Here is a 138,101-nt window from a genome sequence, read left to right on the forward strand (position 1 = left end):
CTGGATTTACCGAACAAAGAAAGCTTGCATGACGTTATAATATGAACTACATTGTACTCATCTAACATAGACAGTGACAGGACGGAACGACAGGAATGTCTCATGACCTTATGTGGCTAATGCTTCAGTAGCAGAAAGTAGAACCATGTGTGGCTGATGTTTTTTGTAGTATTAAGCATAAATAGCAGAAGTATCATTTTAGAACTAAGACAGCCCTGTGTCAGCTTTGTGATAAAGCTTTGTTGTGCAGACTTGTCTCCTTGCTGCAAGATTAAACCTTTGTGTTAACCGACTCCAGCGACTCTGAGCCTCATTGGAAGAATAGGCCTCATGCAAGAACATTTTTTTATTTTTATTCAAAATTTCACTCACTTTTTTCTAAGGTCTCGTACGAACACGCCACGTCAGATTCAACAAACACTCTTAACTTCAGAAAAACTGTGTAAACAATCTGCGTACATGATGAATGCCACCCGTGCGTATTTAACTGCACGTGCACGAGGATAGTGAATTTGCATACTCCACGCCCAAAATAATACCATATAGGACTACGCTTCTCTCTCCTGTGCCAGGAAGTGTTGGGTGTTGAGTCATGAGAATGGCATCAAGGTGCAAAAAGAACAACTTCACGGCTCTGAGATTGAAGTTCTGCTTTCAGAGATCCAAAACGGAAAATCTGTCATTTTTAGCAGTGTCAGCAGTGGCGTGTTCGTACGAGACCTTCTTACGAAAAAAAGTGAGAGAAATTGAGAATAAAAATTTGAAAATGTTCTTGCATGAGGCCCAATGTTCTTAATTCTCTTAACTGTAGATGTTGACAATCATGTCTATCTTCTCAAGGGTGTTCTACTTCCTTTGTCATTTTTTAGGCCTTTATGGTGGTTCTGTGCACTCCAGTGTGTTTCTGATTTTTAAGAATGAATCACACAGTTGACTCAAGTCACTCATGATGTTTCTCACACGGGTCTGAAGTGTTTTAATTGGCCAAATGATGGTCTCCATTAGCTGTATGAGACTTTCAATGAAAAGCTGCCACATGCAGATTCCACATTTGGAATCAGTTCCATGTGTTTTAACCTGAAGCAGTATTATTGTTCTGACGGTTCTCTAATGTTTTCAGTGTGATTCAGTTCAGATTCATTTATGTAGTACCCAAGTCACAACAAGTGTCATCTGAAGCCATTTCAAAGACACCGTCCAACTGAAGTCAATTATATTACTATTCATTGTAATACAACTATAATCCAATTAAATCGATACAATTGAAAAGGAAGTACAAGACAGAAAAGAGGTGATAGCAAGCACCATAACACCAGGCCAGGGGTACCTGCTAAGAAAGAGAAAGACAAGTTAATGACAACAATAATGTCATATGTACATGAGCAGAGTGAGGAAAAGTGCATCATGGGACAGAAATAAAGTGGAATATACCCAGATAGCACACACATTTGTACGTTAGCCTGTCTACTTTCTGGCCCTCGTGGTTCATTCAAGGCACTAACGAGTGTTTCTGTTGACCAGACATGGCGATCATAAGTTGAGCCTAACTGGGGTTATTATGTGAGTTGTACATGGCTCAAATGCCATAATTACTGACCCCTTCAGTGGGTATAAGTCCTCTGAAGTATTACTGTCCTCTTATCATCACATACAGTATGTGTGAACAATCATATCAGATGTTCTTGTCAGGTGATGTTATAGTTGCTATTAATTCAGCTCTTGGTACTGCTACTTTGGATAGGTGTTTACTTCTCTTCCACAGTAAGAGTCAAACTTTAATATATCTTTATGTATGTAACATATATATATATTCACATAGATTATAGGCCTTTATAACAGATGTAAATTAACTATCATATCAACTCTTGGTCTATGTGCTGTGTTGAAGAATTCCCTTTCACTTTTTAGCCATCAGCATCTCGTTTTTTTTAGACCACATACATTTTTTGAGTTACTAAGAGCCCACAGACACTAGAGACACACTAGGTGGCTGTGCCTTAGGTGGTAGAACAGTTTGCACTTTTAATCAAAAGGACTGCAGTTCAGCCCTGGGCCTCTCCATATTCTGAAACGTCTTTGAACAAGACACTGAATCTCAAGTGGCTGTGAGTGGCAGATGTCAAATCATCAAGCATAGCTTGGTTTGTCTGTTTTAGTATAAATGGGACCATGGTTTTACCAAAACAATATTATGCTAGATTAAAACCCATTGATAAACACTGATAAAAGTTATGAAAATGAGTATAAAATTGAAGTAAGCAGTGCTTTCTCAGCCCTCTCTATGCAACTAGTTGTCTCCCCCTGCTGGTCATGAAACAGATTGCAGGATAAATGTACTTTCACGTTTTCAGGTTTTACTCTTATTCTATTCATACTGTTTCAGCATTGTAACTTTGATAAAATTATGTGCACTAGTTTAGGGGTAATTCATTTGTATGCGCTATAGTTCCTGGAATTACAATCTTCAAGCAAATACTTGGCAGCAAAATAGTAGTATAGCACAACAGAACTCAAAATTATATTCTGACTCAAAGGCAGTTTTCTCTATGGTGGCTGAGAAGTGCAAAACACATTTACAATTAAAAAAACACATTAACAAATTAAAAAACAAAATAACATTTTAAAATCTTACATTTTTTTGTAGAAATTAACATTTTAAGAAACAAATTAATTTTAGGAAACAAGTGTATTTTGGAAGAACAAGTTTTAATTTTTAAAAAGAAATTTACATTTTCCGGCTGAGAACCATAGTCTCGGATTTGGAGGTGCTGATTCTCATCCCAGCCGCTTCACACTCGGCTGCGAATCGCTCCAGTGAGAGCTGAAGGTCACGGCCTGACGACGCTAACAGAACCACATCATCTGCAAAAAGCAGCCGGAAAAGGGTGGAATGCTCTCTCCGGGTCGGGAATGAGATCCTTCCCCAAGTGGAGGAGTTCAAGTATCTCGGGGTCTTGTTCACGAGTGAGGGACGAATGGAGCGGGAGATTGACGGGCGGATCGGTGCGGCGTCTGCAGTGTTGCGGGCTCTGCACCGACCCGTCGTTGTGAAGAAGGAGCTGAGCAAGAAGGCGAAGCTCTCTACTTACTGGTCAATCTACGTTCCCATCCTCACCTATGGTCACGAGTTGTGGGTAGTGACCGAAAGAACAAGATCGCGAATACAAGCGGCCGAAATGGGCTTCCTCTGCAGGGTGTCTAGGCTCTCCCTTAGAGATAGGGTGAGAAGCTCAGTCATCCGGGAGGGGCTCGGAGTAGAACCGCTGCTCCTCCGCATTGAGAGGAGTCAGATGAGGTGGCTCGGGCATCTGGTTAGGATGCCCCCTCGACGCCTCCCTGGGGAGGTGTTCCGGGCACGTCCCACTGGGAGGAGACCCCGGGGGAGACCCAGGATGATGGATGGATGGAATTTACATTTTAGGAAACAAATTTACATTTTAAAAAACAAATTCACATAAAAAAAAATAGCAAATTTAGAAAAAAAAAAAAAATTAGGGAAACAAATCTGCATTTTAAAAAAAAGCTCGTGCCGACACAAAACTACAAGTGGCAAAACACAGGTATAAAGCGAAAAACAAATTAACAGAAGACGGCAACGGAATGTCCTAAAGGTCGGACGTGACGTCACGGTGACCCAAACTTGTAGTACAAACAACTGAATTTGTAGTCCTGCTTCACGTGGTCAGTTTATGCTAACTGAACAATGTTTTGCCCTTTTTGTGGAGTAAATTTCAGCCAGTTTACACCATTTTGTTCATTATGTTTGCCCTTCATATTTCAAAGCTTATTTAACAAACATTTTCACGTTTGTTCTCATGTAACAAATGTCCAGGAAAAATTACATTTCAGTCTGGAAGAGTGGAATTTTGAAATGGGAATTGAGTAGGAACCCTGGAACATATTGTGTGTTTTCAGCACTGTTTTTTACACGATGTCAATCAGTATATGTAAACTATGGCAATATTGAACTGAAGTCAAACTATATGCATTTTTTATACATTCTTACGTGCTTGCTTTCGGATAATTTCCGTACTTTAAACCATTATTTTTCATCAAGTTTAATTTTCTTATTACTTTGTGGATCTGGGTGGGATTTCTTGCTGGATTTACTTGTAAAGAAAGTGATAACTGCCAATACCTTGTAATTCTGTGTCTTCTCATCTATTATGGGGGTGAAATTAAAGAACACAGTCTTTGTGGTTTCCAAATTTGACATTTTTGGGGTTTGAATTTTGCTCACATGATCTTGGTTTACTTGAATGATTCTGGCATTTGATGACTGTCAAATTTGATTTGCATCCCTGGATTGAATTGTGTCATTTCACTATTGTGAATCAAAACAAACTTTATCTGCTGGTTATGCTGTGAGAAATTCAAGTTCATCCATCCATCCATCCATCATCTGCCGCTTATCCGGGGGTCGGGTCGCGGGGGCAGCAGCTTGAGCAGAGAAACCCAGACGTCTCTGTCCCCGGCCACTTCTTCCAGCTCTTCCGGGGGGACCCCGAGGCGTTCCCAGGCCAGCCGAGAGACATAGTCTCTCCAGCGTGTCCTGGGTCTTCCCCGGGGTCTCCTCCCAGTGGGACGTGCCCGGAACACCTCCCCAGGGAGGCGCCCAGGGGGCATCCTAACCAGATGCCCGAGCCACCTCATCTGACTCCTCTCAATGCGGAGGAGCAGCGGTTCTACTCCGAGCCCCTCCCGGATGACTGAGCTTCTCACCCTATCTCTAAGGGAGAGCCCAGACACCCTGCGGAGGAAACCCATTTCGGCCGCTTGTATTCGCGATCTTGTTCTTTCGGTCACTACCCACAACTCGTGACCATAGGTGAGGATGGGAACGTAGATTGACCAGTAAGTAGAGAGCTTCGCCTTCTTGCTCAGCTCCTTCTTCACAACGACGGGTCGGTGCAGAGCCCGCAACACTGCAGACGCCGCACCGATCCGCCCGTCAATCTCCCGCTCCATTCGTCCCTCACTCGTGAACAAGACCCCGAGATACTTGAACTCCTCCACTTGGGGAAGGATCTCATTCCCGACCCGGAGAGAGCATTCCACCCTTTTCCGGCTGAGAACCATAGTCTCGGATTTGGAGGTGCTGATTCTCATCCCAGCCGCTTCACACTCGGCTGCGAATCGCTCCAGTGAGAGCTGAAAGTCACGGCCTGATGACGCTAACAGAACCACATCATCTGCAAAAAGCAGAGACCCGATTCTGAGGTCGCCAAATCGGACACCCTCAACGCCCTGGCTGCGCCTAGAAATTCTGTCCATAAAAGTTAGGAACAGAATCGGTGACAAAGGGCAGCCCTGACGGAGTCCAACTCTCACCGGAAACGTATCCGACTTACTGCCGGCAATGCGGACCAAACTCTGGCACCGGTCATACAGAGACCGAACGGACCCTATCAAGGGGTCCGGCTCTCCATATTCCCGGAGCACCCCCCACAGGACTCCACGAGGGACACGGTCGAACGCTTTCTCCAAGTCTACAAAACACATGTAGACTGGTTGGGCGAACTCCCATGCACCCTCCAGGATCCTGCCGAGGGTATAGAGCTGGTCCACTGTTCCACGGCCAGGACGAAAGCCACACTGCATCTCCTGAATCCGAGGCTCGATTATCCGACGGATCCTCCTCTCCAATACCCCCGAATAGACCTTACCAGGGAGGCTGAGGAGTGTGATACCCCTATAGTTGGAACACACCCTCCGGTCCCCCTTTTTAAAGAGGGGGACCACCACCCCAATCTGCCAGTCCAGAGGCACTGTCCCCGATGTCCACGCGATGCTGCAGAGGCGTGTCAGCCAAGACAGCCCTACAACATCCAGAGCCTTGAGAAACTCAGGACGGACCTCATCCACCCCCGGGGCCTTGCCACCTAGGAGCTTTTTGACCACCTCGGCAACCTCAGCCCCAGAAATGGGAGGCCCCGTCTCCGAGCTCTCCGACTCTGCCTCTTCTGAGCACGTGTTGGTAGGATTGAGGAGTTCCTCGAAGTACTCCCCCCACCGACTCACAACATCCCTAGTTGAGGTCAGCAAAGCCCCGTCCCCACTGTAAACAGTGTTGACTGTGAGCCGCTTCCCCCCCCTGAGACGCCGGATGGTGGACCAGAATCTCTTCGAGGCCGTCCGGAAATCGTTCTCCATGGTCTCACCGAACTCCTCCCAGGCCCGAGTTTTTGCCTCAGCAATTCAAGTTTCTTGAGAATTTTGTTTTCTTCAGTACCTTATTGATTGAAAGTCTATCTGGAAAAACACATTTAAAATCGTGTTAAAATCTGAAATAAATAAAAATATATTGCATTTCTTCAGATTGCACTTTCAGTACGTTGAACACTGACTGTTTGTACACAATTACATCTCACTGTCTTTTAACTCGATAGAAGCACCTGTCACCACTGTAGTTGCATACACAAAACTCATCCCATCTCTTATCGCACACCTCTTATCCCTTTGCTTTCTTTTTCCCACTCTCATTTCTTTATATGACATTATGTACATATGACAATATTGTTGTCATTAACTTGTGTTTCCCTGTCCCAACAGGTATCCTTTGAATGGCGTTATGGTGTTTTTCCCCCTTCTTTTCTGTCCTCTCAAACCCCAGCTGGTCGAGGCGGATGGTCACCCTTCCTGCGTCTGGTTCTGCCAGAGGTTTCTTCCTGTTAAAAGGGAGTCGTTTCTTTCCACAGTCGCCTCGTTGCACGCTCAGGACGGAAGATTGGACCGGAGAGACGTTTCGGTGCAATCTATTGGTTTCCTTATCTAGGAAATTGTTTTTGAGTTGGCTCTGTATGTATGAATTGGACTAATTTTGAATCTAATTAATTGGATTATGATTACAATGAATTTGACTCTTATTGGCTTGAATCGGACTGTATCATTGAAGCGCCTTGAGATGACATTTGTTGTGATTTGGCGCTATGTAAATAAACTGAATTGAATTTAATTCTTCGTGTCATATCCAGGAAGAGGTCGGTCAGTCATGTGAGTTCATCATGTGCAGCTCAGACCTAAAAAAACAGGTGCAAATCAGATCATTTCAGTCTTTACCAGGTCAGACATGGTTCACCAATTTGTTTCCATGATTCCACCCCCCCCATACATGAGAATTCTTGAAAACAGCTGACAACCATCTCAAACAGATGTTGGAATTTTTTGTGCCTAGGTTTTCTCATTTTTACCGTTTCTTATTCACATCTCCTCAATACAAATCTGAAGAAAAAAAAGGGAAAAAAAAGGCCCAAATTTATTGTTTCTCATTATTTGTTTATGTAAAAAGCTACTAGTGTCAAATATCCATTAAAATCAGTACTTTGTCGTGGTTTAAAAGTGTGACCCTTACATTTTTGACTTGAACACCAGACCAGTACCATTTTGTCAGAACATTTGTCATTTTTTTGTTAATACGGATTCTAAAATTATAATCAATGTTTGGTTCTTTGCTCTGATATTATTTAACTGCTTTTTTTCTTTGATTATTTAATAGCCATGTAATGTAGATATTTTTGTTACAAAAATCGCTCATGCACTGTATACTACAACAGTCGTTCCTTTCCAAGGAGGCGAATTAAGCTCAAATCCATTTTTTGCATTGTCTTCATTTGAATTTATCTTTTTATCTCTTTTTTTTTTTACTTTGACCTAAAATATATCAACAGCTATAACCTCTGAACAGGTCAGGTTTAAAGAAAAAAGGTTCAGTTTGAATGGATTATGAATGTTTACCATAAAGTCCTGTCCGCTGGGCTGCATCACTGGTGGATGATCACAGTCACGGTTAACTGCACTGGCATTAAAAAAGTCTGAGAACACCTGATAATCTCAATGGCATTTATTGGTCCAACATTTCACATTTTCACTGTGTAAACATCAGCTGAAATCATACAGATTAATCACAATCATTGAAAAACGCACGGTAATGCATGGCTCCAGTCAAAATCTGCTGCAATGTCCTGAGTAGTTGATGGACTTCTGATAACATTGGGTTGGTTTTTTTTTTCATGTCAAGCTCCGTTTAAAATAAAGGGAAGTTGGTGTTAAAATTCACAATTTCAAAGCTTTTAAAAAATAAAAATGTTAAAAATAAAATACAATGAAACCAACTGTATGTGCCCTGTCAGAACGCTGACTAAACAAAAAGCTCTTTGGGCTTCAGCCTGTAAACACAAACAGCCTGGACACTGGATTGTTAAACGTCTCGAAGGCACTATGAGGCCAAGTTGATTGTACTCCAGCAGCATGCTGGGATATGTGAGTGGACGGAGGTAGTGACATCAGCTTCTCTCTCAAAAACTTAACCTTCATGTTGAGAGTCATACCTCAGTCATACCACCGACTCAGCACCATTTCAAGTGTTGCAGCATTAATGTGTAGTAGGGTCCAAAAGGTAACTGTTGCTTTGTTGCTTCTGGATCAGCTTCCTGTCTGCAGGTTTTTAACTGTGCACTCTGTCCTCCAGCGCCTTCAGCTCAGCCTCCACCTGAGCTGGCAGATCAGCTCCAACTTGCTGAGTGAAGTAGGTTCTCAGCTCCTTGGTCTCGTTCTGCCAGAACGGCTTTGGCACATCGAACAGGGCGCCCATGTCCACCTTGCTGCTCAGACCTTTAGTGTTGATGGCGTCGTTTTCCGGCAGCCAGCCGACGATGCTCTTCTTGGCTGCCTCGTCTTCCCTCTCTCTGCCGCAGCGCTTGAAGATCCACTCCAGCACACGGGCGTTTTCGCCAAACCCAGGCCAGAGGAAGGCGCCGGTTGCAGGGTCCTTTCTGAACCAGTTGACGTGGAAAATCTTGGGCAGTTGAGTGGGGGTCTTTCGGCTCTGCATGCTCAGCCAGTGAGCGAGGTAGTCACCGAAGTTGTAGCCAAAGAATGGCCGCATGGCGAAGGGGTCATGCATGATCACCTTACCTGAGGAAAAATTAAATACTTTATAAATCTGACAAAGCTTTAGGAAGAGGAACTACCTGTACCTCGCCTGTAACATCATTATATTAATAAAAAATGATATATTTTTTCAGAACTGAAAGACACTTATTTACCAAAGAGATCATATATGAGTTTGTACCTTGATGCTCAGCAGCAGCTGTGGCCTCCGACCTCATTGCAGCTCCAACAAACACTCCGTGTTGCCAGTTGAAGGACTCATAGACCAGGGGGACTCCTGACAACATCAACAGACCCAAAATTATTATCATCGATGCCAAATTTTGCTTTCATCCCAGCTAGAGATGTGAAAATTGGCTTTGGGCAGAAATGGTCCTTCCGACATGACCATGATCCAAAACATTCTGACAACATGGTCAAAGTGGTCTGTGGAGGGAACTGAAGACCAAAGTGATGGTAAGTGAAGCCTTCCAACCTCAAGAACCGTGAGACTGTCACAAAACAATAACTAGTGTTCAGTATTCAAAACAAACAGACAATGTAGAGTTCCCTCTGCATTGTCTTTTTTAATTTTTTTTAACTTATCGTGCCGATACTAATCGAGGGCAAATAAAGTTAAGCTATTTTACAAAACTTCTCTCTGTGCCAGTCGCATAACAGAGGCACAAAACAATGTCTCTTCCAATAGAAAAATAAAACCCTGTGTATAGAATCGAAGCGGTACAAACCTTGCGGCCTCCTGCCTCCAAAGATGATGGCGTCGATGGGAACACCCTCCTCGCTCTCCCACTGGGGGTCAATGATGGGACACTGAGCCGCGGGGGCACAGAAGCGAGAGTTGGGGTGGGCGCAAGCTGTAGAACTTCCTGTGTAAAACCAGAAAACCAGGGTTTGTTCTTAACTCTGTGTCTCTGATGTTCAGACGTCAGAATAATCTGGTTGAAGGGTGTGTCTGTTCTCCGGCCCAACCGGTGTGTAAAAGTGACCTTGCCTTATTACACCACTAGATGGTGCTGTTTACACGGTGAAACAACACTGAGTAAGTCAAGTCCAGGCTGATGTTACCTGGCTTCCAGGTATTGCCGTGCCAGTCTGTTAGTGTGACGCCTGCAGCAGGGGGGTCAAGCCCCTCCCACCACACTCCTCCGTCACTGGTCTCACCAACATTGGTGAACACGGTGTTTCTGGCAATGGTAGCCATGGCATAGGGGTTGGTCTTGTCGGAGGTGCCTGGAGCCACACCGAAGAATCCGTTCTCTGGGTTGATGGCCCTGAGTTTACCTACAGTGAGACGAGGGACGAGGTTTAGAACAATGCCTGCTCAGCAACAAAGCAGCTGTGGGGGCTCTGCACTCGCCTTTACTGTCAAACTTCATCCACGCAATGTCGTCACCCACACACTCCACCTTCCAGCCCGGTAGAGAGGGTTTCATCATGGCCAGGTTGGTTTTACCGCAAGCGCTGGGGAAGGCCGCAGCTACGTAACGCTTCACCCCCTGAGGGCTGGTGATTCCCAGGATCTGAGGACAGGGGAGAGACGTGGCTAAAAACAACTGACAAAGCTGAAAAGAAGCCCAAGATAACATTCTCCATTCTCACCAACATGTGCTCAGCCAGCCAGCCCTCATCCTTGGCGATGCGGGAGGCGATGCGCAGGGCGAAGCACTTCTTCCCGAGGAGGGAGTTTCCTCCGTAACCACTGCCAAAGGACAAGATCTGCCTGGTGTCTGGAATGTGGGATATCAGTACCTTGCCTGGGTTACAGGGCCACGAGTTAACCAGAGGAGCTGGAGAGGGAACCGAGGAGGAAGGGAGGTTAATTTAGATAAAAAGTCAAAGAAATAACATCCGTTTCCATTTCAACTCCATTTAGGCTCTTGGAATCTGTACCTGTTAGAGGTAAAGGTCGTCCCAAAGTGTGCTGACAGCGGACAAACTCCACTCCTTCAGACAGTTTCTTCAGAACAGGAGTTCCCATACGCGTCATGATCCCCATACTGGCCACAACGTACGGCGAGTCGGTCACCTGGACGAGACACAAGATGTTTATGGCCCTGATCTACACCGTTGGACTTTCAGTGGGCAATAACCGTAAAATACAACAACAACTAATTAGGAAGTATGATAAACCATGACAATAAATCACAGCAATTCCCAACACCAAGCAGCACAGCAGGATGATTGTTTTATTGCACGCCTTTAAGTATGAAGCATTTCAGTAACAACAGTCAGTACCTGGACACCATATTTACTCAGAGAGGAGCCTACAGGACCCATACTGAATGGAATCACATACATGGTCCGACCTGCAGAGAGGATGCAGAGAGAATAGACATAATCAATTTCTTTATCGCCTTAACAAATCTTGACCACAAGGTATTATAGCCTTTTGTAGGTGACCTTTTCTTTCTCACCCCCAGAGACACGGAGGAAGGAACATTTTTACAAGCCGATTCATGCGGTGTTTGCTACATGCAAAAGGACACAAGGGACAAGACATGCTGTCCTTTTGAATATCTTGGAAAAAGCCAGGAGGGGATCTTTAACTTTTTAATCTTGCTGCAGAGCCACTGTGCAAGAGCAGAGTGCAGTTAACATTCTGTGGCAAATTGAAAAAAAAAAGGGTAAAGTGTGTGCTTTTCTGGCAACAAAAGTGGAAGATTTTATTATCCATATCGCAACATACCTGCCATGCAGCTGGGAAAACGCTCCTGTCTAGCTTTCTGCCAGTCGGACTCGCTCATCCAGTTACCGAGCTGGCTCTTCGCCCCTCCAGCAGGGATGGGGATGGTGTCTCTCTGGCTCTTGGTTACAATGACAGTCTTACTCTCCACCCGGGCCACGTCCTTCGGGTCTGTCCGTGCCAGCCAGCTGCCAAACACAGAATGAATCAGAGCATTACTCAGGAAAACGATTTCAAAATGCAATGACATGCGGCTTGCTGTTAAACGCCACACCCCTCACCAGTTCTCATATTTGGGAAGCCTCTTCACCATGCCATCCCTCTCCAGACCTGCCAGGATGTTGGCCGTTTCCTCCGGAGTCCCGGTCACCACATGGACATTGGCGGGTTTGCACTCATCCACCGCTCCCTTCACAAAATCAGCCACCGCCGGTGGTAGTGAGGGGATGGAGGCCAGGGACCGGACCCCCACGCTCGCCCCAACACCACCCTGCCTGAGAGAGAAGAACGTGACAAATCCGTGACTCTGCTGATGAGTAAAGGATACATGACTGAACTCAGCACATAAACCACTTTATGAGATAACTATCTCTGCGTCAATATTTCTTAGACTTGTCAAACTGGTACATTACACTAAATAAATCAACTTTGTTCAATGGCAGGTGATCTCGCAACCTTAATGCAGTTGAACTACAAAACCATGAAAGTCTTCCTCTCAACGTTCAGTTCATGCCTATGCACAGATATTTTCCTGCTAGACCTGCCACAAATGGCTCTTCTGGTACTAAGATATACAAGACAAAGCCATTGTTCCAGTAGAACTGTAATTCTTTTATAGAATGCCACAGCGCATTGTGGAATTTGTTGACGCCCACCCTGTGTGATAGTGAACTCTCGTGGTTATCATGTGGCGGGAGTGGGGTTGTGTTTTTTCCTCACCCTTTTTGTGCCTTTCTGGACAAACAAAGTGGGAAAAAACCACAAATAGAAGAGGAGAGAGTAGCATGCAGGCAGAAGCCTGGCTGGGATTTGTAGTTGGCGATCGTACGGTATGCGCCTCAAACACTCCGAGCAGCGGTGAGAATGACATGTCTTGGTCGGTCTTTAGGGAAGGCAGAGGCACACATAATGACTTATCTGGAAAAAGAGCAGCAAAATAATCTACACATGTATGTGAGAGGGCTATTGGTACAACACAAACCTGTGTGTGTCTATCCATCTGTGAGCAGTGTGGCTAACGTTTTACTGTGTGCTCCCGTGAGAAGACATTAACACACATCTGAGTAACGACTAAGGAGCATCACAGGAAATAAAAGTCACACTTTTTCACTGTGGCTGACCAACACTGTCGTCGGATCAAGGGCGGGCAACCTGGCTTCCAAGTAGCAGCACTGAGTGTCTCCTTACACACACACACACACACATGCACACACACACAAATGTCCTAATGCATGCAGATAAACACGCACATCTGCTCTCAATGTACAAAGGGCATGAGCAGTGGGCAGGTTGAGGAGTTAACGATGACAAAGGAGATAGCGTGTAACTCGAACAATGTGAGAGCAAAGAACAGCGCCACGGCTCAAACTCCCTCTGAAACACTTACTTGGAACCTTGTGAGAAAAATTAATCATCAACACAGTTGTTTGTGCTGAAGAAGCAAATCGATGTACAATAAAAGACAGAGCGACAGCTTCGGGACTGATTGCGTTTTAATGTCCGTCCTTTATCTTGTAATCTGGAATTTGGCTAATAGCCAACAATAATGATAATTAACAATAATAGCCAATATTGCTTGTTTTTGTCATTTATTTCCCCTTTAGTGTCTGGGAAACAAACATATATCATGAATACTTGAAGAGTTTGAAAGCATGTCAGTCCTTCATCACACCATCTTTAAATGGGCACAAATTCTTTGATGAAGTCTCAAAAGAAACTTAATGATAAGCTCTCACATCAGCACGTCCTTTGAGTAAGACTAAAATCTGCCTCAAAAGACTCTTTAGCCCGATAAACATTTGCCAATAGTTCTCTTCTTTGTTTTTTTTTTTTTTGCTCAACAGAATTAAAGTAAATAAATCTTGTCCGTTTCAGGGAAAAGTCAATGAGCAGGTACGCCGGCCGCTGCCAAAAGGCCGACTGAAGTCAACGAGCCGAGCATCGCCCGGGTCCATGTATCCGAGCATCCCTGATGTGAACGTCATAAACCATCTACGAACGAAAAACTGTACCTGTCCATGAAAGCATGCTAATAACACAGCAACATTTGTGGCTTTTACAGGACACACAGAGTTTTTGAGCATGCCAACAGCAGTGTGAGGCTGCGAGTTTAAAACACTGACGTCAGCAGTGTTTAAACTCCACTCCTCACAATGAAAATGCTGACCTGAGCTCTGATGGGGGGGGCTGTTTTTGTGTGTGTGCATCCACCAGCTAACTTTAGCATGTGGGCTTGCTCTTCACATGACTTAACTGTGGCTTCTGCACTCAAAGGTGAGGCAGGAGGAAATGTTGCTTTTGATAGTACTTTGGTCATGCTGGTACCCAAAATTCCCAAAATTATGAGGGGGGTGGGGGGTGGGGCAGCAAAATTAGCAGGATCGGGCTTCTGGAATCAACGAATGTCTGGAAAGGTTGTGATGGCAACCCTTAAAACATCTGGATCAAAGCGGTGGGCTTTGACAAAAACAAAGTGGCAGTTTTGACCTACTAACCTAAGATTTAATCACTCATTTAACTAAGCAGATCAATGACATGATCAACAGAGTGGAAACTGAGCAAATATTTACACCAGCTCTTCACACTGACCTTTGCCCCAGAAACCTGAAGAATAGTTTGTCTCCTCTGTGATATTAGAGCAGTTTCTTCAGTCTACTCTACAGCCCTTTAGCCACAAGTAGTAAATCAATTATGCACCCTGAAAGCCACCCCGTCGTGCAGCTAATTACAGTAACAAGTGGTGTGGTGCTGAGTATTATCTTCAATGTGACTAGGATTAAGTAAAGAGATGAGCTGGATTGAGTTTCAGCGTAAGTAACAGAAGCAAAGAGCTCCCTGATAGTTCATTTTCCTGCTGAGGCGCATGCAGCAGTTGATTTAAGACAGAGGATCATCTCCTGCCTTTGTCTCTGCTCATGGTTCCCATGCCTGATAAGTTCAAGAATGTTGCAACTTGACCAATTTTGCAAGATTTATGCTGATGACAGCCAGAGACATCCAAAGGATGGTTCAGTCCCCTTTGGCAGCTTCCAGCAGAGGAACTTTCCCTCAAAGCCGACACCCCAAAGTCGGCAGGCCAATCCTCGCCCACCGCTGACCGACACACCCCCCCCACCCCCTTCAACGCCCAGAGAGACCCGAGTCAACAGCCTTGACTGGGGCCAGAGTCTGCTCGAGCTTGGGTTGTCGCAGCAGAGAACGTGCGCACGTGCTGCACGGGCGAGTGCACAGGCAAAAAACACACGGAACAAGCTCCAGGACATTCAGTGCCGGTTCCTACCATTAACAGGCAGAAAGACAAACAAAGCAGCACGGGAGCACAGGCCCCACTGGCGCCAGCTCGCATGCTCTAAGCACTCACTGTTTTCACATGCATCCTGAAAGTTTCTGTTTTTTAAAAAATAAGAAAGAAAAGCACACGCATAATGCAGGTGAGAGCTCACTTTGACTCCAAGTTTCCTGTGAGCTGTCAAAAAGCCTGGAGGGGGGTTTAAAAGAGGTAAAGAGAAGGAATGCAGAAAAGCATTTTTAACACACAAACTGTTCAGAAGAACAAGACGAAGAAGAACAATCCTACAAATGTATGTCAGCAGTAGTTGGTGATGTGGACGTTTAAAACAAATCCAGTCCGACAAGTTTCTAACTGCTGTCAACAAGCATCTGGCAGACCAAGAACATTTCACAACTTTAAAATGTTTCAAGTAATTGTTTGAAACAATAATGAGTAACAAAATGGCTCACGTTAGATACACCAAACGGGAGGGATTTCTTGACGCAAGCGGGCAGTTTTTAAACATTTCAGGCGATAAATACGCAGCAAAAAGTAACGTAACGTTTTTTTTCTGCATTGTTAAAACTGAAAAACAGAAAAGATAAATGCACTGACACAGCATAGACAAACCTGTCCTCACGAGCATTTCGGTTTACAACAAAACGAACGACACGTGATGAACACTCACCTTCGTATGACTCCTAATAAAAGGCACGACATTTTGAGGTAAAAAAAAACTAAAATTATCAACGAAAAATAAGTGCGGTAGAAAGGCACATGTGAGTTCTCTGCAGTGATTAAACGGGGGTTGAAGCTCTTCAAAGCTTCATATCTTTCCTCTGAGAGGACCTTGCACTTTGTACGCTTGTCCAGAAACACCCTGTAACCGGTTAACTGGATGCTGCCCTGCCTCTGCTCCACTGCACGACCCCGGCGCACAGATAAACTCCACAAAGTCCTCCGGCCGCTTTTTAAAGTGAACTTCAGACGCTGGTCATCGGAGCTCGGCTCTGAGCTGAAGCGGGAGGAGGCGCTTCGGCTTTAACATTTACATATCCTGTGGTTTACTTATTCGCAGGTCGCGTCCACCCTGATGTGTGTGTCAGTCCTGGATGATGCAAGTTTTCAAAGTTCCTGCATCGATGATGAACGCGAACTGAGGCGGTGAACCAGCTGGTTCGAAGAAACCGGAAGTAGGGGCGAAGGCACGGAAACAGTTTCACCGCGAGGACACACACGGGCGCAAAAAATGGGTCCACACAGAAGGGTCATTCCGTTTTTAACGTCCATTGCATTTGAGTCTCCAATTTCTTTCTAGCAATCCAACAAGTGGGTAGAACCATTTAAAAGCTACTAATGTGTTTCTGCCTGGCATCCAGATCCATGGCTCTCATGCCAAATTCAGTCCTAAACAGCAGATATGTTCACAGTACAAACATTCCTTTAATTTAATACGTTAGGTCTTGGTGATGCTCATTACCTTGTTCAGTGCTAAGTCAAGAAAAGAAAAGATGCCAACCAAAAATGAATGTGTCATTATCTGCAGGAGAGGATTTAATTTAAATTACGCAACAACACGAAGGTCTCTGAGTTCTCCTGAGAGTGAAATACGGATTGAACTACTTTCACCTTAAATTGAGCTGCAGTGGTCAATAGGCTATCATTTAGCCATTGACAATAAAGTAGTAATGCCCCACAACTATTCTGAACCTTCTTTAAAAAAAACGGGCTCCTTAAGGACATTTTGTTCCTTTCTGTGTCAGGATGACCACGTACTGCTCTAATAATGTGGAGGTAATAGTTATGTGACTGTTATAATTGGGATATATCATACATGCAACCAGATAAATTCTAACAAATGTCTTTGCAACAGGCTGCTAGTAAAGAACTTTAAAGATGCTATTCAAAATTGGTTCTTTTCCAAGTTGCCTGACACAGCACTGGTTCCTTTAGTTTGGTGCAGGTTTTATGTCGACATGATTCATAGGACAGCGTCAAGTAGCTTAGCAGAAAAACAAATACACAAAAAATAAATTCAAGGACTGGACTGAAATCAAGTGAAAAAGCAGCCGGTATACAAAGGGAAAAAACATTTTTGAAAGACCTTCACAAAGCTTGGAGAATTTTTGCTCAAGACCTTTTGAAATGATTACAAGAAATTCTTTAAAAAATAAATGGGGAGTGTCCGAGACTCTCTCAAAGTCTCTAAACATTTAATTTAGAGACACAACCTAATGTGTATTTGTTTTTTACTAAGCTAAAATCATTTCTATTCACATATGTTGTTCAAACTGGTATTCCACCCATCCTCTCATAAATCAGACTCTTCATGACTAATTTCAGGTTAATCATCAGGATAAGCAGAGGATCTGTTTATTTGCTGCTCAAAGGCAGCAAAAACAGTTGGTAAATGATTTATTTTGCTGCACACTTGTCTCTTGCTTTAAATTTTCAATTTTCAGTAGAGTAACCACTTCTGCGTTTATTTGTCATTATGAGATTTCCAGCCCTTCGTTTCGCATGAATCAAGCACCATACGGTGTTTTACACCAGCCAATAAAAGGTAGGACTCTAAGTGGATGATACTTGTTACTTTCTAAGGATTCTAAGTGTATCTTTCAAGCCTTGTAGGAACACCTTGTTTCTATCTGACGTTATGGGGATTTTTTCCAAAATTTCTGTCTGCAACAGCCAGAGGTGTTCTGGAGCCAGCATCAGCAGCATTGCTCTTTAAGACACTTCTGCGCTGGATTTTCTTTCAAAGCAACAGTTTCAGCCTGAAGTTGAGCAAGCTGTCAGTGCTGTGGTGATGCTGAAGAGAGGTACTGAGCTGATGCACTTTGGGGTAAACACTCACATCTTATAATTTTCCGAAGTTAAAATTGTTCCCAGCTGTTTGCAAAGCAACACATTTTTTCAGTTACACCAGTAATGCCTGAATTCATTTACACTGACAAAAAAAAAGAAACAAGATTGATAGCTTGTACGTGTATAGCTTCACCTTCTTACCAAAAGTACCTTAAAAAATTATTCTCAGAAACTTTGAGAGCTGCACATCGATCAGCCACACTATTGAAACCACTGACAGGTAGAGTTACTGCTTATCTTGTTGTAGTGCAGGGTTCTGATGGGTAAAAACCTTGCATCCTGACATTTACACTGATGTTGCTTTGACACTTGCCCCTTATCTGTGAATTTTTTGCAGACCATTAGCACCCCTGAGCATGTTTAAAACAAGTATTAAGAACTGGGCTGATCAACAGAGCTCCCTGGGTTAATCCATGTGTGGAAGGGAGGAGCAGGAAGTCTAGCACTAAGCGCAGGCAAATGGGGTGGAGTTTAATAAAAGGGGCAGGAAGGCTCATTTGGGCCTTTCTTCCTGCACTGACACACCTGGGAGCAGCTGAGTCGAGGCTTTGTTTGAAGCAGAGTTGGTAGGCTTTACTTTTTAGATGTTTGAAAGCATGATTTTAATATTACTTGATCATTATCATTTAGCTGTTTATTTGTTGTATGAATTGCTTGTAGGCATTCTGTGCTGGGAGGGGACTGATTTGCTGGATGATTGTTTAAAGACATCAGCAAAGAAGGAGGTATGCTTAAGCAGTGCTGAGATACTTTACAATAGATTTTATTCCTTCTACAACAAAACTAACACGATTATCTTTTAATGTAGCCTCCAGTCACCTGCATGCCCAACTGGAATGAAGGATTATGTTCCAGTGTGAAAAGTTTTCAATAGAAAAGTTTTCAAGTTGAGTTTGTTCTAATTTATCATTTGGGTAGGCTATTTTTGCAGAGATTTCTGCCATTTCTAAGGGGGGAGACTGAGTAGCAGTGCAGCCATTTTGCATGTTTGCTCTATTGTGTGGTTGAAGTCACTTTAAGATTGCTGTGAATAGGTAAAATGAGTGTTTGATCTAATTTAAATTGGGTTGTGTGCAGTGGTATTTGATGTTTTCTCTTGCTGTGCATAACTTCAGAAGGCTCCCCACTGGTCATGCAGTCTAGTCTCCCAGGGTTGTTTTTAATGTTTGGTTTGATTTTATATTTTCTTTTTATAATTTACTCACTCTAGAGATCAGTATTTTATAAAAAAAAATATATTGTTAATAAAACAGTGTCTGGTCCAGTTTATTCTGGGTCTTGTGCAGTTAATATCACTTAGTCACACGTATATTTTTTATAATGCATTTTATAATTCTAGGATCACCTAAATAGATCAGTCTCATGCTTATTCATTATTTCTTTTTGACTGAGAATGTTCCATCCTGCTCATTCTTGCAATATTATGATTTCATTACCTTACAGTTGAGTTCCTCCTTTACCTGTTCTCACATTTAATTTTTCTCCTGATGTCATTACAGGCTACAATGTACTGTCTTGCATTTTATCGTCAGTGTTCCAGAAGAATATAGTTGTAATTATCATTGATAATCCTGTTGCACGAGGGAAAGGCTTTCAACTTGTATTCATGACCCAGCAGGCGACTTCTACAGTATTACAGTCCATCAAATTCCCTGTTAATGTTTCTGCTTCTGGGGATTGGGTGATGGGTCTTACAGAAAGACACGCACACTCTCATAAAGCTGGGAGACTGAGGGGAAGCAAAGGGCTGGGGGTTGTTCTGGAGAGTCTGCTGTTGATTGAAGATAAAGAGAGATTCAAGAGTCTAACTCCTCCAGTCAAACCCTCAAAGTTCACCCTCATTTCTCATGTTCACCGACTGAACCTGCAGAGTCAGCAGCCAGACTGAGAGACTCCTGAAACACATGCACACATTCACTATGGACTAATGCATGCATTTATACTCACAGCTGCAGTCCCTGGTCATGGAAGGGGAGATTCTGATATACAGCAACGAGCAAATACAAATACAAAAAAAAAAAAAGCTGTGACATCTTGAGAACTTTGGCCTTCAGTGGGTGTTTTTTCCATTTTAATTTTTATTTGTAATGCTCACCCATGTGATGTAGCTTTGTGAAGATTTTTTTTTTCCTGCTTGTCTAGGGTCTAGATTTAAAAAAAAAAAAAAAAAAAATATGAATTCATAAATCTTATGGCGGAAGTGTTACAATTAACATACAAATGAATAAAATATAGTATCTTTAATCACTGAAGTATCCAACATAATGTAACAACAAAAACAACTTTCTGTCTCTTAACTGAATTCAGGACTGTGTTAGCCTGATTCTTTCATTGGAAGTCCAATAACGAGCTGGAGAAATCTTGAGTTAAAGTATTTATTAGTGGTCACAGGTCAAGTATGGCAGCGCTGGACTCAGTGACGGAACTCCTACAGGAACTCTGTCAGCCCGAACCCTGATATCTGGAAATAGTTCACATTTTCTTCACTTTTATCATACAAAGGTTGGACTTGCACACGACCGGGTATAATTGGCCAGTTATTAGTGACATGAGCAGGCCAACTACCGTCCACGTCATGTTCTTTGGATGATGTAAACAACGTGTGTGTGAGAGAGTTGTTTTAGGTGTGTATTTAATGTACCAGACCTATTGGACAAGATAGAAAAGCTTCATCTGCTCCAGTTATTTAGTCCAGTTATGCCATCTTAAAGTCTTGGACCATTCAAGGACATACATTGCGTAGTATGAGCTGAGTGGAAAAGTACAAAATAGGAACATGGTTTATTTAGAAAAACACAATATGAATACATAATGTCGAAGAACAAAGCCAATTATAACCACTGTTTCCTTTGACAGTAATTTCCCTGCGCGGTGATGATCCACAAATCGGCCAACAAGCTGCAGGTCAGGTGGGTATTAGTTGCGTGCAGTGCTACTCTGCTTGGTGGTTTTGGCAATTCTGTTACCGCCCAAGAGCAACGTTCAGGTAGAGAAAGCTAAAAAATACAGCAAGTCATTAGAAAAATTTGTTGTTCAATTCACCATCCAACATAGTGCAACTTTGCCACCTGCTAATCATTGAATGTACAATATTTGAGTGCAGCAGCAAATAATCGGGGGGGCATACGAGGTGATCAAGTTACTGCTTCATGCTCTTCCTGCAGACGTGTTGGAAGGTAGCTTTCAACTTGCATGCAAATATCTCACGTCATATCAACACTTCAAACAGTCATCAGGGAGCCTCATCTGCCATTCTCAATGTTCTGTGAATGAAACAGAGCAATTTTCACAGTATACTTTTTGCCCTCTACCCAGACACAAACCCAGGAGTGAGAACATACCACCAGCAGAGAATCCACCCAAACTGAAGTCCTGCACGGAACTGCACCAAGAGTCTGGATCTAAGCATTCAAACATCCCCCTGGTGTTCAGATCTTCCTCTCACCTTTTCATACATCTTATAATTTTCTAGATTCTCACAGGCCTTTAGACACTGGCTGAGGGAACTTTAGTTGCCCTTCTCTAACCTGCACACTATCAAACCCCAATCTATCAAATCTATATGTACACAGAAATCATGGGCTATATAGATTTTCTAAAAGCAATAAAAGGAGAGAAAAATGTAGCCTTTACTATTCAAATTGCAGAGGGAGTGGATTATTTAGAACATTGAACAGTTTCAGACGCAGGTATACCTTAAAGACATGCTGATGGCCACAGAGAGAGATTAAACAGCGATAGAGACCCTCCAAAATTCTAAGATTAGATTCATTGGTTGAGATTTCCACCTAATATAAGTCTGACTATTAAAAAAATAATAAATTGTACAAATTCTGTACCAAAAAGAAAGAAAAATGTTTTCCTTTCATATTACTTATTCATTTCTCAACCCCAGTTGATAAAAGCATCTTAGTCAGACCAGCATGATACTGTACATCTTACACACTAGGCAGATTTTATTAACAACTAAGGCATTATTTTGACATTGTCTGAAACCACTTTTGATAAAGAATTTGAGCTTTTACATTCAATCTAAATGTGTACACTCCAACTCATTTGATGGGGAAGACTAATATACTTTATATTAGTCCTAATGAAGAGTCTATAGGCACACACACACACACACACAGTTAAACACATCCAGTACAAGAGCAAAAAAAAAAAACACAAATTGTTTTACATTGCATGGACACTCTGTACTTTCCCCTAATATGGTAAGCGTGTAGCTGTGGAGAGCTTCTACGGATTAAACTCTGTTCAGTGAGATCAATTACAGACTACGTCCCTCCTCTTCATCTGCCTGCTCCACTTTAGTTAAGATACATGACCTTTGTCCCAACTGTTTCTCAACCGCCTCCCTGAGCTGAACAACACTCTGCAGGCTTTTGATCACTGACACAATGCTATTAAAGAGTCAATAATAAATAGTGCGTCCAGAGTAAACAAGTGCAGCCTTTGCCCTTCGTATTCAATGCTGAATATCACACCATGCCTGAATGTAAAAGGTGGACAACAGAAAATGTAATTACAGGCTATCACTGACTTGCAAGCCAAGTGATCTGCGAGGAGCTTTTTCACCCACTGTTGTGAAAACACCTGATAGATTTACCTGTCAATCAGTGGCACATGACCGTTCGATTCACTGCAGACCACCAGAATCCTGTTAACGCTGAGAGGCTCTGACGTGGTTTCTGTGTTTGTTTTACACTTTGACTGGAACAAGGTCAACCCCCACCTCTGTCCACACAACTTCTGATGAAAGAACCCCCGAGACAACAGATGGACGACAGCAGATCCAATGAATGTTGGGTACAACTGCAGATGCTGGATCAGAAGTGGTGCTCTCCTGTTTTTGTTGTGTCTTCTCTTATCCATGTCATATGTTTTTACAAATAGGTTAACATGGAAAAGCTCAGTTTCCTTTCATTGCATTTAAGGCAACAATCACAAAACAAACTAAATGAATCTTCATACGTTTACGATTGAGCAGTAGAGCATGATGTTAGCTGTAGTTTGTCACAGACCTTTCCTCACTTTGCTTAGAACAACAGCTCCATCAGGTGGATACAGTTCATTTTAAATGATGGAAAAAGTGAGTAAGGGGGAAGTAGCGCTTGAATGCAATGTCACAATCAAACTTAGAACATTAAATCATCCGAATAATGACATCAAGTATGTATCATATGTGATTTAATAATGTACGGTACTGTTCAAAAGACTTGAGCCACCCATAATATTTTTAAAGATTTATAGGGAAATAGGAAATAGGTGCAGCAACTTATTGAAGCAAGTGTAAACACAAATGGAAATACAGTATATAAGACAAGCATAGGGTTTGTGCCATTTCTACAAGCCTGAAAGGCAATATTTGGTATGAACACTTGGGCAGACTTACTTTTTGATCCTTTTCAGGAATGGTTTCAAGAATTGTTACCCGGGCTCTTCAAAGGACAAAATTGGTTCTTTGCTAAATTATGTTACGTGTAAACGAAAGACTGGCTCATCCCTTGAGTTAGGTTCCCTTTCTACGCTTCAGCAATTCATGCTTTTGGGTGGTGGGAGGAAGCTGGAGTACCTGGAGAGAACCACACATAGAGTATAGGAGAACATGCAAACTCAACACAGAAAGGACCCAGCCAGGAGTCAAACTAGGATGCTGTGAGGCGATGGTGCTAACCACACCACTGTGCAGCCAATAATATACCATAATAATATAGGATAAGATAAAATAATACCAATTTCAAATGAATATTTTTGTAGTATAATGCACCTAATTTTTTCTATCTATTTGAATGATATCTAGAAGAGGTCACTGAATTGGGCCCAATAAGTTCCTCTTATGTTGCAGCTCAGTGGGTCAAAAATAATAAGATTTACCTAACAACAATTGCTGGAAAAATAAAAGAGACAAAGTCAAAAAGATAGAGATTTATAGTGTCAATAGAAACGTGTATCATGGCTTATTAGCAATATGAACAACAACAACAACTGAAGAATTCTCACAGTATTTTCTATTTCTCCCTCAGTTGGGCTTTTTCCAGGAAATGAAGAGCCTAAAATCCGAAGGAAAACTGCAAGTCCCACAATGCAGCACAACAGATGCGGTTAAGTGGGGAAAGTCAGGAGCTATCAGAAACACTTTCATTTTCGCTTTTTATGCTGAGTAACTCTGAGTATCTTTCCGCGTCCCACTCGGCGTCGAGTTGCTCAGTCAAAAGCGCTTATATTTCCCTTTCTGTTATCGCTTTGTGGCCGCTGGAACACTTTAATAAGTTTAATAAATCAACTTTTCATCTGCTGAGTCGACATGGCTTCTCTGGGTCTTCGCCTCGAATCGAAGAAACAGGTGAGAGCGACTGTCTGCTAGCTTGAATCATTGAATAGCAACATGATAAACAACACTTGCTCTTCAAACATCAGTTTGTGTCCGTGTTGCTAACAGGTGAGCTAGTGTTAGGGGTTTGGTTTGATAAGCAGGCAGGTAGGGTTGGGTTGAAATGAGGTGAGGTCAGGTCAGGTCAGGTCTCAGGTTAGCTTCACGGCCTGTGGCGCTGAGTGAAAATGATCCAGTCATACTGCATATGCTTCACAAAGCGACACTTTCGAAACAAACAGGGAATGCGTCGTCGATCAAACGTGAAATCTTTTTCTTTCAGGTGGATGATTTCTGCCAAAGGCTCGCCAAGGAGGTAATGTTTTCAGGTTTTTACAAAAAATTCAAAAATTCCCAGCTGTCCCGTGCATGTCACATTTTCACTTTTAACACGAACTGCGTTGCTTTATTTTGCAACAGGCAGAGGAGCTGCTTTCCACATTTTTCCCACAAAAGATCGAACAGCTGCAGATGCTGCTGAAGGTATGAAGCTCTACCGACACGAATACATTTTTAGACAAATAAACGTTTACTTCCTTAACAAAATGTCTCTGAGTCTGAAATGCAGCTGTCACCCTGTGCCTTTGTGGTTGTTGTCAGACGTCTTTCAACTGCGAGGACCTGGCATCCTTAAGGGCTCCACTGGACATCCCGATTCCAGATCCTGCTAAAGAGGAGGCCAAACGCAAGAAGAAGGAGGAGGTGGGTCACTCTCACACACACACACACACATTCCATAAGGCTTCATGCTCAGTTGAAAGCCTAAGTCAAATTAGAGAAATGCTGCTTATTTGGTGAAACTTGTAAAAGTGAGTTTTAAGTGGTTGGATAGTTTCAGATTGCATAAAGTGAATGTTATCGGTTTCATAATAACAAACCTTCATTCTTTGCTTTATTTCCCGAATTCCCTCAGGTTTGCAGAACGGAGCCTCTCAACTGGGCTCCTTAGCGCCGGGTTTATATTTAGTGTTTTTTTTATAAAAACGCAGTGAAACAAGAGTCCTTGGTTACTGTGGCAACCATTCACTGCAAATTCTAAAGACTTTTATTTTTTTCAAATTGGTAGCGAGTGGGCTTTTAATATGTTGGGTTAAAAATCTGAAATGGATGCCTCTCCATCTGCTGAGAATTTTGTAAATGTTTGACTTGTTTAAGAACCAGAGCACCGATGTGCACAGAATTCCAGTAAATGCCTGAAGTGTAGATAATTTAGATTGGTGTCTTTTTTCAAAAAAAAATATTTTGATCGTTTTTATGAGAGGGCATGCGAGGGTTTAGATGGAGGCTGCGAGGAATGCTGGCTGTTGTCTTTGGGGGATAAAATGCGTTGGAAAAAAGCTGCTGAAGAGTCAATAGGCTGTTTGACCTGATGTTTTCTGTTGCAGAAGGAGGCTGCGGAGGGGAAGAAGGACAAGGATAAGGACAAGGACAGCGATAAAGAGGAGGATTCAGGTAAGTGGGAAGACGAGTAATTCAAACAATGAAAGAAAGATCAGATGGGAGGAGAAGCGGTTCGCCTGCATAGATAATAAAACCGATGATCTCTTTTAAACCAGTCAGGGCACTGTTTCCACATCGATTAGATAATTCAGCAAACAGGAAGCTGCGCACGCATTTTATAATGCAGTTTATACATGGAAAAGGAAATCCGCGCCCCTCGCAGGAATAATTTGACCAAATGTTGGGGATCTTCTTTCCCTCAGGGCCTCCTTGTGGTCCCATCTGTAGCAACGAGCGGGTGGAGAGTCTCCTTCGGGAGGTCAACCCTGAGATTCAGACGCTGAAGGAGAAGCTCAACACGGTCAGTTGGGCTCTGTAGTGTCACGGCTTGTCTTCATGGCAGACAAATAATTCAATAAATGTTTTTTTTCTATTGTTGAGCAAAACATGTAGCACCAGTTAGAATCCAGATTTCCTAGTTGGGATCTAAAGCAAAGACTCATTTGGGCAATATTACCACACTCCTTTTTTCAGTTAAGTGAATTATATAACTGCTGATGAGAATTTTTTTCTAAATATCAAAATTAAAAGAAAGAGGGAAAAGAGTTTCATCTTCGATGTCCACAGCACAACAAATGGACCCTAATTTGAACTCAAAGTCAGGCTGGAGATGAAAGTTGGATGGAGAAAAAGATGAGGAGTCTGTGCCAAGCAGGAAGTGTAACGTACAAGTCTCAACTGCTCACTGAATGAGATCATTTTAAACCCAGGAGGCTCCAAAGTGCCACCGTTGTGGGTCCTGTTTTTAATATTTTGAATTGGCAGTAAAGTCAAATATCCAAATAACTGCTTTGAATCGGAGAAAAAGAGATTTTTTTTATATGTCCTGTCCTGTGTTTACTGCCAGGTGTCAATGTGGGTCCAACTTCAGATTCCTAGAATTGAAGATGGTAACAACTTTGGAGTAGATGTGCAGGTTGGTATCTTTTGAGAAGTGTGGACTTGCTTTGTATTATCATTATGGATATTATCATTATTTCCCATGTTTGCTCTCGTCCGACAGGAGAAAGTGTTTAAACTGCTGACTAACACACGCACCAAGATCGAGGCATACCAGACTCAGATTTCAAAGTAAGAACCCGCAGCTAATGTGTAATGAATGAGGAAGATGCTCATCGAATCTAATTCGCACTCAGTCTGACAAGCAAGTTCTCTTCTCGGGTTATGTTTAGAGTTGTGAGTATGTGAGCCGTCCCCACCCCAACAGGTGCAACAAAACGAGTATGAGCTGTGATTTTAGAGGCAGTTGGAACCCGCTGCGTCATCTTTGTTACACTTGGGACATAACAGAATAAGTTCTTAGTACTGAAAATACCCTTCGGTTGAGTCCAAATATGAAATTCCTTCTGTGTGACACACACACACTTTTCAGACTGTGAAAATGTGATCTTTGTATAATCAGTGGAGCATGCGGCAACCCATACATATGTTTTATTTCTTAAAAGCAACCAAAAGCAACACAGTTATATAAGTAAAAGAGCTGAATACTCGCTTTAATCCCATATTCTGACACCGAGTTCTGTCTTAAAAGACCGGTGACAATATTAGCTGTCGATGCCGAAATCATTCTAGTGACTCCTTTCTTCTTTGTTTTTAACAGATATTACAATGAGAGGGGGGATGCTGTGGCCAAGGCCTCCAAACTTACCCATGTGGTCAGTATCTCATAGTGTGGATCTTTTGTCTCAACTGGAACAGATGTCATTTTGGGAAAGAAAGTTTTATTTTTTTGCCACTTGCACCGACTAACAGTAATAAACAGTAAAGACATTGTTCTGTTTTGCACGAATCGGATGGATGCTGATTGTCCCTTTCTCGCTCATGAACTCACTGCTCGTGGGGTGTGTTCTCTGCTGCAGGGAGACTACAGACAGCTGGTTCATGAGCTGGATCAGTATCAGTACTGCGAGCTCCGCCTCGTGGTCTTGGACATCCGCAACACATACGTAAGACACCTACTTCATGCTGTTCGAATGCATTAAGGACTGTGTGAACGTCATGTGGACGCTGTAAATCTCTCGTAGCAAACTCGATGCACCATCTGTTGCAGTCTCACGCTGCACTTTGAATCAATCGGCTTGCATGTAAAATATTCCAGCTGTGTCCAGGCAGCAGGATGATGACTAAATGGAATCCATTCCTACTTATAGGAGGGTAATTAAACTAATTGCTGCGCTTGTGTTAAATTGATTAGCGCTCCATCTCCTGTCCATTAATCAGTTTGTCTCTTCCCTGTTGTCATTGTCCTCCCGTGTTTGATGCTGTTAATGAACAAAGCGTTTGATGAAAGGGGCTGTTGGAGACGATTAAAGCTCTGTACCTGGGTGTCGCTCTCACTCACCGGCTCATGCCGTTTATCACGGCACATTCCTGCTGGTATCTCTCTTTCTGTGTTGCACTCACTGTGTGCCTTTCTTTCTCCAGTCCGAGCTGTTCGACATCATTAACAAGAACTACGACAAGATTAAGAAGCCCAGAGGAGACGGGAAAGCTCTCATCTACTGAAGCTGGAGACTGGCTTTGTACCGAGCTACAACTAGTGTCGTCTGACACTCTCATCAAGTAACAATACACCTGCTCTGATAGAAATGTCTTCATTTTTTCTTATTGTATGCATTTTGGTTCAAATGACAAAATAAAGCATCATGATTCATTAAAGTTTTCTTTCGCTTTTAAAATTTTTATCGAGTGTTTCAATCTACTGAGGCCGTTTGTTACAGTCCGTGGCGGTAAAAAGTCCCTCTCCTGGCAAACCAGGAGACCCCCAGTTCACTCTAAGCCGGTACCAGCCCTGATAGAGTCCCATCCACCCCAGATAACCAAGCGCTCCTCCCAGCTGCTGGGAGGGCCACTTGGGGAAGTACACGAGCAAACACAGAAGCAAGAACATCCATATAATAAGCAGAAGTACACACAGGAGGAAGAGGAGTCGACACGGTGCCCCGGGTGACCTCAGCAGACGCCTCTCCTGAGCGAGGTGACGACCAATCACAGACATTTCCTCCGCGAGCAGCAGGCAGCAAAAGCTGAGAATGAGGATGTCCTGGGAAACTTCATAACCCCTCCACAACATGTTGGCTTTCAGACAGGAGGCCTTGGTCAGATCTTCATGCAGGAGCAGCAGAGGCGGCGCAGCGGTGCTCTGGACATCCTGAGCGGGGGCCATGGGTTCATAACAGGTCCCTGTTGCATCCTCCAGCAGGGTCAGGAGGCGGCGACAGCCCCACCAGAGCACGCCCGCGAGCCCTAAGCGAGAGACGTGGCGGAGGGAAAGGGAGAGGCAGCGACAGGCTGAGAAGGAGAGGACCAGGACGAAGGAGCCTGTCAGGAGGCAGGTCCAGCCCCAAGTGGACCTGAGGAACTTCCTGTGAGAGAGAGTTGCACCAGACAGTTTGAAGCACACACTAATGCATTCACTTTGCAGTGTAGGCAGCTCAAATAACAAAATGAGCTCAGCAGCTGCGTTCATGGAGCCAGACACAAAATAGAACATTTAAAAAAAAACATGGTTCTAAATAGTCGTGATTTTGGGGCTATGAGACCTGGCTCAGTCTAACTTCAGAACTCCTCTTCTCTCTTCTGTGTTGCTAAATTATGAATGATGATTGCTTGGCCAGCGGCGGCACCTCATAAGTTACATTTACTGTAAGTGAATTCAGTGGGATGGATCTGTACCATTACACTTCTGGTTATCATGCAACATTAATATACTACTTTTATTTTTCAAAAGCCATTTATTGCTGATGTATGAATGACTTGATTTGAAAAACTAAACAAACAAAAAAAAAAAAACCCTGGATGATAGAAGTCTTTGAGTGGAACAAATGAGCTCATGGCAGGAGTGAATGCCAAACTGCATTCTGAAAAAAACAGCAGCACACGCAGAGAGGAGGAAGGCAGAGCCGAGTGTGCTGCATGCATTGTGGGCATTTCTCACCGATGGAAACATTCCGCTCGTTTTCATGCATCAGTCAGAGAAGCAAATGCTTTGATAATGGAGTTTCTGTGACTGATGCATCTGTTCTTATTTTTGCTTTCTGTAAACTCTCAGTAAGTGACTCTTTCAGTGGGCGTCCAATCAGTACAGGTTTCAGAACAGCTTGCCCCCCCCCCCCTTATCTCCAGCAGATGCAACACTTTTCATGCAGATGCTAAGCGCTGAAAGCAGAAACCCGGCCAGTCCGTTCGCTTTTGACGGCTCTCACCTGTACAGGTAGTGGTTGCTGTTTGCAAAGATGCTGTACTTGGATGCCCAGAGGCTCAGCACAGGCCCGAAGAGAACCAGGCCGGACAGCATCAGATGGAAGTGTCTTCGGACCAGGCGGCTTCCTAAAATCCAGGCCAGCGTGTTTGTGAGGATCTCCAGAGCAGCGCTCAGAGGTCTGAGGACGAATCTTCCAGGCAGCATCAGCTGTGCAGCTAACTTGTGCAACTTCTCAAGGTTAATTTCCGGTTTGAGGCCATTTGGGAAGCTTCCAGTCTTTGGATCCATGCAGATCGACTTTGCTTGGCAACCTTTCTGTTGTTGCTCAACAATCTGGGAGCCCTGTTGATGTCTCCCTGACTTTCCTTTGTGTGTGAAAGGCACACCAGTTCCACTTTCTCACTGTCAGGCATGCAGCAGAGCACATGCTTTATAAAAATACAACCCCCTCTGTCCCCTTTACCCTGCAACCCCCCCTTATGGAACACAGACTGAAAGAGGAGACGTGGTATTGCCTGCCGCAGTGTAAATGATCCCATTATTTTTAAAGCAATAATCCAACAGCGCCTGTAAATGTCTTCCTTAAGGAGGGCAGTTTATGAACCTATAACTACATCAAACTGCCATTTATCTTCACATAGTTTACAATCAGACGTAGGGTTGTGACGTTAAAGGAATTATTCTGGCACACAATGGGTCTTTTGGCTCCTTCTCCTCTCATCTCTCCACTCTTTGAATTGGCTGTCTACAGCAAAACTAATTTAAGTTGTAAACTGTTGCCAGAGTGCGTTTGGCGCCACAAACAGCTGCGTTTCTCACAGCTCTTTCGGTCTTTTTTTATTTCCTGGCCCAGTCCTCAGGCCAGGGCCTCTTTAACCTCTTCAACCCTCTGAACCGAACCGACTTAAATTTAGTCTCTCCGTGGGATTCTTGTGTAATAAAGTGCAAGAAGGCCATCTGGTCCTCCTACTGACACACTAGCGGCTTATTCATCTCGGTCTCTCAAAGTGCAACGTAATGTCGTGGAGCTTTTGTAAGAATCAACTTTGCATGGAGGAGGAACAGTAGGTGTAAGTGAAACCAGACGTGTCGAACAATCTCGGCCTAATTTTAGAGCGTCCGCTGCACTGCTGTCACTACAATGCCCTTCAGGCCACTTTGCTGTGGCTACTGTTGCAGCTTAAAGCAAGTCGTCTGGATGGTTTATTTAGCCGCACGAGCTGGACTCATTACATTTGAAGTATCAATGTTTTAAAAATCCCATCCTGTTGCTCTCAAAAGAAAAAACAATAAAAAATAGACAAGCGCGAGCCTGAAAGAATTGAACCGAAGAACGATAACGGAGGCGTTTCTTCTTGATACATTTAAAGAAAGGTTTTTTATTGTTACTGTAAAACCACAGTTTTGAAAGTGAAACGTGGGAAACGGCGTGAACACCTGAAAATTGCATATACAGCTCAGCGTGCGGCGTCCCCAGTCCTCATTTTTACCTTATTATCACACATATTCAAACCTTTCAGACAAATCACAGGGTTATATTGTCCAACAAAAAACACTCTTTTCTTAGAAAAAAAAAATTATAACAATAATCCCCTCAGGACTTGTGTTTGTAGAACTGAGCACTGACCCAGAATCAATAATACAACCTGCTGAAAATTTCCCGAAATGAGCTGGAAACCGAGACGTTGACCATGGAAAGCTCACCAAACAGATGGTGAACTCAGAAGAAATACTCACTCGGGTGAAGAAGTCGTGACTTCAGGCAACTAGAAAACAATAATATCATATATTCAGACTGCGAGTCGGGGCTTTAAATGGGATGACCCCTAAAATAGGACATAGCCCGTGTTATTAATAATGGTAGAGTCAAAACTGATGCTGAATCAGCACGTTGACAACTATCTAAATACACTCCCTGAATGCACATACCCTTAAAATACTATACATGTATACAGAATCACCACCTTCACATCCTCCCTACAATATCAAACATTACCTTCTTTGTGGAACTAACTTATCATTAAATTTCAATAGCTCAAGAAGTGCAGAGCTTGGCGCTTCCAGCCTCAGCAGATTTTTAATGGTGATGCGTTTGACGCCAGATCCCATCGCGCCGGCCCGTTTCCTCTGCGCGAGACGGCGATGTCAAAATAAAAGAAAATCAGAAGTCGGCGGGGGGGGGGCCGTCCCACTGCGCTCCGGTCTGCTCTCAGTGATGGAAGGCCGTAACGCCTTCCGAATGAATATTTTCACAGCCATGCTAAACTTGTAATCATTAATATCCAGCATTTAGTTTTAAAATGATTTCAGTCTCTCACGGTCCCCCGTGAGCTTACAAACTTCCCCCATGGGGGCCAGCTTTGCCCCCACGATCCGCGGTGGTGTCACTTCCTCCGACGACTCTTTTTTCCCCGTCTCTCATTGTGGTTTTCCTTTCGTTGGTCTCGCTCCCTCCCTCGCTCGCTCCTCCTCTAAAGGGTGGGTTTGTCTGTGTTCCCACATCCGCACCGCTCCGTCCCACTGAAGACAAACCGGAAAGAGCACAGCGTGAAAACCATGGCGCCTGCAACTGGTCTTACTAAACTATGCCCCCAGTGTTGTGGAATCCACCACATCCAAAGAATCCCAGCTTTCTGCTTATATGCTAACATGCTAAAATGTAGGGGTTTAAACAGGCTACATGGAGATGCTGAACGCCCGCCATTTTGCTCATGGGGACAGATATTTCATTGTTCTACACAATCTTTAGCGATCTGGTTCATTATATCAGGAATTTTGTCTGACACAAGGGCACAAAAAAGTCATCAAAACACTATCTGAAAAATTGGAAAAAGAGTTTTTTTTTTCAAACTTTTCAGCATATAGAAAACCATATTTCTTCTTTTACTTCAGAACAAACATGCAGGGGTTGTGTGTAAAGTCGCTGAACCACATTCCTGTTTGCATCACAATCCTGTGTATGAGTAAACATTTCCAGCTTTACGAAATAAAAATGCTGCTTTCACGGCTAAAGTAAGGCGCCTATTCAAACTGAGGCGATTACTTACATTTAATAGTAGTTTGAAAGTTATTCGCTAATTAAAAAAACTTTAATTGGGAAGTGTTGCACCTTTGATGTTGTTTTCCTTATTATAAAAAGAAATTGAATTCATGTAATACTCCAAATCCCAGACATCGGAGACAGTTCACTGCACTCACAGAGCTGCTGATGATGTTGTCCTCGTATGGGTGCCAACTGACGTCTCTCACGCAGGCGTCATGGCCTGACAGTTTGGATACCACCGCGCCGGTCAAAACATCGTAGGCTGGACACACAAACAGTTCAACCACTTTAGTCTCATGGGTAAGTGTAGTCTGTCAAGCCACACATAGTTTCCCTGAGCTCTGACTAATGTTCAATCCCAGTTCCACTTGCAGATAAGGGGAGGCGCCGCTTTCGTTTTGGAGATCAAGGAGTTGGTGGATCATGTATCCATCAAAATGTCCCACAACTAAAAGAAAAGGGGCACCTTCCCTCTGGAGCAAAGAGTGGGAACACAGATTGGGCCCAGAAGTCCCGCAGAGATCCCAGCAGGGACTTACTAATGATTTTCCCAGTGGAGCAGCCGGAGTAGATGAACCTCTGCCCGGTGCTGAACTCCGGAGAGAAGCGGCAGCGGATGAGGGTGTGCAAAACGCCGTGACCGCGGTACGTCATCACTGAGGTGTCGCCGGTTAGCTTGTGCCTCTTTAAGGCTGCAACAGATAAAAACACCACTGTTTCACGTCTCTTCTCCTTATCTTCTTCAACTTCCATTCCTCTTTCTCTCCTTCAGACTCATTCACCCCTTCCTCCCCCTCCCCTCCCCTCCCCCTCCCCTCCTCACCTCTCTGGGGAACCTGCTGCCAGCGATAATCCCAGTTTTGTTGTGTGACAGCCAGGCGGGAGGCAGCCAGCCCCTCTTTGGGCGAGAACTTCCTGACGTCCCAGAGCTTGATGGACTGGTCCTTGGAGTTGCTGATTAGATAGCGTGCGTCACCCTATCAGAGAAGACAAAGAAAGCGACCTGTGATTAATGATTAATGTACACAACCGATTATCTGTGCGCGATTCAGGAACTTTTTACTGAAACGCTTATATAACAGCAGAAGCATTCCTCTCTGTAACCCCCACCCACCTTGCTGTGGATGAAGGTGATGCCGTCTCGGTGGCCGGCCAGCTGTCCGACGGGCTGCGGTCTGTCCTCCCGCAGCGTCCGTCTGTCCCACACCTTGCACAGAGCGTCGTCGCTGCCAGAGAACAGCAGCTGGGACGAGCTGTCGGCGAACGCCACCGCATTCACATCGTCTTCGTGGGCATCAATCTGAAAAGAAAGAGTTAGTGTCACTGTGAGGTTTGTGTGGTAACGTGTGAAAAATATCTTTGTGTTTGTGCACATTTGGTCGATATGAAGCACACGCAAACACCGGATTAATGAGAGGGACCGACTCAGAAAGAGAGTCAGAGCGTGATGAAGCAGATGGTCGAGGTCAGCTACTGGCTGCTACACAGAGGGTGGTTGTGGGAGGAGGAGGGAGGTGGGTTTAACCCTGACTGCACCACTGCAGGGTGGAGCGGCTAAATTAGACACCAGGCTGGTGTAAAACTCTATGTAGGCCCGTTCACTTTTAGCTCGGCCGTGCCTCACTCAACCTTGACCGCACGGTGAGGCACAGACACACAGAGGTGGATGTGGAGTGGAAACAGGTACGCGACACCGTACAAGCAGGCCGGCAAGGACACTCACCTTCAGCGTTCGTTTGTTCTGCTCAAGATCGAAAACGTAAAGGCAGCCGTCGTTTGCTCTGAAAACAAAGGGCGAGAAAGTCGGGATAAATCCCCACTCAAGGTCACTAAATGCGACTCAAGCTGAACCTCGTGTGTTTGGTGCTTTTCAACAATGGATGTCTTCCACAGCAGAGGCTGTAATAAACGCACTGAGCTCAAGACATTTCAAAAAGAGCCCTCAGTCACTGCTAAAGGTAAATTGTACTCACCCGCCCAGAATCTCTTTGCCATCTGTTGATGCAGCCAGTGAGAACACACAGAACCTCCTCTCGTCTGGACTACAAAGCACACACACACACACACAGGTTTAACACGACAGCACCAGCACGACTACTGAATCACAACGACACTGTCAGCTACACATCACCCGACACGGAAAAAGCTTTATGAGTGCATGCATCACCTCTTAGACAATGTTACTGTTAGGAATGCTGAGAGTTTAATGGCGATGCTTTGTTGAAATAATGAGCTCTGCTTTTCACAAAAGAGACACACACAGAACGGGAGGATGGATGTTGGGGTGACAAGTTCTGACAGCATCATTCATCCAGGCGGTAATGGAGGGAGAGGAGGGCCGGCTGGTAAGGAATGATACATTACCTGCTCCGTAATGTTATAAGTTACTATGAGGGGAAACACTAACTTGAGGTCCAGGGCGGTGTGGTTTTCACTGTCTCCATCTATACTGCACAAATGAACTGTGGGGGGGGACACAAACAGAAGAGAAGATGTGAGGAACTAATTATCGGACTATTTAATAGGCAACGATGAGTCAGCAGTTCCTTGTACGATGAGCAATTACTTTGTTAACAATAGCTCGGATTTTTTTTCTGCCTTTTCTCCAGCGACACATTAACTGTGACGTGGCACAGTCAGGCATCTATGACCTTGTCAACTAGCTGTGTGCACCTTTAAAAATGCACAGCGCTGCGTTGTTAGACTGTTGGCAGCAAGTGCCGTTTTTGTCATGGACTTTAACTTTATCCTTCTACCCTTTCATTTTTAAGGTTTTATGTGTCAGGACATAATATAAAACCCATATACATAAAACCCTTCCAAACAAGCCACACTTGTCCAGACTTTTTCTAATTGTACAGTCATGAACTTCAACATTTAACATGCTAACAAGGCCTGTTCTGCTTCTCTAACATCATTGCTGATGTCATTCCTCCTTTAGATTGTGTTAACCCACACCTGAATGCTCCAGTCAAGCAAACCCGCCAGGATTCTGCTTTTATAGAGGTGCTCACACTCGCTGACGATCAATTAATCAAGTGCATTTGAAAAGCAGCAGAAAGACTAGACTTTTGGCTTAGTTTGCTCCATAAATAATTACACAGTGTTGCTGTTGTTCATTTCAGGTTATAGTTAACTCATTCTAGGACCTGTTTAGACCAGGTGATTCTTCATTATGTCCTGATACAAGAACCTAGAAATGAAAGAAGCTGTACTTTCTTTTTCACGACTGTAGCATTATCAATGTCCAATCAAATAGTGACATTCGGGGCTAAAAATGCAGACTCTCGGCTCCAAGTCAAAAGAATTCAAATCAAAGTTGGAGGAAAGGTTACGCAATTACAGCTTTTCCTTATATGGAAGCATCTTTTCAGGGGCTGTGAAACAGGTTGCATAAACAAAATAAAGACAGCAGGAAGATTAGGAGTGAACAAATAAACTGCCCACGAGTGAAAGATTCTTTGTAATGTTAGCCTCGAGAACAGAAATGATAGATCCGTCTTTACCAAAAACATCTTCAGAAATCTTAAGTTACTCTGCTCAGAATCAGCCAAATGTGGCAAAGTTGATTAAAAAAGGCTCCACAGTAGAGAAGGACAATGACTTAAACACACTGAAAAAGCCACCCAGACGCTTTTGATGATAAAGAAGTGGAATATTCTGCATTTAGAGATTGGGTCAGCTGACTGCTGCAGTTGAGGCTTGACAAAGCATCATCTCTGATGATGTGCATGAGCAGACATCTGGCAGTCCGTGCATGTAAAGAGAGAATCCTACGTAATTAAGAGCTGTAATTCCTAAATCCTCATTCCGATGTGGAAGTGGAGAAATTCTAATCAAAAGTGAGGATTATAATTAAAAAACTAATCCAACGTAAATGTTTCGGTAAATAGCTAAAACAACACATTTTGTTTCAGTGTAAATCTATTCCTTGGCCAAACTGTTAGTTTCGATAAAAAAATAAAAGAAACGAGTGAAAACTTTTGAAAATATTGACATACAGTGATTGGGTCAGACGCTACTGTATCTGAAGAAGATAGAACTGAAAGCAACATAATCGAATAACTAAGAGTTCAAAAATCTGTAAAACATGGCTTCAAACGGCCAAAGAAAAAAGCACAAAAACAGTTCTGTCGCGTTCAAACAGAAGTGTGGCGACCAGTTAGTACCACGAATACAATCCAGATTTACTATGTGAAACCATGACAAAAAGGTGAAAAATGATGGCGGGCTGAGTGTGTGTGTGGCGTCTTACTGTAGTCAGACCAGCTGGAGTAGAGCAAGTGTTGAGAGTCGGGCGTGAAGCAGACGTCGAGCACGCTCCAGCCCACGTCACGAGCCTTCACCGTCCGCCGAAGGTGAAAGCGGCCCCTGGTGGTGTCGTACAGGCGGATGTTCTGGTCTGCAAAGAGGGTTTCAAAACGAGAAACGGCGTCGCACCCATTTAAAAAAGCTCCACAAAGTTGATCTGATACTTCAAATTTCTCTGTTGCCAGAGTAGACTAGAGTGAACTCAGACTGTCTACAGTTCTTCATCAATTTGCTTCTCAGGGTCTTTAGGGCAGGTCTAAAAATCACATTTCTGTGCTGCACTGGGATTCGGAACTTAAAGTGAGAAAAAGCCCCCCCCCCAAAAAAAACACTGGAAAGACGCTTATTCCAATGCATCAGCTTCAGACTAGCAACTAGCCACCAAACAGCACTGCCTTTTTCAAGAAAACGCATCTTTCCTGGATGCCAGAATTTGCAGAACATTGACTCTCCACTTAATACTGCAGTTAAATGAAGAAAAAAAAGAAAATCCGAACACATTTTTTGTGAAGAGTGCAGCTGAAATGCAGGCTCACTACAGACTTTGGAAAGAGGAACTCAAAGATCGCTCAGTTGAGTGAAGGGCCAAGTTAACAACATCATGCCGCGAGTGTTACCGGGCTGTATGGGTCATTTTGTGCAGAGCCACGGTGGCAGAGTGTCCAGGATCAACACCAGCACCTGTCTCATTTTTCAGTTTTACACTCTTTTTCAGTGACAGCTGGGATCAACGGATACCCTGCTGCAGCTGTCGGACTGAGTCTCCCTCCCCTGCTGACATGCTCAGGACCATCTCAGCCGAACCCTGAGCTGGACATACCCGCTGTGAGCTGAACAGTTTAAAAAAAATGTGCGATCTAATTAAAACCCGGAAGGTAACCGAGATATTCAATATCTGCAGTTTGTGAAGTCACATGTAAGCAGTTTGCTTTGGTTAAAAGAGATCTGTTTGACCCGTTAAGTGTTTCATTCGAGCTGATCCGAGATCAGAGTGCTCAGCGGACACGCCCCCATGTGGCAAATTAAAAATATTTATTGATGCTTTACTCTGACTGAAAGATCTGAGGAGGTTTGGGCTTATTTATTCAGTAGAGGTGTGAAATGTCTGTCCTCGACTCCGGAGCTTTCGCACCGATCAGCTGCCTCGACACAGCAGTCAAACTGGGAAGTGTGCTTTAGCCATATCTGTTAATGTTATACATATCCTACCCTAACCGTTCAGAATGTAACAACTGAGAAACTACTTGAGATTTGTGTTCGAAACTCAATGTGAGATGAGATACAGAAAGTTTAAATGATTAAAATGATTGAAAAGATTGAAAAGATTAAATGACAGGGAGTCAGATGGTGACCTGTTGTGCCAAATTACAAAACAGGAACTTTTATAACACATTAAGCAATGTTTAAGTACACATTAAATGAGTAACAGTTGCAAATTTACATTTGATAGTCTGATTACCTTAACATTCAGCTATATTCAGGGCAATTTTGCAATACTTTTTTTTTTTTCCCTTTTAAAAACTCCTCCGGACAACATTCCGTACACACGTGGTGATTTGGTGTAATCACTTTTAAGCAAACACGAAGAATTATTCTAAGATCAGATTCATGTCCCCATGGCCCTCATGTTGGAGGTCCTGTTATTTACCTTGGCAGGCAGAGAGGAACATGTTGCCATCCTCGCTGTACACTCCGCAGAAGGCTTTCTGCTGGTACGTATCCTTGTGGGACACATAGTTTGGCAGGAAGCTGCAAAGAACCAAATGGGTCAGTATCGTAATCAAGAATTATACAGCTTTTGCTCTCATAAAACAGCAGAGAGATTAATGCTCCGTCTGGAATTTTGTGCAGCTACATTAATTGATTCTGACTCGTTTTCCCCAAAGGTAAGATTGGTTTTAAAAAAAAAAAAAAAGAGGAAAATAAGCGGGGGTGTTAAAAAATATGTGAGAGGTACTTACTGGGTGCGAATACGACTGCATTCTCCATGGGAAAAACTAGAGCCTCTACATCTGCCCTGTTCCCTCTGCACATAAAAAGATCGGTCATTGTTTGCAAGCAAATACCAGTTCATTTTGTCAAAAAAAAAAAAAAATCCAGAAAAGCCATTTGTGAAACTACATCAGTTGAAACTAATCGTTTTCAAATGTCACCAATGCTTCCTGCTTTTTTTTTAGCAGCAGAAATGTGCCTGTGCCTCTGTGCTCTGACCTCTGTTAGCATGTGGGTGAAACTCTGACGGCCCTTCAAGGAAGACGAGGCGGTGGCCAGCAGGATCTGAGTTCGGATCTCGCTGCAGTCCACTTCGTGCGTGTCGGGCTGGGTGTCCACTACAGGCAAAGAACAAAAGTCTCGGTAGGAGCTTCATATCTGTCAACAATATCTCAAAGCGTGCAACATACTTTACATTCCATTTCAAAGGCTCTCTATCAGTAAATCTGCCGGACACATTGTAAAATGACCATAAATGTTTTGCAAACTATACATGAGCACGTTTATGTAATACTATCTGATGAAAATGCGCTTGAGGTTAGAGTGGATATAAACACGATTCACATCCATTTGTTGACACGCTATATATTGCAGTTGCAACAAGTGCACCTTGTTTGAATACTTAGTCACACTTTCTCAAAAAATGGTTGCCACCTGGAACATTGATTCACATCTTTAAGTGAAGCTACACTGGCACGAATTCATACTGTTTGGATTGATTCCAGTTACCCAGAAAGCATCACTGTCGTGAAACACAGAAAAACAATTATGTAGGATAAAAGCTCTGCAAACAAAACAATAATTACCCTCCAAAACTGTATAGATCGGCCAAGTATGTTACAACTTTGTTTCCCAACTTTAGGCCTGGATGTGTGAGTGTGAGGACGAGGTTACCTGGTGGATTGTAGCGGTCGCCCAGCCGTCCGTCCCAGGCTCCATCGCTGTCCTCGTCAGAGTCAGAGTATGACTGGACCAGCTGCAGCCCCGTGGCTCCGCTGCCATGGACCAGTCTGACCTGGCCCCTGCACACGCAAACACATCATTATTCAACAACAAAACATGTCAAAGCAACGATAGATTGTCAAATTAATCTAATCTGCTACTGTGAAGATGCAACAAAGAGATAGGAAAGAGAGTGAGTGTCCAGCTGCAGTCCCAGACCCAAATGGAAAGATACCCAGCCTCAATGGGACTGACTTTGGAGTCTTTTTCAAAGGAGTAGACCCAATGTGACAGATGGAGGCTCTGTGGCTAGCTTAAGGGAAGGTGAATGCTAACTGAAACACAGCGGCTTCAATATCATTTCAAATAGCCCAGATCTCGCCGCTTCCTACTTTTGACTGCTCTGCAGTGTCGCTGCTTGAGGCCCTGCCACGATCAAGGACGAGTTCCAAGTCTTGACGACCACTAGACACCCCAGCCACACAAGCAGCATTAAAATCAAATAATGCTGTAAATAAAAACATAAACAAAATAAAATCCAATGTCAAAGCTTTACAGCTTTTTTTTGTGCCAATTAAAGCATGTCCGCATAACATTTATTAGTGAAAATATGTACTTCCTTTCACGGTGAACAGCATTACGCATAAAATATATTTCCAACCAGTCTCCAACAGATTTAAATCATTTATTTTGAAGCGATGTAATTTAGTAAACTGGTGTATAATGCATATTTTGTTGTCATCCTGACTCGAGCTACTCACATATGGTAAGTGAGCAGGAAATAAGAAATTCCAGTGCTTCAATGTAAAGTAATATTGGAGCACATTGCAGGACTATTGAAGTGCACTGCACCACATCACACATGGCGTTTGCTGCATTCCTGCATCTCAAAGTGATTTTTCCTACTTACACTAATATATCTTTTTGATACCTAAGCTATCTGTGCCAGGACCGGGAGAGAGAACAAAGGGACCGATTACCTTTAATGTTTAACATATGAAAACATTCACCATCAGCTGCAGTCATGTTGGGATTTCAACCCGGGACATGCTATCCAGGTGAATTACAAAAGAAAAATTGTTTTTTGTAGAGTTTTGGTTTTTTTATTAATTAGTGTGACAATCCATCTATAAAATCTTTCCACTCTTCACCTTCTCAATAGGTAAGCCAGCACTTCAGCTAAGTCTACGTCCTCCTCTGAAGCTGACTGTCTGTCTCCCTGCTGCCTGTCAGCCGTCCTGCGGCCTCGGCTGCTGCTGCTGCTCTGGTTCGGTTCTGCTGCTTCAGACTGCTCTGCTGGGTTGCCACTGGAAGAGCCCCTTCCACCAGACATCCCAGAACTGGACTGAGAGCCCATAGACTGAGAGGGCCTGGCAGAGAGAGTTAAAGACAATTAAAGACAGTTGGAAGCTTACCTAGAGAAGTCAGGTTTGGTAAACACGGTAATAACAGATAAACAGGAAACGTGTCAGAAAACGTTAGGTAATAATGCCTGCAGGACATACTGAAACGTTACATATATTGCAGCCAAACAGATATCGGTAGAAGTTATTTGCTTAAGCTTCTGCACTTTGACTTCTTCGGTACAAACAAACTATGTGTTCTGCCAAAGAAATCGACCGGCACATTTGTGCTGTACGTCAGTTTGTCAACATTAAGATGCAGGGAATGATTTTGTCGGGCTAGCTAAAATTGCTAACGACATGACGATAACATTAGCTACCGTTTGACTGTCTTCTTGACAGCTCGTCGGTCCAGCTCCTGGTGGTTTCAGTGCGAGCTTGACAGCTTGCTGGATCTAAAAGTTCAGCGCAGTCTGTCAGACAACGCTGCTAACACAATAAACTGGAGGTTTGACAGCACAGTGTTTGATCAGTCGGCTAGCAGGGCCAGTTCGTGAATCGCCATGTTGTTTACAAAAGTGTGAAAAACCCTGCGCGTGCCCCCCTCCTGCACTTTCACCGTCACGTGACCAGCACCGCCGTCGTCAGCGGTACAGGGTTTCTGCAGTACCGGAGATCACAGTCAGGGGCAGCGACATATACCGACCAAAGGTGGCTTTAAAGTGCTTAAACTGTTACTTTTTCACCTCATAGATGTTTCACATGACAATAAAATGCTCACCATCTCCTCTTAAAATTCTAAAAATAAAGCTTATGAAACACACTACAATGTCAAGCAAAATCGATAGACCATGTGATTAAAATATCCCATCTAGCAAGGATTTTTGCTCAACAAATGGCTTCCTGAATGCTCATTAATTTGACTTATCCTTGACAGACTTGCATTGTGGTGCATTCAAAGTCACTGAAATTCCTCTTGATAAACATCATCAGCATGACACCTTTATTAATGGAGTCTGGGGTTGTGTTTGGTACAACAGAAGGTGTTTGTTGCTCCGACAAACTAATCAACCACAAGATCTCTGACATGCCAAGATGGATTCCAACAGCTGAAGATTTATCAGTTCAACTAATTGTCTTTTGGCTTGTTTAATTTCACATTCAATATAATTAAAAGACTGTTGGTTTGGTTTTTTTTAGACATGCTTTCTGTTAAGAATGTAGTAGCCTTAAAACATAGTGACAGTTGCCCATGAAGTTGTTTTGGTATCCGTGGTTGATCAAATGTTTAGAATTTAGATGAAGGCATCTGCTTTGAAGTAAAGGTTAAATGAAGATGTAAAATTAGGAATAATGCCCTTTATAAGGCAATTACGGGAGATATTCTTTGACCCAGAGCGCTTGTTATGATGTGGTAGAGTCTTCCATAACAAGGTGTGCTGTATCTTTAATCTCAAAGGCAACATTTCCCCCTCTTTATTCCAGTCAGTCTAATTATTTGTATGGATGTGTGTATTCTGTACATTTACCTCATCACAATAATTCCTGTATGCCTGTTTTACACTGCAGTGTAAATTCCACATGTGATCTGCACTGAATTGCTTTGTTAAAATCAGTCTTTGAGATCTGTTGTACCAGAAACAAATGTGAGGAACATGTGGGTGATAGGTAAACATTCAATGGAAGGAATATCTAAAAGCTTTGCTAAGTTAATGCCAATACAGCTTTGTATGCATATATAAACTAACACAAATATAAGTCCTGCAATAAAAATATCACTTAAGCAAACATTTGCAAGTATGGGAGTAAATTAAATAAGATTGTTCAATGAAGAAAAATGGCCTGAAGGACCGTTACATAATTTCATATTATCTCATTACATCATTTGCATTAACATTAAACTAGTACTTTGCATTTGAGATTGATAGCACTGGAGCTTAAATATGACTTATCGGGCAACAATTCATGATTATTTTCCATTATGGAAATTAATAATTAATCAATCATTTTTGGCTCACAGTCACAGAAGTCAGTAATGTCGGCTTTGTCCAAGTAACAATCCGGACCCATGAATAATTTAGCAAAAGAAGGGTAAAACAGCTCATTTACATGTTAAAAGAAAACTGGAAGGGTAAAGTTTGCTTCTTTTTTCTTTTGTACATAAAAACTTACTTAAATCATTATCAAAGTAGTCTCGGTTCAAATGTCCGTCAGTCTGCCGAGTGTTTCAGCTTTCCTCAGCAGTTTAATCTACGATCTAACATTACATAATATTTCACAAGATTTTGCATGTCAAAACCCTCTGTTTTAAGAAAACTTGACAGTAAAGCTGTCAGGGGAGTGCAGTGAAGAAAAAAAGTACTATATTTTCCACTGAAATGGAGGAGAAATCCATATATATAGAATCAAAGATGGAAACACTCATGTAAAGTGCACATTCTTCTGTGTTGTACTGAAGTGCAGTTCTTCACTAAAATAACTTATAAAGAAGTAATGTTCCGTCACTGCTAACTTTGTTTTAATTAGAAAAAGGAGCCACCGCGTAATGTTTCAGGAGAATAGACAGTGCAGTCATCCTGCAATCAGGACCAGAGCTTTGGGCACTCAGCTGACACAATTAACACTGGCTTACAAAAGAGTGCTGAGTGCATGCCTGATGGTGGTGGCTCAGCCTGTAAAAACCCAGCAACAGTGCGGTCGTAAGTGAGAAGTATTTGGTGTGCTCTGTCAGAGGCGCGTCATTACTAGGCCTACTCTGTTGCTGTGTGTGGTTCGTAGGTATCCTGACAAAACTCCTCACAACAAGAACTTTTCTTGATTGATGCGGTTAAAAAACAAAGCCAGCAAAGCAATTTCAACCCCGTAAGACACCTTCTGACCGCCTGAAACTACCCCCCCCCCCCCCTTCACAGTTGATTATACATGAAGGGTTGTTGCTTTCGTTAATCAGTATACATGGGATTGTCATTAAACAGACACCACAATGGACTTTGTCTTGTCTGATTGCATTATTATGAGATACTTCTTTCTTTAGAGGAGCCTCTTTGTTTACCCAAAATAGCCACAGTTGCATCTTAAATTAAGCTGCAACTCATCCGTTTTATTGTGGCACAGTTTGTTCTGTAATCATTTGTTTCCCTCCACAGTCTGTGACTCGCTGTAGTTTCTGTTCTCCTTTAAACTGTAATATGTCATGTGGAAGAATGTCATTTTGAAAAAAAAAAAAGTAACTAGTTATCATAGATCTAATTTGATACAATGAAAATGTCCCGTCGAGGTGGAACCTTTGATAAACGAGGTGGTTGTGGTGCTCAAGGAGAAACTCTTACTGTTTCAGGTCCGCATAGTTTAATTAATCCAGCAGTGTCAGTATGCTTAATGAATAATATGACTGTTTATTGCTTAACAAGGGGAAAAAAAGCAAAAGTTAAGACTTAATCTAAATACCTCTGCTCCCATGTTTCTGCAGATAATTGGTGGTAACATGTTTTCTTGGTTTGATATGAATACATTATCCAAATCAGGTATCCAAAACATGTTCTTATCATAACCATGCTTCGCATGATCAAAAATACCATTTGCAGTCCTGCGCTGCGGCATGCAGTAACTGTAGTAGTCAGCTTTGTGGTTTGATATGAGGTAAAACTGCTCTGTGATGACGTCTGGCTAACAAAAGTGGCATAAGCTGTTGCAATATTTTTCTGTGGGCCAACTGTTTGGTCTCAGAAGTGTCGACATTCAATAATAAACTCAGTGACTTGGTAATTAACTGAATGGAATTGCTCATTAATTGTTGTTTCATAACCTGCTAGCCATAAGCTAACGCTGACCCGTCTATAACCAAGACACTTACAAAAATGAGTGTGAGACAGGGGGCTGCGTAACTGTGGTTACAGCTACAAGCCAGTATGCAAGGAGGTGAAAGTAGGTCCTGCTCATCACAACTCGAATAAATATTCAAATAAAATATTGGCTCATCATCATCAGTTTACACAGAGAGTTTTCCAAACCGTTCTGGAGTCGGGGTTAGAGTTTTATTGAATTTATTCAGTGAATAAACTGCATCAAGTGAGGCAGCACCGCAAATACTTACAAGCATGCTGTGTTTGTTTTGAGTACACTATGAATAAAACACAGCGAGAAAATAAATACATTTCAGGGACTTAGTGGCAAGATGAACTGAGGTTCCTGCATAGGGCCCCACTGTGTTGTGGTCCACAGAGCAGCTGCATGACTTGCTGTTGTGGTAATCACATCACACAGCAGATATTTCAATAAAAACAGGTCAAATATTGCACATACAATTTCCAATGACAAGGAAATCATTGGTTGTGTATAAAATAGAATGACTTTATTATTACTCCATTCATCAGATGTGTTTAACAGAACCTTTATCACATGATTTCAACCCCAGTAACTAGCTATTTTCCAACATACAATCATAAGTAGTGGCAAACTGACTGCAGGACTCATGTGTGGCCATGCTCTGTGCATATTACAGCCAAGCAACCCGTAATACTTGTTTGAGGTACGCAGCTCACCAAAAGTTCAAGTAGTAGCATGACAGCAACAGTGGAATACAAAGTATGTAAGACTTATCAGGGCCTATTGTTGTGTTCTACAGATTGAAGGCCTTCAGAGTACACATGTGCACTTGGGAGAACTTTTACAACTGCAGACAGCTGCATTTCAATCAAATTCATTTAACTCGTCTAACATATAATACTTCAGTTTTACAGATAGGATTTTGAAACGTTTAAACCGTTAGCATCACTGATAAAAGCATTGCATCTCTTACAAAACATGAGCACTAAGTAGTTTGGTATAGTGCTCTGGGTGATATCTTTTAAGGTAAACATTCATTTTTCCTTCGACTCGCTCATTTCCAGTGAGTCCTGAGAAAGAAAAAGGAGGAGAAAAAAAGAGAAGCTTATTAGTACTTCATTCCACAGATAAGAAAAATGATATTGGTGAGCATAACGTGCTGTTTGAAAGCTTTGAGCTCACCCAGCTTTTGAGCTGCATTTCTAATCTTCTCCTGTGCAGACCGCACATCTCCCCCCTCTGGAATGAGGACCTCTATCTCCCCCACATGATAGCCAAAGTCAGCCTGGTCCAGATCTATCTGCACCCCCTCTTCCCCCAAAGTGAATGACCGCCGCACTGTCGTATACTCTGCAAAGCAAACCAGATTCATTTTGCTAAGCCATGACTCATCTCCCTCCGAGGGGGCCGTCTCTGTCTCTATGTCCTCACAAGCGTCCTTTACGGCCTCCTTCACTCTCTGGTGAATTTCAGGCAGACTGGTTATCTCCTTGTAATGAGTGCACAGTGCCGCCGCCAGACATTGCTCTGCTTTCGGGTTTTCTGTCCCATTGAGTGTTGCCGTCGGGCACTTGAGCTCCCAGCAACCTTTCCGTTTACGCAGCCACAGGTCTCTCAAAGTCAGCTCAAACTCGGGGGTGTCAAAATACTGGTCATGAAACTGGCGCTGTCCCAAACAAACTGCAGAGGGAATCACATAATGTAGGAATAAATATAGCAAACACTAACAAGGCTGCAACAGGTCATAAATCTTCATTATTAACAAGGAACAGATGGCTGGTATCACAGTAGTTGCACAGCAATTAGTGTCATTAAACGTTAGAAAAGCCTTTCAGTGACTGTGTGTAAGTTGTTGCTGATCATGGATAAACAATTAAGTTCTAAATGTGCTCATATGTTAATGTGAATTACACAAATTGAATACTTACCCCCGACCTCCTCCAGTGTTTTCAGGGTGTCATCACTGCATAAAAACTTTCTTTCCACTTCCACACTCATCTGAGATAACAGAGCAAGATGAGCACAAATGTTCTGATTTCAAACATGCCAAAGTTCACACTCACCCACTGTGAGACATTTGTAAATGGCAGGTGTAAATTGTGTATAAATTGTGTATTATGTAATAATAATTTCCCTTCGAGAAAAGGTAGTAGATAGGCTGCACTCTCTCAGAAAGAGTTATGTTTAAAATGCATTTCGGTATGCAACCATTTCTTAATCAAAAGTTACAGAACAAGTAATTAGACTGAAGTGCGCTCCACAATCAGCAAAAGCACGCTGGTCCCAGTCAGAGTGCTGAAACTAGATCTGTATCCTGCCCAAATTCAGACCACCACATATTGTTCAATGTTGGTCCAAATGCTGCTAAATGTGCCAATTCTCAGCTCAAACTGGATCTAACACATAGGCCTAAAGAAACCTTAATCTAGCAGCCATGACTGGACCAGAGAAATTCCAAGTGTTTTATTTCCTTTATATAGGATATAAAATGAAAGTCCCAAGCTTCTCAATTAACTTCATGTAAGCATTATAATTACAATAGTAATAGCAAGTTAAGTGTACTGAAGTACTGTACTACAATGGTGTTTTTAACTAAATCAAAAACTACCGTGACACGGTATAAATAACACGGCAATGATATGAATTGAAAAAAATAAATAAAAAGCTGAATTACAGAGAGTAAAACAATATTTGACACGGTTTTGTTGTGACTATTTGTACTAGAGTAAACATTTCTGCACTCTTTTCCTTCGACAGCACTGGAATTAGTGAGAGTTTCAGTCAGTGTTTGGTTAAGCTTTTCGTAAAATTGATTTAGAAAGCCTATATTCGGAAGCCGTAACTGTGCAAAGACGAAGAGCAGTTGTTGCTGCAAGTACGCTGGTATAAAATTATCCGGCAGTAACAGATAAACATGCGCACCTGTCTCGTAGAAAGCCTGAGCTGCTGCTGTTGAGAGCTACGTGTGAACCGCCACTCAAAATCACTAAACTCAGCCAGGGAGGCTCACAAAAATCCCCCCGAAGGCAATTCTTTGCATCTCCACATACCTTCACTGGTCACGTTCTCTTGTCCAATTTATTTTGGCATCGGAAACTGAGCGACAGGTCAACACGGGTATCCCCCATACGCGAGCAAAGTAATTTTGCACAGGCGCGATGCCGGCCACCTATCAGGGTATTCGGGATCATCACTTCCTGTCCCAGCAACGCAGGAGCATACAGATGGTGCAGTTTTAATCCTGCTGCTTCATAAATATTTATTCCACATACTCGTTGACTGTTGATGTGCGCCACACCTATCATTTGATTGAAAACATGTCATAATTCGTGCGGAGGGCGCGGAGCAAAACCTTTGCGGTCACATCTCTATTATTCAGCTTTAATTAACTCGTCTGAGTCTTTCTCGCAATCCAACTTGGCAGAATGAGGACTCATTTATTATTCACCTTTAATTTGCAAACGAGCAAGGGTTTCATATTAAAAAGAGATTCCGTGTAATCTAATCATCCGCACACTTTTTTATTTTTTGGAATTTATTCCATCGAGCATGTTTTCTGAACACAATTTAACATAATTATATTGCTCAATAAGTAGTGGGTGTTTCCACATACATTAATAATCAGTAATGTCTGCGGGGTTACATAAGGGATTTGATAGCCGTGTATGTCCCCTCTGAATGTCAGCAATCAGCCTTGGGGGGAGCTGTGGTCTGTTTACTAGAGGGAAGAGGGGAAGGAGAGAGGGCGAATGAAGGGAGGGGGAGAACAGGAGAGAAGAGAAGAGAGGAGAGAGAGGGAGGGCAGGCAGGCAAGAAAACTTTTCACTTGTGAGGAGCCACAGAGGAAGCGTGTGTGTGTGTGTGCGTGCTGGAGCGGCGACCATGCAGGTAAAAACGCATTAGCTAATTGCTTTGAACTTAATTAAACGTCATTCGTGATCGGTTAATTGCGCGGATTTGAGCGCGGAGAGTGGTCTGCGACTCATAGAGAATCGAGCAAACGACGGATCGTGCTCCTTACTAATCCGATCCATAATAGAAATCCAACATTAAATCCCAAACTTTTTCTGCCTCTCGTCTCTCTTTCGCCTGCTCTCCCTACACCACCCCCATCGTCGAGGCGAACGCGGCGCACGTACTCCGCTTCAAGTAGCTTTGTTACGTTTAATTCCTTCGCCAATTACGGCTCGAAGCTGTTAAAATGATAGTTTAAATGGCCATGTGTTGCACCGTGAGTGTTTAAGGTATGGATTTGAGCGCTCGGACGCGTCAAAAGGGGGTCTGCTGGGCGGCGAGGGAGGAGGGGGTGCGAGTGTTCCTAACACATCTGTAAGCGGAGCCCACGTTCATTAATTAAATGGCTTTAGTCCGGCTAGGCCTCAATTTGCGCTGTTGAGCAGCAGGCGGCGGGCGGTGCAACACTAGATGCCCGATTGGCAGCCCACAATAAGAGGGGTAAGCAAATAACTCGAGGCCGAGGTTTTTGATCCAGAGCTTAGTGTGTGTATTTTCTATCCTGGGTGAACTCAGCCGATGTATTGAAGCTGCAGCTCCCACCTGGCCCAGGCAGAGTTTGTACGGAGTGGAGAGCAGCCAGTTAGAGACAGTTTGAGGAGCGGTTAATTATCTCTCCCTGCTAACAGGCTAGCTAGCAAAGTGACACGACTGTAACAGCTCCAGCGCTTTTGTTTATTAATTTAATGATGGCCCAGCCTTAACTGAGAGCCAACGGGAGATTATGCTAACGCTTGCCCTGTCTTTTTGCAGTTTGAGAGAAGTATGCCCATCACTGCGGGGTTATTTTCTGTAAACTAACGGCTAACCAGTATTTCCAAACACCTCTGTAATGCGACGTTACGGAGGGGGGGGCTTCACAACCTAGCTTGCTAGCTAATTGATTTGTCTCTGGTCGGCATAGCTAATTAGGCTGCTCATTAATTAGCCAACCAAGGACAAGAAGACGCCAATCCGGTTATATCGCGGCTTTTAATTAGGACACTTGTGACAAGTAGCTTTTAGATATGATATACTATGCAGATGGAGACTCGTTGAAATAATATGTGGTCATATAACCCTGCTAGCTTGCTAATTGGCATGACGAGGAAGTGAGGATTGTAGCTGTGTTGGCATTTCTCCTCGTGGGAATGGATTGTTTTCTTAGCTGCATCTTGGATAATAAATGCTTGAGTACAAATACATCAAAGCGTTGTGGGTAAAAGTCTGACAGATTGTGGCCCGTTTTCATTTCCTGAAAACTATATGCATTTCTTATTAATGCATGTTGTCAAGCTAATGCAGCGTTCGCAAAATGCGTCGGTCAAGTGTTTATTAAATGAAAGTGGCGGAAATGTAGTTCTAGTGGACTGTCAAGCAGTGGCTTTTATGGTTTGCAGGGGGGGCTCTGCATGTTCTGCTTTTAATACAATGTTGTGCACATGTGGTATCGGGTCTGTTTGTTGACCATTAGATTAAATTCAAAGTGGCAAAAACAGCGTAGTTTCTATGTGGGGACCGCATGAGATTTCCAACATGTAAAGCCTGCTGCTAGCATCACACAGATCCTCTTTTACATTACAAAGGTGCGATCTGAACCGTTGCATTACTTTGTAATTTGATATGGCCATGGCAGGCAAAATAAAGGGAACCTCTTTAACAAGCTTGGTTCGAGAAATCTGAAGTGAAACTGCTAATATTTGGAAGAAAACGGTGATGAACGCTGATTGAAGGATAGTTTCTGTTTAACACAGCTGTAAAGCAGGAAACCTGTCTCCTTCTGATTCAGGGTTAAATGTGGCCATCAGGTTGAGGTGTTTAAGTGCAGTGTGGTTGAACCAATTTTGTTTCTAGTTGTGGTTTTTGGTTTCAATTTGTTAAAAACAACAACAAGATAATGAGGATATTATTGTGCCTCATCCTGTTTTGTCATGTGTGATTATATCCAATGTTGTTTTACTAAGTTTTTTTTTTTTTTTTGCCTCACACTTCTTGCCAGGCTGTGCATGTTGGAATCTGTCCACTTTTATTGTCTCTGGAAACCAACTGTTTCACAAGTGAATGCTAAACAAGTTTTGTTGAATAGTGATTTTTGTTGAATAGATTGCGATCTCTTTATCGACCAATGTATCTGTTGCTCTGCCATAATCGGGCGGCGTTAATACATGATCATCGATGTGCTTTCAGTTTGGTGTGTGTGCGTTGCTGCTATTGCTCTTGTCACATTTGAGCTTTTCTGTGAATTTACTTCTGTACATCTCACTTTTAATTTCTTCCCCTCTTTTTGATACCTGTTCACTGTGTGTGTGTGCGTGTGAGAGAGAGAAAGTTTGAAAAAATACATTTCTAACATTCATTTCAATGTGTTAGGAGGAGTCTGGAGAGCCGGTGTGCAGTGAAAGGAATGGGGTGGCGAAGTGGCTGTGCCCCCTGTGCCAAAAAGGGCAATCAGACAGATCTTCCTTGTCTTTACATCTCACTGAGCAACACAGCGTACTTCCATCCTGTGTCGACAGACTGCTAGACATTGTAAGTGTGGTGTGGCAGTATGGCCAAAATCATAAGTCATATGACTGTCATAAATTATGGCTGAATTCACTGGGGTTTCCACCCCCACTTGTTATCTAACCTGACTGCGGTGCATAAGTTGCAGGTTGATGTGTAGAAGTAGGACAAAGTGCATTAATTTCTTCAAATGCATAATTTTGTCATTTGTTTTTACGGATATGTTGACTCAAACTTTGAGGTTCTTTTTGTAGTGACGGAAGTACAAAAGCTTAGACTGCTGGAGAGCACACATTTCATAGTTAAGTGACGAGGGACATTGAGAAGCTTCAGGATGCATTGCGGTGCATGTCAGAAGTCACCAAGTAGAGGTCTCTGCAGATCGGATTTGGGAAGTTCTGACTCATAAGACATGATTGGTTAATTGGCTAATTAGAAATGATAAGAAATGATTGTTTCTTTTCTGTCTTTTATTTTTCCTTCCTAAAACAAAAAAAAGCAACTAAGAACAATTCTTGCGAAATATTAATTACTTCGTAGGCAAGAGTGCTGCTGATTTAGCCCCGTGAGGGCAGGATTCAGTTGTCTGCTGTGTGTGAGCTTTGCATCAAGTGAGTGAGAAGTAGCAAGCAGGCTCACTCGCGCAGCCGCAGTTCCACTGGCATGACAGAGAAGAGGAAGTGGAGCAGCAGAAATATTCTGCCACTTGAAATCTCTGAGGAATGGTTGTACATATAAGTATGGCCAAAATCTTGGCTTAGATGTTTTCTTAAGCTCAAGTAAATGGTGTTTTTTTTGTCAGATGATGCTGCGCTCTTATTAGAGCTGAAACCTTGCAGTGCATCCAAAGGGACCGTGGGCAAACGCGTAGTCTTTATGGGGCCGGTTTTCAGTCTCAATTTCATCGTCTGACATTGGAAACAAGAAATAATATGAATGAGAGCAGCTTTTATGGGAATTTGGCTCTATTAGGGTACATTCTATGTGCAAAGAGCATAAGCGAGAAGCAAACCATTAGAAAGAGCTCGCACAAAATAATGCAATGTGATAACAACATGAATATGTCAGTAGGTGAATCACATCCTCTGGCTGCTTTTTTATTTTTTTTTATTTAGCAAACTTAGGCTACATTCCATTGGAAATAGTTGTAAATACTGTCCTGCTGCTGTGTTGTGCTTCAGCTGGTTTAATAAGAATTCTAATAGTCTTTCTCCCCAGTCAGCAAAATGGATTTACGACAAAAAACAAACAAAAAAATTTGCTCTCCTGCAAATCTGTGACAATATAACTCCATAATTGTTAAAGACCGCCTTAACCGACACAACGACAAAAAAAAAAATGATGTAACTACTGTGTTCTGATTATGTACTGCTTCTGCTTCTTTTATTATAAAAAGCAGTTACCATGCAGATAAGTTACCGCAAACAAAGAGGGATTCTAATCAGTCATGTGTTGCTGTTGAACAACGCCCACTTATTGGAAGAATTTCCATTTCCATTCAGCAGAGACTTCTTACTCAAAGTCAAAATAACTACTTTAACAATCAGTAGCAGCAGGGGACAAGCAAGTTCACACAAAGCTTCGATGTCTATTGCTGAGCTATTACAACTTTATTTTTGATCGTACATCCACCCCATTTTTACTCTTGCCTTACTAGATAATAACTCATCAAAAGTTTTTGTAGCTGTTTTGAATCTAAACTAAATTAGTTCAGTGTCTTAAACTGTCATCCTCTTGGTTTTGGGTGTGGAACATGGAAAAGTTTTTTATTTTAAAAAGAAAAATGAACAATTAAGCTCATCTGTTAATACATTGATGATTAGAATTGAAGTGCTTTTAATTTTTTAACAGCTTTGCGTAAATTCAGTGATCTTTGTTTCTAAAAGTTTTAATGTCAGTATTATTACGTGAGCACCAGTATGTAAGTAAAAGTAATTGCTGAGTAGACATCATATTGGGGGTGGGGGGGTAAGCACCACAGTGAGCAGCTTGTAGAGAAAATAGTTCCTGTACTGTGTGAAGAGATGGAGAGAATTTCTTTATCTGTAGATGAATTGATCAAAGACAGTTCAGTTCATGCCTTCTGGGTAATTTGCAAATTAAAGACTCTCTAAGCTTGCTATGTGTAATATAGCCACATATCATTGAGTCACGCCCAGATGTGCTACATAATGGCACTCTTCTCATCTGAAAGGAGTAGCTGCAGATTCATGTTTGCACTGGGAATTTGGCTGACGGACGCCTTTTCTTTTTTTGCAGGCTGTTCTAAAACAGGCTGCCAGTGGAAGAGAAGAGGACAAAGGCGCTCAACAGACTACAGGTGAGGGCGATACCGAAAATGTTAAAGTTGTCTGCTCTTTAAAACACATGCACATATAAAGGCAAGAATGACGTCGATGAATAAGGTCTTCAACAAGGTGGAATCGATGGCAATGGATTTGCAGATTGAAAATGACACCTGACTTGAACTGGCTAACCTTACAAACGTATCATTTAGTCCATGGTTTACAAATGTGTATTCATATTGTCAGATGCTGAATCTTCACAACTGAAGAACACCGAAGACGCCAGTTCAGACCCCTGCCAATCCAGTGAGAGTTCAGACGCTACGCAGACGCTTCGAGACAAAGAGATGGAGGAAGAGAGAATAATGGAACAGGAGGGAGGTGAAGCAGAGCCAGAAGAGGAGGGAAATTCACTCACAGGAGCCAAACGGCAAAATCCAACTGAAAACACAGAAATCCCAGACACGAGCGAAAAGTCCATTGGTAAAAATGGTGTGCCAGCTGAAAATAACACCCGCTCATTCAAATGCAATGCCTGCCTGGAAAGTTTTTCCAATAGAACTGCCTTGAGTGTTCATTACAACTCTGCATCCCACATTCAGAGAATGACCACAGGCCCCGCAAAACAAGGTGCCGAAAGTAATCCCCAGTGTCCCTCGCTTCAAGCTCTGCCTCGGCCATATATATCAAACAAACCCTACCAGTGTGCTGTATGTCGAGTCTCTTACAATCACGCCATCACCCTTGAGAGCCATATGAAATCTGTTTTGCACCAGACCCGCAGCAGAAATGCTGGTATGGTTGCACATGCTGCAAACAGTGCAGTGGCTGCTGCTAGTTTGAGAGGGACCACCACCAGCGCTTCAAGCACTGTAGTGACCACATCTGGAAGTGGAACCAGCCAGTTAGTTACTACCAGCAACTGTGCTGCTCCTGGGACGCTAATGGTGAGTGCTCCGCAAGAAGGAGAACAGATTCCAACCTCCCAAGTGGCTCCCTCCCTCCTCACCTCTCCTGTGGCCTCGGCTCAGGCGGTCTCAGCCTTTCTCACCCTCCTCACGTCAAGTCCCAGCACCCTCTCGCACTCCCTCCTCCCGTCTCTGTTTGCAACTGGTGCTGCTCCTGGCGCCGCTGCACCTCAGCTCGTGCCTCAGCCTCAAATGGTCATGCCCTTGATCTTGAATGGGCTCCAAGCTCAAACTCAGCAGCACCAAGAGAACCAGCAAGGCCAGCTCCTTACCCAGTGTGTGCCATTCGTAGGCCTCAGCACAGCCCAGCAAGCCCTTCTAACCCAAAGACTTAACAGCTTACAGAACCAGTGGCCCTCTTCAGGACTTCCACCAAACGTGCAGCCCTCTCAGGAAGAGCAAAAGCAAACTGTAAAGTGTGGAGGAGAACAAGAGAGGTGGGACAAGGATGAGACAACGGCAACAGACTCAGAACAGAAGAATGAGGCACAAAGCGGGAGTTCAGAGAACACGAAAGGAGAGAATCCTAAGGGAGAAAGCAGTAAAGAATCTGCACAATGTGCAAATACAGAAAGCAAAGAGAAGGTTAAAAGTAATGAGGATGGTGGGAAGAAACATGGAAATAGCACAACAGATGGAGACAGCTCTACAAATCAGTTGGACCTGGAAGGTGATAAAGCAGCTAGCCTGAATCTCTCTCCAGCAGGCACGGAGAAGAACCTCCGCAATAATAACCTTTCGCCTTCTGCATCAGTGCGCAGCAACTCAAGCCTCAGTCCTGTAAATTTAAACCTTACACTTAGTCCTGATTCTACCCCCCAGAAATCACAATCAGGCACAAGCCCTTGTGGCACCCCGAAATCTAGCCCAAGTACAAATGCCTTAACTTCCAGCCAAACTCGTCTCTATTGTAATACAATGGATTCCACTTATCCAGACTTGCCAGTGCTGTCAGAGTTCCAGTCTGAGGTTCTCTGGGCATTTTTTGAGTCTCGAAGTGAGGCTGACGCTGAAAGTCCTCCCCATGAGGACTGCGAAGCACTGGGTAGAGAAGTAGGTCTTTCAGAGGAAGCGGTACGTAGGTGGCTGACCCAAGCTCGGCATGTAAAACACAGACCGAGAGCAACAGAGTCGGAACACCTGGCACGATGTACAAGGCATAGCCAAGGGTCTGACAATGATTATGATGATGAGGAAAGTTCACTGATTATAGCAGAAGGTGAAGATGAGGGTGAAGCTTCCAATAGTCAGGCTATAGATTTGTCCAGTTCAAGAGGTAAACGCATACAGAGAGATGTCATAAAGGAGGGTCAAGGAGACTCCTGCCTTACGTCTGACTCGGAAAATGAAGTGTACACCTCTGTTATTGTTTCTGATGAGGAAAGTCAGACTGAGTTTGTCAAGGAGGGCCCTAAAAGTCCTAAAGATGAATCGCAGCGAGAGGGCCATTGTGAAAAAGGCTCTGTTGGAGGAAAGGTATTGCGCTCCACAACTGTGTTTCTCTCCGATGCAGAGGATGAGTATGAAGATGAGGAGGGTGGAGGGGGCCAGAGGGCCAAGAGGAAAAAACGGAAAGGTGAGTTTGAGCGTGATGAGGTGGAGGTGAAGAAGGAGAGGCAGGACCCAGATGTGGATCTCGAGTTAGAGGCCCAGGGGGATCCCCCAGGTTCACTCTCCTTTGCTATGGACCGCCATGAGATTCCGGCTGGTGCTCTCCACTCCCTTCCCTTGTCTCTCACTCCCTTTCCTGCACAATTTCTCAGTCCCTATGTTCTGTCTCTCACTCCTTCAATGATCGGAGATGGAAGCAAGTTACCCGTTTTTCCCAACCCCCCAACCATCACACGCTTCCCGAGCTCTCTTCTCTCACAGTCTCTCTCCTCCCTCAGCCAAACTAGTCACTACCTGTCGAACGGTGACGACTGCGAGTCTGCTCTTGATCTCAGTATGGGAAAAAAGAGCTCCAAATTTGCTTCTTCCTCCTCTTCTCTTGCTGATAGCATTGCAGCACAGAAGGGGCAGTTGCTGGATGGGCTTGGCCTTCGGCCCACATCCAAAGGGTTGGTTGTTGTCCAGGTTAAACCAGAGCCTGTGAGCGCTGTATCCGCTTCCAACAGCCCTATGAGTCTGGTCAACTGCAGTAAGTCTAATGTTTACATGAGAGCAGGAGAGAAAATGAACACCACACTTCAGGAGAGGGAGAAGGAAAAGGAGAGAGAGCAGCAGCAGAGGAAGTCCAAAGGAAAAAGGTATCGGGATATGCGGCGCTCAAGGACCATCATTCAAGCTGAACAACTCGACATTCTGTATGGCTGCTATTTCAAAGACCCAAATCCTGGAAAGCATGAGTTTGAACAGATTTCAGAATGGGTCCACCTTCCAAAGAAAGTTGTTCAAATTTGGTTCCAGAACATGAGGGCGAGGGAAAGAAAAGGTGAGGTCCGATTCATCAGCGATGGGACTCTGGCAGCAGTTGGGAAACCTCTCATCAAATTCACTTGGCCCCTTTCCAAACCCATATTCTCCAACAAGCCTGCTCCAAACAACAACAATGCTGGGTGCATTACAACTACTCCAATTGTGCGCACCCTCATAAAGACAGAAAGAGATCCTGTGAAGGAGCTGGACAAGACGGTCATGGTGAAAAAAATTGCTCCCGTTCCTATCAAGCCCAAGGAGGTAGTTTCTTCTACAACAGTATCTTCTGTGAGCAGCAGCGCTTCTGCAGTGCCAAAGACCAAGCTTGAAACCACCAGCAATGTCACTATGGTCAAAGTTGCACCCAAAGTCAATCCCCCTGTCCTCTTGGCACCACCCAAGGAACTAATTCCAATTGCCCCACGGCCAACCCAGAAACGAAAGCTAGAAGAGGAGAGTGAAGAAGAAAAGACTGATGAGGAAAAAGACTATGAAAATGAGATGGCATCAGGGCCAGGGATGGCTAACCGCATGGTGCCGAAGCTGCCCACAACTCCCATCAACAACAGGCCTTCAGCCACAACAGTGGTGTCACAAAAACAGAATGGGCTAAACTATTGGACCCCTAAAGTCCCCATTAAGATCAACACTCTATCAAGAGAACAACTGGCTCTTCCCACACATACACCCCCTCGCACCATCCCTCCTCCTCCCACCCCCAGCATTGCCCCGGTTAGCCCAAATACTCCGAGCTCTGCCAAAGTGGGCAGCCCCTCCACGCCACTTGTTTCTAAATCGAGCCCAACAGAAAGCGGCTTTCTATCGCACTCATCCAGCCGCAGGCCACGCACTCACTTGTCCTGCCTACAGCTGTCCATTCTGCAGTCTTGTTATGAGACCTGTGCCCACCCAAACGCCATGGAGTGTGAAGCAATCGGCACAGAGCTCAACCTGCCACTGAAGGTGGTGCAGATCTGGTTCCAGAATACAAGGGCCAAGGAGAAGCGCTGGAGGCTGCAGCAAGAGAAAATCGTAAGTCGCCAATTAGACAAGTCTGACCAGTAATATAACTTCACAGTAGTACTCTTAAAGCTACTATGACTGTAGTATTTATTAATACAATTCGGACGTTTCTATCTTTAATGTTTGAAACTTGCTTTACCTTCAAAAGCAGCAGCTTCTTCCTTTCTATCCATAGAAATGATCCGAATGGTCGAAATACTGTCCTGTTCTGTGTAAAACTTCAGTGGATAGTTGAGCGTTGGCAGATCAAAATTGAATTAGTTCTTTCTCTCCCTCTCTGGTTCCAATCCCAGTCTCCTGTGTCAGGTGGGAAGGTGGACATGAGCTCAGGAAGCTACCTGCAGTACAACGCTCTCAAAGCAAATCGTCCCATCTTGCCCAAGCCCGTTCAGTTAACGGTCACTGAAGCTCCAGCCTCTCCAGTGCCGGGCCAGCCGGCCTCAAAGGAGACCCTGACAGGCCACTGCGACGCCTGCAACGTCTCCTTTGAATCACGGGCTGCTGCAAGGGCCCACGTTTTCTCCCCACGTCACCTGGCTACCCTGAGAACCACTAACTTTGGCCAGCCGTCGGCTCTTGTCAACAAGAACGGAGGCGGAAACAGCGGACTGCCAGGCTCACAGGTCTCTCTGTCCACTACTGTAACCAGCTCTGGAGCTGGTTCTAAAGGGGAGATAATTATCGAGTTGCCTCCCTCTACGGCCACCAGCAACAGTTAAGGACTCAGATCAGGAATGGTCTGCACACTGACAATTTTTGGACCCATTTGGGCTCCTTGGATTTTAATAAACAAATTTGAGCACTAATCCTCTAAAACTAATATTCTTTCATTACGTTGGCTCTCCCTGTGCCCCCCTATCCTTTGCTCAACCTTCATTTGACTTTATATCCGGTAATCTAGACAGTTCACCTGGAATCAAATATGCGAGCAGACTCTTTCCATGCTGCTTGTCACTTCTTCAGTTGTTGTCTGATAAGTGATTTAAAAAGACAAAAAAAAAAAAACCCTCTCAAGTCTCCCTCAACTTTCACACTTTCTCCCAACAGTTTTGGTCCAAACCCTGTGGTTATGTATTACTTTTCTTCCTCTAATTTGTAAAGGCACTCGACTCACCATGCTTGAGCTGTTCTACCCTAAAGACTGATGCAAGCGTTTCCTTTTTGGCAGTGGCCACGCTGGGCCCGGAAACACTTTTTGGGATAACATTAATTACTCACATTTAATAACTCCCCGTTTGCTCCTGTGGAATTGTTTTCTCATGCCTACTTTCACTTCTAGGGCAAAGATTGCTTGGATCTGACTGGACTGAACCATTGGGATAGAAAAGCTGGTATTGGCTGTCATGTTTTTGTATGTTAAAGGAGTATGACCTGAAAAGTGTTGGGGGGGCGGGGGGTTCTCATCTGGGATATAAGAGGTACTTTAGAGAGGATAGGGCTGTTAAATTGTCCCCATTTACATGTTCATAGTTTCATGACAATCCAAATAGACTGCGTTAAAAGAGGTTTAGAGAGAGTTGAATCTTTGGCATACCGCACTTTGACATGTTTTCCATTCTTTGAAATGTTTTTAAGCATTCTGATGCAGGTGTCTTTTATGGAAAGATGCATTAACGCATGTTGGATGCCTTAATATAAATCACGTGAAATCAATTTTTTGCTTTGCTTTTCTTTTTTTTTCTTTCCTGCTCGAGGTTGTTGCAAAAAAAACAAAAAAAATGTGTCCTCGGTTTCAAAATGAAGAAGAGCTGTGTTCCAAAATGCTTTGCCACTTTTTTTTTTTTTTTTTTTGGGGAAGAATATCTATATCCAAAACTTAGCAAATCCCACCTGTAAAGTCATCAGCATTCTCTCTCTCTGCCACGGACTATAATTATACTGTCTCGCTTTTTGCTTTGAATTTCTGTGATTCAGTACGTTGAACATCTGCCCTGATGTGTGCATCTCATTTTGGAATATGGCTCTTCAGATCTGTTGGGAAATGTAAATGTTTTACACCTCCTGCAGGTGTGTTAGAAATATGACAGCCTTAAAGGGGGAAACGCTGCCAGGTGTATCGATTCAAGCCCAGCTGATCCTCGTTCAATGTTGTTGTTTTTTTTGTTTTTTTTTAATGAATCAAACCCCTATTTGGCACTGAGGATCAATCGATATCTTAAATATATGCTATTCTTTGAATACTGTGCATAGAACGTGCAAGATTAGTACTCATTTTATTTACTTGAGTTTTTATATGAATGACAATAGAAGCAATTACAACTGGCAGATTTTTATTTAGGTCAAAAGCCAATCCTGGTAGACAGAGAGAGAGAGAGAGAGCAGGGCTTGAAATGGGCTGTTTCCTTTACTCGTTTTCCCTTCATTTTTGTCTGTTTTGAAGCAGAGTTAGTGATTCTGGTCATGTATGTGCTGTGAAATGAGATGTTTTATCTTGAAACCATGACAAGGGAGACAGTTGGGTATTAATAATATCCTCAAGGGACTAAATGGATACTCGAACCTAGGAAGCAAATTAGGAAACATAAAATGTTTTGACTGAGAGCTAATAAGATGGTGCTGTGTTGAAGGACACTTAACAAACTAAAGACGTTTTCCTTCAAATTAAGTTGTATATTAATGTTACTATTGATAGTTTTAACAAAATGCAAAACTAAAAACATGAACTTTTGTAAAGAAATATATTAAAAAAAATAACTGATATTCCAAAGTAATCCTCCCTTTGCTTTCTGTCATTCAAAAAAAACCAAAAAGCAATCTTTAGGTCGACAGAGAGCAGGAGAGGTGTTAATGCAAACTGTAAAGGACATCCCATGGCTTGACACTTGCACTAGTCCACAATTTTTGCACAAGCTACAGACATTTCAAACGAACACAGCCATTACCACAACATTTAAGAGTCACTTGGCGTGGGTTTTAAAAGCAAAGAGGGTAACGATATTCTCGGACAAGTAATGATTTGTACTCCTGTTAGAAATTGTATCTTGTGTGTAAAGAAAGGACTGGAGTGCTCGAACCTCAAGACTGGGATTACACAGACACACACACACACAGACACGGTGTTGCACTGTCCAAACTAGATACGTTTTTATGGAGATCTGCTTTTTATTCTCTCATGTTTCATTGTCACTTTGATTATCACTATTGTTATAACTGTACTACTACTTATACAATTTATTACTACTCATCACTGTTTTTGATTATTATTGATCCATAATTGTTTTAAATGCCACCTCTGCTCAAAAATATAAAAAAAGAGTATGGTATTCCTATGAATATTGAACAATAATAGTGGCAGTGTTGTTATGAATTGTTAGATTTTTGATTAAGCTTATTTTTCCTCCTTACTTGTACCTGCCTTTTTTGTGTTTGGTCTCCATTATGCTTTCTTTGATATACTGAAAAAGAAATAAAACCGGTTGAACAACAAAGCAAATGTAATCTGTCACATTGCAATGAATCTGAGGCATTTGTCAGGTATCAACATGAACTCTTTAAATTTTCAACGGAAGGAAACTTTTTCTTTTTCATATTTGAAATATTCAGTTGCCTTTTATTTATATAATCATGATCTATTTGCTCACATATGCTAATTAGAAATCTGAAAACTTGTCAGAAATGCGTTTGCTTTTCTATGTTCTGTAGAAAGATTTATTTTATTTATTTATTTTTGACGGGATGTATGTGAAAGTACTTCCTTTCAAAACTTTTAAAACCTTCAAGTTATCTTGATTAATATGAACCGATGCGCATTTAGTGGCATTGGAAGACATCGAAGCAACAGCTCAATATGTCTGAAAGTAAACGGCGCTTAAAAACAGTGTTTCTGCGGTAATGTGTCGTCATATTTGATACTCAAAGCATTTAAACTGAATGACATTATGACAGTGACCTTATTTAATATAAGTTACTGGGTGATTGTTGACACGACTACTAAAATGTGACCGGGATCTCTTTGCCGAACAATTAGCTCGGCCAGTTTGAGACTGAGAAAAGATACGATTGACAGAAACGTAATCCAATTAAATGCAAATGATGAGATTTGTGAACCGGAATCTCCGGCTCAGTTGGCCAATAGAAAGGCGCTAGATGCCAAAAAGGTTTGTCCAGAATCATCTGCTGACGAATAGGATTGAGAGTTTAACGCCCGCAGTGATACATGACTCCGCCCCTGGCTGCCATTTCTGAACTGAAGAGACGCCGCCGCTCTCGCGCATAGTCCTCGCCTTTTTTTATATACACATTTAAGTAAATAAACTAGGTTCTCTTTTCGTGAATTAGGACCACTACCTAAACGTAGCGAGTGAAACAGCAGTGATTGTCTTACGTGTTATGCTATTGAGTTGTGGCTTTATCCGAAGCTAGCTTTTTATTCCCCATTTTAACTTTACTAAGCGGCGTTTTCCGCCGTTTTTTTCTTTTCGCCGCCCCGCTCACTCTACCCCCTTGTGTGTGAGTAGGGGCCTGCAACGTTGGTTTAGCCACGAGGCGCGTCGGAACAGTTGGAACAGGGCGATGGCGGAGTTCGGTAACGGACTAGCGGATGAATCCCTACTAGATTCAGACCCCGGACATCCCGAGCTGGAAGACCCGGGTGTCGGCGACGAAGAGCCGGGGTTAGAAGAGGGAGAGGCCGCAATTGAAGACCCGGTAAGTGAAGGGCATTGTTCCAGCAGTGAGAGCCAACTTGATTAACAAGACACGTTACGACCACTACGGAGTAGTTAGTTAAAACAGGAAAACAAATTATTGTCGTTTTTCTCCTACACAAATCATGGGTCACATGCCGTGTGCGTTACTACTGTCGCCAGGTCTGTGTTAACCGCCATTGTGGTTCACGCAGTGCAGTAGACTTGGGTGGTGACATGCGTGGTGTCGGCAGCCATCTTGGCGCAACAGCGACGCCAGTTTCTCTGCGCCAGAGTGCAGCTCGAGCAGTTGGGGGGTGGGGGGCGAATTGTCGTCGCAAAAAAAAAAAAAAAAAATGCTAGACGGAGATGCAGGAGACTGTTAGGGGCGACCGTTGGACAGGCCGCCGCCATTAGCCACCGCTGTGCAAGTCCATCTCCTTAAGAAGGCGACCTGCTAACGGTAATATCATCTTTTATTCCCTTTGTTTTATCGTGACACTGGCTGCTGCAGCAGTTCAAGCCGGTTTGTGCACATGCGAATGACCTATTGGCAGCAAGCTAACGTTAGCATCAAGTGCTGCACCTCAAATGAACAGCGAATCTGTCAACCGTCATGACTTGTCAGAAGATATACTGCGACATTTAAACCTTAAAATACTGGGAATAACGTCAGCTAGCCAGCGCTTTATATTCAAAACCATCGGATAATATTGGATTTGACTGACTTACAAGCTAGCAGATTTTTTTTAATAAAGTCATGGGTGGATGCGGCCGACATGCACCTGACCATCTTTTTTTTTTTAATCATTTTTGACGATGATGGGTACTAACGTGCATCAGGGGGCATACATGTGTTGTACCCTGTGTAATAGCTGAAGATGCACAACCGGCGTTAGTCGGTCCACTTTACATATTCCATCATTTGCACACGAGTGCATATTCCCAGGTAACGTCCACATGGCGTGTTCAGGTGGGGTTCGAGGTTGCGAGGCGGCATACAGTGCAGAAGAAAGGGGCTGCGGTATTTCAGGGGCTGGGTTTGCATCCTTCACTGTTTTTGCTCGAGCAAGGAGGGAAAAAAATGGGGAGGGGAGCGAAAGCGATTGCTCTGAATATGCGACAAAAAATACGAGTCGCAACGTGTTGTTGCTGGATGTCTTTTATTGAAACGATTCTGCACTCATTCGTGATATTTTATGTAGGAAGTCAACTGCTGTTGAGGTAGCATGTTTTCGATTGCACGGCACGTAGCAGTGGTTTAAGGAGCGACGCTTCCATCATTACCTTTTACGTGCCGCATGTCACTGTGCCCCTTTATTCACCCTGTGGCTTGAAGATCTGAATTTGATATGGTCTGTCTGTGTCGCTGCGCCCAGTTGTACAAAGAGCCCTTACGCTACGAGTCCAGTCAGCATAGGCAGTAGCCCTGGATCAAGCTATAGTGACTCCCACTGTGCTGCAGTGCACCACTGTCAGACAGGAGGGTCTGCTCCCACATGAGGGTACAGCCATCTCTCTATTGGGAATGTTAATTTATTCCGGGGCAGTGTTTGTTTAAGTTTTTCTTCCCACCTCAAATCTCATTGTTGTAACTGCTGTGAATGTTTACATGGCCCATCCTTTAAATTTCAAATGTGTTTGGCAACGTTTTTTTTTTTTTTTTAAGATTAATGTGAAAGTTTTACATGCACAATTAAAAAGTAAACCTCAGTAAACAGGACGTTCCTTTCACAGCCTGAAATATTGTATCCACAAACAAAAGAAATGAGCAATTGCAGAGTTGTGTTTTGTATATATATAGATTTCTACTTGGTGAGCATTATGTTGTAACGAAAGTTTTTATTTATTTTGATCTAGTGCTGCATCTCTTAATACTATTCATGAACAGTGACTTTTGTCATTATTGTGCATATTACTTTGACCTAGAACAAATGACGCTCTTTGTAATATCTTCAAGGTCAGATTTCTGAGTTGTCGTTGGCAGTTAAGAGGCAAATTTAGAGAGGATTTTGGGGAACACTGTAAAAATGAAGGAGATGGGACTATGTGCGACTATTGCCAAGGTGTAGGACTATTCAGACAGTGTATTTGTAGAAACAATTCAGGTATTTACCCTGTTTTTGTAGACTGAGGTCATGGTACTGTGACACCATTCTCGCAGGAGTTAACCATATCATTTGACCTATACAATATTCTTCTGTGTAAAGTTGGTGCTGTTTCAAAAGCGATTAAATTTGCAGACAATAATCCCTATTATTGGAATAGTTTAACAGATATTAAGAGTGTATGTCGCATTCAGTTTGGTCTGATTTTGTCCACATGACGGACTGACTGTTCTGATTAAACTGTTCTGTTTTGCAGGAGCTGGAGGCAATTAAAGCGCGGGTGAGAGAGATGGAGGAAGAGGCAGAGAAGCTGAAGGAGCTGCAGAACGAGGTGGAGAAACAGATGAATCTCAGTCCTCCACCAGGTTTGTTTGGGGTGTTTTCTTTTTTTTTTTCTGTGCTCGACCAGTTTGTTCTCCCCATCCGACACATTTCCTGTCTTACACCGCAGTCAAATAATCGTTTAGCAGAAGAACACCATAACTATCATAAGGCAGTGGTTTTGGGCCTCCAAAGTAGGTATTTTTCAGTGTACTTCAAGGAAATTCCATTTGGGGGGTGGGGTTCGCTCACTTATGGGAAATTACAGATTGCAACTGGAATGAATAGACTTTTGGATTGACTTGCATACGAACAAGTGTAAGGAGCTGTCAAAGGATCAAAAAGGGAGATTCTTTTTCTGCAAAAGAGTTGTGGGCATGTAAAAATGTAAATGACCTGCAGCATTTCTCCGTTGGGAGCATTGTGTCTGAGTTCCAACGAAGAGCACACCAGCAAATCTGCCTGCTGGTAAAAGATAATTTTCTTGAAGGGTCTGAAGCTTCTTTGACAAAACCACTGTTAGTGCAGAAACCCTCCAGATGATCTGATGAGGGCAGGACACAAGTGTTCATTCCAAACATAAGATCACTTAGCAACAAAATAACTTGGAAAATCAGCACCAGGACACACCCACCGCTCTTAACCAAAAAGAGCAAAAAGCTTTAACTCGAATATCCTGGAGTGAACTTGGATGCCTGAACAGCCGAGGCAGTTCTCGACCAACAGAACAAAACGGAGACTGTCTGCCAGTATGGTTCAGTAGTTTTCCAGATAAAGAAAGCTTAGGCTTATGACCCGGAGAAGAGGCTTTCTTTTGACAAACAAGGTTGTAGGCCAGTGATATTGTTGAGCAATGTTTTTACCACGTTGTACATAAGGGCCACATAAGTTTTTAAAGAAATATAGGGCTACGTGGTGAACTTGAAGGTAATTATCTCAATTCCAAGCCGTTCCAAGCTTGGATAACCAATCAGTTTTGGGATGACGTGTGTGTGGCCTTGCAATTATTATGTTTTCATTCCATTTTTTACTTCTTACCGTAACGCCATTTAAATGTGCATCATATATTTAACGTTTCCAACTGCACTGTGTATTAGAGCCAGAAGTGAAAGGTAAAAATGTTTTTCCCTTCATTCCAAAAATCAATTTGTATAGTATATATAAAATAAACAATGTGGCAGAAATTCAATGCAACGAGAGAATGTTGCTGAATAAATCTAAATACTCAGTAAATGGCACCGATCACCATAAGTTTTTAGATTTCCAGTTTCTAAAGTTATGAAACAATGTTAATGTAGCCCTCTGCCTTCTTTTTGAAAAGCAACCCATCCATTGGTGTTATGTCATGGACTTAAAGGCGTTGTGGTCACAGTAGTTTTACATAAAAGTCTTGACTGTCTTAACTTGGTTTTAGTCTTAACTGAAACGGATTGATGTTTCTTTCTTTCATTGATTGTTTTTTTTTTCCCCTCCTGTCTCCTGTACAGTTGGCCCTGTCATCATGTCCATTGAGGAAAAGATGGAAGCAGATGGCAGGTCTATTTATGTCGGCAATGTGAGTAACACAGTTTCTTGCACATCCTATTTTGGCCTGGCTGTCAATTTGATTCTTGATGCAGTGGTGTCCAAGAAGGGCAAATAAAAGAAGAGGTTTTAATACTTAATCACAGTATCCAGAGCCATCCAGGATATTTCATTGTTTTAAAAAAATTAGTATTGTAAATCCTGTATGATTATTTAAACAACCCATATAAGATCTACTGTCATGCTTGGCTTGTCATCCCATTTTTAACAAAAAAAGTGCCACATGGGGGGTTTGGTGGTTTCTGTTTGTCTCGGTTTACTTTGTGTTCCTGTCAGCCTGCCGCACAGTTGTGAGTTGGCGACTCGGCCAAGCACCCAGGCAACATGATTGCACTGCGATTCAGATTTAAGGCTCGGCTCTCCTACTGGTGCCCTTTACTTACAGACACTTTAATAAGCTGGCTTGTTAAAAGCAGGACAGCTGCTGTCCTGTAATGTGGGTTTTGTAAAAGCAGCATTTGACCGTCCAGGTCCTCATTTAGCTAAACTTGAAATTATTTATTTTTTATTGTCCTTATTTTTTGGCTCAGGCTCAGGTGTTAGTGATGCTGTTTTCTTTAACATATCTATATATTCTGTCATCAGGTGGACTACGGCGCCACAGCAGAAGAGCTCGAGGCTCACTTTCATGGCTGCGGTTCAGTAAACAGAGTTACCATCCTGTGTGACAAATACACAGGCCATCCCAAGGGGTAATAACCAACACTATGCTGTTATTGAGGAATGCAGTGATGAATAACAATATGCAATAGAAAACGATGCATAGAAAGATTATTTTTTTTAAAATTTTTAAAAAATGTTATTTTCCCGTAAGAACTAAGCCAGATCTAAGAACTAAAATAGGTTGTCCAAACAAAGTTTCACCAGAGCTGGGTGGGTTTTTTGTTCTGTTCTGTTTTGTTTTGTTTTTTAAAAAGGGGGAAAAAAAGCCAATGCTTAGCGGCAAATGTTGCCAGATATGAACCAGTGTCAAACATGTTGCTTATCCTGGTGAACACTGTCCCTGTCAGTATAACTAGTATATACTTATACAAGAATAAGTATGTTTAAAAAAAAGAACTGAACTTTTGGGGCCTGCTGAAACTTTTTTTTTTGTCCACATTTTAACATTTGTTTGAGAAATAAATGAACAAATTTAAAAAATAAATCTTTGCCGGTAGGTCTGTGAAATAGGTATTAAGTTTTTATATAAATGGTCTTAAAAAGACTTTAATTTGACTTGAAGAAACCTGTAGGAACCCTGGTCTGGGTGATGGGATAGATTTCTTTCTTTATTTTTATTTGATAGTTGTGTAAAAAGACATTGCCTCTGCTTTGTTTCTAGCTGAGTGATTCTTTTTTTTTTTCTTCTTCTCAGGTTTGCCTACATTGAGTTTGCAGACAAAGAGTCTGTTAGGACAGCCATGGCTTTGGATGAGTCCCTTTTTAGAGGAAGACAGATAAAGGTAAGAAGTTTTCGGACTCCTGCTTTTTGACATTTTCAACCCCTTGAGTGGACTGCCGATTGTTGGCTTTTACATTAAGCTCAATGTGGCGAGAGTAACGGCACTGTCAGGGAAAATGAAAAGGGCAATGTGACTGTCTCGGTGGCAAGCGGCTGTAACATTGTCGTGTGATCAGAAACTGGTTGAATCATTATGAATTCTTCTTCCTGGACTAGTGGAACATTTACAAAATAATCTAAACGGAGCAGAAAGTGATCCGTAACTACAGCAACCAAATAGTTGACACATGAGTGAGTTTAACAGAGGCCGATACCGGTCGCAGCACCTTTTTCTTTCATGTATTTAACTGTCCCTGTCTTTAGGTGGGAGCCAAGAGAACAAACAGACCAGGCATCAGCACCACAGACCGCGGTTTTCCACGGGCTCGGTTCCGATCACGGGGCGGTAGCTTCTCCTCACGCGCACGCTACTACAGTGGCTACACACCACCTAGAGGCAGAGGACGGGCCTTCAGGTGAGCTGTCATCAAGGCACTTCACGTCTCACAACACATGACCCGCATGCACTGCTTCCCATTCACTGTTTGCACTGACAGGAAGGAGAGCAAAGAGCAAACCATCCAGACCAGGCAGTTCTAAGCTGCTGTTACAGGCTGGAATGAAGGGGAAGGAGAGAACTGAGAGGACATAGAAATCACTGTTCATCATAGGCTAGTGTTTCTGTCCTCTCTTCAAATGGTTTTGTATTTAGGGGATCAGGAAGAAAATGATAAGAGAGATAATTATGGAATCACTGATGTTTACTTTATACATTTAAAAAGAAAACATGGAGGGGAAACTGGAGTTTTAAAGGGAATGGCTATGAGACACAGAACTATCTGGACTCTTAAGTGGGTTGTAAAGAGGGGCCAGAGAAGTAACCCAGACAGTTTGATGAACTGATGAGAAGTCAAAACTCTGAATTATTGGCAGTGTATAAATGTTGCACCTCGTGCAAACAACACAAAACATATCAGAATAAATATTATGTGAAGTTGGACATCAGTTGTTATTCTGCATTACGGCTGACTCAACATGGATTTGATTAATCCATTAATGAATCGGTAACATCTCTTATCACATACAGACCATATAGGCTGTGGGACGGAGGGCCTCATTGCATGCTGCATCACTTTTATCCATTTCAAAGGAAGCAAACTGACTTGGTGCACTTCAGCTTATTTATCCCAAGCTCTATATTCAGTCTATATGAGATGGAGCTTTGTTTGGTTCAGTGCCTTCAGTGTAATTCACACAAGCTTTGTGGTGACTGGAAGTTTTTTTTATTCCTTTGGGGATCTTTATACTGTTCTGTTGAGACATGTTTGTAGTCAGTAACCAGTAGATTTGGGTTTCCTTTCCCTGACATTTTCAGGGTTTCAGCAGAAGTCTGGCTTAAAGTATGATGGTTGTGGTGTTTGGATGGACTCAGTGTAGTCTTTCACCTTGTGGGTGCATACAGAACAACAGAAATCCTGCTGTTGATCAGAGTAATTCACTAAGAATCTTGTGACTTCATTAAGTGTTTGTTTGTTTCGTCCATAGAAACCTCACAAATTAGCTCTATCTGTGGAACCTTCCTGTTTTCACTGAGCCTTAGAAACGAGGGTTGGTGCCAAACATGCTAATCGGCACGCCAGCGTCCTCTCACATGCACTGAAATTTAAATGTGAGCTTTTGATTATATTGCTGCTGCGAAGCATCTGTTAGGCCTTCATCCAATGATGATCCAATGTTTGCCAGCTTCTTCTATTAAGCTCCTATGTAGGCAGTTTCATTGCACGTTTCTTTTTTTATTCTCTATTTGTACCAGGAATCGATTCCGCACAAGAAAGGGTTACATCTTGCATTTTTGTGTGAGAAAATGTCTGAACCTCAAGGTCAGACTCTAATCAGCCACTCCCACGCATACCAAGAAACTGTAACCCTGCCAGTTTACTCGCTGGGATTTAGGCTGACGTCGCAGGACAGGACACACAAAGACTGTAGCTGAGCATGCTCTGATGAAAATGAGTCTCGCAAAACTTGGTGAAAGTCTTAATATTACTGGGCAGTTGTCTTGCTAGAACAATTGATATTGGGAAGATGAAAGGAGTTTAACAATTTAACTTTACAGCCTTTACATGCAACACAAAAGTTACAACTGAATGATGGTGAGATTTGGCATCTAATCCAAAAAATACCTGATTTTAATTTCAGAAAACTCACATTCGCAGTCAACTTTTTTATATCCTTTGTTTCATAAGTTCAGATTTAACAAGAGTAGAACAAGTGTTTTCTGTTAGTTTGAGGCCTGATCTTGCAGAGTTTAATGGTTTTAAAGGATAACGCCGCCAAATTTTGGATTTTGCTCACCTCAGATCAATCGCATATAAGAGACTGTCCTCATGGTGCAAAAAAGTAGTGGGATTACATCATTTTTGTCGCCTTCCCACGCTGGAGTAGAGAGGCTAGATTTTGAAGGAGTATTACTTTTTGTTTTTGTGCTTTTGTTGTGTCCTTGCATGTACATGAACCTCCACTCAGGCACAACACATACATCTTCCCATTCAGTTCCAGCTTTACAGCGTTCACTCCCAGAAACGAGGGTTCATTACTGCAGCCTGACCTCAGCATCTCGCCTACAAACCACTGGACATTGAGTCCCAGTGGGACCTTTTTTGTGTTGTTGCCACTGATTACTGTTTATGTGTGTGTGTGTGTGTGTGTGAGTGAGAAGCTGGAGGTGATGTGCCAGAGGATTGCTGCTGCCTGGCGTTTGTTTTGAATGTGCAGTAATGCTACCGTTGTAAGTAATGCCCCCCAAAATTGTCAGTGTGTGTGTGTGTGTGTGTGTGTGTGTGTATGTTTATGTATGTGCACCGTGTCTTGCTGGGGGTATATGTGTGGTGCTGTTTGTCCTCAAGGTCTTTCCCCACAGTGACCCCAGAGGCGGCTCTCGCAGAGAGAGACAGAGAGAGAGAAAGAGGGAGAGTGCCTTTGCCGTCCCCTCACACCCACACACTAATCATTTTATCCTCGTATCTGGAAATTAAACACTTTTCCTCTCTTAAAAGCTGCTTTCAGCTTCTTTCACCACTGTAGTCTATCCTTCCACGTTGATTTAACGTAAGAAATCGACTTTAAAGCTCAAACGCACAATACCTTTTTAAGGGTATGTCTCATCTTTTTCTTTTTTCTTTTTTATATAATAGTGATTTTTGAACATTTTCCTAAACGTACTGTTGTTCATTTTCTTATTTGTATAGTTTGTCCCCGTTCAGTTTACTTCTAGGACTGAAATTCAAACCCTTTTTCTCTGCCCTCAGTCACACACACACTCTCACACACACATACATATCGATATATTTTTATCACACCAGGAAATTGGTGTCCATCTTAAGCCAAACAGAAAAAACTCACCCTCTTTTTCTCTCTCTTTTCCAGGGGCCGAGGGCGAACAACATCGTGGTATTCCCCTTACTAAACACCCTCCCCAATACTCCCTTACTATCAACCCCTCCCTCCCCCCCATCTCTGTTCTGTTAAAAAAAATAAACACACATGCACACACACACAATGAAAAAGTCCTTCCCTTTCCCCAACAATAAAAGAAGAAAACAGCTGAAGAAAAAAAACAAAAAAAAGACAAAAAATGGGGGGGGGGAAACCCTTCTTCTGGACAGACTGGCTGACTGGCCGCAGTGTGAGATTGTATGAGAGCGTGCGTGTGCAGAGGTTGATGCGGTCACCCCTGGTAAGGTATACATTGGCCATTTTGGGGGAGGGGGGGATACAGTGGCAGTTTTCTTTGTTGTTGTTTGTTTTTTGGGTTGGTTTTTTTTTGTTAGTTTTGGGGGGAGGGGGAAGGTGGGGTGAAAAGAAAGATGGTATCTCAGGCTGCAGATGTGTCTCCTTTGGTCTGGCTGTGACCTCCTGCTTTCACACCATCACCAACACAGCCCACCCACTCACCCTCCACCATCATCAAAAGGGGAAAGAAAAGAAAGAAAAAAGAAAAAAAAATAAGAAAAAAAAACAAAACAAGGGGGAGTTCAGCAAGAAAAGAGAAAATACTGTTCATTATTGTTTCTTAATGTCGCACACAAATGTGTTACTTCCACTAGCTTTTGAGTGTTGTGTTAAGTTTGGAGTATATCATTGCCCCCCCTTCCCCTCCCCTCTAAACCCCTCATGTGTCTGCTGTTCTCTGCCTCGTCGCCCCCCCCCTCCCTGTGTATTTTGACTCATGTTTGGTCTTTGCTTCGATTTATTTAATCAAATCATGAATTCCTTTCCCTTTTTTTTTTTTAGTTTATTTTTTCTCCCACTGATCTCTGGACAGTCATGGATCTACAGATTGCACCCCTTTGTGTTTTCCCCCTCATAGGTGGGGGTTTTTAATTTTGCCACCATGTCCCCACCATTTGTCCACACCCCACCCTTCAGATCCAGCATGGCCATTTATTTATTTTTTTGGTTGGACAAGTGTTTTTATTTTCTTTTTGTGCTTCCTCTCCGTGCTCCCCAGCCCCGTCCCTCCCCCTGTGCACCTTGTCTCCCGTCTCTCCACCCCCTCCCCGTCCCCCTCCTCTCTCTGTATATTAGACCACTTCTTGTCGTTTCAGGTTTCAGGACCAGTGGAGGCTGACGACCCCTCCCCAGGTGGCGCCGGCCCCCCCCACTGTCTCCGCAGCATCTCTGTCTCTCTCTGCTCCCGCTATGCACACTCACCCCATCCTGTCGGTGTGGGGGGGCGGGGGAGGGGGGCAGGGCGACCACAGGCCCGCCACAGGGGGCATTTACTACAACAGCAAACGCTGATGATGCTTTTAGTCCTTTTCACACTTCAAATCTCACACACACACACATCGTCAACCTACACACTCACACACACACACACACAACAGCACACTGCAGAACGGATGGCACTTAACAGGCAGCCAACCCAACACATGATTTATATACAGAGAGCTGAAGCCAACATAGCTGAGTGTCAGGCAGGCAAGTTTGCGTGAGTGAGGAAGGCAGGACCAGAGGCAAGGGGTGATTTTTGGGGGGGTGTAAAGTGCGGACCTTAAGGTGCCCCCTTTCTCCGACTACGCGCAGTGCAGTCACGGCTGTCTGAGGAGGGCTGATGAGCCAACAGTATTGATTATTAATCAAATGAAAGGAGTGGGCTGGAGCTGTTTTAGGGTGGGGAAAGTCAGGGGGCGGGGGTTTGTGTGGAGACTTCTCTTTTCTTTTTCTTTTTTTTTGGAAAGGGGAGGAAGGGTTTGAACAAATGTTTTGCTTTTTTTAATTTTTATTTTTAACCCATGAGTCTGTAATTAGAAAAAAAAAATAAAGACATTGTGTAAAAATGGATGGTCTGTGTGAGTTCATTCTTAATCCCAGCGACGGGGTACAGCTCTGCTTTGAAAGATGGTTCCGTTTGAGAAACCATTTTAAATCGACCTGTAATGTCAGATGTGGGGGTAACGTTGAATCGTGTTGTCACATCACTGAGCTCTGATGGTTACGCCACTCGCGTAATATGCGATTTCAATCGAGTTTTACAGTAAAATTGAACCGCTCGCAAACTTAATTTATTGACTTTTAAATGAAATTCCATCTGTGCTGTCCTTGTGGTGAAATCAAAATGTTTGAGCCTGTTCATACATTCAGGCAGAGCAGGAATGCAGTCCTTACTTTACGTAACGCGCTGATGAACTGGTGTTCTACACTGCGGCTGTGGCCAGTGGAGCATGCAGCTCCCGGTAATCATTAAGCCTCGGCAACATCTGGCTATTTGTCCAGCAGTTATTCATAAATCTCTTCACTGAGTTTAGCATTTTTGTCTTGAAGTGAGGAAACATGTTTGTGCTCTAATGATGATTGATGAATACAACGGAATGGAATTATAAGGATTTTATTCCAGACTTAAGAAAAAAAACAATTTTCCTTTTACACAGTAAGAAACCTTGATGCCATTTGGGTATTCTGACCGTTCTGATCTATCTGTGCTTCTTGAAGGCTGCAGAGAAGAAAAATGTGTCAACACAATAAGGGCCAATGGGGAAAAAAATAGGTTAGTTACATCATCTATTAAACAATGTGGGCATTTAAATGTTACCTTTTCTTTTGGTTGTCTTCTTCATGAGTTTCTTCTTTTTCTTGGGTCGAAGGCTATCGCCATCCTGTACAAATAAAAGATTGGAACAAGCAGATTAAAAGCTAAATTAGGCGACCTTAATAAAAGCAAGCGAGCAATTACTCACAACACACACACACAGAGAGGCCTGAAAGCAACATCTATTTACGGCTTCCAGTGCCCAGGACAAAGTCCAAACATAGCACATGGCTTTTTCCAACTCTTAAATGCACTTAACTGAAGGGTTTTTCCACATCTGGAAGCAGTGGAGCAGACTATCAGCAAGAGGCTGATCAGTCATGAGTCCGACTCATTAGGACTTTTTATAACAGCAGACAAGAGAATCAAGACAGGAGCCAACGGGCACAGCGAGCCAAACCCGTGGAAGCACAGAGCAGCAGTGATGATTGGGCAAATGAGTCACTATACCCGAGTGGAATGTACTGCGATTTCAAGTTAAAGATCTGTTGAAAACACGCAGCAGTCTTAATTGTGTGTTGTTGCAGGCCCACGTTGGACAGCAGTCAGAATAAATGATATAGTGTATCATTTCTAAAAAAAAAAAAAAATCAGTGGCTGCTTTCCTGCTCTACCTGAGTCAAATAAGTCCAAATATTCCTGAAGCAAACAGAAAAGAAGCAACATCTGCACTCACAGACATGCGGTGCTCAGTTCCAGCTTCAAGTCTTTGTGCGCGGCGACTTTTGCACACGGGGCGTTTACCGTTCTGACCGCTGAGTCATTTCTGCAGGCTTCCCAGCAGCAGTCTTTAAAGTTCCTTGAAGTACTCACCTGCGCGCCTTCACCGCCGGTCAAAGCTGTGATGTCACTGAAGTGTGTGATGCCGCGCAGCTGGTTGGACATTCCCATCATGCCTCTCTTCCTGGCATTCTTCTGTTGCTTTGGCACGTTCAGACGCACCATCATCGACTCCTCGTACTTTTTCCTGCGGGAAGCGGTTATAGTTCAGAACACCTGGGAGTCGCAGACTGCGTCAAACATTTGCCACGAAGGCTTGTTCGACTGCAGGAGATCTAACACAAAGCGTGTCGGAAACCAACACGGCGTGCACCAAGCCTCGTCAGCTGAAAAGCGGCGCACCTGTGGAGCTCCTCGCGGCTCTCCCGCTCGCTCTGGAAGTCTCGTCTGTCCCTGATCTCCTCGGGGGTGTCGCTGTACTGCTGCCTCAGCTCCTGGATCACAGAACTTCTGAGAGCGGCTCGTCGCTGGCGCTCCACCTGCGCCTTCTTCCTGTCCGCTTCCGTCATGTCACCATCTGAAGGAAAATAATCAGCGAAGGGTGTTATCCTAATGACTCACGTCTTCTCTAAACTACTACCAAAAGAGTCAAAGCAAAGCTCATCCTGAACATTAAAACTTCTACTCGGTAATAAAGATGAATTAAAAGGCAGTAGCAGTTCGGATTTTATCTTAACAAGCAGGCAAAATCTAATCCAATAAAGAATTGATGTTACCATAATGCACTGGGGCAATCTTCGGTGGTACATATTTCCTGCCACTAGAGTGGGCTGCTTTCTTCTCTGAGGCTGCCTTGCTCTCCTCCTCATCTCCAGACTCCTCGGATCCACTCAGCTGGATGACAAGCCACACAAGTAAGTATTTACAGTCGACACAATATGCTGCGCTCCGAGAATCAAGTTTGATCGCGACAAACTGGACAACAAAAACGTACTTTGCTGACGAGATTCTCGGGATTTGGCCTCAGGTGCAGCGGGTCGTTTTCAGCTGAAACCAACAGAAGCGTCAGAAGCTGTTGTACGGAGGAACTTGCACATCTAAGCATTTCATGCAAAGCCAAGAACTTAAAATCTGATCGCTGGAATCCCTCTCCGTCTTACCGAGAGTACCGGTAACGGCTGTGCGCACCAGTTTGTCGATCTGGTACTTCAGTTTGTGGTCCAGGGGTCGCATTTTCTCCAGCAGCTGAAAACAAAGGAAGCGAAAAAGACACCATATAAAAATGTTGCCTTGACAGACCAGAATGACCAGCTGCAGACCGTCTTACAGTTCTGATGGTGACCGCTCTGTTCAAGGCCTCACTGTCTTTTATTTTGCCTCCCTCCGTCTTGATGCTGATCAGGTGAGTGAGGTCCTGCAGGTAGAAGAGCAGCAGGTGGTAGCGCAGGTCCAGGAAGGACAAACCCTGCAGGGGGGGACAGAGAGTCAGGAGGAGCGGACCTAAGAAGAGACATAAGCTGCAACCTGAACTCATTCAAAAGTGCGCGGTGACGGAGAACATCCCGGGCGGAAAAGAGCGCAGCGCAAACTGTGTCACGTGCGTCCACCGCTCCTCCCTCACTAACCCCCATCTATTGTTTGACTTTTTTTTTCTCCCCATAAAACAAAAACAGAAGATCGAGACTCTCCTGTGGAACTACAGCCCCAAAATGTCTGATAAGAGCAGGAGGAACAAAATGATTAAACATTAACTGCTATTAATACTGATCAACGTTCGCGGAACGAACAGACAGTTTACACAAAAACACCGCTGTGGGAAAACCGCCCAGGCAACGTCTTTACTCACATTTGACGTCTTAAAGGCCCCATCTTTGACTTTAGAGAGCAGCTCACGGACATGACTTGTGACTGAGACCACCTGATGTAAAAAAACAAAAAACAATCGTTCATCTGTGGAGGCTTGTTACCCATCGCTGCCGTCTCAGCCGGAGCAATGCCAGGAAATAACTAACAGAACTAACAGGACAATGATAACACATTTGGTGTGTTCTGTTATAATGCTTCTAAAGCAGCTTAGTACAGTTGCTCGTATACCGCACTTAAGTACAATGCAAAGACCCTTCCATTACATGCGCCTTTAGAGGCTACTTCCACTCCCCTTTATTTCTCAGACAAATATGGTCCTATCTACTATTATCTCCTACTATTAATCATCTAATGATGTTAGACCAAACCAGTGCTTGCGAATGAATTCTCTTATGATCAATAGAGTATGAGGTCCTTCGAAAAGACTCATATTTATGACCACACACCAACTCCTAGAGAATATCCCTTAGTGAACATTACATAAGATTTAAGGGGTAATTAGACAAAAGTACTTTTTTTAAAAACACCGTGCGGTTGTAGTACCTGCTCTGTCAGAGTATCCAGCAGCTGAACAGCTTTGGGTAAATCACTGTCGATTAAATCCTGTAAGAAAATCAAATTACAATCAGAATACGACGCTTCTGTCTGTAAACATTCACTCACGTTGAAAAGTAGCATTAAGGAACAGTGGTGTGGCGCTAGTTAGCCGGTTAGCTTGGGCCTAAAAAGTAAAAACCGACGCCCCTCACTTTTATTAATGCTACCTATAACCCGAGGTTTTAGTACAAACATTAAAAAAACAGAATGTACGGAAACACAAAGCAAGGGCATAAGATAAATATCTTATTAACTGATAGCTGGTGTGGTGCCACTCACGTTGTCAACAGAGGCAGCCATTTTGATTCCACTGTATCTACGGAAGCCGCCGTGCGACAACAATGAATTCGTTAAACCCGCCGCAGTGTTGAAAGGTTAAGTGTTAACGTTTAGATGGTACAAATAACCGAACACTAGGCAGCAAAGAACAAAAAGTTATTTATTATTAGTTATTTTATTATTATAAAATGAAAACATGTGACCTGCTGCTGTAAGCGGCGATTATTATCAGTCCTAAAAGATTTTTGGTCCAAAGGAGTTACATTATTTTTTTCTTAGCCTTATTTGGACATTTTCTGGTATAACCACTGGCCCTGTGGGACAAGTCCAAGGAGACTAAAGCCCGGTCTTAATGAGACAAATTGTAATTTCTTTGTTCGTGTCAGGGTAAAGCCTAAATTGTGAATTGAGATTAAAGTAAAGTAAAGGTTAGGCTCTCAGGGTGGAAGTAAATAAAAAAATTTGTGTGTGTGCGTGCGTGTGTGTGTGTGTGTGGGAAAGAGAGAAACGGAGAGGGGAAGTGGTGATGTGATAATCAGAGGGGTACCTGTCTTTTAGTGTCCTGTCTCTCAAGCCATTTCCAGTTAAACACTGACAAGAACTGAAGAGAGTTTGTGGAGAGATAAGTCATGGTAAGTCCTGTTAACTTTATTGCAGTGTGAAGAAATTTGCTTAGATATTAAAAAAATACAAACAAACATTGACTCTTTGAATAAAGAGAAGAAAAAAAAAGCAAGGAATGAAATTCATTAGAAGTTTACATTTTCTGTGACGCAAGGGGTTACTTAGAGTTTATTTCCACTATCATTTCTTTTTGATGCTACAATTACATTTAAAGCGAACAGATGGATAGCAACAATAAGAAGTTCCAAACTAGATTTTGTCTCTCACAATTGCTGTCAAAATAGTTGAGAAAGGAACTCTATTACTTTTTCTCTACACCTGCCTGTTTACTGTGCTCTGCGAGGCCTGCTGTGTATCAGGGTTAGACTGTGAATAGTACCTGTCACTGATCGTCGTTATATGTCTTTTCATTTGTCTTTCTCAAACAACATATTTTTTTCACAGGAAGCCAGCAAATTTTCACATTTGGAACTCAATCCTAAAGAGGAACATATTTTTCTGCATGGCAGTAGAAGAAATATTAAGATATTAGATGTCTCTGTGTCGCATTGTGAGTTATAGTCCTGCATTCTCACTACAGGGTGTAGTTATATTTTCAGTTCTCAAACAAACGAGCTGCATATTGAGGCTTTTTACTGTTTTGTGTGGCAAAGTAGTTTAATTTGTAAATGATTTTTTATTTTTTTTTAAATAAAAACATTAAGCTAAAACGTATTCCACCTTCAAACACCCCTCTCCAGATGTCTGATTCCAGAGTATCTTCTGTCATCCAGGAGTGGGTGAGCTCATATTCGGGTCAGTCCAGCGGCTCGGCCCTGAGCCCTGTCACTTCCAACCAGGCTGCACCAACCAGCCAGATGACACAGATGGACATGCTCTCATACAGCCAGCCTCAGGGGTTGATAAGAGGGGGAATTGATGACAGAGTGGCTGAGCAGATGATGGGACTGCCGTACCTTCCTTACACGACGTCCTGTCTCAGCAACACCTCCAACTCAGGGAGTACAAACCACCAGAGCCACGCCAACACTCAGCAGGTTGGGGAAGTGCATGATTAGTTGAGAACCAAGTCATTCATATCAACCACAATATGGTCATCCTGCTTTCCTGCTGATTAAATATTTCTGCGTGTTGCTCCAGGAATTCTCACCCTTCTTGCTTCCCAGTCTGCGGGCCCCGTTGACCAAGAGAAGCATCAGCAAGGATAGTGAGGAGTACCGGATGAGACGCGAGAGGAACAACATCGCTGTGAGGAAGAGCCGGGACAAGGCCCGCAGGAGGATCTTGCTGACCCAGCAGAGGGCCATGCAGCTGCAGGAGGAAAACCAGAAGCTGCAGATGAGGATAGGACAGCTCACGCAAGAGCTGGACACTCTAAAACACATCCTGTCTCAGAGGCACCTGCAGGGAGCTGAAGAGGGAGCAGCAGGGCAGTCCAGCATCTGAACACCGAGAAACGCGTTCGTACTTTGCAGTAACGTCTTCTTATAGGCATCATATGTATTATAAGCATCTACAGGTAGGCCTCAAAACAAAAGCCCAGCAGTGGATTTTTATATAATTATGATGAGCGAAAGCTGAACACACTGGTAGTGTCACAGCCATGCCACAGACAACGATGAGGTCATGTTCATCACATTTTTTTTTTGTTTAGACTCCGCTGGCATGTGCCTCCTTCTTTTTCATTTTGTAAACTCCTGCCAAACTTTTCATTTGGGTGTAGGAAATATACATTTGAGGACGTTAAGAAAGCAACTTTTCACATTTTTCCGTGCTGCAGTATTTCAGACAGCACATTCTGTTTCATCGAAACAAACAAAACCCTAAATTTCATAACAAACTAGTGACCGTGGATTTCATCAACTAAAATAACAGCTCGTAGTTTTTAAAAAAAAATCTAATGTTACTAGTGTACAGCTGTTTGACCAAGATTTGTTGAAAACACAGACTTTTGCTGTGTTTTTCTGCCTTTTTTAAACAGGTGGATGTTCAAGTCCTGAAGAGTTTTTTTTATTTTCCATCTCCAAAACTTAACCAGTAAACTGATAGGTTAATGCCATGTTGGAACCATTTGTAGCATGCTAGTTAGCAAGGCTAGCTAATCCCACCCAGCTTGTGTTATGGCACATAAAGACACTGTTTAATTCCTTACACTGTAGTTTGTGTGTTTTATGGTTTTGGGAAGGCTAAACTTGTTACTTGTTCAGTATCGTGGACTACTTCTTTTCATGGACTACTTCTTTTAGTAGTACCTGCCTTAAAGAGACAGGAGCCGCAATAAGTCATTTTAGACAGTACCAAACAAGAAGTGCTGCAAAAATGTGCATTGTGTACATCTTTTGTTTGTTTGCTTTAAGGCTTGTAAACCTATTTTTGTTGGCTCCCTGAATTAGAAATATGAACCTGTAATACATGCTCTAATACATGTAGAGCAATCCAAAACTTTTAACACCAGTATCACCCATTATAATAGTCAATCTGTGATTGGGCAAAATGTTGGCGGGTTTAGTTAACAAAAACAATGTTTTGAGTTGTAATCAAAATGAGCAGGTAATACTACGGTTAACTAAATAAAGAAATGCCCCATTTTTTTTATTTTTTTTTATTTTAAATGAAGGCTTGGGCATTATTTTTTGGCAGAAATGGAAAATGACTTCAATGTTCAAAAACTGTGGCTGTAACACTGCACACTGAAGCTTTAAAGAAGCTCATTATCCATCTGAACGTTCTGGAAAAAGGGAGTCTGGAGTACTGTTACTGTGCTGTGATAATATACAAAATGTCCTATAAGGTGTGTGATGGTCTGAATGTAAACTAATGTAGACGTAAACTAAATATGCTGGGACCTGAGATCACATGGAAACATTACAGGAAGTGGATGTGTGTCAGAGAACTCAACAATCGAAGAACACTGATAAGACTGTGAATATGGGGAAAATGCTGGTGTAAATCTAAAAGCGTAGGTAGAGAAACTGGTCATCATTCAAACGGGCTCCACTGTGTGCTTCAGGCTGATTTGTTTTCCTTAATTTGATCACCATTGCTTAATCGTGTACCTGACACTTGTTGTCTTTGTCAGAACTGATTGTAAATGTTGTTGCCCAACAGAGTTACACAACAATCTGTGGTCTGTCGCGGATTCAATGAAATCTAAGTTTCTCTCTCTATGTATACTATCGTTTTTTTTACTAAATAATTAAGGGATTACTTGAAATGATTTTAGAAAGATTTCACCTTTAATTGTGTGGCGTGTGTTAAATATTTTTCTTTTTATATAATAATGCATTCGTAAAGCAGTGCTTTGTAAAAAAAAACATCTTAAAAATAAATGATTTCTTGTGCCTCTTGAAGGTAACTGTTTTTACACTATGTGATATGCAGAGATATCGACAGCTGACCCTGAATTATAGTCCAAATATAAACACAGGAGATAGGTTTCATAGCTTTGAGCCTTTATAACTGTATTAGTAAGAATGTTGTGTGTCATCACTGTCATTGATTCTCCCCTGCATCCTTCATCAGGGAACACGGCGTACGCCTGCCACATTATTTACCATAAGTACCCTACCCACAGTAACGGACGTCATGCCATGGACCGTTGTGCACCAGCGGTTTCCCTTTGTGGGATGGGCAAGATTTCAACACAGTAGAGGACGGAGATGAGGAGCACAGAGATTGTATCAGTGTTTTTGGGCTGCCAGGGCCTTCCTGTGGCTGTGATGGTAGCAAAGGGACATAGAGATAGAAGACAAAGAAGAGGGGGTGGGGGCAACAAGCCAGACATCTTTGCTTTCTTTTAAAAATTAAAGTAATTCTTGAAATATATTCAGAAGTAAAGAAGGCACATACTCAGTACGCTGAACGTGGGAATTTAAAACATAATCGCCGCTTTTTTTTCATTACCAAACTGACACCTTAACCAAATTCAAGCGATACGGGATTACTTTTTTCAAGAAAAAGTTGTTATTCAAATCACTGGAAACCTCGCAGATCCTGGCGGGAACCAAAAGCTAGTAAAAGAGACACAAAATGCTGATCATTTCCATTTTAAAAACTCACAAACAGCACTCATTAGAAATTAAATGCACTTTTACAGAGAACACATGCGGCCGGACCTGCAGATTGGTTAATTCAGTAGAGTTTAGTTCTGTCCACGTCTGTCTCCGACAAATGATCCCACATCTAGTGCACATATACAGAGAGATCTGACTGAAAGAAGCTACAGCTTTTACGATCTACAGCTATTTTCATGATGTGAGAAATCATATCAGTATAACAGAGGCCTTTTGCAGCCTGACATGTCTTCAGAGACACATGAAGATTTCTTGTGTTACCGTGTCTGTTGAAATGTCCCACAGCGTTGTGTGGGGCAATCTGTGGTCCCAGGACTGCAACATCTCCACAAAGTGAAGAAAGACTGTATTTCACCGAATCCCCACCAAGTTACTCAACAGCAGCAGACCGTATGAACCCCACCACAACCCTACTGACACAACTCCAATCTTTGAGCTGCTGAGGATTAAAGTTGTTTTTTCGAAGGCAGAAACATTGGATGTCCATCAGATCAGTAATCAATCGGAAAAGTTTTGCAATCATGGAGTCTGCCATCAAGGGCGCGAGCAGCAACAAAGAGGTTTATTAATCCTGGAAGGCATGCTTTGGACTCTTTTGGTCTGTTTTTGAAAGCCTGAAGAATCCCACTCTCAAATATCCCGGGCTGAAAAAAAAGGGCCACTAACTGTGATGACCTGTGTATGTGTAACCTTAGCATTAAAAGGGGAAATGGCAGCCATCATTTTTTCTTGCCCTGCAGCCTGCAGGTAACACAAAAACATTCTTAGACACAGAAAACTGAAGTTTTCTTGATCTTAAATAAACATTATTATCATCTAATGTGGATTTTCAAAACAAAATGCTCAAATGAGTGACGTCTCCACACAATCTTTGGGAGGTAAAAAAGCTACAGCTTTCGACACTCCGACAATGAATATTCAAATTTCTTAGGACTTCCGGGGACGAGCTGTGGAGGAAGTTGTGCATAGATGACCAGCCGCTGCATCGCCGGTGGAACAAACTGTTGGTGCCATCAAGTTTGACTTAACAGCCCTTACCACATGAAACAAGGGGTCTCATCCCTGAGAAAACACGGAGTAAACTTTCAACTTAGACGCAGTGCAGAATCAATGGTGACGGGTCACATGACTTCTATGCATGTTCTGATTAATTAAACCCAGTTGTTAATGATTAATGAGGGTATTACATAATTATAGGATTTTAATAACCAGTGAGAAGCTGCAGAGTGAATACACAGCAGATAAAAATCAGATAAATGGTACACCTCCTCTCATCCACTCTACTCAAATTATTCTTAAATAGAAGGAATCAGCTGATGTATGCGTGGTGGCGAAGTGTGTTCCACCTGTCGCTCTTGTCAGTCAGTGATTTATGGCTCCACCATGCGGCAGACAGCTACATGTGTGTCTTCTGCAGCACAGAGTACAGAAAAGCAAAGATATCTCACTCTGACGCAAATTCTGCGTACCACCTTAACAGTCCAACATGGCTATTGTTTTGTTTTTTTGTTTTTTTTTAGCACACCTATTTTTTTTTATTACAGGTCCATTTTTTTTGTTTTGCCATGTCGATTAGTCAGCACGATACCTCATGAATATCCTGAATGTATATGACAAAATTCCAATTGGCTCGCAACTATAATCATTATTTTTACTATCAACCAATCTGCCGGTAGTTTATTTAATGATTCTGAGAGAAACATTTGGTCTTGATTTTATCCAGAGTTTCAAAACACCTGACCAATTAAAAAATATCAATGAATAAATAGATAAATCACCACAGCAACAAAACTGAAACCACAGTCAGGTTTTACAGGCTCAGCTCCAGGTTTTCTGTCCTTACCAAGGTTCAAGAGTCCCTCTTGAATGGACAGCTTGAAGAGTTTGTATCAGTTAATCGTATTTTTCATCTGACTTTCAGGCTTTAGAAAAAGATACTGTACAACTACAGCACCTTTAAAGGTAATAAACCGTTTCAACGAATCGTCACAAAACAAGGAACACTGTGCAGGCTTTTTTTCTGGCTTTTGACACAACGTTGTCCCTGTAAAGACTCATCAGTGTTCGACTGAGGGATTCACTGGGAGATTGTTTCTGAATGAGACAGAATTCATTGTGTGCAGGTGTGAGGTTTACTTAGCTGTCTAAGCGTAACCGAAGGTGCTCCCCATGGATCAGTTATATTCATTACCTTCATTAAAATGTCTCCAATGTTAACTTTTACTTATATGCTGATGCGGTGATGACGTGCAACTCTTCATCTACAATGTTTTCACTACTGTCCACCATACCTTGTGTGACTTTAAACATGTTTTTAACGCCCGTAAAAATATTCTTGCTGTTTTCAAAGTTACAGAACATCAAGCGAAAGTTTTTGTTCTTTAAAATCAAGTCCAGTCTTTCGTTTTACGCCGGACAAAGACTTGTGCCTCCCATTTATGTGTCTGTGCTGGCTTTGGCTGATGTCACATACAGTGTTGCAAAGCTTGCAAATCACAGAGAAGGTCTACTATGGTGCACCGAGGTCCATTTAAAATCTTAAAAACCTTTCTTTTGCATTTTGTACTCCTGGGCTCAATGCTCTGCTTTTTTGTTGCATCATCTCAGCCACTAGCCTATTTCAAGCTGCTGAGCTGTTCCTGGTCTGCTCCCAGACCAACATCTTTCAGGGCATATGCACATGCTGCTCTCTTTACTTGGAATCAGCAGCAAAACCACCTGAATACAATTTGGTGGCAGTTATTTCTGGCTAAAAATGACTGACAACTACTGCTCCCATTTTAACCAGCCATAAAAGAGATTAAATAGTCTCATGTTTGCTTAGTTTGTATTTAGCTATGTATTTATTGGATATATACATGTATATACTTTGGTTATTTTGTCTATACTAGAATGAGATTATTGTGTATGTAATTCTTTGTCGCATTTATAAGCCTGAAGCTCCACTGGAGTAATCTGAACTACAGCGAACATTTCTTTAAGGTTTCCCAAAACTTGTCAAGCTTTGTAACATTTAGGAAACCTTCAGGGAAAGTTGCCTGATGGTTCCCTAAATGTTCCATTTTGCTGGACTTGTGACCTGAGCTGCTGGCTAATTTGGGCAGTAAAAGAGATTCTATATCTCAGTCTCTTTTATCTGGTCAAATTAAATACAATTTAGTTATTGAATTATATCATGTCTGTGAATAAATACATTAACAAACGACTTAGCCTGAAAACACTAGAAGACAGCAGAACATGACAGTTAACTGTAAGCATTTTGGGAGGTGGTTACACAAAACAGAACTCAGAACAAGTCAGGTTTACCATAATTTGTTTCGGAGTGATTAGTTTTTTTCTAATAGAAGATCTTTGACAGAGGCGACGCGAGGGGACGGCGTTTGGACGATTTTAGCCGATTATTCTCGAAGTGTTGTGCCGCCGGCGGAGCTGCTCCCTCTAAACAGGCAGCACTCCGCAGTTTTCCAACAGCTCTTTGTTCGCGACCAGCTTTCATGACGACGGGTTTCCCTTTAAGGTGATGTCGGACACACTTATGGGTTATATAATTATTTTTACGTCATGTCGGCAGCCAAAAACTTGGACTAAACAGTAACGTTGAATACCGGCGACGGATAGGAGGAGAGGAGTCCAGCATCCCCGGCGGCCAGCATCACATGTCAAAGTGGCGGAGGGTTAGCAGAGCCCGACACTAACAGGAGTCTAGTGTCCTTGCTGGAGTCAAAGGCAGCCCCGGTGGCAATAGCAGACTGCAGCACTTCTCCGGGACAGAAATGTCTGTTCATATTTTAGATAAAGCAGACTGGCATCGAAGCGCAGCTGAAATACGGTGAATGCTATGCAAGTACTCCGTCTCGCCTCGCAATGTTTTGGATATTCGGAGACAACGGGCTTATTTTAGCTGACATTTAGCAGCATTTTACTAAAGGGTAAGTAGCGGTGTGTGTCAGCCACATGTTGTAACAGCAGCTTTGTGTTTTCGTTCAGTTTTGCCGGGGCAGGTGTCTCGTCAGTCTCAGACTCGCCTGGCCCAGCAGCTGCTCCCCCCCCCTCTCTCTCTATCGCGGTTTTATTCTCCCCTTACTGCTGCTCTCTCTTTCAGCTCCCACAGAGGCCAGCCAGCCCCTGTGTGTTACATTCCTTCCACGTCCCCCACCCCCCACCCCACCCCCTCGTGTCAAAGCTCTTATGTAACCCTGTGGGATTCTTTTCTGTGAGACTTTCTGGCCGTGTGGAAGGAAAACACGGCAAAGCTGGCTGCCGGAGGAGCCCCATGTGCACCGGCAGAGGAGGGTGCTGAGGAGGAGACGGGCTGCTCCCTCTGCCCTGACAATCACTTTCCTTTACCATGTTAGGGGTTGCTTTGCTTGATTTGTAAACACCTCATACCTCAGCTCATCATAGACTGTTAAGGAGGAGGGAGTAGAAAAGTGTCCATCATACTTTCCCTGAAGGTGATGTCATCAAATTGGCTCAGCTTCCTTCAGAGAGAAGCAAACTATCACAATTTGGGAGGTTGGTCACACCGAGGAGAATCTCTTGGGCTTCTGACTCAAACGTGACAAAAGACACCGAGGGCATGGGCAGCCAGGAGTCAGGAGAGGTCCCACGGAAGCTGCGTTAAAGTTGCATTATGGGAAATGTAGGTGTTTGTTTTTGAAGTTTAAATCATTCCATTTACCAACAGATGTCCTTCAGATATCCAAACCAAGCTAATAGCAAAGCGTGTTGAGCCTGTAAGTCAGAGTTGTTGTGACTCTCTTCAATCCTGGATAGATCACCATGGCAACCCAACGCGTAAGCTGCTACTTTCGGAGTTTTTCAGGTCTTTCACTCACCCTTTACCCTGATGACACCCAATACAGCAGCAATCAGACGGAGGTGATATTTAAATGCGGAGCTATTAAATCTGTGACATATAGCCCCCTGTGAAATCCAACATTTACCCGTCTTCTCGGCAACCTGTCAGTGAATTTAAATGCTGACCAAACGTCGGCATTTTCATTGCCAGATGTAACCGTGGTAAAAAATGTCAGAATGGGCTTTTTAATTTGACATCGTGCGTTGATTCGGAGACAAGTTGGTTGTTTGGCCTTTTGCTGATTTCGGATCGAACACGGATGAGAAAAGGGAGCGAATCAATATATCTATATCTTTATATTTATTTCACTTTGATTTGGTCCGAGACGTGGATCATTTTCAACGTTTTTGCGGCAAAGGGTCAGAGTTTTGAAGAGGAGTGAAATTAAAAGTTTCTGAGCTTTGTGCAGCTGTAAGCGGCAGGCGTGAACTGAAGAAGCAAGACCTTATCAGCAAAGAAGATCACAGCCACCTTCTAGTACCTGTTATCTTTGTTGATTAGGTAACACAAAGAAAGCCTGGCTGTGTTGATCTTGCCTTGCAGAGAATTTGGCAATTTTTGTCCCATGTGGCATTTCCCACAGTTGGGATGTAAAAACCACTGTTATAAAAATAAAGTAAATCCCCAGCCCAGCCCTGCACATGCACAGCTATACGTTTGAGTTTGTAGTCATGCTGAAGATGCCACACGGAAGTCAAAAGACAAGTTGGGGGGATGTCATGAGATCCAACAAGAATGCAACTGCATATCTCTGTGTCGTTGGATGTATTTGGTGGAGGAACACCAATGGTAGCGTTTTCACACGGCGTATGTGTGACATCAAGGCAGCACGAGCAAAACCAGGGCCGTGAAACTGAGGCAGCTAAGTGGAATTTAGCCATCATACATGTTTTCATTTCCTCCTCTAACATGTCATATTGATGCAGTAAAAACAAGTCCCACATGAACCAGCTTATGAAGATAATGCTGTGCACCTCTTTGCTTCCACAGAACTCTCCTTCACTACTCCTTCTGTTCGGAGAGCCAACAACCTCCTCCCATCTCTACTTTAACAAACCATCCTCACCCCAAGAGATGACATCCCCAGACTCACCGCCTCTGGTCTCCCCTTCCCCGTGTCCCGCTCCCCCTCCATCTCTCCCCTCCTCCCCAGTACCTTCATCCCCAGCCCCCTCCTCTTCCTCCATCCCCGCCCCACCTTCGCTGCCTCCCACGGGGGAGGTGATGGTGCTGGCTCTGGGCAGGAAGAAGCAGAGGGTGCTGATTGCTCTCTCCATCCTGCCCAACCTCTTCCTGGCCTTCCTGCTCTCCTCCGACCCCCTCATTACTCTCTCCCCTCACCACCACTGCCACCTGCCGGGCCCTCTGCCATCGCCAGAGGTACTGAACGCCTCTCTGCCCTGGGAGAAGGGGCAGAGGCCCGGGGACAGCGGGGGGCTGTCCCAGTGTAAGCAGTTCGTCAACGGGAGCCAGTCAGAGGTGTTGGACTGCCAGGCTGGATGGGACTACAACGTCACGGAGGGGCTGAAGAACAACATTGTTACAGAGGTAAAGCTCCAGCTGCGATCCTCTGAAGCTCTCTAATGATGGTCGTGAATAGTTTGACTTTTTTATGTCCCGAACTGGCAACAGAGTCTTGCCGATCATTCAGACTCAAGATTTTCACTGAAACGCTGAACTTTGATTCAGCCGCACACATTTATACTCATAAGGGGGACAAATAATCCACTGAAGGGTGCAAAGCGGCTTCTCTGAAGCCTTAAACAGGCAGGCCAGTGTTTTCAAATGTGTCAACCGGTGCACTTTAATTGGCTAAATGAGATTACATACATTACATTCCAGGGAGCTGCGGAATTCCATTCATCCAGTCAACAATAAAAATCTTCTTGTAAAGCGTAGAATCCTGGAAGTTCTGTCAGGAGAGGAAGTTGTTGCAAAAAAAAAACTCTTTGTTGTATTTACAGATATGGGGAATTCCTAGTATCCCCCCCCCCCCCCCCCCCCCCCCCACACACACACACACACACACACAAACACATGAGGGGTTAACCTTAAGTCTGCTGCTGGTTCACACATAATACCAATCAAACATGATTGCATACAAAGTTGAACTAGTTCTTCGTACCGTCTCCAGTTTTCTCTGTCGGGTAGTTGGATCCTTTCATGAAGTTACACTAATTTAAACATGTTTTCACCTTTAACATTGGCAGAGCGTCACTTGACCTCGCCCGTGGCTTTCGGGAGGGTTTTGATGGCAGGAAGGGTAATCCGTGTTGACCTGTTCAAAATTCTGTCCCTCAGAGGTTATAAGAGGGCGATTTCAGGGTTATCTGAGACTTAAAGGTCTTAAAGGTGGACTGTGCTTCTGATTTGAACATATTAAAGCTGATCAAAGTCCTCTGCGGGCTCAGAACGAGCCAAACAGGGTGCAGTCCAGTTGCATTGCGGTTCATTTAAGCATTTAAGCTTTCAACAAGAGGAAACTTGTTCTATGTGGTTCCGCTGCACTTTAATGCCCAGCCACTAAACTTCCATTCCGGCACGAGAGGAGGCTTGGCTCCAGTGGATGGTTTTGAGGCCAGGTCGGACAGTGACTAAGAAAGGTGTCTTTGATTCGCGTCAGCGTGTAGCCCGGAATGGGCTGTGAGAAAGAAGAAATGAGGAAACATGCGTGGAATGTCAGAGATCAGAGTTTCCCTTAATACGTCACGTTAAAAGAACAATCGAGACAGGAAGAGAGCCGTTGAGCGACAATTAAGGGAAACTATCAGGAAAATAATAAGAAGTCAAATTCAGTGTTTTAAAATGAGGACAAATATAGAATGGCTTCTCTTAAACTCCTCCTTCATGGATCTGGGAAACGTTAATGGTTTCCTTTCTAAAATTGCATATTAACCATGTATCCACAGGTCAGGGGACTCTTATTTTTCCTCTCTCCAGTGTGCACTGTAATTATTGCTTTTAGGGGACTGCAACAAAACATTCTTTGATTTATATTTATATGTTCTTCATATGACAGAGAAAACAGCCACCATCAAATGTAAAGTGGTAAAAGTGCCAGCGAGTGTAAGAACTACAGAAAGAACGGCACTCCTTGACGTTTTAGCCTGACATTTCTTCCCAGAGCTGCGTCTCATCGCCAGTCCATCGGACGTGTCTCGTTGTTAACGGTCAGTTCTTCTCTGGGACGGTCACACTTTGGCCTCTGAGTGTGTTTTTATTGCTGCGCCTTCCGGTGTCGGAGCCACACCCAGGCCGCCAGTTCAAGTTATTAGAGCATTTTTCTGGTAATCCACTTCAGCAAGCCGGAGATACTGAAAACGCTGCCATGGGAGGGGTTTAGAAGCATGTTTGCAAATGCATCTGTGTTGTGAAAGCACACCAATCGTCGGTTTTCACACTGAGGTTTAGCTTAGAATTGATCATGTGCTGTCGGTGTGGTCTGCTCCCTCTGCGCTGGCTTACTTGGCTGAGGTGGCAGTCTTTAGGGGGCGAGGCCACTTATCAGTAAATACTGTGACGACATGAGAGACAAACCCCACTTGACATTTTCTCTTTGCCTCTTAAAAACCTGTAAACTCTGTAACAGCTGATCTTGGGTGTAACCGACAAGAAAATTGAGCCAACTGAGGTCGTTTCACTGTGACTTTCCTCTCAGCCCTTTCACACACGCATAGTGGTATCGATCCCCACGTGGTTGTGGGTTTCAGTGCTTCCTGAAGGCACAAACCTGATGGCGCTCGAGCCGCTCTCACCAAACCAGTCGGGGGAGTTTTCAGAACTCGTTTGTGTTCATTCCCGCAGCCGCCGCTGTCATCCAAAACATTCTTCCCGTGTGAGCGACGGCTTTCTGTGCCGGCCCTTCACCCGGCTCAGCAGCAGGACAGCTGATATTACGTGACAGGCTTTTATGTTTCGTTGCACGGGTTCCAATTATGTGAGGCCCGTTGTTTTTTTTCTTTCTTTCTTTCTTTCCTGAGCATCCCTCTGCTCCGCCTCCTTCTGGTCCGGATCATTAAAACCACTTTGCATCCGGCGGGCCAGCAGGCAGCAACATTAGCAGAGCTCAGCTGTAAATGCAAACCAGTGGGACGGCTTAATTTGATTAAGAGTTTGATCTGAGAGCAGGAGATCTGTTTTTGAAAAACTCTCCGTTTTCAAGCTGTCTGTCGAGTTGTGCAGAAGATAAATTCACCTGAAATTCACTCCCCTTTTAAAACAATGCACTTACATTGGTTCTGGTACGTATACCAAGCATTAATTACAGTAATACACCTGCTATCCTCCAGCTATCACAGCCACACCATTAGTAACATTATGTGGTTATGTCTTCCCACGATCCATTATGAGTCTAATGGGCCTTGAAGGCTCCACACTGCATCATTCTCCCTTTGCAGTCCATCAGTTCTCCCTCTGTAATTTCTACTCTTTGACTCCGAATTCTTGAATATAAGTTATTAGTTACTTAATTATGTGATTTAATGTGTAAGAGCCATACTTCATCACTGGGGAATCAGTCCTGGTGTGCTTCCACCCACCTGGAACATGCACACTTAACTTGGGCAGATGATCACTGACACACTTCTCTCCTCGGGTCTGTGCTGCACAGTGGGATCTGGTGTGTGCTCAGTACTGGCTGGTCCCAGTGGAGGAGGTGTGTTTCATCCTGGGCGTCCTGACTGGCTGCCTCGGCTTGGGCTACGCTGCTGACAGGTAATGTATGCACCGAGTGTCCTGCAGGTTAATGTTTTTTTATTGGCTGACAGATCCTTTGAAGCTGAGAAGTTAATTTGTCAGCTTGTAGAGTTTGCTGTGCAGACGTCTGCACGGTCGAATCAAAACCCTCTCCCCTGTTCCCCGTTTTTCTCACCCTGTTGGTCCTCGGTTGTGCTGCCGTTCGCTGCTCTGCGGACCTTGTAAACAGGCCCACGGGTGCAAACACAATCTGCAAAAAACAACACAGATGTTCAAATGAAATTAGCTTCAGATTTAGTGGCTCCCCTGTCAGGCGGTAGCCTGTTGCCTTCAGCAGAGAGAAAGGGAGATTTATCATCCAGCAGTCAAACGGCGAGTCAAAATGCTGTTTATCGTAGTGAGAAATCATTGCGTGAGAGAAATACTGCTGTTTACTAAAGAAAAAACTGTTAACCGGAGGCAGTTAATGGCACAGATGCCAATCTTAAAGCATGTAAGCCCTTTCATTTTTGCCTTGCTTATTAACCCCATGCTTTGACAGCCTCAGATAGCAGCAGTCTGTGTCTGTTGTGTCACTGGATGACGAAGCCCAAGTTTTGGGGGGAATAGTGAGGGAGATGATGCCAGTTTAATCAGCTAACAGCCCTCATTAATTTGCTGACCAATTGAGCATAGCGTCTGTTTATTAAGACTGGAGAGTTAATGCTGCCTCCTGGGGGCATGCAGAGACGAGTCTGCTCGCAGGAAACAGAACCGCTCCGCCCCCTGCGCAGCTAACGATTCCCGCAGATTTATGATCTTTTAAGACCAGTTCTGCTGCAGACGTAAGCTGTTTCAAAGACACAATTTAAAATCTTTGTGATTGAATACAGATAGTCTATTTGAAGACCCTTAGAAGCTGCAGGACATGCTGGAATATAAGCCGTGATGGCCTCCTGTTCTTTCTAAACTCCATGCGTCCTCATGTCTGTGTTCCTGTTCAGTAGCTGTTTGTGCTCCTCATGTTTTGCTGTTGCTCATGTGTTCTGGTGTCAGTTGGAATGCGGCTCAGCTTCACCTCTGCACCTCTGTGCTCCCCTGCAGGCTGGGCAGGTCCAAGACCCTGCTGACCTCTCTGACTCTGTCTGTGATATTCGGGGTGCTGGTGTGTGTCTCCCCATCCCCGTCTCTCTTCATCGTCATGCGTTTCTGCCTGGCAGCTGCGAGTGCTGGAGTCTATCTTATTCTGTATATCACCCGTGAGTATTTCAGCATCTAAAGTGTGTACCCTGCTTGTGTCGAGACTCCATTATGCATGGATCGGGTTGTATTTTTCCTCCCTGACGCAGTAGCTAACCTTAGATCAGGTTTTTTGCGGTAATGGCGTGTGAAATCTCAGAGTTATTGAATTGAATTACTCTGGATGTAGCCGTGCCTCCGCTCTTCCTCATCGCACTAATGAGGCTTAATGACCAAACACGTGGAAAATTAAAAGCAACTCTGCAGCTGCAGGAGTTTGAGTACACCCATGAGGTTGCTGTAAAAAAAATGGTGGTTTCATCATGAGTTTATGGTAGTTTAGTGTAACTCAAGTGGGAATTCTTAGAGTGATAGTTTCATCAATGCTCCAGTGCACAGGCACCTCTGTTCGAGAGTTGGAGGACTTTAGAGCCACATTGTTTGTGCTTTTTCTTGGTCAATAGAAATTAAATGTATGTTCTTTATGTGTCCTGTTCATCCAACACTGACTGAGATGTCTGCCCGGGCTCATTTAGTCGTTCCCATTCGTTCGAGAGGCTAACAGATGTCCATGATTTGGTTTTAAATGTCACTTTTAAGCAGGGTCATACCACTGAATTAGTGAAATATCTATGCCACAGTGAAAGGAATGTGTTAACATGCAAACAGAGACATGAGACAATGCCAGGGACGAGGAGTGTGGACAAGACTTATAAGAACTGACATCATGTTGGTGTGGCAGGCCTGGAGCTGTGCGAGCCGTCCCTCAGGCTGGTGGTGACCATGTTGGCCGGACTGATGACCGTCGCCGGAGAGCTGCTGCTGCTGGCCGTGGCCATCGGCTGCCAGTCCTGGAGGGGCCTGCTGGGAGCCGGGGCTGCCCCTTTAACACTGTTTCTCAGCTATGGGTATGTGTTTTTTTAAATGTACGGCTTTATATATAATCTGTCTGTTTGCTTCCAATTTCTTTTCAGGTATCTGTCAGAAAAGAAGGAATCTGTTTTTTTTTTTAAAGTGCCAACTGGCTCGCGGAATGCTTTGTTGGACTGTATCGAGCCACTCCGCTCATCACGCTGAGCTTCTTTGCTCACATGGGAACATATTCGGGCTGCTTTGTTTAATGCCACCAGTCGCTTTAACATCCCTGCAGCACATCAAGCCTTCGTTGCTGTTTCAAAACCAAATTAAAAGAGATTACAGAAAGATTACTGGCAATGAGTCACAGTTTTTAATAAGGAAGGATTAAAGAGTTTTGCTACTTTGTGACCTGCATTCTTTATTTTTCATGCTGAAGAAGCAAATCTGGGCTACAGCAGCGAAAAAATCCTCGAGCTTCTTAATGATTGGGATTGTGGGTAAAAGTAACCTGAGATCAAAAGGTGAGTGATCCGGTCTCATATGTGGAATTTCCCCTCCTCCAGCGTTCCTGGTGTATTTCCAGAGTCCCCTCGGTGGCTCCTCCTGTCGGAGCGATCTGCAGACATGAGCGCGTTCAGCGAGAGAAGAAACTCCAACAGAGATGGGAGAGACGACGAGAGCTTCACAGGTGTGCTGCTCATTCTCTTCTCAATTTAAGAACAGTCAGTGAAGCTCAGTTATAGGTCAGGATTTATAAGAAGCACACAGTTCCTACATGAACTTGGTGTAACAGCTGGGGCATAATAAATGCAACCTTAGCTGGATTTCAACTGGGCTCTGCAGCTGTTTACATGTAAATATGTTTCCAGGGTGTAATTATATACTCCCACCATCAGTCCACCTCTTGAGGATGTAGAACTTTCCATGAATCATTGTGTTTACCACAGGCCACAGTTTTTCTTTTCTCCCGACCTCATTAAACTCAGGTTGTCGTAAAACTATCGAAATGGGAACATTTTCATCTGAACTGGCATTCTTTCCTAAGTTCAGACTTATTTCTGCAAGCAGTTATCTGGTGTCCACGCTTGCTCTGAGTATCTCTGACATAAGTATCTAAACTTTTATGACTTGTGGATTGTCAGGTCAGTCCGTCCCCCTCTGCGCTGGTGGACTGAGAATTAAAGGCAGGAATTCTCTCGTGTCGCCTTTTTTTTCCCCCTGTAGAGCTGGAGTCAGAGCCGGCCCCCTCCTCACGCCCCCACCTGTCCTACCCCGAGCTCTTCCACAGCAGGAACATCTGGAAGAACATGTGTGTGCTCGGCTTCACCTCGTAAGTCATCCCCACAGTCTGACATTGATTTAACACCACTGCAGTTTTAAGTCGGTTCTTTGTGTTTGCGTTGCACTTTATTTACAGTCCTGCTTTCTGCTGCAGTCTCGTGTTTCATCCTTAAAGTGCTACAGCATTCATCTTTGTTTGCATGTTCTTGTGATCTTCTGTTTGAAACCTGTTTAGACGTACACGAGCGCTCACTCTTTGTCCCTGTGCCCCTCCTCAGATTCATTTCTCACGGCATTAGTCACTGTTACAGCTCTTTCCGAGGTGACGTCAGGGGCACCGCCCCCAGCTTCTACTGGACATACCTGCTGTCTGTGTGCGCAGGGGGCGGGGCTTGGCTGTTACTGTGGGCGACCGTGGACAGGTGCGGTCGCCGTGGAATCCTTCTCTTGTCCATGACGATGACGGGCCTGGCCTCTTTGATCCTCCTGGGACTCATGGAGTGTAAGCGTGCTTTTTGAAATTTCTGTGGTTTCTCAAATAAGAAAAGCTTTTCATAGTCGGACTCCTTCTTCTTCTGCCCATGAAATCCCCCCCTGTTGTTCCAAAACTATTATATGAGGCTTTTGTTGGGATTAAAACTCTTTATTTCCCCAAATCCTAGCTGGAATGGCTACACACATTTGTTAATTTGATTCCAATTGCAGGTATGGGGGCACATTATCTTACTCATTTACCTAGTGAGTCATATTGGACGTGTGCCTCATGCTTTATGAAGTCGACTAAAAGCGAACTGACCACCTCTGCTCATGGAAAAATCCGACCTATGCGTCTTTGTTTTTCCACATCGTTGTGGGTGCAAACTCACATTTATGGTTGCCTGAATCTCGGTCGCCCCCTTGTGGCCCATGAAGGAAACATCAGTTTATGTAGGACACTGCAGAGACAGCAAAGTCAGGCAGTGTCAGGCCTTAATTCATGCGTGAAAAGGCTGAGGAGGAAGTGGTAAGACTTGAGGCAACTTGAAGTAAAGTTGAAGAGAAATAAGAAGTTTACTGGTTGATTCAGTAAACAAACATTGTTTGTCCTGTCAAAAAAAAAAAAATTGGAAATGCTGCACTTCATCAAGATAATCCATGAACTCTGACATTTGTCCCTCCTCCCCCCCTGTCAGATCTCAGTGAGACGGCCATCACGGTTTTCTCGGTTTTGGGTCTTTTCGCCTCTCAAGCCACCGCCTCCCTCACCATTCTCTTCACTGCAGAGGTCATGCCCACCGTCATCAGGTAACGCCGCACCGCTCTGCAGGCAGAGACGCAGTTTGAAAAGTAACAGGGTGTACGTGTAGGAACGATACGCACGTATCTGTCAAAAGAGTCTGGAAAATGTTATGTGGTGAGTTTATTGTGGGCAATCTTCCATGGCTGTTGGAGGAACTGTGAACGGTCAGTCACGCTTGAAGAGGAATTTGACTTTGAACATCATGAAAATGAGTTTGGCCATTTTTACCCTGATCTGACTGGCACATTATTGAGCTTGCCAGCCTCCAGTCCTCAAAATGTCAGACTGTTCATTGAAAGAAATCCTCTTTATACATAAGTAACACAATAAGACAACAGGCTGACCAAAAATCTACACTCTTCCCAGGTTTTACTTTATCAGGTCATAATAAATATGTTCTGTGTCGCTCCAGGTTGTAAAATGAGGTAAACACACCCTAAACTGAACACACGACATGCTAGAACTTTCCTAAACCAGAACGTTTAGCTGATAATTAAAAGGCTTATTGTGTCATATTTGCGTTGTGCTTATTTTTTACTAAAGCAAAGGGCTGAATGAACGTCCCAGTAGAGAGACTCTGTGGATGATAGCAGGAAATAACACATGAAGACACAGGCAGAAGTTTTATCTGTAGCAACGGGATAACTAAACCTGAAAAGTCAAATCGTAAACACAGAACAGCGTCCCAATAATGCCAGCTAATGGTGAGATGTTGTGTGTCTGCAGGGGCAGTGGCGTAGGCATTGTGCTGGCCCTGGGCTGCGTGGGCCGCCTCAGTTCCCCGATCATGGACCTGCGGAACCACTACGGCTACTTCCTGCACCACGTGGTGTACTCCTCTCTGGCCCTGCTGGCCGTGCTCTCCATCCTGCTGCTGCCAGAGAGCAAGAGGAAGCCGCTGCCCCAGACGCTGGCAGAGGGAGAGCAGTACAGACGCCCCCCGCTGGGCCGGAGGAGGAGGGACAACGTGCCGCTACTGGCGACTCCCAACCCGGAGACTTAAAACACCCCGCAACACTGCGATCCACCGCTCACTTTGCTGCTGGAGCATTTCCATCTGTCACGCTCATGCAGAGGAGGAGGGAGACAAAGCAATACAGAAAACAGAAAGATGGATGGAGAGAAAAGGGCTGCAGCAGATCAAACGACTCCCAAGCTTCTGAACATATCACCCTCAAAGTCATTCCAAACCCAGACAGTCGGGTGGAGCTGCCACTGACTTCACATTTCTGTATTTCTTGCCATTTAGATTTGTGTCACGGTGCCTCTGAGCACACACAACAGTCACACACACCATCTCTTCTGGGACAGACGACGAGACGCACCAGCACCCACCGCTGACACTCCGGAGCAGCGAGCTCGGAGAGTAGCTGCATAACTATTCCTAGCATTTGTCTTAACCTCCATAGAGCATTTTTGTCACGTTTGCTGTTGGCCATAACACCATAACTGCTTAGAGGTGTACAAAATCAAAGTCAGTTTTGTATGATTTTTGGTGACATTTGTCAGACAAAGCCAAGGGGGGGCATGTAATTGTAACATTTTAGGTGATCGTGCGTGTAAAATGCCTTGTAAATACTCTAGAGTTTAACTTTAACTGCGTTTTGTTGGAAGCAGACCCTGTGGCTGGAACCTTACAGTATGCTATGCAGTGCAGATGGAGGTGAAGAGCACTTTGAATCTTTTTTCTTCTCTTTCTGTAACGGTGGTTCATTTTTACCAAAGTCTTCAAATTTAAGGGACACCTCTATGAACGCGAATGAGCTCTTATCTACGTTTGGATCAAAAGTTAGAAGTTTTAATGCTCACACTTGGAAATCCAGTTACTGAAGCTGGCCTGGCGCCAGCGTTATTTATATCTTATTTAAGTTGTTATTAGACATAATCAGTAAATGAAGCTAAATTGGGTTAAGTCGAACGTTAATTTCTCTGATGCCACTGGTTAAATAACAGTGAAGCTGTTAACTGTCACGACATTCCTATCTGCATGTTTGGAGGCACTCAAGGGCTGTTTTTTTCTGTATTTCCTCAGAAGCTTATAGTTACTTAATACCTCTCTAGATGACCAAGTGAACAGTAGAAGTGTAAACGGTGACCTGTAATGGCAGGTGCATTTATTTTGTCTGGACTTTAGCGCAGAGGTTGCGAAAGAGGTCGTCTGTTATCTTAGCTGATGCTAAGCTTGTTGATGCTGGAGAACGGGCCCCATGAGAGCGCTCCGTGAACAGAAGCTGGAGAGGGCCCAGGAGCTCCGAATGAACCCCCGACTCCTCCTGGGCCACACACCGGGATTGTTTTTTTTTTATCTCACTGTCGTCTCTGTTTGGACTGTGCTCAAAAAAGCACTTTTAGAAACTGTTTGATAGCCTGTGAGTAAGTTTATTTCCTCGTGTTCATGGGTGTGTGGCATTCAAAAGAAGAGTAATGGGGTTTGATTTGGACTCTGACGCTGAGGAGTCAATATGGACCCTCAACTCCGCTGATGGCTTCTTTCTCCATCAGCCTGTGGTAGACCTTTTATTCCTCTGTACGTTGCACTCAACAAATCTAACACTTACACTTTGGTAGCTATTATCACTGGTTAACTTGGCTTATTATTATGTCTGACAACACTGATGATCTGTTCAGCGATGAGTGTAATGCAGTTAACTCTATAGTCTGATTTCGTGTTAAATAAAATTGGACAAATGAACACGATGCAGATGTTTTTTGTATGAAAATCGGAGCAAAAGTGCCACTGCAACGTCAGAAGAACGCAGCAGGAAAACCGGACTTCGCACAAACAGCAAACGGCCTTCAGTGTACAGATTTTAGTGTCTTTAATGGCTGGACAGCTGGGTTATAGCTTCACAACCACAGCCTTTTAGGGATGTTCCCTGTCAGAGCTGATGAAAAGTGATCCATGGAACGAAAACAGTTAAACTGGTGACATAATCTCGGGCCCAGGCTCTTAGCTCCTACCATCTAAGTCAATAAAAGAGCTACTGTAGCTCAAGTTGCTGAAAAAGGGAATGGCTGTTCAGAAATAAAGGTGTCAGAACACATAGTGTATTACAGTTTGTTGTGTATGGGGCCACAGACTGATCGGGGTGTACATGCTGACCCATGTCCACCGATGAAGGTACAAACATGCACATAAGAATCAAAGCTAGCAACGGAAAAGTGTCTAATCATATGAAATAGTATCCTCTGAAGTCAACGGTCTCTTTTGACAGGAAACACTGCAAAAGGTGTTCAAGAATGGGTTGAGGACCATGACATTGACTTGACTTCCAAATTTTCCACATTAAACCAGTTTGGCATTTTTGGAACGTGCTGGACAGACGAGTTCGACCCATCAGGGCCCCGCACCGAAGCTTACGGGACTTAAAGGCTCACGGAAGATAAAACTTTAAAGCAACTCAAATTAAAACGTATGGGGATTTCTTTTCACTACATGAACTGTGCATCAGACAGTTGTTTCCTTTAGTTTTTACTGACTGTCCATAGATTAGAATTTGATCCATGCCAGGAATGTTGGGCAGCCGTTGTGCATGCAGTGACACGTACCAACACGGATGTACTTTGGTTAAGAAAATAAAAACAAAGCAAACGGTGGTCTGATGCAAAAGTGACACAATATGAAATGAACCATTTATAGCATTTGATTGAACTGAACTGAAATTTTGGAGATTTAAGTTGTTACATGGTGAAATATGCTCCTCACTGGTCCCGCTCTGAGTAGCTGTTAGCTTAGCTTCCCTGTCACAATTTGACCCTGATCTGTCTGTCCGCTGCAGGTGAAACACTGACTTGTCATAAGGAATAATTTCACTACCTCAGTTAAGAAATGTATGCATGTTTTCTTAGGACCAGCTACTGATGTCTTGGTGCTATCTACAGCAGCATACATTCAGGAGTCTGGTGGAGTCCCTGCCGCATCATGTGATGATTGTTTTGGTGGCAAAATTAGGTCCTCCGAAGCATTAGGCTGGTGATCCTACTGTTAGTGATAATTGATCAGTTTATATTTATAATTCATCCATACCAAATTATTCCTCTCTGTCATATATACCATGTAATTTGTAGCTCTTTTTGAAGCTGTTAAAAGATTTTTAGAGGATTTTGAACACAACACAACTACAGCAAAGAAGAACACATTCCACACCATCAGTGGAAGTCATTGTCTTCTCAAAGACGATTTCTCATTATTACAAGAACACCAGCGTGTAAGCGTGTAGTTTTCCTCATTTTCTAGGAAGGCTGTGATAATGCTATGCCACTGTTGTCACTGCCTGACCATATCACAGCATGAACTGCTGTTTATTCTCTCTAATCTGTTTTGAAAATCCCTCTCGACGCCTTTGAAAATCGGACCAGCCAGCTGGTGAGCTCTCTTGCACCACCGAGCTACAAGAACAGAAAATTTATTTGAAGCAGTGAAGCAAAAAGCAAATCGACACAATAAAACGGGCTGGTCAGTAACCACAGAGACAACATGCAGACCCGAGTGGGCAGATGAGCTGTTTGGACTCGGATGGGAGAGACTGCAATTGGCTACAATCCAACCGCAACCTCATTTAAATCTCAGACAGGTAAGATATCTTTGTCCTCAAGAGCAAAAGGAAGGAGACAATGTCCGACAGGCTACCACTGTATAGGTCACTGAACTCACCAGCTGTAGGCCAACACAGACTTGCTGCAAAGCATGTATAATTCAACTCGAACAATGATCAGTCTATAGTTTATATTTGGTGTAAGAGAGACGTAAAACTGTGAGAAACATGGAGTCAAGTCAGTTGAGGAGCAAGCTTCTTGCCCAGTGCTGATCCTATGAGATGCTGAGCAAATGGAACTGAAATTAAAGGAATGAAAAATTTAACAGAGAAATGCTGTCTATTTTTAAGTTACTTACTGTAATTATGCAAGACAGAATCTCTCAGAAGTATAACAAATTCTTTGCAGTCCTGATGTCCTTTGGTGTTTTGATCCTGTGACACCAGACAGATATTCTGACCATATAAGTCACCTTCCGTTAGGCTGAACCAGCCAATACAAATACAGCCTACTGCGACCTGAAATAATAAAGTCCAAAGGAAACTTTAACATAGGCCCCTTGCACGTTGCAACCTTTATTAAGTTACTGACAGTCACAAAGAAAAGTAAAAGAGAGAGAGAAAAACAAAGTAGTACTTAACCTGACTTGCCTGGTGTGGGAAATAGAGATAAAAGGCAGAGTGACACTCAAAAGTGAGGCTATTCTGGATTGAAGAAACTCATTCTTACTAATAAAAATAAAAATCTGCATTAAGCTAAAGAACTTCATCAGTGTCTTTATACAGTCTGATTAAAAGTTAGCAAACTATTAAGACTTAACTGATGTATCTTAACATTTGCCATTATTCAGCCATTTGGATTTAGATGTTTGGCAAAAGATACACTGAGTCACTTCAGCTAAGGAAACTTCACGTTTTTTCACGCACACAGTACATTCCATCACCATCTGTTTATTTAATTATTTAGTGTTTGAATATGTTCGAATAGGCTTTTTGCAGACACAAATTAAATTATTTATTCCACTTTCAGAGAGTCACTCAGGGTTCCATGCCTTCCACACTTACATGGGTTGAAATGGGAACAAGACACTGGGTCCTGTTCTCCCTGGCTCTATAATGAGCCGAGGTTTGTAGTAGCTAATGTAACACAGGAAGAGAACTGAATTAGGGAATAAAGCCCTGTGACACAGAACCACTACAAATACACTAAACAGGAAGTTTATTTATTTATTTTATGTCAAAGAAAATATGTAAGAGATGGATATGGGCAAGATTGTGAAGACACAATGTATATTCACCGAGTAACTCATTCAAAGTGGTCCTTCTTTATATGATTGTCATAAAGAGAAAGGTTAGCTGAAGAGACCAGGCTGTAAATATGTTGCCTATTTTTGCTGTAAAGTTGGGAATTTTAACATGGATTTTAACTCATTTTTAGAGCCAAGAGGCCATTTAAGGAATTTATATTCCTGAGAAGTTTTTCTCACTTTTGTGTTTGCCTAATTACTGGCGTTGCTACTTGGGAGCACCTGGTTAGCTTAGCTTAGTTTAGCAGAAAATCTGAGAACAGGGAAAACATTTATCTTAACTTATTTAAATACTGGCACTTTTGTCTTTTCATGTTGAATTCCGCACAAAAAAATGAAAGGAAAAATGTCATAATCAACCATCTTGTCATTAAATGAGCTTTTCATGTGCAAGACTGATTCTTTACAAGTATTTGGTTTTGTTGTCTTATAGCAGCTTTAAAATGGAAATCTATTCTTAAGTTGTAAGTACTGTGTGATAATTTGGTAACATTTGATAATTAGATAACGTGATACTTAGGGGTGCTGATATTTGTAATTGTAAAATAGGACAGAAACAAGCCAGGTTAGCCCCTTGTTCCCAGTCCATGCTAAGCTAAGCTAAGTGACAGCTTCATGTATAGATCTTTTTTAAGCAACTTCCAAGAACTAGTGAAAGAAAAGAAGAAAATAGCCAAAGTTTTCTTTTTCTCAGTATTTTGAATCACATAGAGATCAACATTACCAGGAACCTCACAAACTGAAATATTTTATAGTATGTGTGTAGTGTGTGTGCCGTATTAAAAGCTCCTTCTCTCTCCCACTCGCTCTACAACGTACATTAATAACCCCTTGTTATGTAGAATGCATCTACTGAGAGGCAAGTGGACAGCTGAGACCTGGACCTCAGACATCGTTGGGGATTGACTTCCCACGAGGTCAAAGCAAGACCCGAGGTGTGAATTTGTGACATTCAAGGAGCTTCTCAAGTGGCATGTTAAGGTCCTGCAAAGGAATCCTTTTACATGAATCACAATTAGCACCTTGTTACTTGTTTCCTTGCACAGTAGAAGTTTGACAGCTATCTTAACCTCTCAAAAGGTTAAACCTCTGGGCCTCTTTGGTGTCTCATTGGTGACAGATCTGGTTTGCTTTATGAGGAATCTTTCACATAAACTGATTAAATATGAGACAAGTTCATGTGTTAGCTTTTATTTAGCAGAAACTGAACTACGCCGAAGATTAGGTCTCCTGATTAGGCCTCCTGATTAGGTTGAGGTGCCAGATCAAATTGACCACTTAAGCGAACACAGGTACCAAAAAAAAAAAAAAAAAAGAATATTTGAGCTGAAATAGAACAAAGATATAAAATTTCCAATTGGTGATAACATTCCTCTTTTTGTGAGAACTAATCAAGAAATCAGCACCTCCATCATTCTCTGATCATCATTGTCACCACTGTTTACCCATTTTTGATTTATCAAAGTTATAAGTGAGATATTAGGGTTTTGAATGGCATATTTATTCATTATAAAGCCAATTCAGGTCAACACATCGTGCACAGTAGATGTTGATGTGGACTGTACCTGGTAGGGCCACAAGATGGAGACGTTAAGAAATTCAGCCTAATAACATTACTGACTCCACTTTGCTGAAAAGAGCATTTATGACTATTTATTCATTCCACAAACTTATGATTATGATTTAACAATTGATACAAGTCTTTCAAATTGTAACTTTTTTCTAGATTTTTTAAATTATTTTATGGACTGTAAGGATAGTCACTGATCAATTGATTTCTGTTTGTATAGAGTGTGATGGATTATGTTTTGAAGAAATGTGAATACCAGCTGTTTGAAATATTATTAATCAGTACTAAAACATAAATATCTGATATTATCATGTAAACGGAGCAGCTGAAACAAATCGTATCTTGAAAGATCAGTTTTTAGAGGTACTGTTCAGCTGTGGGCACGGTCAAATCAGCTCTTATTCTACACTGTTAAAGTTTCACATGCCATTAGGGTTAATGTTTAATTTGAATAATTAACATGATGACTTTGCTCTCGTTTCAACATTCAGTCATGATCCACATTTGAATTGTCCCTGGAGTGTGCACACTTAATTTAGATGCAAACCACACACAGTTGTAGCATATTGTTTGGGCTGATGCTGACATTTTGCCCTCTTCTCAGAATCAAAGTAAGAAAAAGGCCACAATGAAAATGGTGACAGTGCAATACAATCAGGAAAAGGTATAGAGACTGTTGGAGAAAGAAGCTTTACCTCAGAGTTAATCCAGATATATAGACTGTAAAATATATGCATTTACATAGTATGTGAACTGCTTTGAATTTACAGCAGCAAATTCACAACATAATGGTTGAAAAAAAATGAAGGTGCTGCAAAGGCCCAGCTAAAGAATTACCTAATAAAACATTAAAGGAACAAAGTTCTTTACACTTACACAGAGGATGTGACAGAAATCATGTCAACTCACACTTTCTGAAAATAAAACATTCTCAGATTCCATCCAGCAGCAACTGGCAGCAAAGTGTTTCTGCTCATATCACCTGACCCAGTCTGTCTTTGTAGACAAAGGACATCGGTACTGGAGACCGTGCGATGACAGCTGAGAACGAGAATCTTAACACAGATTGCTATGTTCCACCCTGGTAGCACAACAATGCCCTCAAGGTTAGAGCGGCACTCTAAACATAAGGTGTGAAAGACGAGGTATGAGGGCTCCAGGGCAAGATGGTCGACACAGGCCATCAGTCTTCCTCCTGCCATATAGGACCACTTTCCCTGAAGCATATCCCAATAGCCCTCATTCCTACCAAGTAAGCAAGTAAAATACTGCAAAAAACATGATATCATAACATGCTTTTAGTGGTATCACATGGCTGTAGGTGACCATATTGGTAGGCCTACTACTTCCATTCTGAGATATATAAATAAATAAATAAATACTGGAAGGATTGCTATGAAACATGAAACATTTTACCCAGATTTTTTAATGCACAATCATCCTGAATCACATTCAGACGCTTGAATGTTTTAAGTGAACTTGCTCCACCCTGCCCTCTGCTTGACCATTTTCCCCAATGAAAACACTAGCTGCCTCTCTGAGGACAATCAAAGCTGTTGTACAGCTGACATGAGGAGACATGTGAGGAGGATACGTCAAAAGTCCACCCTTTAAACAGAGGCGCAGAACAGCTGAGAACATCACCGCAGACAGGGAAAGTTATGTGAAGACTACTCAAGGTTAGGACCTGGATAATGAAGTCGTCAAGTGTTGAAAGAATCTTGTTACGCAGTGCAGAGGTCTTGGAGGAGAAGACTCTTTCTCCACGACAAATTAACACCCTGCAAGCAGCCTGACACTTTGCATAGTGCAGAAATAGCTCTCTTGATCCTTGTGTTGACTGCCGCAACTTATGAATTCAAATGTCTTCCTTAAAATAATTCCTTGATATTACTCCTCTCTGTACTATGTATTCAGCAGAAGTCGATCATATTCACAACCTTATAATACATAATTAATGGAAAATTGATTAACTTCACAGACTACTAAATGCACAAAGAGTCATGATGAAAATAAAGACATAATTGATTTAAGCTTTCAAATGCCAAGGTTGCCTTTATCTGATTTTAACGATATGACCAGAAAATCAGGTCAAGCTCATAAATATTACTGTTTTCAAAACTGGGAGCCAACACATGCAATCACAAAGGCTGTTACAGCTGAGCAGGACATATGAGGAGACCCTTCTTTCTCATAAGCTCAGCAGAAGGAATCCTGAAACAATTTCACAGGTTTATCTTTGTCCTCAAGGGTAAATGGAAGGAAACAATGCCAGGCCAACAAGATGTGCAGTGTGGAGTTACAGTATGAGGTAGCAGTCAGTGCCAGTATATATGTTGGTGACCTGGCAACAGCTGCGCCTGTGATGATGTTCACACCCACCTTTGGTTGTTGAGTGTGAACAAGCGGAAAAGGAAACAAAAATGTCTTGATTAAAGGCCTGATTTTTAATATTGCACAGTTGACACAATCCCCTTTCAGCACGGGAGTAGGGAGGCATAAATCAGGAACAGAGCCAGTAAGAAGTGGAGGGGCTGGCTGTCGTACATCTGCCAAGTTTAGCACTCTGTGTCACTCGACCTTTGTCTCAAGTCTCACTGACAGTAATATTTGTAGGGGCTTTATCGTAGTCATGTGGCTAAACTCAGAGCTAAAGGACAAAGAAGATGACGTTGTGCCATAAACATCTCTCTGTCCACTTCCTTTTCAAGACATTATTCTCAGTAATATTTTGGCAGACACCCATGTGATACTGACACCCAGAGGACCGATGAAGACCACTGTCGAATGATGTGTGTTTGTGTTATCATACAACTGATGTAAAGTTCGTACAGTATTCGAAATGTCATAAAATTACATAATAAGATTGAGTTTTTTGTTATACATTCTTTGATTGTACTTTAAGTGTCGTGATGTCAACTTACAAGAATTTTTTTTTTCACAATATTGGGAAGTTACAAAACTTCCCAAAACTTCCTTACAACTGGCAAAAGCTAAGACATATTGATCGTTTTGCTTCTCCCACTGTGATAAGAAGGATATCTAACAATTTCATATTGTCATAGACATTGACTAAGGTGACCAGACGTTCCCCGTTTTGGATGACCTGTCCCCGGTCAAAGCTGTACCCGAAAATGTCCCCGATTTTGACACTGAATGGGGGAAAATGCGCGCAGACTCAAAGTAACACCAGATATTACGGTAGCCATTGAACGCATCGCCAGACAAGACGTCATATGACGTACAGACGCAGCAGCGTCAACAACAACAATCTAGAGGTGGCAAAAAGGAAAGAAATAGAAAAATAAATGGTACGTTGTGTATTAACTTATTTATTTTGTGTGAACTGGCAGTAGACTTGGCTGTGAGTGCATGTGTGTGTGTGAAGTGATGTAACATTAAAGTAAGTATGATTGTTTTTCTGAATTGAAGACCTAACGTAAAGTTATAAAAGTCAGTGAACATAAACATGACACATATCTGTCATTAGTGAAGCTGGAACGTTAACATTAGCATGAGATTACCAGGTGATGACATGTTTTTCTCATGTTCTCCTCTGCTCTTATTCTACCCAGGCTCCTGAGGTGGAGGTGGATGAATTAGGCGATAACTGTAATGTCACTATTTTTTTTTTATTTCCATCTTTTGTGTAATAAAAGCTGGTTAAGATACATGAAAAAGTACTTGTCCCTGTTTTTTTATTTCATAATGATGATATTTGATGATTTTTCACCACTGCAATGAAAATGTCCCCGATTTTCATTTCAGAAATCTGGTCACCTTATTGTAACCTATATTACATTTTAAATAAACACTTTGGGCAGCTAAATGTGGATGAGAACTAGTCAACCTGAAATTTGATCAGGTGTCCCTGAAATTGTAAAATTAGGCTGTTTTAAAATAGCAATTAGATTAACGTTAAGCTACATCTACGTAGACTTGGTTTAGCAATTAATCTGGTAACTGTTAACCTAGGTTACTTAACCAAAGTCCAGACTGCTGCAGATAAATCGGCAGCGCTGTGTTGTGAACAATGAAGCTATAATCTGCATATAGTTTACAGCACTGTTTACTTTGATTAGTTTGCTAGCTGTCGATACTCTCTAAGTTTCCCTTTCACATTACAGAGAGTCTGAGCTGTCCTTGTGCGTTTTCAGGTGCCTGATGAAGTTCGGCATCATTTATCCTGATACCACACACTTTGCAAGTGGCCGTTCGCTTGTTTATAACCAAATGTGACAACATATGGCACAGTTCCAGAGGAGCTTGACGTTGCCATGGTTACAGTAGTTTGATATCAGTGGCTCAACGCATGCGTGAAGCTACGTTGCGCTCAGCCTGCCATCAGCCTTCATACACCGGAATTAATGAAATAAAGATGAGAAACAATAATTTCATGAAATGAAGATTGTGTGTGAGTCCCAAACCTCGAGTCCAAGTTAAGTCTTTTGAGGGCAAGTCTGAAGTCAAGTCTTGAGTCTTTGTTTGTGCAACTTAGGTGCTTTTGAAGGCGAAAACAAAAAAAAAAAAGAGACAAAATCTTCAAGAAAGACCAAACTTCTGCCAGGAAGAACAGCTGTTAGAGATCAGCTTAGGAAGGCAGAGGGACAGAGTTCAAGTCTTTACCAGATTTCACTGTCTTCAACTTTTTAAACCAACAAGTCAGAGACTTTATCTGGATACAGAGCATGAGACAGAACAGTCCCAACCCAACACCAAGCAGCTGAACACACCAAAGACAGTCGATGAGCAAAGCTGCTTCACAGGAAACATGTTGGAACACTAAAATATAGAGTCTGTGGTCATCAGTCTCAGGTAAAAAAAAAGTGCCAAGAAAGCAGCACAAACCAGCAGAGTCGTAACTCAGAGGCTCCATAAACTGCTTTGCGACTCGGAGCTCATTGTCTCAAGTCCTGTGAGCGCTGATTAAAGAGTTGAAATGTTTTCAGGTTTTAGAGGCCAAAGTATATAATGTATATAAACTCTCCAAATATGACTTATTTGTTCTATATTCTAGAGCAAAAAAATCATATGTCTTGCAACTCTGCTTTTATAACAGGTTCATGATGAATATCTAATAACAAAACAGCACTGAATTAATTCGAAGTGATTCTATATATGTTGAAGCTCGCTCTTGAATAGCCCATCAGTGTCCCTACTGCATATAGAAGGGCTCATAAGGCCTCAGCTTAGGTGTTGAAGTCTGCGGAGAGACACAAGACAGCTGGGAATGAAAGCCTCAGCGCTGGCCTTGATGTGCTGAGGAGTGGTACGCCGCGTGCAGACAGCCAACTGTCAAGACCTACAAGGTCACACTGAACCTCAAAGTGTGAAGCTGTTAATGTCAAAAGGGCTCGTCGGCTTCTTGAGGAGGTCTTCAGGTGGTCCACTCAATAAACACATGATTTAAGGATCTTCTCTGTTAACGCAACACTCATTACCAGCATTTCGGGGGGGTGGGGGCATTCTGTGCGAGCTAAATGTATTTATTTACAGTATAGGAACTCAGACCTCTGAAAGCCAGCAGCTGTCATGACTGAACTTTTATTGTAGATGGAGGAGGGTCAGCTGAGGTCCACTGGGAAACAAGGAGAGACTAGGAGGAGGAATCTAAGTAAAACAATTCACAAGGTTATCTTTGCCCCCAAGGATAATGCAATACAGACAATACTAGAGTCAGAAGTCAGTCAGACAAAGCCTATTGTAGTAGTGTTAGGGCAACGGTTGTTTTTTAGTTCAATAAACAATCAATGTAAAGAAAATATTAAGAAAATTATATTACTAATATTACCACAGCAGACATGCCTGATTAACAAGCAAGTACAAACTCCAAGATTTTTGACAACAAATCTAATGATGCATCTAGTACTTTAATGATTTGTTAGTTTTCTATCACTAGAGGGGCAGAACTAAAATAGATACAGATTTAGGACCAGCTAATAAGCATCACGCTCACTAGCCAATGATTACACGACAGTTATAATTGTCCACACCTTTATCTCCAAATACAGATGTTCCCTTTTTTAATCCTTTGTGTTCTTGCTGTGTCCTTGTAGGGCGGCTGCGTGTCCAAGCACTGCCTCCTGGATGTATAAAAAGAGGAGTTCGGAAAAGGCAGTAAGGACAGAATCTTTTTAGAGATCCAACACGGCAAATCAGTCAAGGGGGAGAGAAAAAGAAAACAGGTAAGGAGCTGCATGCCATCTGAACATAAAGTGCAAAAAAACTGGACTTGTAATAATGTTAATTTTGTCCTTTGGTAGATTCTGACTTTTGAAAAGCAAATGAAAAATAATTAATAGCATGTTCTTTAAAACTGTAAGATATCATAGTTTTTAGGTATTTCCAATCACTTTCCTTGCAATTAGAAATATTTTTCTACCTACTCTTCTAATTACTTAAGTAGCTACTCAAATTCTTGAAGTAATATTTTTCTGTATGTAGAAATGCTTTAGGATCGATAAACCCTTTAAAGTCCTCCATCTGCTAAATGCTTTCAAACTAAATCCCTTGCTTCACAGCTTTCAAGATGTCAGGAGATGCCTTAATGGCGGAGTTTGGGCAGGCAGCTTCCTTCCTGAGAAAATCAGACAAGGAACGCTTGGAGGCTCAGACCCGACCCTTTGACATGAAGAAGAATTGTTTCGTCCCCGATCCCGAGGTGGAGTACGTTAAAGCCTTGGTTAGCAGCAGAGATGGTGACAAAGTCACTGTTGAAACAGAGTTTGGAAAGGTAAGTGTGCCAGTTTGCACTGGCTAATGAAGGCTGAGAAGAGAATGTGAGACAGTGAACTGCGACTTTTGCTGCATATCAGTTCAAACAGCGCTAACCCCCTTGTGTAAAACTTTTTCAGACTGTCACTGTGAAGGAGGTGGATGTCCACCCACAAAACCCGCCAAAGTTCGACAAAATTGAGGACATGGCGATGTTCACCTTCCTCCACGAACCTGCTGTGCTGTTCAACCTCAAAGAGCGTTACGCAGCATGGATGATCTACGTGAGTTATTGGCCACTAACTTAAAGAGCTCTTAACTCCAGGAAACTTCCAGCCAAATAAGTAAAGCCTGCTGGATGTGTTTCTGCCCACAGACCTACTCAGGGCTGTTCTGTGTGACTGTCAACCCCTACAAGTGGCTGCCAGTGTATGATAAGGTAGTGGTGGCTGCCTACAGAGGAAAGAAGAGGAGTGAAGCTCCTCCTCACATCTACTCCATCTCTGATAACGCCTACCAGTACATGCTGTCTGGTATGTTCAACTCTGACGCCACAGTTTCTGATGCGCTCTCTGACACCATCCTGGCATTTGAGGAAAACTGTCCTAACTGAGCTTTTGTCTTTCATCTTTCAGACAGAGAAAACCAGTCAATCCTTATCACGTGAGTCAGTCCAGATGTATTGCATTTGCTTCCGTTCTAAAGACCATTTTTTTTTGTTTTAAAAGGGTTCAAATACATGTTTTCCAATTTTCATTGCCAGTGGAGAATCTGGTGCGGGAAAGACTGTGAACACCAAGAGAGTCATCCAGTACTTTGCCAGCATCGCAGCTGTTTCTGGGAAGAAGGATCCAAGTCAGGAGAAAAAGGTTTGTTTGATTTTATTTATCAAAGAAGAAGGACAAACACAGTTTTGGCGATTAAACTTTCACTCCCCTTGCATCCACAGGGCACCCTGGAGGATCAAATCATCCAGGCTAATCCGGCTCTGGAGGCTTTTGGAAATGCCAAAACCATCAGAAACGACAACTCATCCAGATTTGTGAATTTCCTTATTACTTTGATTAACAGCGCCCACATTTGCCCTCAGCTCAAATCAAACATTTGAGTTTCAAAACATCAGCTCTAAGTTCTGAAAGAAATAAGAAAATAATGGATTCCAGTAACTATTTCACATTTAACTTCCTCTGACAGGGTAAATTCATTCGGATCCACTTCGGGGTCAGTGGAAAGTTGTCCTCGGCTGATATTGAGACATGTGAGTGGACTGTGACATGAGCTGGATAATCATCACATCGGCTCATCATCATCAATCATCTTGAACAGTAGCAGTTAAATGTGCTTTGCATTGTCTTTGGTTTTACTGCTTCAGCAAAGCACCTAACTAGTGGGCGGTGTGATGAAATGCAACATATGTTATATATATTTATACTGACAGAATTCTCTGGTTTCCTGTTTTAATCTGCTTCCATGTAGTCATGAACATATTGGGATATAATTTCTGTTCTCTTTCTTCAGATCTGCTGGAGAAATCTCGTGTCACCTATCAGCTCAAGGCTGAGAGAGACTATCACATCTTCTACCAGATTCTGTCCCAACAGAAACCAGAACTGCTGGGTAAGAGTTAAATAAGCACAGGATATAAAGAAAACTGCAGAAACAGCAGAAACCCACAGGCTCATCCTCTTCTTTTCTTTAACAGAAATGCTGTTGATCACCAACAACCCCTATGACTACAATTATATCTCCCAAGGAGAGACGACTGTAGCCTCCATCAATGACTCAGAGGAGCTGATGGCTACTGATGTGAGTGGAAGCAGAGTGCTTGTGGAAATGCCCCGCGCAGAGTTTTACGGCTGACCTCAAATGCGACTTTGTTGTTTAAGGATGCTTTTGATGTCCTCGGCTTCAACCATGAGGAGAAGAATGGCATCTACAAGCTGACTGGTGCCATCATGCATTATGGAAACATGAAGTTCAAACAGAAGCAGAGAGAGGAACAAGCAGAGCCTGATGGCACAGAGGGTAAAAGCACATCAGGGCAACTAATAACGGCTTTTCTGTGCACTCTGAAGAACAAATACAGGTCGCTTTGGTGCTAAATAAAAAAACAACATCAATTTACAGATATCGACAAGGCTTCATATCTTATGGGCCTAAACTCTGCTGACGTTATCAAGGGACTGTGCCACCCCAGAGTGAAAGTAGGTAACGAGTGGGTCACCAAAGGCCAGAGTGTGCAGCAGGTGAGTTGAAATAAATGAATACTCCGAACCTCTGATTTGGCCTAACAAAATGACATCACTCTAAATGTAAATCTATTTGCTTTGATGTCAATTGCAGGTGAACTACTCTATTGGTGCTCTGGCCAAATCAGTGTATGAGAAAATGTTCTTGTGGATGGTGGTGAGAATCAACCAGTCACTGGATACCAAACAACCTCGCCAGTACTTCATTGGTGTGTTGGACATCGCTGGATTTGAGATCTTTGATGTAAGTGTCGAAGGCTGCCTGAGCATCAGGCACTCATGAAGTTGACAGAATCTTATGAAGTCTGACTCTGTCTTTGCCCACGGTTTCCAGTTCAACACCTTTGAGCAGCTGTGCATTAACTACACAAATGAGAAGCTCCAGCAGTTCTTCAACCACCACATGTTTGTGCTGGAGCAAGAAGAGTACAAGAAAGAGGGCATTGTGTGGGAGTTCATTGACTTTGGCATGGACTTGGCAGCCTGCATTGAGCTCATTGAAAAGGTTAGTGTTAACTCACATGCATTCAAACGCCATTCCAAAGTGTTTGGTCAATACTACTCAGGCTACAAATTTTAAATCAATGAAAACCAGAAAGCTTCTGCATTGAAACATGCTCACATCTGTTTGGAGAGATTGAATGCTTTTAAATGTTCTTACTGCTGTGGTTTTAATATTTTTAGAGTCTAATCTGCCATCTATCTGTCTCTGTAGCCCATGGGCATCATGTCCATCCTTGAAGAGGAGTGCATGTTTCCCAAAGCCAGTGATGCAACATTTAAAGCCAAACTGTATGACAACCATCTGGGGAAAAGCGGCAACTTCCAGAAGCCCAGAGTTATTAAAGGGAGGCCAGAGGCTCATTTCTCCCTGGTTCACTACGCTGGTACTGTTGATTACAACATCTCTAACTGGCTAGTAAAGAACAAGGATCCGCTAAATGAGACTGTGGTTGGACTCTATCAGAAGTCCAACCTGAAGTTACTGTGTACGCTGTTTGCTGGGTATGCTGGAGCAGATTCGGGTAAGGTGCTTTCTGACCATTTAGACCATTTTTGTTGTCCAAAAACAAATAAAATTGCAATAACTTATTTATCCATATCCATTCAGCCCAGGAGTCAGGAGGCAAAGGAGGAAAGGGAGCAAAGAAGAAAGGTTCTTCCTTCCAGACTGTGTCTGCTCTGCACAGGGTAAAATAGATATTTTAGGTCTGGGACATATCTTAAGTTGGAATATACCTTACAGAACCTCTTTTTTTTTTTGTTTTACTGTATGTGTTCACAGGAAAATCTGAATAAACTGATGACCAACCTCAGGTCAACTCACCCACATTTTGTGCGGTGCATCATCCCCAATGAGACCAAGACTCCCGGGGCAATGGAGAATCCTCTGGTCATGCACCAGCTGCGCTGTAACGGTGTGCTGGAAGGCATCAGGATCTGCAGGAAGGGATTCCCTAACAGGATCCAATATGGAGACTTCAAGCAAAGGCAAGACTATCAGTGTCTTTTTGTTGTCACATCTTTTGATGCACTTGGGTACATCTCTAGCCTTGAAACATGGAGTGACCTTGGTCAGATGAACCAAAGTTGACCCCACAATTTGCCCCTTTGGATGCCTTCTCTGTGGCAGCAGTGATGCTCCTTATCATTGCCCCTGTGTGTCATTGTGGCTGACTATAGAGACTCCCCTGGGATTTCCCTCAAGGCTGATGCTGGACTGGATCAGAAGGAGGGGTTGGTGGTTAGAGTTTGGAGTTGGGGTTGGCTATCCTCCATGTTGAAAGGCCAAGGCACTGCCACTGAGTTTTTCTGTCTTTCATCATGTGCGCTTATGATTCATTTGCCTATTTGGTCAGTGATTTTAATTATATGCTTGTGTCATTTCAGATATCGTATCTTGAACCCCAGTGCTATTCCTGACGGACAGTTCATTGACAACAAGAAAGGAGCAGAGAAGCTTTTGGGCTCTTTGGATATTGATCATGAGCAGTACAGGCTGGGACACACAAAGGTTGGTTATCCTATAAACTTTACAACAGGACTCAATGTTGAAAAATGGAGGAAAAAGACAGACATTTCTGTCACTATCAGGTGTTCTTCAAAGCTGGCTTGCTGGGTGTGCTTGAGGAGATGAGAGATGATCGCCTTGCTCTCATCATCACTGGAATACAAGCACGATCCAGAGGATTGCTCGCTAGGATTGAGTTCCAGAAAATCGTAGAGCGCAGGTAGGTACTACCCCCTCATGATTACCGTAAAATGTTACCTTGGAAAGTGAACTCAAACTCCCTGATGCCATCCACAGGGATGCCCTGTTGGTGATCCAGTGGAACGTTCGTGCCTTCATGGGGGTCAAGAATTGGCCCTGGATGAAGATGTACTTCAAGATCAAACCTCTGCTGAAATCAGCCGAGACCGAGAAGGAGATGGCAAACATGAAAGAGGAGTTTACAAAGCTCAAAGAGGCTTATGCCAAATCCGAAGCCCGCAGGAAAGAGCTGGAGGAAAAAATGGTTACCCTTCTCCAAGAGAAGAATGACCTGCAGCTCCAAGTCCAATCTGTAAGATCCCTTACTCAGCTTTTTCACCACAGATTGGCATACAGATAAAAAATTGCATTACTGGTTTTCATTTCTGTGTGTAGGAGCAAGACAATCTCACAGATGCTGAGGAGCGCTGTGAGGGTCTCATCAAGAGCAAGATCCAGCTGGAGGCCAAAGTCAAAGAGCTGACAGAAAGACTGGAGGACGAGGAGGAGATGAATGCAGAGCTGACTGCCAAAAAGAGGAAGCTGGAGGATGAGTGTTCAGAGCTCAAGAAGGACATTGATGATCTGGAGCTGACTCTGGCTAAAGTGGAAAAGGAAAAGCATGCCACTGAGAACAAGGTATGAAACAATTTATCATCTCTGAGAGATCATTGACTCATCCTTAGAGAATTAGAGACAGCTCTTACACATCATCTGAAGAAGCAGATACTTTCCTCAGGCGTAGGTTGAGACCAAATTGAATGCCGCAGTTTGTCCTCAGCTTTGTGTTGAAATTAGCCTTACTGTTTTAAAAGATAGTGGGATTTGTTTTCTAAGGTAAAAAACCTGACAGAGGAAATGGCAGCTTTGGATGAAATCATTGCCAAGCTAACCAAAGAGAAGAAAGCTCTTCAGGAGGCTCATCAGCAAACGCTGGATGACCTGCAGAGTGAGGAAGACAAAGTCAACACTCTGACAAAGGCCAAAGTCAAGCTGGAGCAGCAAGTCGATGATGTTAGTACTTTAACCTTCATACGTGTTATAAGGAAGGTTTGGACCGGTGACAAGCTGATGAGGTAAATGTTTGGAATGTCTTTTAGCTTGAAGGGTCACTGGAGCAAGAGAAGAAAGTGAGAATGGATCTGGAAAGAGCCAAGAGAAAACTGGAGGGGGACTTAAAGCTCACCCAAGAAAATGTGATGGATCTAGAGAATGACAAGCAGCAGCTGGAAGAGAGACTCAAAAAGTAAAACTTTAAAAAAAACAAAAAACCCACAAGATTAATTTTGCTTTAGAACTGATCACTAAAGTGAATTGTTTCTCATCACTGAATGTAGGAAAGACTTTGAAATCAGCCAGCAGCTCAGTAAAATTGAGGATGAACAAGCCATGAGTGCTCAGCTCCAGAAAAAACTGAAGGAGTTGCAGGTTAGTGAAACAGCAGGTTTTCATTTGATGACTTGTTTAATTTAATTGAATGCTGACAATCTTGAATACCATTAAGGCACGAATTGAGGAGCTGGAAGAAGAACTGGAGGCAGAGCGAGCTGCTCGCGCCAAGGTGGAGAAACAGAGGGCTGACTTGGCCAGGGAGCTGGAGGAGATCAGCGAGAGACTGGAGGAGGCCGGAGGAGCCACTGCCGCCCAGATCGAGATGAACAAGAAGAGGGAGGCTGAGTTCCAGAAGGTACGCAGAGAGCTTGAAGAGGCCACTCTGCAGCATGAGGCCACTGCTGCGACGCTGAGAAAGAAGAACGCAGACAGCGTGGCTGATCTGGGAGAGCAGATCGACAACCTGCAGAGAGTCAAACAGAAGCTGGAGAAGGAGAAGAGCGAGCTCCGTCTGGAGCTGGATGATGTGGTGTCCAACATGGAGCAGATCGTCAAAGTCAAAGTAAGATGCCCAGATCAAGCAAAAGCACATCTTAATAAGTGCAATAAGAATTTATTAGTTTTGGAAACAAATAATGCGTCATGCTAAGAACCAAATTAAAAGATAAATATCACTTGTGGATCTCCACTAGACCAATATAGTGGAGATGGGAAACATTACAGCTGCTTAGCATAGCAGCAAGAGAGTTTGCTGACATTAGCATTTGGCTCAAAGGATCAATGTGCAAATGATTAAAGTTGTTTTTAAGCTAAGCCAGGCTAACCATTTCTAGTGCTACTCTTTCCATCAGACCCCAATATTCATGTCAGTCGTCATATCCAATGTAAGAACGTAAAGAAACAGTTTTTGTGTTCTTTCATCACAAAAAAAAAAAGAATCTCAAAACACTGTCATGCAACAAAATAGGAAAAATGTTAATAGCTGATGTGGATAACTTCAAATTAATTCCTTTTATTTAGACCAATCTTGAGAAAATGTGCCGCACTCTGGAGGATCAAATGACTGAATACCGGACGAAATCAGAGGAGGCCCAGCGTTCCATCAATGACTTCACAATGCAAAAGGCAAAACTTCAGACTGAAAATGGTAACAAGATACAGTGACAATGAAACACAACCAAGAAGATTAGTCCATGCTGTTCAGGGTCCTGTTTTTAAGGATCTACAGGAAAGCCCTCTAAGAGACACCATACAAACTAAACATTTGCTTTACAGGTGAGTTTGCCCGGCAGATAGAGGAGAAGGACTCTTTGGTCTCTCAGTTGACCAGAGGGAAGCTGTCCTACACTCAGCAGATTGAAGACCTCAAGAGGCAACTGGAGGAGGAAATCAAGGTAAGTGTTGCTTCAAGAGCTGCTGATTTTAATATTCAGAGCTGAATGTCTGGTGGCAAAACACCCTGACCTAATGTTGCTTTATTAAAGGCCAAGAATGCACTTGCCCACGCAGTGCAGTCTGCTCGACATGACTGCGATTTGTTGAGGGAGCAGTATGAGGAGGAGCAGGAGGCCAAAGGCGAGCTCCAGCGCGGCATGTCCAAGGCCAACTCTGAGGTGGCTCAGTGGAGGACCAAGTATGAAACTGATGCCATCCAAAGGACTGAGGAGCTGGAAGAAGCAAAGTAAGGGCGCCTAAAAATGAGAAGGGACCAAAGGGTTAAATATCCAATACTTAAGGGGTTACATTTTAAAAGAAAACATGAACTGACTTCAGAAGACTCCCTCATTTTCCTACTCTATGACTCAGTCATGACTGGAAATGACTGAATGTTTGTCTTGTGTTTTTTGCCATCAGGAAAAAACTCACTCAACGCTTGCAGGATGCTGAGGAATCTGTTGAAGCTGCTAATGCCAAATGCTCCTCCCTGGAGAAAACCAAACACAGGCTTCAGGGTGAGATTGAGGATCTCATGGTGGACGTGGAGAGATCTAATGCTGCTGCTGCCGCTCTGGACAAGAAACAAAGAAACTTTGACAAGGTGACAGCACATGAGAGAGGAAAAAAAATGGCCCTGTTTGGGTGAAATAACTCTTCGGCTTACAATCTGGTACATGATCAGGTTCTTGCAGAGTGGAAGCAGAAGTACGAGGAGTCCCAAACTGAGCTAGAAGGTGCTCAGAAAGAGGCTCGTTCGCTCAGCACTGAACTCTTCAAACTCAAGAACTCGTATGAGGAGTCTCTGGATCATCTGGAGAGCATGAAACGAGAAAACAAGAATCTCCAGGGTAAGAAGATCTCATTTACAGATGATTTGTGTTTTAAGAAACAATGAACATTGGAAACATTGGGTTTAGTGAATGCTAAAATTAACAAGTATGCCTAAAACAGAGGAAATTTCTGACCTGACCGAACAACTCGGCGAGGGAGGAAAGAGCATCCATGAGCTGGAGAAGATCCGAAAACAGCTGGAGCAGGAGAAGGCTGAGATACAAACTGCTCTGGAGGAAGCTGAGGTAAAAAAAAAAGATTTTGAACATCTCTCTGTCTTGAATGCTTTATCCACGAGGCTGTGAAAGACATTAAGTCGTTACTGTCTGTGGCAGGGTTCCCTCGAGCATGAGGAGAGCAAGATCCTTCGAATTCAGCTGGAGTTCAACCAGGTGAAGGCGGACATCGAGCGCAAGCTGGTTGAGAAGGACGAGGAGATGGAGCAGGCCAAGCGGAACCACCAGAGGGTGGCGGACACTTTGCAGAGCTCCCTGGAGGCGGAGACTCGCAGCAGGAACGAGGCTCTCAGACTGAAGAAGAAGATGGAGGGAGATCTCAATGAGATGGAGATCCAGCTGAGCCAGGCCAACAGGCAGGCAACAGAGGCTCAGAAGCAGCTTAAAGGAGTCCACGTACATTTGAAGGTGAGATTTAATGGCTCAAAAGCTACAACGGCTCAGGCGATTCAACCAAGAGGCATAAAAATCCTTCTTTTTTTCTAATTCTGCCTTCACAGGACGCGCAGCTGCAGCTGGATGACGCTCTCCGTGCCAATGATGATCTGAAGGAGAACGCTGCCATCGTGGAGAGGCGCAACAACCTGATGATGGCTGAACTCGATGAGCTGCGGGCCCTGGTGGAGCAGACCGAGAGAGGTCGTAAACTGGCTGAGCAGGAACTGCTGGACGTCAGCGAGAGAGTGCAGCTGCTGCACTCACAGGTATACCAGCGACTTTGCAGCTGGCGCTCAAGTTTGTTTATGATTCTGCTCACTGATGTTTCTCAATCCTCCGCCAGAACACCAGCCTGCTGAACCAGAAGAAGAAGCTGGAGACTGACACTTCTCAGCTTCAGAGTGAGGTGGAGGAGGCTGTGCAGGAGTGCAGAAATGCTGAGGAGAAGGCAAAGAAAGCCATCACTGATGCGGCCATGATGGCAGAGGAGCTAAAGAAAGAGCAGGACACCAGCGCCCACCTGGAGCGGATGAAGAAAAACATGGAGCAAACCATCAAAGACCTCCAGCACCGCCTGGATGAAGCTGAGCAAATAGCCATGAAAGGTGGCAAGAAGCAGATCCAGAAGCTGGAGGCCAGGGTAAATGTTTTTAACCGCCACAGCATCGCCGCTCATTACAGCCAGAGCCTTTTACGTTCTTACAACACTCTCTTTATTTCAGGTGAGGGAGCTGGAAAATGAGGTGGATATGGAGCAAAAGAGAAGCAGCGACTCAATCAAAGGGGTCCGCAAGTACGAGAGACGCATCAAAGAGCTGACCTACCAGGTATGCTCTGCAGACGCAGATCCTCTGTGAACAGTCACCAAAAGATTTAATTGACCTTAATGTCCTTAATGTGACCTGTGTGTTAAATTAACAGACAGAGGAGGATAAAAAGAACCTGAACCGCCTGCAGGACCTGGTGGATAAACTGCAGATGAAAGTTAAATCCTACAAGAGGGCTGCAGAGGAGGCCGTAAGCTAAAACACTACAGCTTCAGGTTTGGTTTTATAAAGTCTTTGTTTCTCCATGTTAAAGCTATTTGCACCTTCATTTTCAGGAGGAACAGTCCAACGGGAATCTGGGCAAACTGCGCAAGTTGCAGCACGAGCTGGAGGAAGCGGAGGAGAGGGCCGACATCGCAGAGTCTCAGGTCAACAAGCTGAGAGCGAAGAGCCGAGACACCGGAGCTAAGGTGTGCAGTCACACAAAGTGCTGCTCTACTCTTCGTTGCTGTAAGCTACATAAAAGCACTTCTAATGATGCAACGTGTTCTCTCTTTGTGCAGAAATCCCACGAAGAAGAGTGAAGCCTTTCACTGGGACGTCAGCAAGATCATTTGATCCCACAGTAGTGTTGTAGTTGTTCTTTATCCTTCATGCAACATGAGTGGAATTAAGAATAAATTAGTTTTGAATGCACCACCATTCCCTGGCATTTATTGGCATCAGTCTTCGGCTGATTAGAAATAATAGATTAGTCATAGTGACAGAAGTGTAGAAAAGGTAGTGGCACAGAGTATACATGGGCAGAGAGCGCAGACTGATGTGCTGCATGTTTTGCCACAGAGCTGAGGAAGCCTCTGTCCGATGGCTGCGTTTCCCATTATGTTTAGCTGCTTCTGCAACATGCTCTTCTACTGCTAATCCTTTGTTTGAATTACTTTGTCTGGCCGACTGTAATTCATCACCCCATCAGAGGGCAGTGCAATTTAACTTATCACAAAGCAGCTTGTGAGCTCACTCATTTACCACTGGATGCTCGAACAGTTCCTCTCACACGAATTGATGTCTCAGCAATAAGGAGAGGAAAAAAAAAGAACATTCTCGAAATATTGATGATGGTTTTGCGGTAATTTGACTGTCTTACTTTGATCATTTACCATTCTAAAAACCTTATGTTCACAAAGAGTCATGGGCTGAGGGGTAAGATGCTTAAAAGAGCTTAAACTGTCAAGAGGAACTTGCTATAGAGTTTACTGTGAAAGTGTTGCATGAAAAACATCAAAAAAGGAAAATAAAGCCAGGGTATTAGGCTGATTATGTGTTACCTAACGCACCGCTCACTCACCGGCCTCACAAGGTAATTTTATAGGGAGAGGTAATATCAGTTTTATGACTAAATAAGCGCCCAAAGCAGTTCTTCTTGTTTGGTAACACTTTCACTTTGAACCTGCAGTGCACTCTGCATCTGAGCATGCAAGGACACACGAAAACCAAACTCTCTCTGAGATGAAATGCGATGCTTTCGTTAAAAAGCCGATACAGCAGAGCTTGCAGCCTAACATTTTTATATAACAAGACACTAAGAGCAAAGCAAGGCTTCCTTGCGTCTTTTAAAAATTTCTTTTGAAAGTCCCTTATTTGAATAAAAGCGACTCGATTTCATTGCTGGGAGCTCCGATTGCTCTGGTACTTCACACATCCAAAGTACATGTGCACTTCCTCCTATAAAAGCCCGCTCCCAATACAACAAATAGCCGATCGCAGTGATTAAATATTGACACTTTTGACTTTTATCGTCTTACAACGCTAAATAGGTTCCAACAAAGCTTCCTGTCTGTCCTTTTATCAGCAAACGCCCAGCCTGACCTCTCACCATTGACACAGAGGGCTGTGGACGAGGCTAAAGGCTGGAACAAGTGATTCACCTCATCAGTGGTGCACTCTCCTTTTCGCATGACATAAGGGACAGATGATCTGAGCCAGCCATGCCCTTCCCAGATGATATCATAGTTGACAATACAAAGCAGAATGTACTGCCTCGGTGTGAAAAACTGTCAAGACAAAGTACACCGCCACCAAGAGTGTGAAGCATTGATTATGCGTGCAAAGGAGGTTTTAATTAACCATCACCACAGCGGTTTATTGGTTGCTATGGCTGAAAAAAACAAAAAAACACAGGGAGCACCCAGCTAAATAATGTGAGTGCCCCACCTACAGTACACACTATTTAAAAAGTGGACGGCATCCAGGATAATGTGATTCATTATGTCAGAGATATTCAAAGCAGACTGGAAGGTGGTGTCAGGATTCACTCCTTTTGTCTGTAATTACACCGTAATTACGCCTTCTCAGTTGCTTTGAAACTTTCGATTGTGACAGTGATTGCTGAGGCAGCGACAGTGCATCCAAGAAAGAAAAAAAAAAAACAACCCAAGACACGAGTTTCGGTTAGAAACGTCAGATTTATTTATAAAATAGATATATTAGGATTTGAAATTGTCACTGTGCAAATAAGAGCAGCCGCTATACAGAGTTCTTTCAAATGTTTGATGACAAAAGGTAATCATACCGTGATTATGTTTCATCCCAATCTAGAGTTTCTGTAGCAACACCAGTTTTAAAAAAAAAGTTGTTAAGAAAATAAAAGTTTTTTGTTCTTCGCTTAAAGCTTACATTTTCTGGCTAAATTGCTTTCAATCTTCAACAGAGATCATGAAATATCGGATGATGACACGTTTATCCCATTCCCTCAGTACTTACAGTTTTTAAGAGCACACGTAAACACTAGACCTGTGCCAAAAGCCTAACATCACAGAGAGCATTTTGTTCTTTAAAACACACACACACACACACAGCTATGTGTACCGCACACCTCTGCCATGCATACCAGACCATAAATGGTGGACAATAGCTATTTGTTATTCAGCTGTCTTATACAGTATACTGTACATACTTACAATTCATTTCATACAATGCTGCTAATCAGGCTGTCTCATACAGTATCACATCCTCTTACCAACTCTAACTAAGTCCAGTCAGTGACCCACAGCCCCCCCGTGCCCTCTTCCAGTGAGATAAACAAAAGCAAAAAGACAAAACAGAGATCATCGCAAAATATGACCCTATGTTTTAAAACTGATGCTCTGTGGTTCACAGCTCCGTCTCCTTTTCACCATCCTCATCTGCCTCTAAGTAATATTCATCATCTGTCGTGGTGTCAGAGCTGCTGTCTGAGGATTCGTCAAATGCGCTGAGGCTTGACACATAATCCCTGGAGGGCAAACGCCTTCTGGAGGATTGGGCGTCCACCTGCTGCGGTGCTCCCGATGAGCCGGGAAAGGTAGGAGAGGAAAGGCTGGGAGGTTTCGACATGCGCCTGGACACTGGTGACAGGGGAGGTGTTGGAGGAGGGGTCGGGGGGCCCTGTGTATCCCACGCAAAGTGACAAGTGTTCATGTTAGGACTGCGAAGGCGAGCAGGCTTTGAGGCGGTGGCAGCCACAGGTTGGGAAGGAGGAACTCCTGAGCTCCAGTTTGCTAAGCAGCGCGTCAGGGAGCGAGGGAGAGATCTGGATCTCATTGTACTCGGATCAGCGGCCAAGTATGACCTTCTACGGTCATTAGTTGCCTGGTAACCAAATTCTCTGGTCCAGTCAGGTGTGACAGAGCCCTGATCCCAGTCTCTGCCATTACTTCCACAAGACAAAGCGGACTGAGAGAGGTCACCCACACTCATGAACCTGGATCCAGTGGAGATCCGTCCAGGGCCTGAGGGCCGACTGGAGAGCACTGAGCTAACAGAAAAGGATCTTCCAGGCTCAATGCCATACTTTAAGTCCGCATACGAGGAAGCCAGGTGCTCCTTGTCCTGTCCCGGGCTCGCGCTTGGAGGACCTATGGAGGCCCGGCTTCTTGAGCTCCTTAAACTGAATCCTTCTCTTGGCTCACATGGGGAGGAGGACTCCCTGCGGCGCTGCAGCTTTGGGCTGTAGAAGACGCTGTCGTCTGTCGCATCAGGAGAAGGAAACGGGGAAACAGGAGCAAGAGAGGAAAAGGGGGAGAAGGGACTCCGCGGGCTGGGTGTAGACTTCCTGCACTGAGCAGGACAATTGCCAATGGGACTGGCATTAGGGTCTCGACAAGCAAAGAACTGGTTTGTTGCTTTAAAGTCTGTGTCGCTGTTTTCATACGACTCAAACTGGCCCTTTGCTGGGTTGTGCACTGACAGATGAACTTTACTGTCAGCCATGTTGTCTGCACCTTTTTGCTCATCTTGGACAACTTCTTTGGCCGGCTTTTCCGACCAAACAGACAGCTGATATCCTGCCGTTGTGTCTCCAACAGCTGGGGGTGGCGTGAGAGGATATCTATTGCGTGTCCAATCGGTTTCCACCGTGTTGTCGCTCAGCGCCATCCCTGTGTCCTGCACCCGGTCCTCCAGAGTCTTGGTACTGTCCGCGCTGTTATCGCTGACACTGCTGACGTCACTGCATCCACTCAGAGAAGGCGTTTGGGAGGCTCGCCTCCATTTCCATGGAAATGTCAGATCATCGTCAGACCGTCTGGAGCTGAATTTTTGCCTGAGTTTGTTAAAAACCTGGTCCATCTTGTTATAACTCTTGCTGACTCTATCTGAGTCTGTCCTTGATAAAACAGAGTTTGGTGCACTGTCACTTTTCTTCAGAGCAAACCGGCTTCTCTTTGGGCTTTGTTCATTACTGACTTCAACTGAATAAAATCTGCTTTTACTCTCCTTCATGCTTCTGTTGCTGCTTTCATAATCGCGGGACTGACTCTCTCTTGACCCGCTGCCATTAGAGCTCTGATCTGAGGGACTGCATGATTGGCTGCCTGCTTCTCCACGCCGCACCGCGTGTGGCTGCTGACTTAATTTGGTCTCCAAAGAAACTGGTGTGTTTGCATTATGTTGCAAAGTTCTAGGTGTGGTGCCCCTTTGGGCAGCTGAAGCTTCATCTACTTTGGGTTTAATGCTGTAAACCAGCGTCTCAGTTACATATGTTGAGGAGAAGCTGTGTTCCTTATCACCCGGCAGAGATTGTGTGCGGATAAGAACTCTGTTGTCCAGAAGTTCTATGTGGCTAACTGGACGATCTTGGTCATTATTGTTGGGATCGTTGGTGTCTGAAAGCCCACGCTCAGGACTTCTCTGGGTAGCAGGTGTCTTTTGGAAGGGCAAGGAGAGGGAAAAGGCTGGCCTGACAGGTGACAAAGATGGTGTGGTCGTGGATAAAGTCGTGGCTGCAGATGAGTCCTTATTTGTGGAAAGTTGTGGGGTATAATTTGACTGAGAGGGTTGTGAAAAGAGAGGCAATCTGTGTGGCGTCGTGTTGGACTCTCCTTGTGTCTGCCTGTTAGACATGAGAGCGGAGTAAGGCGGGGAGCTGTAACGAAGCTTATAACGACTTGAGAAGTCAGGAGGGAGGGAGAGAGGGGCAGAAGAACGATACTGAACCATGCCAGACTCCACTGAGAGCGTCCGTTCCTGTCTGGGTGTTCTCGGATCCGCTCTCCCCTGGTCAAAGATCACAGAGTCACCAGCTCTTTGCTTATTTTTCTCACGCTCTCTGGCTGCTAAGTCAGCAGAGTCAGACGACAGGGAGCGGTACTTCCCTCCTTTTCCCACCTGTATGCTGGCATTCTTGGGGTCAGGGGGGCCAATGGGGGACGGACCTATTCCCGGGCTACCTGAGCGTAGAAAGGAGAAGATGGAGGGAAAACTTTGGGGACGTTTTGAAGGTGATACGGGGTTTGTTCGGACCTCAGGTGGATCTGGCTTCTCCACAGAGACGGGCTCTGCGTAGTGCACATCCACTGAATCCCCCCATGTTACTCGCCTCCCTTTCTTTCCTTCTAGCCCCTGCGGTTTCCTTAGCTCTCTGTCTGGGCTGTTGGAGAATATGCTTCCTCCCTTGGGACTGGAAGTTTCTGAGTTGGGGCTAGTAATGACTGGAGTTGCAGGGGGCGTTAGCAGAGAGGAGGCAGTGAATGAAGTGGGAGATGTACTGGCAGGAGTGGCAGGTACACAGAGGAGGGATAGGCTGGGGGCAGCGGTAGAGGAAGATGTGGTGGAGCTGGTGGATACGGGGCTGCACCTTGCTTTGGAGAAAGAGTTCACTGTGCTGGGCACAGTTTTAGGGTGAAAAGGTTTGGAAATGCTGGGATAGCTTCTTTCAAAGCCAAGAGGTGTGACATTGGCTTTGTTGGTGAATTTTGGTGTTAGGGATGACGAAGCGTGAGCACTGGTCTCAGAGGAAACTGGATGAGAATGAAAGGGAAAAGTGTTCAGGGCTGGGGGCTGGCTGGAGGCAGTTTGAGAAGTTGGAGTTTGACTGCTGAGAGTGGGGGTGAAATCAAGAGAAAGAGAGCTTTTGGTAAACTTTTGTGAGTCCATGTTGTGAGGTGCGGGGGTGGTGCTGGTTCTAGGAACACAATCAATACTTTTTAACTTGCTGCTGCTGTCTCGGGGGGGATTTGGGCTCCTGGGATTTAAAGAATTGGGTGAGAATTCTGTTACACGTGCTGTAAATGCAGTATTATTTACACTGCGTTTGCTGGGATCCCTGGTGTGTGTCAGTGTTATTTGTGTTGTAGCTCTGCTAATATTAGATCTAGACAAACCATCTGGCATAATGTGGGGCTTCTGTGGCTCTCTGTTGTTTAAATTTGAGCCATAGTGCTGCTTGTACAGCCTCTCTGATTCAGGCGACTGTGTATTCAAAGCAAGGTTCATGTTACCTTTCCAAACAGGCTCAGTTGTGTTGTTGTGGTCTCTGTTACCGGGAATTTGACTAACCGGTCTTTTGTTGGCAGATAGACTGTTAGGGGCCATGTCACTATTGCGGTTAAAGGGTGGAACTACGGCTGTTTTTGGCTCGTTTTTGATGTTGGTCGTGTCAGGAGAGCTGACTTCCGGGGAAACCTGTTTCCACCAAGAAGTGGATGTCAGGGTGGTTCGTCTCGGAAGAGAATGAGCTTTCAGGAGGTTAGAGTGATCATAAGGGGAATGTCTGGGCAAGGACGTGAAGGTCTCTGAGATTGGTTTCTCCGAACCTCCATGGTTCTGTTGCCTATCAGGTGGACCTTTACTCTGAAATGTCTGTTTGGAAGATCTAAGACTGGTCTGAACTCTATTCATCGCCTGAGGTTGCTGGGTGAGGAGATTGTTTTCTGCATCTCTGTTTGTTATAGAGGTTGAAAAGAAGAGTGTGTCTGACATGTTCCTCTCCCTGTGATTGGAATATGTTGGGGAGAGGACGGGTCCAGGTTCAGTTGTCCTGTAAGAAAGAGATGACGGGGAAAGGAGGGGCTTCTGCCTCTCTTGCCCATTATTATTTAGAAGGGTTTGAGAGAGTTGCGTTGTACAGGGTTTTCCATTTTGACCATTTGAAGAGCTGATGGAGGTTGAATCAGAGTTTCTGCCATTAGAGTCGAATTTTCTATAAGACAGAAGGAGACCGCTGGTTGCTGGGTTTGAGCTTAAAGCTCCTTGGTGGCCAGTATGAGGATTCCTCCTTTCTTCATTTCGATCGCGTAAGAGGAGAGACCCAGAGGATGGAGTGGTGGCTGAAGGGCTTATAGCCCCTGCATCCAAAGAGACAGTCTGAGTCAGGTCCCTTTTTGATTCAAAGTCCAAGCTGGAGGGATCGCTCTTAGCTGACCAGCCCACTGTATTTCTCCTGGTGCTAAGAGATGAGACAGTCCTTGGGTAGCGTGAGCCACCTGGCAACACACTCACCCCCCGATGCTGGTTCTGAGCCGGCTGAAAAGCCCGGTCACGGTTTGCATTCGCAACATCTTGCAGGTTCCCCTGAGTTTCTGGATAGCTTGTTCCATCAAATCTTTTACTTCGCCGCAGTCGGCCACTCCAGTGAGGGGCAAGAACTGTCGCCACGGAAGAAGACAACATGTCTGCAGAGGGGTCAGACTCAAGCTTCGGATTGTCTTTTATATGCTTATTTTTCTCAGTTCCAGTTAAAGATCCAGTGAAACTCCTTTGTTGTGACCCACATGGAGGTAAGTGTAAGGCCTCAAGCTCACGCGGTCCCAAGTCACAATTTGAAAGAACTGGAGAGTCTTTGGTAATCTCCTGTTCATGGTTAACAACTGTGACAACCTCTTCTTCCCTCGGTGGTGGAAATAAATGCGTCTCTGATAACGAGGTCACACTGCAGGTTCCTGGTGATGACGCTCGTCCGTTAACCTGTTAAGATAAGTAGAACAGAGAATTAAAGATAACTAAGGATATTTACTACCTGTGCTCATATGTTATAAACTTTTACAATTTGCTAAGCACCTGATTATTTTCTCCATATTCCCATTTTGCTACTAGACGAGCCATGTGACCACACAATACCCCACGCTAGATATCTGCCAACTGGCTGCACATTAGGCGTGTCCGGCTGCATCAATAAAACCGACTTGTTTTCATATGTAAACCTGCACCTCTCACATCGCACCGATGCAAATTGTGGGTAAAGTAATGTGAAGCAGGTAAGCAGCAGTAAGAACGGTCCGTTCCCATGGTGTAACTATTTAAGATGCTTGGGCCCTGACAAACAGGTTATCTTGAAAGACAAGAGACACTTCCAAGGACACACGCAGAAAAACACACACACACACACACACACCCTCTCTTCGCTGACTGCTGAAATAATCATCAATCTCTGATGTTTTTCAAGTGTCACATAAAACAATCTCCTCTCGGATAACTGTCAGGCGGCTGTCAAAGAGCCGAGAAGGTAAAAGCTTGTTGCCTGTATGTTTGATGTCCCTGGGAACATTATGGGATGACGTGATATTCATTTTTTTCAAATTGTTTTTTCTTCTTCTGATTTTACATTTTAAACCAGCACTTTGTTAAGACATATCATGATCTTGCCTGCTGATCTTTACCTGGGAGGTGCTGTCCTGGGTCCAAACCTGCAGTGGTTCAGTCAAGCTGGTAACAGAGGACAGAGAGAAAACAGTAAATCAGTCTTTGAACACTGTCTTATCATATCTGATATGATGATCTGTTGAGATGGGTGCAGATTTCTCCCTTTGTGTCATTGCTGCAGAATGGAAACTACTTAATGTGTATAATAATCGATGAGATACGAGAAACTTATCGGTGAAATAACAAGAACAGAAACACTAAAGCAGTGCATGAGCAGGGACGCCTAAATAACAACTTTCAGAGTCCTTTCTGCTCTCAGACACTCAGCGTTCCCACGTTCCACACTAACGTTTTTGTGTGAAACATTTGAGGGATTATGCGTTGAACATTTTGCACAGCAATGCCAACGGACGGGATCGCCAGCATTCCTCTCCTGTCCTCTTTTGCTATACAGCTTTCCCAGCGTCACATGGGCTTTAAAAGTCACACCTCGTGGGCGCTCATGCAAACGCTTCCAGAGCGTTTTATATCCGGCACGGGGTCACACATTTGCATGCTGTGCACATTCAAGATCGGTTAAAGATGTCTCTATAAGTTTATGCTCGCCTCCTGTGAGCGAAGGAGGACAGCAGGCACTCAGAGGGAGGGTCCTTCATTGAACCAATAAAGCCTGTCCAATCAGTGACCTTTGCTTACAAGCTTATCATAATCTGGGGGATATCACGCAGCGGCATGCAAACATGCAGAGGGAAAACTGTGCTGATTAGATAGCATCTGAATCGGACTAAAGAATCAAAGACCAAGCCCAACATAAAATGACTTGGAATTCTCTTGCATTGCCGACATAAAGAGGAATCTGTGTGGAGAAGCGAGCCACAGGTGGATGATTCGTGAAACTATGTGACACATTAACTGTGAGAATGTGGAGTCAGGCTTCCTGACACTGGATTTCAGAGTGTGAGGTTAAATATTTATCATAACGAGGAAACATTTCATTTATGCAAGACACACACTCCCACAGTTACTGTCAGGTCCTAGTTTTTGAAGTTCCATTCCCTATTTATGGAGGGGACAGACTATTTCAGACTGCACTCCACGGACCAGGATCAGTGGTTCAGTTGCTGTTTGACTAAATGTTGGAAGACAAAGTACCTGTAGCGCTGACTTGACAAGGGCTCTAAATTCCTCTTGAGTCTTAGCTCTGGTTTGGAGAGTCTCAAAAGGAGGCAGGAGGTGAAACTGGGCCCGGCGGAGCTCTGTGTGTGGACATCTGAGTGAGCGCAACGAGGAGCCTCGTCCTTTCTGAGTCCATCTGAGCTTAAAATTCGTGCTGCAACAGATCCAGAATACAAAAATCATTTCCCGACTCAGATTCAAACCGAACAGAGTCCTGACGTGAGCTTTACCTTTGCGTGTGTCATCCGGCCCTTTGGCTGACAGCCGCCGCTCAGCTGGAGCTGTATCACCGCGATGATTTTCGCGTCTGAAACTTCCAAATTCCTGTAATTTCTGGATTTGTTCCCTAAAGAAAAAAAAAAAACCAAAACAAAAAAGAAGCAAGCTGTTAATCCTTGGTTCCAGACAGATAAACATGCGTATTATCATGTGAGAAGTGTGGCTACTAAGAGCAGAGGGTTTGCAGCGGTTACAAACTAGTTTTTCTGCACCACTGAAAATAACTGTCACACTCACTGAGGACTGGGAGCATTCCAAGTTAAATCTCACACAGTGGTTGATTTTATCTGCAGAACAGAGTGGCAGCAGGTTACGGTGGCATTTCTGAGCCGTGACCCAATTAACACACACACACACGCACATAAAACTGCTGCTGCTGTATAAGATTTAGGCCAAAGTCGCTCGCACACAGGACATCAGCTAGCAGTCTCTGCCAAGCCCAGCGCTCTACTTTGCAACTGTACAAGAAAATACTGGTCTGAGCCAAAGTTCAATGGGTGTTTAAATTCACCGGCGTTCCACTCAATTTAATGGGTGTTTCTTTTTCTGTACAACCTTTCTAACAAGACAAACTAACGTAATGATCACATGATCACAACTGCTCATATCTCAGGTCAGCTGAGTATGATTATAGGCATTTATATCCTTTTAAAAGTCCACTTTAAGAGGCGTGAGCCGGTTGAAATGGACCCAAACTGAACGCCTGGCAGAAGGAAACTGGATCAAGACTGCTACTTTATGATTTAATTGTTTAATTACTGCTTATGTGTACCGTCAGGGCCTCGGCTTAAAACAATGTGAGCGACGAGCCGGTCATTCCAACACATCCTGAGTTTATATGAATCCCAAGTGTGTGTGTGTGTGTGTGTGTGTGTGGGCTGAGCGCCTGGTTCCTGGAAGTCGAGCTCTCTGAAGTGTTTGAAAAACCCTGATAAAATAATAACAAAACACACTAAGAATTTAGCTGGCTGTGATGACCGGAATGTTGGAAAAAAAAAAGCATCTTAAGTAGCTTTTTTTTAACCATTTGCAATATCCTTTCGGTTTGTTTTCTGCCATCAACCAATCAAATTTAAAATCTTTCTCCCTGCTGGCTGCTATCTTTGAGGAAAACTGTGCATATTTTACATTAAACCAAATCAAGATCTGACAGTAGATCGGGGTTTGTTCTTCTTAAACATTTCCTCCACATATCATGTTGGGCACTGCTGCAGTTTTTTTTCTTTCTCTTTTTTTGAAGTTGATGTTTTATAGAAAATAAAATCGTCAGTCCTGTTATCTGAGGACCTATAATCCTGTGTAAAAAAAAGAAAAGGGGATGCACTTTGATTCCTATTCAGTTGGATTTCAGAACAAAACTCTACATCAGCCTGGAAAAAACTGCTACCACGAGGAGCTCTGTGCCCACCCAAAACTTGGAATGGTTCGCTCCAAAACTGTGAAAAAGCCTGAACAATCTGCGAACAAATTCATCTCAACTCGTCAATTAACTGTTTACACTCAACATCTCAACATCACGTCTTTGACGTTTGACATGTTATCTCAGTCTGCTGTCATGTAATCTCCACAGCATGTAAAGCAGGCAGAAAGCAAAGCCCGGAGAAAAAACAACAAACGGCCATTCTTCTCTCATCTTATCGCTCGGACGGGGCTGCGCCGATAAGCAGGGCTTATGTAACGACTCAACACTTTCTTTCACGAGCAGAGCGAACACACCCACTCAAACATGCATATTCACATTCGCTGCAGCGACTCAGCGCTGAACCCACGCTGCTGTGCCAAACTGTCCTCACCGCACGATGACAGCAGGACAAAGACGAGCGCATCACTGTCGCCGCAACCTTTGTTCAGTAAACACCGCCCATGAAAAGACTACACATTATTTATAACAGGTTGTTTCAGAATCACTTTCTCCTTTCTTTTTTTCTCGAGTCAAACAGGAGTTTTAAAGTGAGTGGAAATTTCTTTGAAGCGCATGACACGTGTTGATTAGCCTCTTCTTGCTCTTTTACAGTATCACAGACCATCAATGCGGAGTCGCAGATTTCAGCATCACACCTTGCCTTCGGGGGCAGCTCATTGGCCTCATTAAAGTGTGTTCTCGATCAGAGCTTGCCATGACATGACTAAACTAAAGAGGCAGAGAGAGGCGTGAGGAGCGAGGGCAGGGGATCGTCATGTTCTCCAACTGTGCCAAGAATAACACACCTTCAAGTGTGTTTTTAAGCCTTACTTTCCCGGAGGCGGCAGAGGAAATCTCATCACATCACGGCAACATTTGTGCTTGATCCATGTTTTGTGAGGGATTTGCCTGGCCTGTGATGGTGGACCGCAGGGAGCTCTTATTTGGACAAACTAACATGCATTAGTTTGACACCTAAAACAAATGATGGAGTTAGTCGGAACAAAAGCGAGACTTTTGAAAGCAAAACTGTACAAAAATCAAAGCTCTCTAAGCCCAGCTGGACTCAAATAGGCCTGTGTGCTCTGCCCAAGTTTCCCAATTCCCATTTAGTACACAGAAGAAGCCGATAACAACAAAAAAAGAACCACAAGGGAAAGGGTGCATCTTTTTTTTTTGTTGTAAAAAGTCAAATATAAATGGATATTAAAGCAGCCGAACTGCCATTAAAGCTGCTCTCATTCACATATGCAAACTTGCAGCCAATCAAAGCAATAAAGAAGCTTGTGCTTCTGACTCATTCTGAAGCTCACTGACCTTTGTGATGCACAATCCTGGGCAGGTACCGAGCTTTGGTTTCCAACATGGCAACGCGCCGTTTCGTTTTACGGCACCGCATCACGGGCCAACAACTAGATAACCACACACTTTCACCACAATAAAGAAGGAGGAAGTGTGAGCGGGACAGGACACGAATAAAACATCAGACTGGACTTTAATGGCTTTCTCTGTCTGCTCTGAGCAGCGTTTAAATCAGATGAGACTCATTAGAGCCTAAAATCAATCCAATGAAACATGTTTATATACCTCAGACACTTATTTCTGTGCCATGTATCACGGCTAATGGGAAAATACGCAGCACAACAACACCAATCTGTGGCTCTGAGAGCTTAACGCTATCATCTCCGCCTCACAGATGAAGCCTCAGTCAGTCAACTCGGTCATAAACTAAGGTGGAAATGAGCTCTCACATTCTCTCGTGTCACCTGAAAGCATTCCATTCCATTCGTATATGAGTGGAAAATAAAGAGCTCATATGACTGCAGTCGGAGAGGTCGACGTGTGGTTGCTCTCAGTAAAGATTTCTGTGCATGTTGAGAATGCACGGATTGCTTGTTTTATCTTCAAGAAAAAAAAAAAAGAAAGAAAGAGGAAAACAACCCGAGCATTGAAAAATTTTCAGTCTGACATTTTTGCACTATTGGCGAAAAGAAGCCAATAGTGCAAAAAATGAAGATGTCCCCCAGGGACAGCTGGTCAAAGAGTGGAAAAACTGCTCAAACCGCACTGATTCCATCAGGCATTTATGATGTACACTGTGAATATTTTATGTACTCTTATGAATCTTTAAAACAGCAGAAGAAACTTTAAAAATCCCCAAAGATTTCTGGTCAGAAGTCACTGATTCAATAAGTCTACATCATTTAAAGATTGATTGTTTTTCTTCTTTGACCTTTATGTTATGTTTTAAAGAGTTTTGACCTTTAATTGTTTATAATATACTGAATCAAATAATACATTTAAGTCTACAGTATCAAAACCAACAAGTTATTCATCGTTATTCATCCAAATATGTTTAGGTGCAGGAATAGCACAAGTTGTCGAGCATTTCATTTGGTCTTGATGATGGGGGACAGGGAATAGTGGCATTTACTCTGCTGCTGACTAAACAAAAGCAACCTTCAGCTGATGGTGGAAAGCAAGTTATCATGACTGTGGTCTGCAGCTTCATTTGCTTTGATGGCGCGTGAGCTGATGATTAATTGTTGTCTCGGAGAGGCCTGCAGCGTGATGCGGCTAATACATGGTTGGTGTGTTCTTTTTTCACTTGAGGTCAGCCTCTCTGTGGGTGTGTGCCCAATCTGCCAGCTAGCACTTACATAACCACAAGGATTCAGCCTGAGCTGAAGTGTGGGTGTGTGCTCAGCACTGACGAACACTTCTAATGTTCCCACTCCAGAGAGAAAAAAAAAACATTTAGACCATAAATTCCTTTTTAAGTCACTGCCAAAGAGAAGTTAATGGCTTTTGCGGCCACAGTGTAAGTGTTAACAAAAAGGTGGCCGTGACAGAGTGAGACTTGTCCCCTTTGCTGCCACACCTTCACTGCCTGTCAGAATTCCAAAATAAGTGTTTGTCTTTCAGCTCATTGTTAGGTATACAAGTGCATTGGGTTAGAGGGAATTAGCAGGAGGATATGTAGAGAATTAACAGAGTTATAGCTCCTACATGCACAGACATTAGCTCTGTGTACACACGGCTGAACTGCAGACCCCAGTGTGCATGTATCAGCTCGCCTGCTGCAACACTGTACCTGAAGTGCACATCGACTTGACGAAGCCGGTTCACGTTTTCTAAAAAATGCAAGACAAACGCTCACTAACACTAACACATCTACGTTTCATGAAGGCATATCGTCAAAAGCATGTAATTAGGAGAAAAAAACCCTCGGCGGTTCAGTAAAGCCCAGATGCGTCACTTTGTGTGTTAAAGAGGCACCAATTGAACGTTGTTCAAAAACCTGCGAACCAGCAAAAACCAAAGCAAAAGTCAACAGTTTAATATACAGAGGTTAGGCTTCGATAGCCGGTAACGCCAACAATCATAAAAAACGGGTTATAACACAGATATTAGTCAAATAAAAATCTATGCTCGGCTTTAAAAGTTGTTCCCGCCACGACGCACTGTCAAAGAAATCCTCCAATATGGTGGGATTTATCCAGCAGTGAACAACAGAAATATGTAATGACTGCAATATTTGAATGCGGAAATAACCCAAATGAACGAACGAATCCATAGAAATTTTAGTTTGGATTTGACACTTGTATATTTCCAGACAAGCGTCAAAGCGTTTAAAGTCAGAATATTTAAACGTAGTTTGGCGTGTGGGGCTCTTCATCCCCCATAAGAGCGTCTTGGAACGCCATTAAAAGGCATAAACAGACACCGAGAGTGCGTATGATCGTGTAACAGCTCGGTAAAAAGCACAACCATGACATAATTGTGAAAAACGGGTAGGTAAAGTGAACTTTAAAGTCTGTTTCACCTACCTTACAGTAGCAGTCCGTGTTAGTCGTGCTGCCCCACAGAGAGGCGTAGCTGTATGTCCTCCTACAACACTGAGCTCCGGCTCTGCTGCGTCACTTGTTGACATCCTATTTTAACCGGTTTAGTAAGCGCTAACTATTTAGGCTGGGAGTGTGGAGCATCTTTAACATTTTTGTCCGTGGAATTCACCGCAGAGTGTCACTTACAACGGGCCACGTATCCGCGAATTTCAAAGTCGTGTTCGGTTAAAGTTCAACACCTCTTGTGACAGACAGGTGAGCGGAGCTGAGGGACTCCCGGACACAACTGATGCCATGTAATTACCGCTGGCTGCGTCCCTTTTCTTTTAAACATCACTTTGACCCTTTCCTTCAACAACCCATATATTTGGTTACACATTAACCGTCGTTTGGCAAACGGTAGAGGGCCTTTTTTTTTGTTCTGATGATTATTTTTGCACTTCTCATCAGATACTTTAAGAACAATTTCCCATTTAGCTACCCAAAAAGTGACTTAACACACAAACTATTTGCACGCACGTGTAGGCAACTGTTTCGGAAAACACACGAGCACGAAATTAAATGAGCTCGAGACGAATATATAGCCTACTTTTTTCCATCATGTTTTAAGTTGAACAATTGATCAAACGCAACAGATATTACATGATCTACAACAGTTTTTTTATTATGGGAAAACGAAGCATGTTTTTGTTGGTACGTTTGATTAAATTTGCAGATTTGATTTTGAGACGCGGTGTATAATTCTGTTGAACGACGTTAATGAGACCCGTGACTATTTTCCTTTTAGAAATGCCAAGCGTGCATCCCTTCCCCACCCTCCACCACCTGCCAAAACCCGACAGCTTTTGGCTCTCTTTGTACAGGGAGAACAGCACCCTCTTCCTGTTCAGACACATTATGCTTTATTTTTTCCCAGTGGAGCACAGGAAACATTAGTGGGAAAGTAACTGCCCACAATGGCTGCCGGTGAGCGAGAACTGGAAGGGCTGGGACAACTGAGCAAATTTGTCATGTGGTCAATCCAATTATTTTTGCAGAACTGGACATGGATTTAAGTCAAAATAAAGAGGAAGCAGCTGTTGATATCAACCTCTTAGCGGACACTTTATTAAAAATGGAAAAACGAAAACCAAGATTCTGTGTAAAAATTTTAAGTAAAGTATTTTTGTCACATCCCATAGTTTTGATTTGTTTTCTGACATTGGTTTGAAATATACTTTAATGCAAGACATTACAGATAAAAACCCCCAAAAACCTGAGGTTCACTCTCATTTAATTAACTGAATTAAAATCATAATTTTCTGAATGACATTTTTCCTGAAATGTTATGTTGACACATGCAAATGAATCATCAAATGAATGATGCACTAATTTGCATGTGGAAAGCATTGAGCCACTACTGTCAACAGCAAGAAACCTTTTTTTTTCTTCCAGTAAATGTTCAAATCAAAGATTTCTATGTGCAAAAGTGCCACGCAAGATACAATTTCTGGTTGAAAATATGAGGAGGATGAGTTCCGGTATCTGTACAAATTTACCGTCAGCCACTATGTATGGGTAAACATGTTGAACTGACAAATGTAAACGTACCCTCTCACCCCTACACACACACACAC

General features: G+C 43.3%; 12 protein-coding genes and 1 long non-coding RNA gene across 19 annotated transcripts; 7 read left to right on the plus strand and 6 right to left on the minus strand.

Annotated features, from left to right (window-relative positions):
* Positions 1-7,825: 7,825 nt before the first annotated feature.
* pck2 (phosphoenolpyruvate carboxykinase 2 (mitochondrial)) lies at positions 7,826-16,050 on the minus strand. Its single transcript, XM_072378518.1, has 11 exons — positions 15,751-16,050; positions 11,854-12,066; positions 11,576-11,760; positions 11,125-11,195; positions 10,780-10,915; positions 10,489-10,676; positions 10,247-10,409; positions 9,955-10,170; positions 9,618-9,755; positions 9,071-9,166; positions 7,826-8,913 (listed from the first exon to the last, which is right to left on the minus strand). Exons 1-11 carry the CDS (start codon positions 15,780-15,782, stop codon positions 8,444-8,446), a joined length of 1,908 nt encoding a protein of 635 aa, XP_072234619.1. The 5' UTR covers positions 15,783-16,050; the 3' UTR covers positions 7,826-8,443.
* A 4,112-nt stretch (positions 16,051-20,162) lies between these two features.
* LOC140284609 (uncharacterized) lies at positions 20,163-21,551 on the plus strand. Its single transcript, XR_011910202.1, has 2 exons — positions 20,163-20,839; positions 21,258-21,551. It is a non-coding gene; the product is annotated as an uncharacterized lncRNA (long non-coding RNA).
* A 2,493-nt stretch (positions 21,552-24,044) lies between these two features.
* psme1 (proteasome activator subunit 1) lies at positions 24,045-28,461 on the plus strand. The gene is made up of 11 exons (XM_072378520.1): positions 24,045-24,276; positions 24,587-24,619; positions 24,724-24,786; positions 24,904-25,005; positions 25,689-25,755; positions 26,007-26,104; positions 26,651-26,719; positions 26,807-26,874; positions 27,404-27,458; positions 27,663-27,749; positions 28,228-28,461. The coding sequence occupies exons 1-11, from the start codon at positions 24,238-24,240 to the stop codon at positions 28,306-28,308; spliced, it is 762 nt and encodes a 253-aa protein (XP_072234621.1). The 5' UTR covers positions 24,045-24,237; the 3' UTR covers positions 28,309-28,461.
* Positions 28,462-28,491: 30 nt separating this feature from the next.
* fitm1 (fat storage inducing transmembrane protein 1) lies at positions 28,492-30,423 on the minus strand. The gene is made up of 2 exons (XM_072378519.1): positions 30,009-30,423; positions 28,492-29,168 (listed from the first exon to the last, which is right to left on the minus strand). Exons 1-2 carry the CDS (start codon positions 30,293-30,295, stop codon positions 28,502-28,504), a joined length of 954 nt encoding a protein of 317 aa, XP_072234620.1. The 5' UTR covers positions 30,296-30,423; the 3' UTR covers positions 28,492-28,501.
* Positions 30,424-31,366: 943 nt separating this feature from the next.
* Positions 31,367-42,232, minus strand: dcaf11 (ddb1 and cul4 associated factor 11). The gene is made up of 15 exons (XM_072378067.1): positions 42,019-42,232; positions 41,447-41,665; positions 40,248-40,375; positions 39,573-39,691; positions 39,323-39,387; positions 39,010-39,110; positions 37,306-37,452; positions 35,458-35,512; positions 35,024-35,092; positions 34,774-34,831; positions 34,165-34,350; positions 33,874-34,027; positions 33,590-33,742; positions 33,206-33,312; positions 31,367-32,527 (listed from the first exon to the last, which is right to left on the minus strand). The coding sequence occupies exons 2-15, from the start codon at positions 41,650-41,652 to the stop codon at positions 32,426-32,428; spliced, it is 1,650 nt and encodes a 549-aa protein (XP_072234168.1). The 5' UTR covers positions 41,653-41,665; positions 42,019-42,232; the 3' UTR covers positions 31,367-32,425.
* A 3,436-nt stretch (positions 42,233-45,668) lies between these two features.
* thtpa (thiamine triphosphatase) lies at positions 45,669-48,639 on the minus strand. Of its 2 annotated transcripts, none has more exons than XM_072378828.1 (4): positions 48,514-48,639; positions 47,392-47,461; positions 46,646-47,143; positions 45,669-46,533 (listed from the first exon to the last, which is right to left on the minus strand). In XM_072378828.1, exons 2-4 carry the CDS (start codon positions 47,459-47,461, stop codon positions 46,433-46,435), a joined length of 669 nt encoding a protein of 222 aa, XP_072234929.1. In that variant the 5' UTR covers positions 48,514-48,639; the 3' UTR covers positions 45,669-46,432. The 2 variants fall into 2 exon arrangements, with proteins under 2 accessions (XP_072234929.1, XP_072234930.1); XM_072378829.1 differs by lacking the exon at positions 48,514-48,639 and adding an exon at positions 48,386-48,500.
* A 562-nt stretch (positions 48,640-49,201) lies between these two features.
* On the plus strand, positions 49,202-62,088 carry zfhx2 (zinc finger homeobox 2). Of its 3 annotated transcripts, none has more exons than XM_072378952.1 (5): positions 49,203-49,351; positions 51,827-51,985; positions 54,221-54,281; positions 54,493-58,664; positions 58,949-62,088. In XM_072378952.1, exons 1-5 carry the CDS (start codon positions 49,346-49,348, stop codon positions 59,372-59,374), a joined length of 4,824 nt encoding a protein of 1,607 aa, XP_072235053.1. In that variant the 5' UTR covers positions 49,203-49,345; the 3' UTR covers positions 59,375-62,088. The 3 variants fall into 3 exon arrangements, with proteins under 3 accessions (XP_072235054.1, XP_072235053.1, XP_072235052.1); XM_072378951.1 differs by lacking the exon at positions 49,203-49,351 and adding an exon at positions 49,433-49,918; XM_072378953.1 differs by lacking the exon at positions 51,827-51,985 and having other exon boundaries at positions 49,202-49,351.
* A 737-nt stretch (positions 62,089-62,825) lies between these two features.
* Positions 62,826-74,122, plus strand: pabpn1 (poly(A) binding protein, nuclear 1). 3 transcript variants are annotated; one of them, XM_072378964.1, is made up of 7 exons: positions 62,826-63,302; positions 65,645-65,753; positions 67,197-67,264; positions 67,879-67,985; positions 68,651-68,738; positions 69,101-69,252; positions 73,384-74,122. In XM_072378964.1, the coding sequence occupies exons 1-7, from the start codon at positions 63,168-63,170 to the stop codon at positions 73,577-73,579; spliced, it is 855 nt and encodes a 284-aa protein (XP_072235065.1). In that variant the 5' UTR covers positions 62,826-63,167; the 3' UTR covers positions 73,580-74,122. The 3 variants fall into 3 exon arrangements, with proteins under 3 accessions (XP_072235065.1, XP_072235066.1, XP_072235067.1); XM_072378965.1 differs by lacking the exon at positions 73,384-74,122 and adding an exon at positions 72,203-72,748; XM_072378966.1 differs by lacking the exon at positions 62,826-63,302 and adding an exon at positions 63,628-63,743.
* A 554-nt stretch (positions 74,123-74,676) lies between these two features.
* Positions 74,677-78,361, minus strand: ngdn (neuroguidin, EIF4E binding protein). Its single transcript, XM_072378166.1, has 11 exons — positions 78,330-78,361; positions 77,997-78,056; positions 77,434-77,505; positions 76,915-77,052; positions 76,748-76,832; positions 76,582-76,634; positions 76,364-76,481; positions 75,990-76,164; positions 75,681-75,834; positions 74,871-74,934; positions 74,677-74,771 (listed from the first exon to the last, which is right to left on the minus strand). The coding sequence occupies exons 1-11, from the start codon at positions 78,348-78,350 to the stop codon at positions 74,752-74,754; spliced, it is 960 nt and encodes a 319-aa protein (XP_072234267.1). The 5' UTR covers positions 78,351-78,361; the 3' UTR covers positions 74,677-74,751.
* Positions 78,362-78,904: 543 nt separating this feature from the next.
* cebp1 (CCAAT/enhancer binding protein (C/EBP) 1) lies at positions 78,905-80,502 on the plus strand. Of its 2 annotated transcripts, none has more exons than XM_072378515.1 (3): positions 78,905-78,961; positions 79,694-79,990; positions 80,094-80,502. In XM_072378515.1, the coding sequence occupies exons 1-3, from the start codon at positions 78,959-78,961 to the stop codon at positions 80,397-80,399; spliced, it is 606 nt and encodes a 201-aa protein (XP_072234616.1). In that variant the 5' UTR covers positions 78,905-78,958; the 3' UTR covers positions 80,400-80,502. The 2 variants fall into 2 exon arrangements, with proteins under 2 accessions (XP_072234616.1, XP_072234618.1); XM_072378517.1 differs by having other exon boundaries at positions 78,910-78,961; positions 79,727-79,990.
* A 5,911-nt stretch (positions 80,503-86,413) lies between these two features.
* slc22a17 (solute carrier family 22 member 17) lies at positions 86,414-99,910 on the plus strand. The gene is made up of 10 exons (XM_072378361.1): positions 86,414-86,955; positions 88,878-89,435; positions 92,497-92,600; positions 93,666-93,820; positions 94,543-94,708; positions 95,222-95,346; positions 95,883-95,988; positions 96,218-96,441; positions 97,112-97,223; positions 97,945-99,910. The coding sequence occupies exons 2-10, from the start codon at positions 88,962-88,964 to the stop codon at positions 98,219-98,221; spliced, it is 1,743 nt and encodes a 580-aa protein (XP_072234462.1). The 5' UTR covers positions 86,414-86,955; positions 88,878-88,961; the 3' UTR covers positions 98,222-99,910.
* An 11,243-nt stretch (positions 99,911-111,153) lies between these two features.
* On the plus strand, positions 111,154-121,581 carry LOC140284840 (myosin-6-like). The gene is made up of 37 exons (XM_072378844.1): positions 111,154-111,363; positions 111,485-111,628; positions 111,721-111,877; positions 111,980-112,007; positions 112,108-112,213; positions 112,294-112,386; positions 112,539-112,602; positions 112,863-112,961; positions 113,047-113,150; positions 113,231-113,369; positions 113,472-113,590; positions 113,688-113,837; positions 113,928-114,098; positions 114,309-114,618; positions 114,705-114,784; positions 114,879-115,084; positions 115,484-115,607; positions 115,688-115,824; positions 115,902-116,157; positions 116,241-116,483; positions 116,682-116,858; positions 116,945-117,090; positions 117,182-117,272; positions 117,349-117,738; positions 118,197-118,323; positions 118,452-118,570; positions 118,661-118,857; positions 119,031-119,214; positions 119,296-119,461; positions 119,565-119,689; positions 119,780-120,088; positions 120,181-120,384; positions 120,462-120,758; positions 120,841-120,945; positions 121,040-121,135; positions 121,221-121,355; positions 121,449-121,581. The coding sequence occupies exons 1-37, from the start codon at positions 111,160-111,162 to the stop codon at positions 121,467-121,469; spliced, it is 5,823 nt and encodes a 1,940-aa protein (XP_072234945.1). The 5' UTR covers positions 111,154-111,159; the 3' UTR covers positions 121,470-121,581.
* Positions 121,582-123,327: 1,746 nt separating this feature from the next.
* Positions 123,328-136,770, minus strand: LOC140284841 (uncharacterized). The gene is made up of 5 exons (XM_072378845.1): positions 136,468-136,770; positions 131,187-131,302; positions 130,933-131,110; positions 129,798-129,843; positions 123,328-129,105 (listed from the first exon to the last, which is right to left on the minus strand). The coding sequence occupies exons 1-5, from the start codon at positions 136,569-136,571 to the stop codon at positions 124,036-124,038; spliced, it is 5,514 nt and encodes a 1,837-aa protein (XP_072234946.1). The 5' UTR covers positions 136,572-136,770; the 3' UTR covers positions 123,328-124,035.
* Positions 136,771-138,101: the final 1,331 nt, after the last annotated feature.

The sequence above is a fragment of the Leuresthes tenuis genome, unplaced genomic scaffold (assembly GCF_036924035.1).
Source record: "Leuresthes tenuis unplaced genomic scaffold, fLeuTen1.0.hap1 SCAF_24, whole genome shotgun sequence".
Classification (NCBI taxonomy): domain Eukaryota; kingdom Metazoa; phylum Chordata; class Actinopteri; order Atheriniformes; family Atherinopsidae; genus Leuresthes; species Leuresthes tenuis.

Coding starts and splice junctions, on each gene's coding strand:
- pck2 (XM_072378518.1), bottom strand. CDS start 15,782: ATGTCGTGCCTTTTATTAGGAGTCATACGAAG. Junction 11,761..11,853: donor CTTCCCAAATATGAGAACTG/GTGAGGGGTGTG, acceptor TGTGTTTGGCAG/CTGGCTGGCACGGACAGACC. Junction 10,916..11,124: donor TGAGTAAATATGGTGTCCAG/GTACTGACTGTT, acceptor TGTCTCGTCCAG/GTGACCGACTCGCCGTACGT.
- psme1 (XM_072378520.1), top strand. CDS start 24,238: ATGGCTTCTCTGGGTCTTCGCCTCGAATCGAAGAAACAG. Junction 26,105..26,650: donor TGAAGGAGAAGCTCAACACG/GTCAGTTGGGCT, acceptor GTTTACTGCCAG/GTGTCAATGTGGGTCCAACT. Junction 27,459..27,662: donor CCTCCAAACTTACCCATGTG/GTCAGTATCTCA, acceptor TCTCTGCTGCAG/GGAGACTACAGACAGCTGGT.
- fitm1 (XM_072378519.1), bottom strand. CDS start 30,295: ATGGATCCAAAGACTGGAAGCTTCCCAAATGGCCTCAAACCGGAAATT. Junction 29,169..30,008: donor AGCAACCACTACCTGTACAG/GTGAGAGCCGTC, acceptor TCTCTCTCACAG/GAAGTTCCTCAGGTCCACTT.
- dcaf11 (XM_072378067.1), bottom strand. CDS start 41,652: ATGGGCTCTCAGTCCAGTTCTGGGATGTCTGGTGGAAGGGGCTCTTCC. Junction 34,832..35,023: donor GGCAAAGAGATTCTGGGCGG/GTGAGTACAATT, acceptor CTTTGTTTTCAG/AGCAAACGACGGCTGCCTTT. Junction 32,528..33,205: donor ACAACATCATCAGCAGCTCT/GTGAGTGCAGTG, acceptor GTTTGTCTTCAG/TGGGACGGAGCGGTGCGGAT.
- thtpa (XM_072378828.1), bottom strand. CDS start 47,461: ATGAGTGTGGAAGTGGAAAGAAAGTTTTTATGCAGTGATGACACCCTG. Junction 47,144..47,391: donor AACACTGGAGGAGGTCGGGG/GTAAGTATTCAA, acceptor TTCCCTCTGCAG/TTTGTTTGGGACAGCGCCAG. Junction 46,534..46,645: donor AAATGCAGCTCAAAAGCTGG/GTGAGCTCAAAG, acceptor TTTCTTTCTCAG/GACTCACTGGAAATGAGCGA.
- zfhx2 (XM_072378951.1), top strand. CDS start 49,889: ATGCCCGATTGGCAGCCCACAATAAGAGGG. Junction 51,986..54,220: donor TCGACAGACTGCTAGACATT/GTAAGTGTGGTG, acceptor CTTTTTTTGCAG/GCTGTTCTAAAACAGGCTGC. Junction 54,282..54,492: donor AGGCGCTCAACAGACTACAG/GTGAGGGCGATA, acceptor TCATATTGTCAG/ATGCTGAATCTTCACAACTG.
- pabpn1 (XM_072378964.1), top strand. CDS start 63,168: ATGGCGGAGTTCGGTAACGGACTAGCGGATGAATCCCTACTAGATTCA. Junction 67,265..67,878: donor GGTCTATTTATGTCGGCAAT/GTGAGTAACACA, acceptor TTCTGTCATCAG/GTGGACTACGGCGCCACAGC. Junction 68,739..69,100: donor TTAGAGGAAGACAGATAAAG/GTAAGAAGTTTT, acceptor CCCTGTCTTTAG/GTGGGAGCCAAGAGAACAAA.
- ngdn (XM_072378166.1), bottom strand. CDS start 78,350: ATGGCTGCCTCTGTTGACAAC. Junction 76,833..76,914: donor GAGCGGTCACCATCAGAACT/GTAAGACGGTCT, acceptor CTTTGTTTTCAG/CTGCTGGAGAAAATGCGACC. Junction 74,935..75,680: donor CCGGCGGTGAAGGCGCGCAG/GTGAGTACTTCA, acceptor TTATTTGTACAG/GATGGCGATAGCCTTCGACC.
- cebp1 (XM_072378515.1), top strand. Junction 79,991..80,093: donor GCCACGCCAACACTCAGCAG/GTTGGGGAAGTG, acceptor GTGTTGCTCCAG/GAATTCTCACCCTTCTTGCT.
- slc22a17 (XM_072378361.1), top strand. CDS start 88,962: ATGACATCCCCAGACTCACCGCCTCTGGTCTCCCCTTCCCCGTGTCCC. Junction 93,821..94,542: donor TCTTATTCTGTATATCACCC/GTGAGTATTTCA, acceptor TTGGTGTGGCAG/GCCTGGAGCTGTGCGAGCCG. Junction 96,442..97,111: donor CCTCCTGGGACTCATGGAGT/GTAAGCGTGCTT, acceptor CCCCCCTGTCAG/ATCTCAGTGAGACGGCCATC.
- LOC140284840 (XM_072378844.1), top strand. CDS start 111,160: ATGTCAGGAGATGCCTTAATGGCGGAGTTTGGGCAGGCAGCTTCCTTC. Junction 113,151..113,230: donor AGGAGCTGATGGCTACTGAT/GTGAGTGGAAGC, acceptor TTGTTGTTTAAG/GATGCTTTTGATGTCCTCGG. Junction 116,158..116,240: donor TGCAGCTCCAAGTCCAATCT/GTAAGATCCCTT, acceptor TTCTGTGTGTAG/GAGCAAGACAATCTCACAGA.
- LOC140284841 (XM_072378845.1), bottom strand. CDS start 136,571: ATGTCAACAAGTGACGCAGCAGAGCCGGAGCTCAGTGTTGTAGGAGGA. Junction 131,303..136,467: donor ACACGGACTGCTACTGTAAG/GTAGGTGAAACA, acceptor TTTTTTCTTTAG/GGAACAAATCCAGAAATTAC. Junction 129,844..130,932: donor TTGTCAAGTCAGCGCTACAG/GTACTTTGTCTT, acceptor CTCTGTTACCAG/CTTGACTGAACCACTGCAGG.